At 44.2% G+C, this 144,179-nt stretch overlaps 1 long non-coding RNA gene across 2 annotated transcripts; it reads left to right on the top strand.

Moving 5' to 3' along the window:
* The first annotated feature begins 4,519 nt into the window (after positions 1 to 4,519).
* Positions 4,520 to 83,468, top strand: LOC141094930 (uncharacterized). Of its 2 annotated transcripts, none has more exons than XR_012233203.1 (4): positions 4,520 to 4,547; positions 76,145 to 76,224; positions 76,835 to 76,881; positions 81,606 to 83,468. It is a non-coding gene; the product is annotated as an uncharacterized lncRNA (long non-coding RNA). The 2 variants fall into 2 exon arrangements; XR_012233204.1 differs by lacking the exon at positions 4,520 to 4,547 and adding an exon at positions 19,587 to 19,721.
* The last annotated feature ends 60,711 nt before the right edge of the window (positions 83,469 to 144,179 follow it).

The following is a 144,179-nucleotide window of genomic DNA, read 5'->3' on the forward strand; positions in this document are numbered from 1 at the left end:
TATATGCATTTATTGTGGTCTGTACTTAGTATGATATTTTTGTGCAATTTTATCTATTCAGCGTCTGTTTTTTAAACATATGCGTTGCGGGTGACTCTCCCCTTCCCCTCCTTATATTTGTATTATTCATAAAACATCTTCTAATTTCATAATATTTGGACTTTTGATCGTTTTTTTCAGTTGTTAAGTGTATTGATTTTCGATTAGTCCCACAATAGTCCTCTTTCATCAGTATCACTGGTACAATTGAGTATTATCTTGTGGGTATTCTTTTGTGTATGTGATATATTTCACGAGATATTTACAATTATTATTATCAGCCTGCAGCTGTCTGCATAGCCTTTGCTGCTTATTAATTATAGGGGGACCCCACGTCATTTTTTGGGGATCCCCCATTTTAATAGCCAGTAAAGGCTAAGTATACAGTTGTGAGCTGATATTAATAGCCTGGGAAGCTCCATGTGTATTACCCTTGTCCCAGGCTATAAACATCTACCCTGCCGGTTACGAAATTTGCACGAGAGCCCACGCCATTTTTTTCCAAAAAATAATCTTTTATTAATTGAATACATGTACAGTAATTTGCACACACACTGTACTAATTGTATTTGTCACAGACATCTGTATATCTACCTATTCTATTTGTATTTACTGTATGTAATCCACCTCTTCTATCCTGTCGGCTCCTGCAGTGATTTTACAGAATCCGGCAGATGAATTACCATCTTTTCTTCTATCTATGCAATATAAATAAATATATGCATGTGTGTGTCACTGACATATATATATATATATATATATATATATAGTGAGGTAGCGCTGTCATGTAAGTAGGGGTTCTCGCTTGCAGCGATCAAAAACACATCCAGCACAGGATTTTCCAACAAATCATAGTCCATGAGGTTTATTCATCCTTCATAAACCTCCAGCAGTAATATGCAACAGTCTTATAGCAGACAGCAGGGCATCTTCACACTAGAGCTCTGCTCCCCTATAGCCCTCCTAGTCACACAGGCTGTGCTTCATCTAGCCAGCAGGCTATACAGTCTCTCAGTAGCAGTCCCGTCTCCGGGTTACCTTGCATGCTGCTTTACACTGCAAATGTTCCTTCCCTCTCCCTGGGAATGGTCAGGCACACATCGCCATTAGTCACAGCATCCACAGGTGCTGTTAGTGAGGAGATCCTTCTCCTCACAGGACCTTCCAAACTGGACCAATCAGGTCCCAACATTCACCCACTGTGACCAGACCTCAGGTACCTTATATGGTCCATAGCCACACCCACAGGTGATCACATGACTATGACCTCACACAAGGTCCTATTGCATACAGCCACACACAGGCTTCCTTGACACATTGTAACGGAACGTACTACTCAGCAGTACCTCTGCTGATCATTATGATCTTTCAGTATCCTATACCTATCAGGGTAATGGAAATGCTTATACTGCTGTCCTGGGACACCCACACAGCGCCCCCTAGCGGACACAGCGGTCACTGCACCACAATATATACACATACGGTGTGTATATATATATATACACACACACATCTATTCTATGTGTATATATCTATTCTATTCTAACCTGTCACTCTGATTATACTGTACTCGGCAAATGATTTGACGCCTTTTAATCTATCTATCTATGCAATATATACACATATATGTGTGTGTGTGTCACTGACATGTATATATCTATGTATTCTATATGCATATATATATTCTATCTATTCTAACCTGTCAGTGTGATTTTACTGTACACCGCACATGAATTGCCGGTTTTTCAAAGGACACCGGTGCGTAAACATCGGACAGCAATCGCATGTGGTGTCCGATTTTTTTTCTCGCACCCATAGGCTTGCATTGGCAAGACTCTGTCGATTTTAAACGCACAAAGAATATGCTCGAGAAAAAATACAGTGATGTGCACTGCTCCGTAGATTAACACTGGCACAAGTGCTATGCGATGTTTTCTCGCATAGCACTCATCCGTATTCTATGGTAGTGTGACTCCGGCAAAAGAGGCAAATGTTTTTTTTTTATTGAGGGGGGAGTTTTTCCTTTTAAGGTATACATTACGCATTAAAATGACCTGGCAGTGTGGTTCCTCAGGTCAGTACGAGACAGTAATACGCTTATGAGGGTTTTTTTTTTTTTTTTTAAATAAATATATATATTAGTGGTTAAAACATTTTTAAAACTTTCTAAGAAAAAAATTGGTTTGTGTCACCATTTTCTGAGATCTGCAACTTTTTATTTTTCCATCAATAGTGCTGTGTGGGGATGTGGTTTTTACATGCTAAGCTTACATTTTTATATTTACCATTTTGGCATTTATTTCATGTTTCGAATGCTTTTATATCGATTTTTTGTTAGGAGAGCAGCAACAAAAAAGAAAAGCCATGCTTACTTTTTGCCTATATTTTTCTTTCTAGCATTTAAAGTGAACCTGACAGTTGATACGATGCGCCCGATTTACGGGCAGCATGTATAGGGCACTCGCTGTATGATCTCAGCCAGGAATGTTTGATCCTGAAATGCTGTGGCATTTCAAAGAAAAACATACTTTAAAAGCCACTGGGGACTGAGCTGCTTTGCAGATTAGTCAGAAGGGACGGTCCCTGACAGCAACTCCTGCCCACTGCTCTCGATTGACATGTCTCTCCCTATATACACACTCAGGCAGAGACTTGTCATTACAGGGCAGTAGGCAATGGGGAGCAGCTGGGTATCCATCTAGTCTCCAGTGCAGCCAAAAAAAGGCCCCAAAGGCCTTTAAAGTATGTTTTTCTCCAAAACATCGCAGTGTATTCACGGCAAACAAACCTGATTGAGATCATACAGCCAGTGTCTGATACAAGTTGCTCCGTAAACTCACAGCGATCACAAGCCATAAATTTGTTATCTGGTCATTTTCAGGTTAACAAAAAAAAATACAGTAGAATGTTTATCACTTGTGATACAGGAGAGCAGTGCTCTCATCATCGTTCTCTCAGATAAAAATATTATAGTTGTATAATGAAAACTTCTCCAACTTTGTTATTAAGTCCTCACCATTTTTCACACAAAACTTGTAGGGAAGCATGGTCTACCTTCCTCTTCCCCCAAACCCAGTTAAAACATGTTTTTCATGCAATATGTCAGTCAAATAAGTCTCAGAAGCTGCCTGATATTATAATTTGCAATCCACTCTTTTTGAATGGGCAGTTCCTCTTTATTACTATTTTGCCAGCACTGTAGGTGTCGAAACTTCCTTTTCTTCATTTGCAAGCATTCATTGCTTCTGCTATTACTCAATGACTTACCTAGTTACCTGCCCTGAAGTGAACGCTCACCTGCCTGTTAAGTTTTTATGCAGTTTGACAGACAGGAGAGCAGGAGCAGAGGCAAAGTCCTAAAATTTGTCATCGTGTCTGTTGCTAAAAACCGATTATGCCTGATAGTAGGCAGTGGGCAGCAATTTAGAAGGGAGACACTAGTGGCCGTCACTCCTAAAACCCACCTCACAAAGAGCTCCAAAAGTGCCCCACAAAATGTCAAAATAGCATTGCTGTGCACATGTTCCATCTTATGTCGCCACTTCAGGGCAGGTAATGCTGGTTTCACATTAGCATTTTTTGCGCAGCGCATTGTGCGCGTCCATGCGCATGTGTCATGCGTACCTATGTTTAACATGGCGTGCGCATGGTCTTGCGTTTGCACGTGATCGTATGTGTTTTTGTGCGCATGCGTTTTTTCGTCGTGTGCGCCTAGGCGCGCAAGACGCAACTTGTTGCATTTTTGGGTCCGCTGAAAGGTGTAAAAAAAACGCATGCACATGCTTGCGCACGAAATGCGACAAAATAACGCATTACAGTCTATGGGAATGCAGGCGTGCGCATGGACATGTGTTCGTCTGCGTTTTCGTGCGCATGCGTTTTTGGCATAAATATGTGTAGACACTGGTTTTAACCCCTAGAGAACGAATGCGCATAAAAAATGCAAACGCATGCAAAAACGCATGATGCGTTTTTGCATGCATTTCTATTTTGCACGATGCGCTGCGCAAAAAAACGCTAATGTGAAATTAGCGTAACTATGACCAGTGCAGTAACTTTGGGAAATCATCCGCCAGAGTTGTCCAGAAGCAGCTTTGCCTGGGAAAACGGCAGATACCACGTGCACATAGCTTTACTAAAGTCTTAATCAAGGTTGTCCACTGTATAATAATGGTCCCAGAGTGCTGCATAAACTAGAAAATTGAAAAGTGCTGCCATAAATTAATACAAATCTTTCCTAACCTCCAAAACTGGCATCATACTCTTCTACCACTCCTGTTTTCCATGAAAGTCTCCCGACGTAAATAATGTCACAAGACCACTGCAGCCAATCAGTGGCTGCTGATTGTCTGCACCTTTCACAATTCCATCTCAGTAGCCGGCAATATGAAATCTGCAGCCAATCAACTGCTGCTGATTGTCTGCAGCGGTCACATGATCTTATTTATGTTTGGAGATCTTCTGGAGAAAATAGACTAAGAGCAAAGTAGAGATGCTGGTCCAAAATGGTAAGTTTAGATTTTTTTTCAATGTATGTACCATGGGGTCATTAATAGAGGGTTTCCCAGTAGTGGACAACCCCTTTCAGCGGAAGCCAGAATCACTACTGAAGAGGTGAATAGGAGAGGGTAAAACCTTCTTGTGGCATATTAATCACATGTACAGAAAAAATCTAGGAGAAGAAAAAAGAAGGGAAACCAGTTCATCCTCCCGTCAGTTCAATCAGTATGGAAGCCCACGATTGACACCAATGCATGTTGTACAGTGAATGAAGAAGAAAAAATTATCCAGCTTCTGGTCCAAGGCCATATTTACGATGTAAGTTCTTTATTTTGGAAAATAACTAAACTTACATTTTAAAAACGTCCTTGGACAGGGAACTGGATAATTTTTCCTTCTCCTACTAAAAAACCTGCATTTGGTGAAGTTATCGATCAGGAACACAGATTTAGATTATGGGGTCTGGTTATTTTGGGTTGATTGGGAGCAGTTCACATTCACCTGGAGAAAAGAATTTATTGGTTTCGACTCTGAATGGTAGAGAACAAGCAGTCAATGTTTTTTATAAGCGTTTCAGTGGATGCCAGTGACAGACCTATTAAATATAATCATCTGTGTTCCCTGCCTTGCAATTACCAGAAGTAAATGCGTGGGTTGATGGCTTCTGGTTGCTATAGAAAAGTAAACGCTGATTCTGGCTGCCTCCTCTGACATCTCCTACCTTCACTTGTTTTTATGTGAGCAGGGAAGCAGCAAAAATCTGATTTTGTTAGGTTTGGATACAGTGGTCATAACCACTAGATTAAACCCACTGTAAAATAAATCATGTACAGCTTTTACATGTCTCCTTGTAGCTAATAGGAGTATATGAAGTTCTCACTCTGTATCAGCCATTCACTATTGCTATATGAGGGTATGTAATATGCAGGTGCTGGGATGCAGTAACATAAATGCTGCAGAGCAGGGATTAACTATATTTAATTATCCAACAGCAATAAACTCCTCCCAGGGAGATAACAGGGAAAAGGAGTACAAAAATGAAACTGAATAACGGTTGTTAAGCTAGACAGTCTTGTGATAACAGTTCACTTATCATGGCTCCGCAGCCCATCACTCTCTTAAGGTCCCGTGGGTAGTAGAATATTGAAGGTGGTCGTGCAGCGTCTTCGGACGTCTCCGCCCAACACATGGTCCTGCTTCTGGCGGCAGCGGGCAGTCTCCAGTTTTGCCCGCTGAGCCCCTAGTTCATGTAACTGTGGAGCGATAGAATCAACCTTTCTGCAAGGTTCCACTCGGCGCGTGTCCCGAATGGCTGCTCTGCAATGTTCTGCCAGGTGTACTCCTCCCTGGATGTCAGCCGACACCCGGACGTCCGTACCGCGATGCTTTGTCCAACGCACGCTGCCCTGCTCACCTGCCGGTATGGGTGAGTCTTTCACGCTGTCGCCCTGTCTCTGCACGCTGCGGCCTATCACTCTCCTCACTGCAGCTGCGATCCGCACCTGCTCATCATTCTGGCGGGAATCTGCCCTCCGTTCCCGCACAGCCCCTTTTAGGTTACTGACTCTGGGCACGCATCCCTTCACCCAGGTTACCGGCTCGCTTCGGCTGCAAATGCATTTCCGCTAGCAACAGCAGTTGCGGCCCCAGCAGTTCCGGACCCGGCACTTCGCTTCCTTTTAACCGTTTCAGGATTTGTGTGCCCTGGAATGTTTAAAAGAAGCAACAAGTTAATTCTTGAGGCATCTTGACTTGGAAGTGGTCTGCTCTATTAATAAAGATATAAGAGAAAAGGTGCTGGAGGCAGAGCTGTTGCAAAAGCAACAGCAAAACTGGTGAAGGAGCTGCTTCAGGAAAACAGTCATCATTCCTTTCCCGAAGTCTGTGCCAATGTCTTGTGTGCAAAGATGATTCAGTGGAAACTCTCTAAATCCTGTTCCAAATTTCAAAGCATCTCAAAAATTTGAAGTTTCCACTTGGTTTCTGCTCTGAAAACTCAGTATAAAGACTCCCTGTGCACATAGCCTTATATTGTTTTCATAATAACATTAATCTTTATTTATATAGCGCCAACATATTCCGCAGCGCTTTACAGTTTAACAGTTTCAAAATACAAGTCATAAGGAAGAACGTGTTAGGTGTCGGATTCCTAGCACTGCACAGCGGGAATCCAGAGGCAGACATCCTGCGGTCTCCCATTCTCCTCCGACCGCTCAGACTCCTGCTCAGCATTCTCAGCGAACCAGGCATTTCCCTCAGACTTGTTCTGTGAACCTGGATGTTGCTGCCACCTCTGGTGCAGCAATGGTGGCGCAACCTGCTTTGCAGGGAACTGCTCCGGAGGCTAAGTCCTCGTGCCGTGCTACTGGGCATGCCCGCAACTTGTCTTCTCAGTGGAGAGCAGGGGTCACATGTGCAGGTCCTATGTCGGATCTGATTGGTCCTTCCTATAGTACTGGAAGGTCCCGGAAGCGCATGGCTATAAAAAGCCCGCATGGCGGCTCGGCCATGCGCTAGTGTAGCATATTATGCTGTGTGTGTATGGTGATGGATGCATGGACTGGTGGCTGACTTATTTGAAACCCCTTCCCTCGGTTATTACGAATGGTGACAGATTGTTGGGTAGTCAGCTCCAGATTGTGGCAAGCTACACGCCACTGTGCCTCCTGCACTGCACACTAGCGTCCGACGGTGCTCGGTCATTCCGGCGCCGTCGTTCAGCGGCCATAGTAATTGCCGCGCTGCAGTAGTAGCGTCCTTGGCGTCTGCGTTTGCAACGTCACTCGCTGGTTAGCCTGTGAAGTGAACAGGGCCAGCGTCCTCATAAGTCTTTTGTGTTGCGACTCTGTGTGTGAACAGAGCCGCTCTTAGCGTTCGGGTGACGTTAACCCGAGCGCAGTACTTCACCTTTTGGTGCATTCGCCATTACTCAGCAGCGGTCTTGTCTCCTACCGCACGGTGGACCCCGGGCGGCGAACGCACCCCCTATTATTTATATCTGGTGCGTTCCGCCGACCCTAACATTACACTAGCGACAGGGTCTGGCTAGTAATGGCGGATGAACAGCGACTGCTGCAGTACATCCGGCAGCTGCAGGGCAGGTTGGCGGCTCTCGAGCGTTCAGCCTCAGCTGCGGATGTTACTGCAGTCGCTGTTCAGGCAGCCACAGAGGCTGCCTCCCGTGTGACCACAGCCTTCCCTGTCCCGACTTTGTCCCACCTCCCGCTGCCCGAAAAGTTCTCGGGTGATAGTGCTGCTTGTAGGGGTTTCGTAAGCCAGTGCTCTATACAGTTGGAGCTGCTGGCCGCCCGATTCCCCTCTGAGCGGGCTAAAGTGGGATTTATCATTTCCCTTCTGTCGGGCAGGGCTTTGGAGTGGGCCACACCGCTGTGGGAGCGTGGTGATCATGTGGTGCAGTGTGTCTCGCGGTTCTTAGACACGCTGAAACAGGTCTTCCTGGGACCACGAGTCACCCATGACACCGCGCTCCGGCTGCTGGCATTATCACAGGGCTCGTCCATGGTCAGTCACTTCGCCATCCAGTTCCGGACGCTGGCCTCAGAATTAGAGTGGCCAGATAAGGTCCTCATTCCGGCATTCTGGAGAGGTTTGGCTGGCCATGTGAAGGACGCTCTGGCCACCAGGGAGATTCCCGCTACACTGGAGGAGCTTATCACTGTCTCCACCCGAATAGATCTTCGCTTTACCGAGCGAGGGTTGGAGCGGGACCAGTGTAGGCAGAGGTTTAGGTTGGCACCTTGTTTTTCTAAACCTCTGGAATCTTCCGATCGGGCGTCCGAACGTCAGGGGGCTTCCCGTGAGGGATCTAGGCTCCGGTCCGCTCGAGCTCCTGTGAGCAGTCATATTTGTCGGCAGTCCGGTCACCGTGCCAACCGGTGCCCACAGCAGCAGGGAGAACGCTCGCGCCTAGTGGCCGTAGGAGGCGGCGCACTAGAGTCAGCGACGTTTTCCTCCAAGCTGTCCTTTAAGGGGACTCTTGGGTTTGATTCTTCCACTCTGGCGGTGGAGGTTTGCGTGGATTCCGGGGCAGAGGGCAATTTTATGTCGTCAGCCTTCGCCCAACGGCACGCTATACCCCTGGTTATGATGTCTACACCAGTCACCGTCAGAGTGGTGAACGGCACTACCCTACCCTCACAGATAACTCACCAGACCGTTCCCTTAGTACTGTCAGTGGCCCCGTCTCATCAGGAGATGATATCCCTCCTCGTCATGCCCGAGGGTATTGACCAAGTACTTCTAGGGGTTCCCTGGCTGCGGTATCACTCCCCCCATATAGAGTGGTCCTCAGGGAGGATTATTGGGTGGAGTAAATCATGTGAGGGTAGATGTCTGAGGGAGTGCGTTCAGGTTGCCTCCACTGAGGTTCCCGCTGATCTCTCCTCGCTCCCCAAACACTATCGACAGTATGCAGACGTGTTCTCCTAAAAGGCGGCGGAGACCCTTCCACCGCATCGCCCCTATGACTGTCCTATTGACCTCTTGCCTGGTGCTGAGCCACCCCGGGGTCGAGTCTATCCCCTATCTCTCCCAGAGACTGAGGTCATGTCTCAATATATCAGGGAGAATCTGGCAAGAGGATTCATTAGGAAGTCAGTGTCACCAGCGGGGGCGGGATTCTTCTTCGTCCAGAAGAAGAGTGGGGAACTACGTCCTTGCATTGATTACAGGGGTCTTAACGCCATCACCGTTAAGAACAAGTATCCACTGCCCCTGATATCAGAACTGTTTGATAGGCTACGAGGAGCGAGGGTATTTACCAAACTTGATCTGCGGGGGGCTTACAACCTGATTCGCATCCGTGATGGGGATGAATGGAAGACGGCATTTAACACCAGAGACGGGCACTATGAATACCTGGTGATGCCCTTCGGCCTCTGCAATGCCCCGGCCGTCTTCCAAGACTTTGTAAACGATATCTTCCGGGATATGCTTACCACCTCGGTTGTAGTCTATCTGGATGATATTCTCATCTACTCTCCAGATATTGACTCCCACCGGAGAGAGGTTTGCAAAGTCTTCGATCGCCTGCGGGCGAACTTCCTCTATGCCAAGTTGGAGAAGTGTGTGTTTGAGCAGGAGTCCTTGCCTTTCCTGGGCTATTTCATCTCCGCCCAGGGATTGGCCATGGATCCTGCCAAGCTACAGGCGGTGATGGATTGGCAGGAACCTCATTCTCTCAAAGCGGTGCAGCGCTTTATGGGGTTCATAAACTATTATCGCCAATTCATTCCCCACTTCTCGACTTTGGTAGCACCCTTGGTAGCCCTCACCAAGAGGGGTGCAAATCCCAAGTTGTGGTCGGAACCGGTCTCCAAGGCCTTCTCCACCATTAAGTCCCATTTCGCTAGTGCTCCCATTCTACATCGCCCCGATGTAGACAAGCCCTTCATTCTGGAAGTGGATGCCTCTTCCGTCGGTGCTGGAGCAGTCCTGTTCCAGAAGGACACGCAAGGTCGGAAGCATCCATGCTTCTTTTTCTCCAAGACCTTCACACCGGCGGAGAGGAATTATGCCATCGGGGACAGGGAGTTGCTAGCGATGAAGTTGGCCTTCTCGGAGTGGAGACACCTCCTGGAGGGGGCTCGCCACCCTTTCCAGGTGTTCACCGACCACAAAAACTTGGTATATTTACAAACAGCCCAGCGGCTAAACTCTCGCCAGGCCAGATGGTCTTTGTTCTTTTCCCGGTTCCATTTCACCCTCCACTTTCTCTTCGGGGAGAAGAACGTCCGGGCCGATGCTCTCTCCCGCTCCGTGGTTTCGTCGGAGGAAGAGGAGGAGGAGCCTCGGCTGATCGTCCCATCTGAGAGCCTGAGGACTGTGGCTCCGGTTGCCCTTGAGTCAGTACCTCCGGGCAAGACATTTGTCCCTGCCCGTCTGCGACCGGAGGTCCTCTCTTGGGCCCATTCGTCCAGAGTGGGTGGACATTTTGGGACAAAACGGACCTCTGAGCTTTTGGCGAGGACGTACTGGTGGCCACATATGGCCCGTGACGTCAAGGACTATATTGAGGCGTGCGTCTCTTGCGCCCGGAATAGGTCCTCTCGGCAGCGGCCCGCTGGGCTTCTTTTTCCTCTGCCGATAGCAGACAGGCCCTGGGAGATGGTCGGTATGGACTTTGTGGTGGGGCTACCCAAGTCCAGCGGCAGCACGGTCATTTGGGTTGTCACCGACCATTTCTCTAAGATGGTGCACTTGGTACCTCTCTCCCGGTTACCTTCAGCGCGGGGCCTGGCAGTCTTGTTCATCAAGAATGTTTTCCGCCTGCATGGCATGCCGGACAAGATTGTCAGTGACCGTGGCCCTCAGTTTGCGTCCCGTTTTTGGAGAGAGCTCTGTTCTCTACTCAGCATTGAGCTGAATCTCTCCTCGGCCTATCATCCCGAGACGAATGGGTTGGTAGAGCCAATCAGACCCTGATAACATATCTTCGACATTTTGTCTCAGCCAGACAGGACGACTGGGCATCCTTGCTGCCGTGGGCAGAGTTCGCATTGAACAATGCTGTGGCCGACTCCACCGGTCAAACCCCATTCCTCCTAAATTACGGTCAGCATCCGCGCGTCCCTGTGCCCATGCCCGTGTCTTCCACCGACTCCAGGGTGGCAGACTGGGCGGTGGAGGCACGTGACATTTAGGATCGCACCCAGGATGCTATCCGAGCTTCCAAGGAGAGAATGAGGATCTCCGCTGACGCACACCGGCGTCCGGCTCCAAGCTTCTCCCCTGGCGACATGGTATGGCTCTCCACCCGAAACATTAAACTGCGGATTGAGTCGCCCAAGTTCGCGCCACGATACATTGGACCATTCAAGGTCCTTGAGCGACTTAGCTCGGTGGTCTACCGCCTGGCTCTTCCTCCACATTTGGCCATCTCGGACGTGTTCCATGTGTCCCTCCTCAAACCAGTTCACATGGCCCGGTTTTCCGAGCCATCTGCCGGATCATCAGACTTATCGTCTGACGAGTTTGAGGTTAACGCCATCGTGGGGCGCAGGTTTGTCCGTGGCAAAAAATTTTATTTGGTGGACTGGAAGGGTCATGGTCCCGAGGCTCGGACCTGGGAGCCGGTGGAAAACATTCATGCACCGCTCCTGATCGCGGTGGTGCTCAGAGGGGAGGGGGCCCTAGGAGGGGGGGTAATGTAAGGCGTCGGATTCCTAGCACTGCACAGCGGGAATCCAGAGCCAGACATCCTGCGGTCTCCCATTCTCCTCCGACCGCTCAGACTCCTGCTCAGCATTCTCGGCGAACCAGGCATTTCCCTCAGACTTGTTCTGTGAGCCTGGATGTTGCTGCCACCTCTGGTGCAGCAATGGTGGCGCAACCTGCTTTGCAGGGAACTGCTCCGGAGGCTAAGTCCTCGTGCCGTGCTACTGGGCATGCCCGCAACTTGTCTTCTCAGTGGAGAGCAGGGGTCACATGTGCAGGTCCTATGTCGGATCTGATTGGTCCTTCCTATAGTACTGGAAGGTCCCAGAAGCGCATGGCTATAAAAAGCCCGCATGGCGGCTCGGCCATGCGCTAGTGTAGCATATTATGCTGTGTGTGTATGGTGATGGATGCATGGACTGGTGGCTGACTTATTTGAAACCCCTTCCCTCGGTTATTACGAATGGTGACAGATTGTTGGGTAGTCAGCTCCAGATTGTGGCAAGCTACACGCCACTGTGCCTCCTGCACTGCACACTAGCGTCCGACGGTGCTCGGTCATTCCGGCGCCGTCGTTCAGCGGCCATAGTAATTGCCGCGCTGCAGTAGTAGCGTCCTTGGCGTCTGCATTTGCAACGTCACTCGCTGGTTAGCCTGTGAAGTGAACAGGGCCAGCGTCCTCATAAGTCTTTTGTGTTGCGACTCTGTGTGTGAACAGAGCCGCTCTTAGCGTTCGGGTGACGTTAACCCGAGCGCAGTACTTCACCTTTTGGTGCATTCGCCATTACTCAGCAGCGGTCTTGTCACCTACCGCACGGTGGACCCCGGGCGGCGAACGCACCCCCTATTATTTATATCTGGTGCGTTCCGCCGACCCTAACAGAACGTTAACCATACAATAATTAAAGCACAGTAAGACGACCCTGCTCGTGAGAGCTTACAATCTACACTGAGGTGGGGGAGATGCAGAGTACTGGTGTGTATTTACAATGGTGTATCTGCAATGATGGTTCAGCCATCTTGAGGGAGTGAGGGATATATGGAGCTGGTGAATGGGCTACACACGCACACTTACACATAAAATGACTAGTGATTAGTGAACGTGATAGGCCTCTCTGAACAAATGCGTTTTGAGGGAGCGCCTAAAACTATGCAAATTGTGAATAGTCCTAATTTCTTGTGGTAGAGCATTCCAGAGGATTGGCGCAGCGCGGGAGAGGTCTTGGAGTCGAGAGTGGGAGGTACGGATTAGTGCCGAGGTTAGTCAAAAGCCATTTGCAGAGCCGACAGACAGAAATAAGGGAGGAGATGTAGGGGGGTGCTGCACTGTGGAGAGCTTTGTGGGTGAGAACAAGTACTTTGAATTGGATCTTATAATGAATGGGCAGCCAGTGTAAGGACTGGCGAAGAGCGGATGCGTCCGAGTACCAATTAGCCAGATGGATGACCCTGGCTGCTGCATTAAGTATTGACTGGAGAGGGGAAAGTCGAGTAACATGGAGTCCAATTCATAAAGCGCTGCAGTATTCCAGGCGGAAGTGGATCAATGCGACAGTGAGGGTTTTTGTTGTTTCCATGGTGAGAAAAGGGCGGATTCAAGAGATGTTCTTTAGGTGTAAGCGGCAAGAGCGGGCAAGAGATTGTACTGTATATGGTATGTGAAGGAGAGATTGGTGTCAAACATAACACCAAGACAGCACACCTGGTGCTGGGGTGTTATTATGGTGCCACCCACGGAGAGGGAAATGTCAGATTTAGGGAGGTAGTAGATGACGGTAGAAGAAGTTCAGTTTTTGAAAAGTTGAGTTTCAGATAGAGAGCGGACATGATGTTGGAGACTGCGGACAGACACTGGCGTTCTGTAGTATGGGGGGGTAAGGTCAGGGGATTACATGTATAGTTTCTTGTCATCAGCATAAAGATGGTACTGAAAGCCAAATTTTCATGTTGATGTTTTCACTCCATTTAACCTCTTAGTGACAGAGCCAATTTTGTACTTAATGACCAAGCCAATTTATACAATTCTGACCACTGGCACTTCAATGGATCCCACTGATTCTGACACTGTTTTTTTGTGACATAGTGTACTCCATTTTAGTGGTAAAATTTCTTTGATATGACTTTCATTTATTTTTGAAAAAAATGGAAATTTTGCAAGAATTTGGAAAATTTGGCATTTTCCAAATTTTATTTTTTTGCCTTTAAATCAGAGAGTCATATCGCACAAAATGGTTAATAAATAACATTTCCCACATGTCTACTTTACATCAGCACAATTTTGGAAACATAATTTTTTTGTTACGATGTTGTAAGGGTTAAAAGTCTATCAGCGATTTCTCCAACAAAATTTACTAAACCATTTTTTTTAGGGACTACTTCACATTTGAAGTGAGTTTGGTGGGTCAATATGACAGAAGATACCCAAAAGTGACACAATTCTAAAAACTGCACCCCTCAAGGTGCTCAAAACCACATTCAAGAAGTTTATTAACCCTTCAGGTGCTTCACGAGAACTAAAGCAATGTGGAAGGAAAAAATGGATATTTTACTTTTTCACAAAAAATTTAGTTCAGACCCAAACTTTTTTGTTTTCACAAGAGTAGCAAGAGAAAATGGACAACAAAATTTGTTGCGCAATTTCTCCTGAGTACGCCGATACCTCATATGTGGGGGAAAGCCACTCTTTGAGCGCATGGCAGGGCTCAGAAGGGAGGGAGCACTTTTTCACTTTTTGAACCCAAAATTGGCTGGAATCAATGGTGGCACCTAAACAGTGTAAATCCCTCAATTCTAACACAGCCCTTTCCCTGAACCTAATCCCAACCCTAACCCTAATCCCAACCCTAGTCCCAACCCTAACCCTACCCACAACCCTTACCCCAACTCCAACACCACCCTAACCTCAACACCCCAACCGTATCCCCAATTCCCCCCTAACCCCAACACAACCCTAACCCCAACACAACCAAAACCCCAACACCACAATCGTAACCCCAACACAACCCTAACCCTAGCCCCAACCCTAGCTCTAACCGCAACCATAGCCCTAACCCTAGCTCTAACCCCAACACTAACCCTAGGTCTAACCCAAGCCTCAATCCTAAAACTACCTCTAAACCCAACCCTAGCCCCAAACTTAACCCTAATGGGAAAATGGAAATGAATACTACTCGGCGTGCACTATTGGACACATGCGCCAATACTTGGAGACATAATTTAGCTGTGATATAAAAGAGTGAGCAATGAGGATGAATGTGCGTTGAGAAACATGTGATGGTGTCTCCGCGGCTTGTGTTTTGCATGTTTTTGCATATTTGCCATAAGGGATGGGGGCAATGCTCTAGCATCACTGCGTTGAGAAACATGTGATGGTGTCTCCGCAGTGTTGGATGTTGATCTCCATGAGTTCATTCATCCTCATTTTTCACAGTCTTTTACTAGGCATTGCTCCTACTAGCCAGTTTCCTACTCCACACTGATGAGTGGCAATACCCCGAAACAGCTGTCTGTGGATGGATACCATGTTTTGGCATAGGTGGTTTCCTTCATTGGAGACTGCCCTTCCCGTGGTTGTTCCTTCCCGGTGAAAGACCTGGCTAGTCATGGCTTGCGCTGAGAAACATGTGATGGTGTCTCCACGGCTCTTGATTTACATGTTTTTGCATATTTCCCATAAGGGATGGGGGCAATGCTCTAGCATCACTGCGTTGAGAAACATGTGATGGTGTCTCCGCAGTGTTGGATGTTGATCTCCATGAGTTCATTCATCCTCATTTTTCACAGTCTTTTACTAGGCATTGCTCCTACTAGCCAGTTTCCTACTCCACACTGATGAGGGGCAATACCCCGAAACAGCTGTCTGTGGATGGATACCATGTTTTGGCATAGGTGGTTTCCTTCATTGGAGACTGCCCTTCCCGTGGTTGTTCCTTCCCGGTGAAAGACCTGGCTAGTCATGGCTTGCGCTGAGAAACATGTGATGGTGTCTCCACGGCTCTTGATTTACATGTTTTTGCATATTTCCCATAAGGGATGGGGGCAATGCTCTAGCATCACTGCGTTGAGAAACATGTGATGGTGTCTCCGCAGTGTTGGATGTTGATCTCCATGAGTTCATTCATCCTCATTTTTCACAGTCTTTTACTAGGCATTGCTCCTACTAGCCAGTTTCCTACTCCACACTGATGAGTGGCAATACCCCGAAACAGCTGTCTGTGGATGGATACCATGTTTTGGCATAGGTGGTTTCCTTCATTGGAGACTGCCCTTCCCGTGGTTGTTCCTTCCCGGTGAAAGACCTGGCTAGTCATGGCTTGCGCTGAGAAACATGTGATGGTGTCTCCACGGCTCTTGATTTACATGTTTTTGCATATTTCCCATAAGGGATGGGGGCAATGCTCTAGCATCACTGCGTTGAGAAACATGTGATGGTGTCTCCGCAGTGTTGGATGTTGATCTCCATGAGTTCATTCATCCTCATTTTTCACAGTCTTTTACTAGGCATTGCTCCTACTAGCCAGTTTCCTACTCCACACTGATGAGGGGCAATACCCCGAAACAGCTGTCTGTGGATGGATACCATGTTTTGGCATAGGTGGTTTCCTTCATTGGAGACTGCCCTTCCCGTGGTTGTTCCTTCCCGGTGAAAGACCTGGCTAGTCATGGCTTGCGCTGAGAAACATGTGATGGTGTCTCCACGGCTCTTGATTTACATGTTTTTGCATATTTCCCATAAGGGATGGGGGCAATGCTCTAGCATCACTGCGTTGAGAAACATGTGATGGTGTCTCCGCAGTGTTGGATGTTGATCTCCATGAGTTCATTCATCCTCATTTTTCACAGTCTTTTACTAGGCATTGCTCCTACTAGCCAGTTTCCTACTCCACACTGATGAGGGGCAATACCCCGAAACAGCTGTCTGTGGATGGATACCATGTTTTGGCATAGGTGGTTTCCTTCATTGGAGACTGCCCTTCCCGTGGTTGTTCCTTCCTGGTGAAAGACCTGGCTAGTCATTGCTTGCGTTGAGAAACATGTGATGGTATCTCCGCGGCTCTTGATTTACATAAAAGAGTGAGCCTCACACACAACAGAACACCGCACCCTGAAGAAGCGAACGTGAAACGCGCATTGGGGTAGTGAAGCGTGTGTCCTTTACAGCACAATATGGGTACGCACTATAAATAGGGGATTTACTGGACCAATATATATGTGTATTGACACTTCTTTACTTGCTACTTAGCAATATTATTTTTTTCTAGTCCAGGGTTTACCCCTTGATATTTTTCACCATGCACTTTATATAAAGATTGCTTGCCATAATGTGGACACAGCATTTAGTCTCTACCTGATCTCTTGTGTCTTTTTGTCTTTTGATCTTGTTGGTACTTGTAACTACAGTACTACTGTAACATTTGTATTTAATAAATATATACTTTTGATTACTCTTTTGGTCTGTTTTCTCCAAAAAATCTTTTTTCTGGTTTTGTATATATTGATATATTTTGGAGTGTCCTTATCTAATTGGGTTTGTGACCCACAGGGTATGGTTACCCTATTCCCCCTAGTGGTGTTGTTTTGTCACACCAGGAATCTGCCTGTTTGGACAAATTACCAGTCCAGACCTGTTCATAGCTGTTTTCATCTCCATGCTGTCATTGATCAAAACTGTTTTGATGCTATGAGTGGATCTATACGTTATTAGGTATGAGTATAGATGTACATATCAATATTCCTTGGATATATACTTATGAATGATCTTGCAGCCCTTGTGGACCTCAGTGGCCTCTTACTGGTAAACAAATGGGGCTATTCTCTATAAGAACTTCCGATTCTTCGGCTATTAAGAAATATTACATTTTCTCCATCCCTTTTGCCTGGATCTATCCTCTCGCCCACTCCTACACACCGACAAATGCAGAAATGTGTAATTACTGCTAGCAACAAACTGTGCTTGGACCTTCCCTACAAAGCTGTCAGGAATAGTAGTATAATAGATAATATGTTGACATTCTCACGTCATGTGGATCAGTCAGGATGACAAGATAAAAGCAGATCTAATTGCAGCCAGACATACGCCTCTGAACTATATGTATATCTCAGAACTAAAATTCTTTTTTCGCAGCATTAAATAAATTATAAATATTATAAATTATTATGGATTACCAGATATGTATTGGAAGTTAAAGCATTCTTACATATAGACATTAATGACATGAATCATAGACATTGATGTCTGATCAGAGAGGTATGATCAATGAACCTCCCTATTTAAAAAATGGGGTTGCTTAGTCTGCATGACCACCAGAGCGGTAGCCACAAATGTCATCCTACATTTTAGTAAAATGGAGATAAGGTACCAGCTTAGAAGCACTATCCATATTAGCATACACTATTCACAAAAAATTAGAGATATTTGGCTTTCGCGTAAAATTTCAAGAGGATCCTAGAATGCAGGGGTGTATCTAGGGGGGGGCAGCCGGGGCATTTTCCCCGGGCGCAGCCAGCAGGGGGCGCACTCGGGCCGCCTAATGCAGCGGTCCGCAGTGTCCTCCCTGGTGGCTGCTTTCTGCCGCCCCCCGGGCCTGAGAGTTGGCAGTTCTCTGTGTCAGCTGTCAAGCTGACAGCTGGCGCAGAGAAGGTGCGCATACTGGCTCCCAGGGAACAATTTACTGGCGTCTATACAGATGCCAGTACAATTGAAGCTCTGACCGCCGGGTCAGAGCGACGTCAGCAGCGTGACATATCATGTGATCATGCTGCTGACGTCACTCTCCGGCGCCCAGAGCGAACGCTCAGCGCTGGTGGTAAGTGCTCCACTGTGGAGCTGAAGACACCGAAGATGGGAGATAGGGGGGTGTTAATGTGAGGAAGGGGGTTAATGAGTGGGGGGTTAATGTGGGGAAGGGGGATAATGGGGATGGGGGTTAATGTGTGGGCGGTTAATGAGTGGGGATGGGGGTTAATGAATGGGGATGGGGGGTTAATGTGTGAGTGGTTAATGAGTGGGGATGGGGTTAATGAGTGGGGATGGGGTTAATGTGTGGGGGGGTTAATGATGGGGGTTAATGAGTGGGGATGGGGGTTAATGTGTGGGGGGTTAATGAGTGGGGATGGGGGTTAATGTGTGGGGGGTTAATGAATGGGGATGGGGGTTAATGTGTGGGGGGGTTAATGAGTGGGGATGGGGGTTAATGTGTGTGGGGAGGTTAATGAGTGGGGATGGGGGATACTTAATGTGTGAGGGATTTGGAGTAGGAATGGGGGTTATTTAATGTGGAGGGATTTGGAGTGGGGATGGGGTTATTTAATGTGTGTGAGGGATTTGGAGTGGGGATGGGGGTTATTTAATGTGGGGGGATTTGGAGTGGGGATGGGGGGTTATTTAATGTGTGTGAGGGATTGGGGATGGGGGATTTGGAGTGGGGATGGGGGATTTAATGTGGGGGGATTTGGAGTGGGGATGGGGGTTATTTAATGTGTGTGAGGGATTGGGGATGGGGGATTTGGAGTGGGGATGGGGGATTTAATGTGTGTGGGGAGATTTGAGGACACAAAATGAAGAGTATGTATGAGGAAACAGTATGGGGGATGGGTGCAGACAGTATGGGGAGCGAACGGGTTAATGTATGTGGACACAGTATGGGGAGTGAGGGTGATGGGATGTGTGCAGACACAGTATGGGGAGTTGGGTATGTGTAAGCAGACAGTATAGAGAGTGAGGGGGTAAATATATGAGGAGACAATATGGTGAACAGGAGGGATGTTAGAGGAGATAGTATGAGGAGGGAGGGGAATAGTGTGAGGCAACAGTATATTGCAGATATTTTTATTCAGGAGCATTTTAATGACACTTCTATCCTTAAGGGCATCGTGTGGAGATTTGCTGCAGAAGACCGGAGAAGATGGACGTCTGCAGAGACGAGATGTGGGTGAGAAAACTCATAATGGGGTCTGGACAAGAAGAAGAAAAGTAGACCGACTCCAGAGACGACATCATCTATAAGGTACCTAGATGTATATATTATTTGTGATACTGACTTATTCTCATGTTTTTATTTGTTAGGAACATTAAAGGGGTTGTGCAGGTATATGCTGATTCTGCAGTTATTCCTTGTGACTGCAGACTTCTAAATTCTCACAGTGCTCACTGAACATTGTCAGGATTCTCTCGTGCCGGTAATTTACATACATGCTGTCACATGCTGACTAGACATGTGTGGCCTTACTCAATGAAAATGAACAGAGCGAGGCCGGGCACGTCTAGTTGGAATGTGGCCAGAAGTATATAAATCACATATTTGTGCAGACATGACTGTATATCGACAAGGGAGAATCCTAAATGTGTGCAATGCATTAGTTGTGAGAATTCAGAAGCTGCGATGTCAGGATTCAGCTCTGCAGGTTCCAGTGTCATCACATGGACACTTCACTCATATTCGATATTCATAGGTATGGTCCTGTGAAAACGAGCTTCTCTTCCTGCTTTCAGTTTTTACTGAACATTGAGAGGATTAGGGAGAGCAGCTGTGGGTACAGGTACATGACTAATTGTGCAAGTCGCATATGTACTTGGGGGGGGCGCTGAACCAGATTCTTGCCTTGGGTGCCAGAAAGCCTAGATACGCCTCTGCTAAAATGCACTCTAACCTTTTCAGGTAAACTTAATGTGACCATTTCTAAACTTTTGAGTACACATACCCAACTGTTCATTGCGAAGCTTCCAGCAGGATGTTCTCAGAGGGAAGAGGCCACTGAGCTTAGTGTCACAGGCCGTCATCAGCAGGTTGCAACAGAGATTTATTTATTTATCTCACACAGCGCCATTAATTCCACAGCGCTTTACAGATATTATGGCATTGTCCCCATTGGGGCTCACAATCTAGATTCCCTATCAGTATGTCTTTGGAGTGTGGAATAGAAAAACCAGAGAACCCGAAGAAAACCCATGCAAACACAGGGAGAACATACAAACTTGCAGATGTTGTTCTTGGTGGGATTTGAATCCCGGACTCTGGTGCTGCAAGGCTGCAGTGCTAACCACTGAGCCACTGTGATACAGAGAGAATGGAGGAGTGACAGAAAGGCAGAAAAGTGAACAATGCCCTTCAGAATTGGATGATGAATGCCAAAACAACTCCAGGCACATTTAAGGAAGGTGAGAGGCACCCAAGTGTCGTGTCAGACTATTTGAAGCTGTTTACATCAGCATGCTCTGCATGCTAAATGACCTGCAAGGACTCGTGACCACACCGCCAGACACAGTGGTTATCATCTTGTATAGGCCAGGGAGTGTCTATGCTGGATGAGGGACCAGTGGGTCTCAGTGCTGTTGTTCACTGATGATAGTCGATTCACATTGTGCAGAAATGATGGCCATCAACGAAGCTGGAGACATCAAGGAGAGCGGTATTGCATCAGCTACTCTTGTCATCAGAAGAGTCTTTGGTGGTGGTGGTGTTACAGTGTGTGCAGGTGTGTCTAGTCAATACAGAACTGGCCTACATTTTGTGAATGGTACAGTGACAAGCCCCTACTACTTGCACAACATTATCCAGTCATTCTGCCTCTGCATGAAAAACACATGCCTAATTTCATCTTCATGGCCGACAATGCTCCAGCACATCAAGGTTGCATCATTAGGAAATGGCTGCTGCAGACTAGGGCACATCAAATTAAGTGGCCTGCACTTTCTTCAGACCTGAATCTCATAGAAAACTTATAGGATCAGCTGAGTTGCCATATAGACTCGGCTTGTGAACAGCATGAGATGTCGTTGTCAAGTTGTAACACAGGTCTGCGCCTAAAAAGCTGTTTAATTATTTTCATCTAATTTCCATGTATTTTGGTGTGCTGAAAACGAAAAAAATATTGAAAAAAATCCTGGACGTTAGAATTTGCCACAAAATGCAAAATTCTCTTCAAATTTAATAAATTTTTCTTTTTTTTTATCTTAGGGTTTTGAAAGTCAAAATTACTATTAATTAATTCACATCAATGCATTGAAGATATACAATGCCAAAGAAATATAACTTTCAAAGAAAAGAACTTGCAGAGTGAGCTAATGAAACCAGCATCAACCTGTTGCAAGCTGAACGAGCGGGCTCTGACATGCCCGGACTTGTTTCAATTGTTTTATCTTGGTTCTCGCCTGTTCACACTTTTTAATCTCAGTTCGTGTTAGCTCGTCATATTCAACCGTGTTTCCCAAAATTAGCATTATGGCTCAGCAGAAGTGTATTAATTTGCCTGACAGTTTCTGTTACATTTGTGGTGAATATACAGTGTTGAAGCAACAGCTGAATATTACAGACTTTGTGAAAAAATCATACTTCGCATATTTCGGACTAAAGCTTGGCGATCAAGATAAAACTTGGGCGCCTCATAAAGTGTGTAAACGGTGTGTTGAGGACCTCCGAAATTGGTTCAAGGGTAAGAAAAAAGCTTTCTGTTATGGGATTCCTATGGTATGGCGAGAGCAAAGGAACCATAGTGACGATTGTTACTTTTGTTCATGCGATGTGAAAGGGTATAATTCAAAATGGAAGCATTCCATTTCATACCCCAATATTCACTCAGCAATTCGTCCCATCCCCCATGGCACAGATATACCAGTACCCAAGGCCCCTGCTACCTTGGAAGAGATAACTAGCTCTGATGAAGGTGGAGTCATACCTGAACCAGATGATGAATCAAGTTCTGACTTTAATGATGATACAAGACCAAAATTGTATCTTTTTTATGGTTCAGACATCGTGAAGACGAGTTCGTTCCTTACTTTGCCCAGGAAGATAAGTTGGTTTATCGCATCGATGTCAAAGGTTTGATGGGTCAATTCAAAATCCAATATGATTCAGCGCAATGGCGTCTTTTTATAGATTCTTCAAAAAGAAGTTTCAAAGCAGTTTTACTCCACAATGGCGGTTTTTATGCTTCCATCCCTGTAGGTCATTCCGTACACCTCAAGGAAACCTACAAGAACTTGGAACTGGTTCTTTGTAAACTTAAATATGAAGACCATGGTTGGCAAGTGTGCGGGGATTTGAAAGTCTTGTGCAGGCTGCTCGGGCAACAAGCTGGGTATACCAAATACCCTTGTTTTCTCTGTCTATGGGACAGTCGAGACCGATAAAATCACTGGACCAAGAAGAATTGGCAGCCGAGGCTGCTCACAGTTGGTGAAAAAAATGTCCTCCGAGAAACTTTGGTTCCTCCCCATAAAGTTCTTCTACCACCTCTCCACATCAAATTGGGATTGATGAAGCAATTTGTAAAATCACTTCCAAAAGATGGAGAATGCTTCAAATACTTGGTCACCAAGTTTCCAGGCCTCTCGGAGGCAAAATTGAAGGAAGGTGTGTTCGTCGGACAAGACATTAGAAGGCTTATAGCTGATCAAGAGTTTATCAATACCATGACGCATCCTCAAAAGGAAGGGTGGATTGCATTTAAAGAGGTCGTAGAGAAATGTTTAGGCAATAACAAAGACCCTGACTACAAAAAAAACGTCAGACGAATGCTGTAAGTATTTTAAGCTTTAGGTTGCCTGATGAGTTTGAAAGTGCATTTCCCCCATTCCCACCTTGACAACTTTCCAGAAAATTTGGGAGCTGTGAGTGAAGAGCAAGGTGAACAATTCCACCAGGACATTAAAGAGATGGAAAGAAGATACCAGGGAAGATGGAGCATTACAATGATGGCAGACTACTGTTGGATGCTTCAGAGAGACATTACAGATGCTACTCACAAGCGTTAATGTACCAAGAGAAGCCTCACAGAGAAGAATCGATTTTAGTGTGTGTTAGTGAGTTCATTGCAGTTAAAAAAAAGATTTTCATGAAACATTTGTAATAAAAAATTAATTTTATGAGTCTATTTTCATTAATTTTGAGGCATTGTCTTATTTAACATAGTTACTTACAGTTGTGGCCAAAAGTATTGACACCCCTGCAATTTAATACTCAGTTTTTTTCTGAAAATTATTGCAAACACAAATTCTTTGTTATTATTATCTTCATTTAATTTGTCTTAAATGAAAAAAACACAAAAAGAATTGTCCTAAAGCCAAATTGGATATAATTCCACACCAAACATAAAAAAGAGGGTGGACAAAAGTATTGGCACTGTTCGAAAAGTCATGTGATGCTTCTCTAATTTGTGTAACTAACAGCACCTGTAACTTACCTGTGGCACCTAACAGGTGTTGGCAATAACTTAAATCACACTTGCAGCCAGTTGACATGGATTAAAGTTGACTCAACCTCTGTCCTGTGTCCTTGTGTGTACCACATTGAGCATGGAGAAAAGAAAGAAGACCAAAGAACTGTCTGAGGACTTGAGAAACCAAATTGTGAGGAATCATGGGCAATCTCAAGGCTACAAGTCCATCTCCAAAGACCTGAATGTTCCTGTGTCTACCGTGCGCAGTGTCATCAAAAAGTTTAAAGCCCATGGCACTGTGGCTAACCTCCCTAGATGTGGATGGAAAAGAAAAATTGACAAGAGATTTCAATGCAAGATGGTGCGGATGTTGGATAAAGAACCGCGACTAACATCCAAACAAGTTCAAGCTGCCCTACAGTCCGAGGGTACAGCAGTGTCAACCCGTACTATCCGTTGGCGTCTGAATGAAAAGGGACTGTATGGTAGGAGACCCAGGAAGACCCCACTTCTTACCCCGAGACATAAAAAAGCCAGGCTGGAGTTTGCCAAAACTTACCTGAAAAAGCCTAAAACGTTTTGGAAGAATGTTGTCTGGTCAGATGAGACAAAAGTAGAGCTTTTTGGGCAAAGGCATCAACATAGAGTTTACAGGAGAAAAAAAGAGGCATTCAAAGAAAAAAACACAGTCCCTACAGTCAAACTTGGCGGAGGTTCCCTGATGTTTTGTGGTTGCTTTGCTGCCTCTGGCACTGGACTGCTTGACCGTGTGCATGGCATTATGAAGTCTGAAGACTACCAACAAATTTTGCAGCATAATGTAGGGCCCAGTGTGAGAAAGCTGGGTCTCCCTCAGAGGTCATGGGTCTTCCAGCAGGACAATGACCCAAAACACACTTCAAAAAGCACTAGAAAATGGTTTGAGAGAAAGCACTGGAGACTTCTAAGGTGGACAGCAATGAGTCCAGACCTGAATCCCATAGAACACCTGTGGAGAGATCTAAAAATGGCAGTTTGGAGAAGGCACCCTTTTAATATCAGGGACCTGGAGCAGTTTGCCAAAGAAGAATGGTCTAAAATTCCAGCAGAGCATTGTAAGAAACTCATCGACGGTTACCGGAAGCGGTTGGTCACAGTTATTTTGGCGAAAGGTTGTGCAACCAAGTATTAGGCTGAGGGTGCCAATACTTTTGTCTGGCCCATTTTTGGAGTTTTGTGTGAAATGATCAATGTTTTGCTTTTTGCTTCATTCTCTTTTGTGTTTTTTCATTTAAGACAAACTAAATGAAGATAATAATACCAAAGAATTTGTGATTGCAATCATTTTCAGGAAGAAACTGAGTATTATCTGACAAAATTGCAGGGGTGTCAATACTTTTGGCCACAACTGTAAATTGTCAGAAAACGTGATGTCCTATGACAAAACGGAGGTCATTTTCGGATTCAGCACACTCAAAAACATAAAGATTATGTGGAATAGCCAAAACCGCTCTTGAAAAAATATTTTTTGCATACCTGTGTAATTGATGCTCAAGGGCACATAACAAGTTATTGAGACAATGACATTTTTTGAGGGATATACTGTACCTACCACTGTAGTTGGCTTTTGTTTAAATGAATTGTTTGAGGTGAGGAAATCACCATTACTTAAATGCCCCACTTTCATGATAAAATATCACTGTAGATTGAACTTTTTATGTTTTCCATAAAATTCACCTGAAAGCCAAATATCCCTAAATTTTTGTGAGTAGTGTATATTAATGAAGCCCATAGTTCAGCAGTGTGTATAAGAAAGTGAGAACCTCATATCAAAATTCAAAATTAAAACTGTTGGTGAGTAAGATCCATGTTCAAAACTGTGCTTTACCATGCAGAATTCCTGGCGCTTCATACATGCCATAATACAAAATTGTTGGTACCCCTCGTTTAATGACAGAAAAAAAACACAATAAAACTATTTCATGAGTTTTATTTTTTTTTTTAAATTCTGTGGAAGCATGGTGGAAAAGCAATGTCTGACTTTCATTTGTTAATTTTCATAGATTTTTGATTTATTATTACTTTTGTCAGATTCAAGTTATTTCTGTCACTATTGTGGGTTTTTCTGTCGTTAAACAACAATTTTGACCACGTGTGTATTTAGCAAACCTTAATATCTATCTATTTTGCAACATTTTCCTAGTTCATTTAACACAGCCTGCAGTGTAAGGGTATGCTCACTTTTTTTCAGTTAAGATAAACTCAAGGAAAAAGTGCAATAAAAAGATGTTATTATGGTAAAAGCTTAGCACACATGGAATAATAGAGGACACTCGGTAATTAAGATAAAAACAACGAAAAAACACCAAGAAAAAATGTCCAAATTTAATTTATTAGCAATTAACACATATATGAATTAATAAATTGTATATAAAATATATGTATGTATACATGTATAAAATAAAATATATATGGTAAAGAGGTAAGGGGGTCAATGCCAAAAGGCACAACCGGGGACCAAAATCAGCAATAATAAAATGACATATAAAAACAAAAAATTCATAAATAAATAGGTACACAACGTGAATATTAACAACTTATATATGTATAACAATATAAGTGACCGTGCTAAAGTGAATGTGCTGAGCAAATATAAAATGCAAACAACAAAAAAGAGAAAATATATATCTTTTTATATATTATTAGTAGAGTTGAGCGATACCAGCCGATACTTGAAAATATCGGATCGGAATGGATCGGCCGATCTTAAAAAAAAGTATCGGTATCGCCGATTCCGATACCGGGAACCAATGCAAGTCAATGGGGCCAAAATATCGGAATTAAAAAAAACCCTTTCTTTCCTTGTAGGTTAATTCTACATGAAGAAAAACAACTAAGAATAATGTAGAATGTATTGTGGGAGGTGGAGGAGACATTAAAGCCATAGAGGTTTAGCCCAATCAAATGGAATAGCAGGAATTAAACTTTTTTTTTTAAAGATGTTAGGAGTTACAAAGATATTGACTATGTTAGCCTCATTTATATTTTGCCAGACATGTATGTCTTCTTCTTCTACTTCCTTTTTTTACATTCTTCTTCTTCTTCTTCTACTTCCTTTTTTTACATTCTTCTTCTTCTTCTACTACTTCCTTTTTTTACATTCTTCTTCTTATTCCTTTTTTTACATTCTTCTTCTTCTTCTTCTACTTCCTTTTTTTACATTCTTCTTCTTCTTCTTCTTCTTCTTCTTCTTCTTCCTTTTCTTACATTCTTCATATTCTTCTTATTCAACAATTATTATTCTACATATTCAGCTTCTTCATCTTCTTCCTATTCTTCTTCATCATATTCTTGTTTGTGTCAGGCATTCCTGTAGTTGTTATCTAGAAAAGTTAGAAGTTTACACCTTCCGTTCTGCCTGTCACAAAAGATTTACAACAGGATTTGTCCGCGTTCAGTTTGGCCTGCAGAAGCAGGCCTTTTCCAGGGGCACCACGAGGAGGAACGGACTCACCCCCATACACTGCTTAGTCTTCTTCTGCTTATAAATAAGATAATATCATTTGCTCAGAGTATTAGTCTTATGCTTAATGTTCTTCTGCTTTGTTTTTTTTATGCTTCTTTGTCTTCTCTCTCTTGTTGTTCTGCATCTTGGTGGTTGTCTTCCTGTTCTTTGTCCTCTTGAACCAGCTGACGGTACTGGCACCCGGAGGGGCAGCAGAAGGAACAAGAGCCAATGGCACTACCGAGGACCAGCTGACGGTGCTGGAACCCGGTTACTAAGCAGGAGGTACCTGTGCTACAAAGCACTACCAAGGACCAGCAGACGTTGCCGGAACTCGGATACCGAGATGGAGGCACCTAGGCCAAAGGCTCTGACGAGAACCAGCTGACGGTGCTGGAACCCGGAGGGGTAGCATAAGCTGCAAGAGCAAATGGAAATAGCGAGGACCAGCTGACAGTGCTGGCACCCGGAGGGGCAGCAGAAGGAATAAGAGCCAATGGCACAACCGAGGACCAGCTGACGGTGCTGGAACCCGGTTACTAAGCAGGAGGTACCTGTGCTACAAAGCACTACCAAGGACCAGCAGACGTTGCCGGAACTCGGATACCGAGATGGAGGCACCTAGGCCAAAGGCTCTGACGAGAACCAGCTGACGGTGCTGGAACCCGGAGGGGTAGCATAAGCTGCAAGAGCAAATGGAAATAGCGAGGACCAGCTGACAGTGCTGGCACCCGGAGGGGCAGCAGAAGGAATAAGAGCCAATGGCACAACCGAGGACCAGCTGACGGTGCTGGAACCCGGTTACTAAGCAGGAGGTACCTGTGCTACAAAGCACTACCAAGGACCAGCAGACGTTGCTGGAACTCGGATACCGAGATGGAGGCACCTAGGCCAAAGGCTCTGATGAGAACCAGCTGACGGTGCTGGAACCCGGAGGGGTATCAGAAGTTACCCCTGAAAAGCAAAGTTGGCATGCCGCAAGCTGGCCGCAGTTACCGAATCACACAGTCCTACAGGGGGTGCTTGTCCTACTGGCACTATGGAACAAACCTTTCTTACCAGAACCCGCAGTCCACATAGGAAGCACCTAAACTGCTGGCACCCTAGCCTCGGCTAACCCAACCGCAACACGACATGGCAACTTGGGGTGGCAAACTGACATTGACACTTCCCGGAAACAGCAGGCAGGGCTGGAACCAAGCTGGGCAGGAGGGAGTACCCGTGCCAAAGTCAGTTATGAGCAGCAACTGGCGATGTTGGAGCCCAGGACAAGCACTTAGCAGGCTGAGGCCTGATGTGCTGTCAATTGGGAGGCAGCAGGACAGATTGCCATCAAAACAGCAGGGGAACAGCTGACGTTACTGAACCCCACAAACACAGGAGCTAGTGTTTTACTCTGTGAAGACGGCACTTCCGAGCAACAACTGGCTGTGTTGAAGCCCAGGGACAAGCACGGAGCAGGCTTAGGCTGCATTGAAGAAATTTTAAGATCGGTTGTAGACTACTAATTTGAACCAAGCTCCACTTAGGCCTGTGGATTCACTGATTTTCGTATTTCCCCTGTCCTCCAACCCCGCCAGTTACAGCTCCGAAGTGGCGTCTGCACAATCCACACTTGTTCCTGTGTTACAGGTGTTCAGTCCGGTCAGTTAATCCCCTGATGTGTGTCCGGCAATGTCGCCTGCTCTGTCCACATTCCGATAATGGGAATGTGGACAGAGCAGGCGACATTGCCGGACACACATCAGGGGATTAACTGATCGGACTGAACACCTGTAACACAGGAACAAGTGTGGATTGTGCAGACGCCACTTCGGAGCTGTAACTGGCAGGGTTGGAGGACAGGGGAAATACGAGAGACAGTGGAGCCACAGGCCTAATTGGAGCACGGTTAAAAATCAGTAGTGGTACGACTGTGTAGGCAGCAGGAGACTTTGCCATCCACACAGCAGGGGATCAGCTGACATTACTGAACCCCACTGAGACACGGGAGCAAGTATCTCTTTCCGTGTGGACGGCACTTCCGAACTACAACTGGCTGTGTTGAAGCCCAGGAAATAGGAGGGTGTAGGCAGAGGCCTACTGTATTTTGAATGAGTTTACAGCAGGAGAGACTGCCATCCACACAGCAGGGGATCAGCTGACGTTACTGAACCCCACTGAGACACGGGAGCAAGTGTCTCTTTCCGTGTGGACGGCACTTCCGAACTACAACTGGCTGTGTTGAAGCCCAGGAAATAGGAGGGTGTAGGCAGAGGCCTACTGTATTTTGAATGAGTTTACAGCAGGAGAGACTGCCATCCACACAGCAGGGGATCAGCTGACGTTACTGAACCCCACTGAGACACGGGAGCAAGTATCTCTTTCCGTGTGGACAGCACTTCCGAACTACAACTGGCTGTGTTGAAGCCCAGGAAATAGGAGGGTGTAGGCAGAGGCCTACTGAATTTTGAATGAGGTGACAGCAGGAGAGACTGCCATCCACACAGCAGGGGATCAGCTGACGTTACTGAACCCCACTGAGACACGGGAGCAAGTATCTCTTTCCGTGTGGACGGCACTTCCGAACTACAACTGGCTGTGTTGAAGCCCAGGAAATAGGAGGGTGTAGGCAGAGGCCTACTGTATTTTGAATGAGTTTACAGCAGGAGAGACTGCCATCCACACAGCAGGGGATCAGCTGACGTTACTGAACCCCACTGAGACACGGGAGCAAGTGTCTCTTTCCGTGTGGACGGCACTTCCGAACTACAACTGGCTGTGTTGAAGCCCAGGAAATAGGAGGGTGTAGGCAGAGGCCTACTGTATTTTGAATGAGTTTACAGCAGGAGAGACTGCCATCCACACAGCAGGGGATCAGCTGACGTTACTGAACCCCACTGAGACACGGGAGCAAGTATCTCTTTCCGTGTGGACGGCACTTCCGAACTACAACTGGCTGTGTTGAAGCCCAGGAAATAGGAGGGTGTAGGCAGAGGCCTACTGTATTTTGAATGAGTTTACAGCAGGAGAGACTGCCATCCACACAGCAGGGGATCAGCTGACGTTACTGAACCCCACTGAGACACGGGAGCAAGTATCTCTTTCCGTGTGGACGGCACTTCCGAACTACAACTGGCTGTGTTGAAGCCCAGGAAATAGGAGGGTGTAGGCAGAGGCCTACTGTCTTTGTAATGCGGAGACAGCAGGAGAGACTGCCATCTCCACAGCAGGGGAACAGCTGGCAGTGCTGAACCCCACTAACACTTGAACGAATGTGTTTGGCTCTGTGGAGACGACACTTCTGAACACCAACTGACGCTGTTGGAGCCCAGGATTAGGCGAGGAGCAGGCTGGGGCCTACTGGATTTTGGCAGGTGAATGCAGCAGGAGACTTGCCATCTCCACAGCAGGGGAACAGCTGGCAGTGCTGAACCCCACTAACACTTGAACGAATGTGTTTGGTTCTGTGGAGACGACACTTCTGAACACCAACTGACGCTGTTGGAGCCCAGGATTAGGCGAGGAGCAGGCTGGGGCCTACTGGATTTTGGCAGGTGAATGCAGCAGGAGACTTGCCATCTCCACAGCAGGGGAACAGCTGGCAGTGCTGAACCCCACTAACACTTGAACGAATGTGTTTGGCTCTGTGGAGACGACACTTCTGAACACCAACTGACGCTGTTGGAGCCCAGGATTAGGCGAGGAGCAGGCTGGGGCCTACTGGATTTTGGCAGGTGAAGGCAGCAGGAGACTTGCCATCTCCACAGCAGGGGAACAGCTGGCAGTGCTGAACCCCACTAACACTTGAACGAATGTGTTTGGCTCTGTGGAGACGACACTTCTGAACACCAACTGACGCTGTTGGAGCCCAGGATTAGGCGAGGAGCAGGCTGGGGCCTACTGGATTTTGGCAGGTGAATGCAGCAGGAGACTTGCCATCTCCACAGCAGGGGAACAGCTGGCAGTGCTGAACCCCACTAACACTTGAACGAATGTGTTTGGTTCTGTGGAGACGACACTTCTGAACACCAACTGACGCTGTTGGAGCCCAGGATTAGGCGAGGAGCAGGCTGGGGCCTACTGGATTTTGGCAGGTGAATGCAGCAGGAGACTTGCCATCTCCACAGCAGGGGAACAGCTGGCAGTGCTGAACCCCACTAACACTTGAACGAATGTGTTTGGCTCTGTGGAGACGACACTTCTGAACACCAACTGACGCTGTTGGAGCCCAGGATTAGGCGAGGAGCAGGCTGGGGCCTACTGGATTTTGGCAGGTGAATGCAGCAGGAGACTTGCCATCTCCACAGCAGGGGAACAGCTGGCAGTGCTGAACCCCACTAACACTTGAACGAATGTGTTTGGCTCTGTGGAGACGACACTTCTGAACACCAACTGACGCTGTTGGAGCCCAGGATTAGGCGAGGAGCAGGCTGGGGCCTACTGGATTTTGGCAGGTGAAGGCAGCAGGAGACTTGCCATCTCCACAGCAGGGGAACAGCTGGCAGTGCTGAACCCCACTAACACTTGAACGAATGTGTTTGGCTCTGTGGAGACGACACTTCTGAACACCAACTGACGCTGTTGGTGCCCAGGATTACGCATGCCGCATGCAGAGGCCAATGGGCAGCGGTTTTTATGGAGGTTGTGGACTACTACTGATTCTAACCATGCTCCACTTAGGCCTCTGGCTCCACTGTCTCTACTATTTACCCTGGCCTCCAACCCCGCCAGCTACATCTCTGAAGTGGCGTCAGCACAATCTACACTTGTTCCTGTGTTACTGGTGCTCAGTCCCATCAGTTGATCCCCTGATGTTTGTCCGGCAAGTTCGCCAGCTCTGTCCTCATTCCCACTACTGGTTATGGGAATGTGGACAGAGCAGGAGACCTTGCCGGACACACATCAGGGGATAAACTGATGGGACTGAGCCACAGGAACACAGGAACAAGTGTAGATTGTGCTGACGCCACTTCAGAGATGTAGATGGCGGGGTTGGAGGTCAGGGGAAATAGTAGAGACAGTGGAGCCAGAGACCTAAGTTGGGCACGGTTAAAAATCAGTAGTGGTTTGAATGTTGATGGAGCTGGTGACTCTGCCGTCCACACAGCAGGGGATCAGCTGGCATTACTGAACCCCAGTAACACAGGAGCTAGTGTGTTTCTCTGTGCAGACGACACATCTGAGCGACAACTGGCTGTGTTGAAGCACAGGGATTATAGTTCAGGTGGTAGAAAAATGAACACACCAGCAGACCTGGATACAGTTGCCAACCACTAATTTAGTCTGTAAGAGGAATGGCAAAGTCTTTGGAGATCCAGGCCTTGTTCATTTTCAGAAAAGTCAGCCGGTCAACATTATCGGAAGATAGTCGCGTGCGACGGTCTGTTAGTACACCACCTGCGGCACTAAAGACACGTTCCGATAATACACTGGCAGCAGGGCAAGCCAGCACCTCCAATGCATACTGGCTAAGCTCTGGCCATGTATCCAGCTTAGAGACCCAAAACTTGAAGGGGGAAGAGCCATCTGGGAGTACAGCGACAGGGCAAGACATGTAGTCTGACACCATCTGACGGAAGCGTTGCCTCCTGCTGACTCGAGGCGTCGCTGATGGTGTAGACAATTGTGGTGGACACACAAAACTTTGCCACATTTGGGCCTTAGTGGTCTTGCCTTGTGCTGCGGCACTGCCTCTGCTCCCTCTTTGTGCAGAGTTTCCTCCACTGCCTCGACGCACAGAGCTGCTTTGTAAAGCACTTGCAACAATGCTGTCGGGTGGAATGGAAAACATTATGGACTGCACCAGTGACTCTTCGTACTCCCGCATTTTACGCTCCCGGTTCAACGTTGGTATGAGCCTTTGTACGCTGTCCCGGTAGCGAGGATCTAGGAGGGTGTACACCCAATAATCAGCCGAGACGAGAATGTGGGCGATGCGGCGGTCGTTTCTCAGGCACTGCAGCATGAAATCAACCATGTGCTGCAGACTCCCAACTGCCAAAGAACCGCTGTCCCCTGTTTGAGGCGTGACCTCGACCTGCTCTGCATCACCCCACCCTCGCTGTACATACTGAGTAGAGGTTTGTGTACCTCCCTCCTCTGGAGAGATGTCTTCCTCCTCCATCGACTCCTCCTCATCCTCCTCACAAAGTGTCCCCTGCCTAGGCCTTTGTGAGGAAACACATAGCGCAGACTGTCCAGAAGCAGATGGCATTTGGGACTCCTCATCCTCCACCTCTTCTGAAACCTCATCCCTTAGTGCTTGCAGTGTTTGTTGAAGCAGGCAGATAAGGGGGACAGTCATGCTGACTAGTGCATCATCTGCACTCGCCATCCGCGTGGATTCATCGAAGGCACGCAAAACGAGGCAGATGTCCTTCATAGAGGCCCACTCAATGGTGCTGAAGTGTGAACGGCGCACAGTGCGACTTGTTTGCGCCTGATGCAGCTGGTACTCCATGACTGCTGCCTGCTGCTCACACAACCGCTCCAACATATGTAACGTTGAATTCCACCGGGTGGGTAGGTCACATATGATGCGATGTTCTGGAAGGCCAAATCGTCGCTGCAGAGCAGCGAGGCGCGATCTTGCCGTGCTGGAACGTCGCAAGTGAGCGCACTCTATGCGGACCTTGTGCAACAGTGCATCAAGATCCGGATAGTCCCTCAGAAAGCTCTGCACGACCAAGTTAAGAACATGTGCCAGACATGGGATGTGTGTGAGGTTGCCTAGGCCAAGAGCTGCCACCAGATTTCGGCCATTGTCACACACTACCAAGCCCGGCTGGAGATTCGCTGGCCCAAACCACACATCGCTCTCCAGCTTGATAGCATTCCAGAGCTCCTGCGCTGTGTGGCTTCGATTCCCCAAAGAAATTAATTTGAGTACAGCCTGTTGACGTTTGGCCACGGCTGTGCTCATATCGGTCGTAACAGGCTCCTGCTCTGCTGTTTCTGAGGAACTTGAGTAGGAGGAGGAGTCTATGTGTACAGACTGGAGTCCTGCAATCCGTGGCGTTGGAAGAACACGTACAGCGCCACTCTCCAGATCCGTACCCGGCTCCACAACATTGACCCAGTGGGCAGTGAGGGAAAGGTATCGTCCCTGTCCATGGTTACTGGTCCACGCATCGGTGGTCAGGTGGACCTTGCTACTAACGGCGTTTAGTAGCGCATGTTTTATTTTGCCCTCAACATGTTTCTGCAGGGCAGGGACGGCTCGCCTGCTGAAATAAAAGCGGCTGGGCACGTTGTATTGGGGGACTGCCAATGCCATTAAGTCCCGGAAGGTGTCAGTGTCCACCAGCCTGAATGACAGCATTTCAACTGCCAGAAGTTTGGCAATGCCAGCATTCAGAGACTGTGCTCGGGGATGGTTTGCCGAGTAAGGGCGCCTTTTATCCCATGCCTGTGCTACCGATGGCTGTGATGGATGGGAACGTGCTGTTATGGGTGGAATCTGACAGGGTCTCCGGACAACAGTGGCAGAGGTTCTTCCTTGGCGATCCTGTGAGGAAGCCGAACCAGCAGTGTGTGAGCTGGAGGAAGAGGGCCCAACACGAACTGAAGAGGTGGTAGGTGGTGCTGTACGTTGGCCTACGTCTTGAGGGTGTCTCTGCAACTCCAACTCGTGCTTGGTGCGCACATGTTTCCACATATTTGTGGTATTGAGGTTGCTGACATTTCTCCCTCTTTTGACTCTCTGATGACACAGCTTGCATTTGACAAAGCAAATGTCATCTGCAACTGTGTCAAAAAAGGACCACGCACTGCAACTCTTGTGAGCGCCCGGTTTGCCTTTGGAAGGAGGAATGCTCCTAACGGGTGCCGAAGTGGAGGGTACAGGCAACCAAGTCTTCCCCCTCCCTCTGCCTCCTGTTTTGGCCGGTAGGGGAATCTCTTCCTCCGAGCTGCTCCCACCACCTTCCTGTTGCTCACGCCATGATGGGTCAAGGACCTCATCATCTTCCCTCCCCTCTTCAAACAGCTGCTTCTCCGGGGTTGTCTCGCCAGCACCGTACGCACCAGAAAGTGGCAACTGAGTCTCGTCATCATCTGATGCGTACTGAGGTGTGCTGACCATAGGCACTGGCCCACTCGCCTCTTCAGATTCAGAGGGACAAAGAAGTTGCGCATCACTGCATACTCCCTCTTCTTCACATTCAGGAATGCTGCTTGGCTGGCCCCCTCTTTCCAAGCCAACAGATTCCGAGAACAGAAGTAGAGATTGTGATGGCTCCTGTCCATGTCTCTCTGACTGCCTGGGCACTTTGGCAGGTGGTGAAGAGACAGATGGTTGCTCTTCGGTGCTCTGACCCTGAGAGGATGCGGAAGTAATTGAAGTCGATGCGTTAGCTGCCATCCATCCGACAACGGCTTCAATTTGTTCCTCCCGCAGCAGTGGGGTACGTTGAGGTCCTACAAAGCTGCGCATAAAGGACTGTTGCCTGCTAAAACTGGGGGATGCTGATCCACTGGTGCCCGCAGCAGGCCCAGAATCCCCACGTCCTCTACCTGTAGAATCCCCACGTCCTCTCCCTGCAGAATCCCCACGTCCTCTCCCTGCTGAAACTCCACGCCCACGCCCACGCCCCCGCGCCTTACTCCCTGCCTTCTTCATCTTGCAAGACTGCTTAAGATAGGCAAAAAAGGACAAAGGGGGGCCTTAGTGTGCTTATTCCTGAACAGCTGGTTACAGGTACAAGAAACACTAATTTTATGAAGTGTGTGTGTGTGGACTAGACTTTAATAGGAGCTGATGTGGCCTACACAAGTTCAAAATGTAGTGTTTGGTGAACTTTTTATGTGGTTTCTTTGTTTGAAACAAACTCAAAGTATGAGAACAAAGAATTGAAACTGATAGTATCACCAACTTTTTGGAGCTATTACAATGCAGGCAGGTAACCTACAATGCAAAAGATGAGGCTCCAAAAAAATTGGGTAATACTAATCTGGCTGCGCCGGCAGGGCACAAGCCAGAAAAAAAGGCTCCTCTATCTACTCCTATATAGTGTTTGCAACCAACCAATGTTGATGGATACGGATGGATGCACACTAATAGGAGAAGAAAAAATGAGCTGCACTCAGAGACAAATATGTGTGAGGCAGTGACGCACGTTGAGCGTCCTACAACCAGACGTAGCTGCAGGACACTCTACTCAGCGTGAGCTGCACTCACACACAGTCAGAGACCTCTCAGACAGCCGTCAACAGTGCAGCTAAGTGGGCACTGGCACTGACAGGCTGCAGAAAGGCTCCGCTGTGTACTCCTATATAGTGTTTGCAACCACCGTAGATGGAGATGGATGGATGCACACTAATAGAAGAAAAAATGAGCTGCACTCAAATAAAAATATGTGTGAGGCAGTGACGCACGCTGAGCGTCCTACAGCCAGACGTAGCTGCAGGACACACTACTCAGCGTGAGCTGCACTCACACACAGTCAGAGACCTCTCAGACAGCCGTGAACAGTGCAGCAAAGTGGACACTAGCACTGAAAGGCTGCAGAAAGGCTCCGCTGTCTACTACTAGTGTTTGCAACCAACGTATATGGATACGGATGGAAGCACACTAGATTGAAATTATTTAAAAAATGCAGCTCAAAAAATAAAAGATGTATGAGGCAGCAGTGATCACACTGGGTGGCCTACAGCCTGACGTGGCTGCAGGACCCACTCCACAGCGTGAGCTGCACTCACACAGCCCTTGCAGACAGCTGTGAAAACAGCGCTGCTAGGGAAAAGCAAGCTACAGTGGTGGTTTATGTAGCCTGGATAAAGCACAATATTGTTTTTAGAATCGCTATTTCTAACTGTCCCTCACAGTCTTCTACAGCAGCCTGTCCCTAACTGAATTCACAGCAGAGTGACCAGAAATGGCGGCTGCGGTGGCTTTTATAGTGCATCATGACATCATTTCGGCAGCCAATCACAGCCATGCCAATAGTTAACATGCCTACATGCCTAACAGGATGTGCCCACACTTCGGAGGATTCCCATTGGCTTAATCAAAGCAAGCAGGCTCATAGGATGATGGGAACTTCCTATTCCGATTCCGATCCCGGAATCCGATATGAAAAAAGTATCGGAATTAAGTATCGGAATTCCGATACCGCTAATATCGGCCGATACCCGATACTTGCGGTATCGGAATGCTCAACACTAATTATTAGTGCAACAGAACAATATATTAGAGTATTGAAATTAATATGTATATATATATATATAAAAAAAAATATATATATATATATATCTAAAAAATATATATATAATAATAAAATAAATAGTGACTCAAATATAAAGCAAACTCTATAATATTGTGCTCACGATTAACAAGGTGACACGCAAAATTGCCCAAAAATAAACGGTGAAAAGAGGACAAATAATAGACACTATGTGCAATACCTTTATGCTGCAAGGGTCCCCGGGATGTGCCAGCCCCGACGCGCGTTTCGGCGTACCTTCGAAGGTACGCCGAAACGCGCGTCGGGGCTGGCACATCCCGGGGACCCTTGCAGCATAAAGGTATTGCACATAGTGTCTATTATTTGTCCTCTTTTCACCGTTTATTTTTGGGCAATTTTGCGTGTCACCTTGTTAATCGTGAGCACAATATTATAGCGTTTGCTTTATATTTGAGTCACTATTTATTTTATTATTATATATATATTTTTTATATATATATATTTTTATATATATATACATATTAATTTCAATACTCTAATATATTGTTCTGTTGCACTAATAATATATAAAAAGATATATATTTTCTCTTTTTTGTTGTTTGCATTTTATATTTGCTCAGCACATTCACTTTAGGACGGTCACTTATATTGTTATACATATATAAGTTGTTAATATTCACGTTGTGTACCTATTTATTTATGAATTTTTTGTTTTTATATGTCATTTTATTATTGCTGATTTTGGTCCCCGGTTGTGCCTTTTGGCATTGACCCCCTTACCTCTTTACCATATATATTTTATTTTATACATGTATACATACATATATTTTATATACAATTTATTAATTCATATATGTGTTAATTGCTAATAAATTAAATTTGGACATTTTTTCTTGGTGTTTTTTCGTTTTTTTCACTTTTTTCAGGAATTTTTTCAGTAATCCTGACACTCTTTTTTTATCTTATTTTGGCTATTTCCTGGGCTCTATCTTCGTTGTTTTTATCTGTTCATATTTTTTTGCGTCTTTTTTCATGCATGTTTTTGCAGACGTCTGTAAGCTTTTTGAAATCCTTTAAACAATGAAGAAAAAGCTATCATTTTTAGTGTCGGAAACAGTGTGCATCTGGATCAGTAAATGTTTATTGGTATAAATGACTTTATAATAATCAGATGCTGCCTACTGATATGGTGGAAGAGACCATACAATGTCCTAAGTGTTGAGTAGTGAAAGACGTTGTCTGTGTCCGACTCATAATATGCAGACATTTAGGCAGAGACATCTTCATTATGTGGGCTGTTTGTATAATTAAGAGATTAATTAATTGGAATCTGTAAACACTGGCTTCTTAATCCAGGCAGCCGAGCAGAAGAGGATGAGTAGAGGAAGCAGAGCCAGTTTTCACCAGAAAGCTGACAGTTCCCCCATGACTACTTCTTGCTACCTAAGTGATATCATCGATGGCTAATGAAATTATGCTGATATTAATAACATAAATGAGATGAGAGGATTCTTGTGATGTCACTATGCAGTTTGGCGCAAACTACTGTATACTGTATTAAAAATTAACACACATGTGGCACATAAAGGGTGTAATTTATGACTGGTACATGAATAAAGAGACGCTATTTAGCTTTCAAATAGACAATGGGTCTCGTTTATCAAAACTGTCTTAAGGTAGGTGCACGTGATGTCTTTTTCAAGCAGGTCAGCTCCGAATCCCAATAGATAAAGCGCTAAATAAATGCTTAAAATAAATAACATATGCATTTTTATGCAAAATATACTTGTTTATTAGTTCAGCCTTGTTGGTGTCTTTAAAGTTACATTCCCACAATGAACTTTTAATTAGTTTATTATGTGGCATATTTTCTAGGCCTATTAAGTAAATTAGTTTACTTGCATTTTTTCATTGAGTTTTCATTGTATTTTTAGTGCTGTTTTTTACATGCATTTTTATCCTACTTTTTGTCTCTTTTTGCCTGTTTCATATTTTAAATAAAGCTGGTTTGTTTTTATATTACCTGGTATTTGGCTTTGACAAAAATTTATTGATATAGTCATGTGTGGATTACAGGCATTTTTTATATATTTCCGCACTGGAAACACACTAAAAATATATGTGCATTTTTTACCTGTGAAGTTGTAAGGAGATGGACCGGGTCGGAGCAGCTTCTTGTGTGTCTGGGCTGGAACTATCGGGGCTGTCACCATTGTTGTGTTATGGGGGGGAGTACGTGAAAGGGATACTTCTGCCGGGAAGACAGAGAGCACCCAAGGAGAAGGTTGACTCCGTCTCCCCTTTTCCACGCCAATCAGCAGGCCGACGCCGCAGCTTATCCGCTTCTACAAACACAGCCTGAGTCCAGAGAGAGCCGAGCTCCCAACAGACTTCCACACCTGAGAGCTCTGATTGGACAGCACCCTTTGCAGTACCTGACATTCGTTATCAAACAGACAACGCGCGACACACTGACTACGAGGTCTCTTCTTCTGCCTCGTCTCCGGAACTTTGTGGCCCACATGTTTTTCCATCTTCTACACCCCTTGCAATCCCATGTACCTGGACCAGAACCCCACATCAGGAAAAGCCAGGAATAGCCGTTTCATTCAACAGACATTGCTTTCACGTCATCTGGGATCACTTCCGAGACTTCTCCTATCACATGTGTCAACACCGTGGAATAGTGTAACCCTGACCGGCCGGGAGCTACAGACTGATAAGTGTTGATTCATTCCTTTACCGATCGTTGTTAACATTAGATCTACACTGTTTATCTTTCCTGTATTTGTATTGTGCTTTTGCATTCTCCCTGCATGGAGTACTGACTGTTGATTAATCTCTGCATAAAATACCCATTAACTCTTGTTCTGCCTCCTGCTCATCACTGCATCCTGCAATCCTGATTTTACCTTACATTTGGCGTAGTCGACAGGATGCAGTCTAACAGCACGGAGGCGGCAGATCAAGCAGTTGGGGGTGACCAGAAGTCCAGTATCTCGCTGGGGGTAATGTTGAATAATTTGGCAAAATTTACAGGTAATAATACCATGTTATGGAGCTGGACTCATGCAAATACAGGGCATGATGAGGATGCACCCCATGACTCCTGCCTTGGTGACCAAGGTGGCAACTATGACCCTAGACGGAGAAGCTAGAGACTCAGTGATGTTACGGGCCCCCAGACACATTTAATACAGATTTTGGAGGAGACTCATGGAGACCCCAATGACGTAGGGAAACTGAGGACACGTATTTTTAGCCGCATGCAGAGAGAAGGGGAGACTGTGATGCAGTATAAGAACGTAATACAGAAGTTACAAACTGCGATTGTCAGGAAAGACGGTAACCTACGGACCAACGCTGAACTTCACTGGGTGGAGGAATTACGGAAAGAACTTCTGAATTTGAAAGGAGAGTTGGCTGAGGTAAAGAAAAAGACCAAGACTGTTGTAGATGCTTCAGGGGCCAGTGGAGGCCTGGAGTCTCGGTGGGACCATAGAGGGTTCCGCCAAACAAAAGCCTCTCATGTGATTCAACTGTGGAGGACACGGACATATGGCTCTGGAGTACACACACAAGGGAAGAGTTCAGCCCCGACATCTGTTAAACTAGAAGGCTCAGAGTCAGGGGGACGCCGGTCAGAGCCAGATCAGATGGGGAGGAGTAGTGGAAGCCCCACAAATTTAGTGTCTACGAGCCCTCTGGTCGGGACTGAGTTTGACGGTCATGCAGTACGCTGCCTAGTGGATACAGGCTCCCAAGTGACAACAATGCCAGAGGCCTATTTCCAGCAACATTTTTCTGAAATCGGCCGGCCTGAGTGGGGCCCGGTGATAAAGTTGATGGCTGCCATTCAATTGCCCATTCCGGTCACAGGGGTGGCGTGGATGCAGATCTCCATGTGTGGCAAAGACCTGAGACATAGGGGTGTGGTGCTGACCCGCGGAGATCTGAACAATGGACACACCGTTACTCTGGGTATGAAAGTCTTAAAAGAATTTGGAAATCTTCTAATGAATGAACCCTCCAATGAGACCCTGAAGCAGTGGAGTTCCTACACACCTCAGAGAATAATATTCCAACAGTTGATCCGTGTAGCTCAAGTGCAGGAGTCATACCAGGAGGGAGAGGCTTTAGGAAAAGTGATTGTGCCCTCTGCTGACAAACTCGTGTTGCCCCCAGGACAAACGGTGGTATCTCTGCCTGTTCAAGCTCGTATTCCGCTGGAGGTAGTAGAGAATCAGATTGAGCCTTCCTGGTTGGAGAAACTGCCTTCGGGATTTTTGGTAGCCTGTACGTTGGCCACTGTGCAGGATGGAGCAGTGCCCATACAATGTGTTAATTTAGTGGACCAGGACATCACAGTATGTCCCAGAAGTGAAGAGGCCCAAGTTGTGGGCATGCCTGAAGAAATAATACCACCTCAACCCGTGCAGTTGAAAGTACATCATGAAGACCCCTGGACCGTAACAGTAAATGCTTCGGTGTCATCGGAGCCTCAGCATATTCAAGAGGGGCAAATTATCCTCGACCAAATGTGAGTAGAATTGGTTGAAGTCACCCAGAAATAGATGCAGCAGATGGAAGGCCTATTAGGAATATATGGGGATGTGTTTGCTCGTCATGAAGATGACTTTGGCTGTACCACGGCCATCACTCACGAGATCCCCACGGAAAATACCGCACCTATAAGAGAACGATATCGGCAAATTCCACCGCAATTATATCAAGAGGTGAAAGGTACGCTGGGACAGATGTTGCAAAAAAGGAGTCATCAGAGAGAGCCAGAGCCCCTGGGCTGCCCCAATAGTTTTGGTACGAAAGAAAGATGGGACTCTACGTTTTTGTGTGGATTATCGGAAACTCAATGCCTGTACTGTGAAGGGTTCCCATCCACTACTCAGGATTGAAGAGTCCCTGTCCACGCTCGGGAAAGCCCGATTCTTTTCAACATTAGACCTTGCCAGCGGTTATTGGCAAGTACTGATGTCCGAATAAGATCGAGCGAAGACTGCCTTCATTCTGCCCATGGGCTTATTTAAATTCATCCGAATGCCTTTCGGGCTGGCTAATGCCCCTGGAACTTTTCAATGTCTCATAGAAAGACATCTGGGTGATCTGAAATTTGAAGCTACACGAATGTATTTAGACAATTTCACAGTTTACGCTGCTTCATTTGAGGAACACTTACAACGTCTAGAACAAGTGTTGAGTCGCTTGCAGAAATACGGGCTGAAGGTGATACCCTAAAAATGTCATCTGTTCCGCGATTAGATTGAGTACCTGGGTCATGTTGTGTCCGTAGAAGGAGTAAAACCCTCTGGGGAAAAGATTGAGGCGATACAAGATTGGTCCACTACAGAGACAGTAAAGGATGTTCAAGCATTCTTAGGACTGGCTGGATTCTATCACCGCTTTGTGAAAAATTTTGCTCCCTGAGCCAGACCGCTACTAGAACTGTTGAAAGGAGTGCCCTCTGGCACAAATAACTGGAAGATTTGTTGGAAAGGACAACAAGAGGAAGCTTTCCAAGACTTTAAGAAAGCCTTGACTGAAGCTCCTGTGCTGGCTCATGCAGACTTTTCTCAACCGTTTATTCTCCACACTGGCGAGAGTTTGCATGGATTTGGCGCTGTGTTGTCGCAGATACAGGGTGGAAGAGAGATGGTGATCGCTTATGCAAAGCGTCTGTCTACAGCCAGAACTCACTCGTAGTACCCTGAAGGAAGGCGCTAGTGAAATTCCTGGAAGAGATCTATGGCGAGGCTGCTAGCGCTGGACACCTCTGCACCATATTTTCCTCTAGACTGCAGCAGGAAGAGGAAGGGATCTCTCAGTGTGCGGCAGCACTGCAAGAAGTGTTGGCAGAAGTGCAAAGGAAAGAGACGGATGGGCTTGGTGGCATGGGCTCCACAGACCGGACACTGGGAAAAATTCATTCTGGGACTGCATAGCACATCCTTGAGGAGAGCGCTATCAGAACGGGTCCGTGTAGATCCGACTTTCATTCCATCAAATCCTGGCAGAAGCAGTGGCCCGAAGCAAGGAAGACAGTTACGCGTCTGGTGTGATGCGTGTCAAGGGTGCAAATACCAGAGGAGACCCAAATCATCAGGAGGCGCTGGTCCAGGTAGTGCATGACTTGCAGCGGTCTCTTGTCAGCATGCAAGATAAATTAACCCGGATGGAGCAAAGAATGGGAGAACAACAGTCTGACTCAATGCACTCATATAACCATCCTTCAGCCCGCCCACTGTGCGAGAGTCATATCCGTTACCCCGTATCGAGGAATCCTTGACAGCGTTAGGGAAAGTCAAGTACTTTTCCACCTTGGACCTAGTGAGCGGATACTGGCAAGTGGCCGTAGCCGAGAAAGACAAGGAAAAAACTGCCTTCATCTTCCCTATGGGATTGTTTGAGTTTAGCCGGATGCCCTTTGGCCTCTCCAATGCTCCAGGCACGTTTCAAAGGCTGATGGAAAAGTGTTTGAAAAAACTTTGAGGCTACCCTGATCTACCTGGATGACATCATTGTGTTCTCTGCCTCGTTCGAAGACCATCATGCCCAGCTTGGACAGGTACTCGGAAGATTGCGGGCTCATAACCTGAAGGTGAAGCCAAAGAAGTGCCACCTCTTCAAGGGAGAGATCAAGTATCTTGGCCAAATAGTGTCACAAGACAGAGTTCTGCCTTCACCAGAAAAAGTGGCTGCTATCCAAAAGTGGCCAGTCCCTCGCACTGTGCGGGAACTCCAGGCCTTCCTTTGACTCGCCGGTTACTACCGACGGTTTGTCAAAGATTTCGCAAAGGTGGTGGGTCCTCTGAATGAACTGCTGAGGGGGACCGCCGGAGTGCCGAAGACCAACTGCATCCCCTGGGACCAGAGGTGAGATGAGGCCTTCCAGGCTATAAAGAATGTTCTTACTTCAGCCCCGATTTTGGCCTAAGCAGATTTCGATCAGCCGTTCCTGTTGTACACAGATGGTAGACTTCATGGACTCGGTGCAGTACTTTCCCAAATACAGGATGGACATGAGAGAGTCATCGGGTATGCCAGTATGTCCCTGCAAGACAGTGAAAGAAACCCCCATAATTACAGCTCTTTCCGGTTAGAGCTCCTGGCCCTCGTGTGGGCCATGACAGACAAGTTTGCGGGCTTCCTGGCAGGGACCAAGATTCAAGTTCAAACGGACAATAATCCTTTGGCCCACCTTGAGAATGCTAAATTGGGGGCCTTAGAACAACAGTGGGTGGCTCGCCTGGCCAAGTTTGACTTTACCATCCATTATCGCTCTGCTACTGAAAATGCAAATGCCGATGGCCTGTCACGAGTGACGGTGGAAACTCCAGTGGGGGATCTCAATGAACAACTTGAAGAGGAAGAAACCCCAGACTTCCGTAAGTCCAAGACCCCAGTGGTTGCAGTCCAGTCGAGTAGGGGGGCCTTCGCACTACCCCGATCTCTGGGGAGAACCAATGAAGAGTGGGGAAATGTTCAAGATGAAGACGGAGGGCTGAGACAGATGAAATGCTGGGTAGCGCAGAAGCGGAAGCCAGGCAAACAAGAAAGAGATGGTCTGGATGCTGAGATGAAGAGTGTCTTACACCAGTGGGAAAGGCTGGAGGTGTGAGAATCGGTGCTATATCGCAAGAGGCAACAGCCGAAAGATACTGAAGTAAGGTGGCAGGTTGTCATCTCAAGAGGAATGGCCCAAGAAGTGGCTAAAGATGCCCACGAATTCGGAGCCCACTTCGGGTACACAAAGACCTACCAGTGGTTACAGCGGCACGTGTACTGCCCCCGATTGGAGTCCGTGGTAGAAGAGGTTTTCCGGCAATGTCGGGTATGTGACCTCATTGAGTACTGAACAAAGGGCACCCATCCAGACCATACATACTAAGGAACCGCTAGAAGTCTTGATGATCGACTATCTCCTTGTGGGACACTCAGCCCGGGGGCCACAGTACTGTTTGGTGATGACCGACCATTTCTCCAAGTTCGCGGTAGTCACCCCGACTAGAGATCAGACTGCCGAGTCGGCAGCATGGGCCATCTGTCAAGACTTCAGGAAATTTCTGCAGGAAGCAGACGGGCCTGCCTGAGCTGTGAGGAAAAAGAACGTTTAGCCTGAGACTGTGACTTTGTAAACTATTCTGGGGATTAAAAGGTGGCTTTCCTGCCTTGCTGCCAGAAGCCACGAAGAAAGGACAAGAAAGGAACAGACTTGGAATCTTCACACAAGGACAAGACCACGTTGCACCGAGCTTCCAGGGAGGACGTTGCATCATCTTGCAGAGAACGGCAGGGGGCCCCCAGGAAGGAACTGAGACATCAACTTTACCCTGAGTGTTTACCCCGTGTGCGCACGGCTAGAGTTAGAGTAGCTGCATATTGTGCTTTATTGTATTGTTTTGCCTTTTGCAAAATACACTGATCTGTAATAGTTGGTGCTCTGTGCCATTTGTACGGCCCAGCTTTTGTAAATTGTTTTATGTCATTGCATACCCCTGTTTACACTTTACTAACACTGCATTCCTTGCCTGTAAGTAAATTAACCCTTTGTTACTTGCACCTCATCTTGTGTACCGTAGTCTCCCTGCATTGTGGTAGCCCCGGCCATCGCTTCACTTGCGTTGGTGTGGGCTATGATGGAGAGGTTCGCAGAATTTCTGTCTGGGTCTGAAGTTCTAGTGCACACCGATAATAACCCTCTGGCTAATTTGGAGAACGTGAAGCTAGGAGCCCTTGAACAACGGTGGGTGGCCAGAATGGCGAAGTTCTGGTATAGAATCACGTACAAGAGAGAGGCAGAGAACATCCATGCTGACGCTCTAACCAGGATAAAACATCAGGAACCTGGAAGAAATAGAGATGAGGAACTGGAAAGTGAAGAGATTCCCAGGTTTCTAGAGCCCGCCAGGATGGTGGTGGCAACATAGGAACAGATACAAGCACAGTTCCCGGGAGGAGTCCTAGGGTGATCCCAGGATGAATGGGTCTGCTTGCAACAAGAAGATGGAGATCTTGCTCTTTTGAGGCGGTGTGTGACTTCCAAGACTCCCAGTTCGGCAGAAAGGAACACTCTGTATCCAGAAACTCTGTGGATCCTTCGCCAGTGGGAACGCCTCCAGATGAAAAATGGGTTACTATATCATTTTTGAAGCAGCAAAAATACACAGCATCAAAAATCCACTGAAAGCTCATGGTGGGAACGTAGCATTATAGTCTATGGGGCTGTTCACATGTTTGTTTTCTAGCAACACAGATGTAAAGTGCCAATACAAATCTGAGTCCATGAAAAACACATAAATCACACGGATGACAAATGCGTGCTGTCAGTGTTTAATATTGCAAAGGATAGGAGAAGCTTTGTCATGTAGTTATTCATGTGTAAAAAATACTGATGATACACGTATCCAAAACACCGATGACACTGAAACAATTTTTGTTTGTATACTGTGTGTGAAAAATACATGGGTGTATTGAATTATTACATTCAATTGGCACAAATTGTGTACTTATATGAGGTCCAAAGTATATGATGGAGGTGTTGTAGTATCCCCTATTGTACCTCTCTATGATCACTCTGTGTCCGTAATAGAGAACCCGCAATGTCCCATTATAAGTTCTAAAACTGTTTTGTGCAATATACCTTCCTCCTTGTATGTATCTCCTCCATATACCATATCAGCGCTCCTCGGTATTGTCATTAATCCATCCTTCCTTGCCATCATAGGATAATTACTAATTCAATGACATTTACTTAGCGCCAATACCGAAGCTCCCAATGTGAGCTTCAGATTCTGGCTCCTCTGACATCTCAGTAATTATAGAAGTGAGGGGAAGGACAGGTCTCTGTCCTTGTTATCAGCCTCCTGGTCTAATCTGCATTCACCGAGATAATTAGTAATGTCATTATTAGTGTCTCATTGTACAAATAGCGCAATAATTAGTAATCCTATTAATAGAAACTGATGGTATTCAGAGACCGAAGGTTCTGTTGTGAATGGATGAAAGACTTGCAAATTACAGCAGATAGTATGTGTCTGTTGTAGTAATGGCGTCCTGTCAGGTCCGGGCGTGGAGACAGGGAACATACGTTTTCTTGTTTTTTTTTATAATTAGACAAAAGTAGAAGTGATCGCTGTTCTGAGAGGAGATGAAGGGAATGGCTGAGCTTATTAGGCTACATTTACATTCACACTTCCAATCTAATTTTTACATCCATGCAAAATGGACCATTTTTCTCTCATGTGTAATTCATTTTGCCTCTGCTTTTTTCTCATCTGTTTTCAAAAACTGAAGTATGTAAAGGGGTTGTCTGGTCCAAAATAATAAGTCTGCAGTCACTCTGTGTGACTGCAGACTTATGAATCCCCCCCAGTGCTTGAGCTGCGGGAATTCGCTGGTTTCTGAACCGGGACCGGTCGGCACCTATGTATTAAACAAACTCCCGCCAAGAACCCGACTAGTGGGCATAGCCTCGCTGCATGCACTTGTATAGAGTTACCTTGTCTGGTTTGTGGTCATTGTCAACACATGTCCTAGAAATGACTTGATTTAGCCGAAACTCTAGACTGAGCCCTGTTTAGAGTGGCATTACTGAAGCCTCGTGACCTTAATCGGTTTTTGATAACAGTACATTCCTTGCTGTAGGATGAGTCATTAGGGCACATTGCGTCTTGACAAAGTCCCCAATGGAATAGGAAGATTTTTTGTGACATTATGAGGGTCACTGCTAGAGGCATGTAGCAAACTATTGCCACTAGCTGTTTTAAGATAAAGTATACTGATGATCTTATTGTTAATGCCAATTAAAGAAAAATCACACATAAAACACATTCTTCTGATTACATTCAGTATATTATTAAATTCTTCATTTCCATTGAATCAATGCATAAATCATATAAAGAGCATTAGCAATATATTCACAGTTCTGTAAACAACATGACTCCTTCACCAGGTTTGAGTACCTATTATTTTAAATCAGAGAGGACTTGTTGAGACCCTTGAAATGGAAGGAAAGGCGAGTGTGCAGCACACCTGTGTGATAATCCCGGGCATTCCCCCTTTCTAAAGCATGCACTGCATACTGTGGTACCAGTGTGAGACATGTAATGACTGACAGTCTGCTCTCCTGATCTACATATCTCACAATGGTAACATCTCCTTTCATTTATAATAAACACCAGAGGCAAATTCTTGGGGAGATCTGAGATCGACCATAGATCTTAATAGCTCATTTGCATATTAAGAAAAATATGGATTTCTATGGAATAAGACATCCTATCACAGATGTCAAGGTATCAATTTATTCAACTTTCTATGACCTACATTTCCATATAGATGGCTTAGGAGGATTGATCCTACTGACAGATTCTTTTTAAGAGTCCTGCATGGACGCGAAACACATACTCGGTATCTCCTATATTATAAATGGTTTCTACAGTGACATGTAAAAGTTTGGGCACCCCTGGTCAATATTATTGTTATTGTGAACAGTTAAGCAAGTTGAAGATGAAATGATTTCTAAAAGGCCTAAAGTTAAAGATGACACATTTCCTTTGTATTTTAGGCAATATATATATATATATATATATATATTCTCATTTTTAAAATTTTAAAAGTACAAAAGAAAAATGGGCAGATACAAAAAGTTTGGTCACCCTTGGAGATTTGCGTGTTCAGTCAACTTTGACCAAGGTTTCAGACCTTAATTAGCCTGTTAGGGTAATGGCTAGAGTTGAGCGATACCGTCCGATACTTCAAAGTATCGTATCGGATGGTATCGGCCGATCTTTAAAAAAAGTATCGGTATCGCCGATTCCGATACCGGAAGTCCCATTCAAGTCTATGGGACTTCCGGTATCGGAATAAGAAAAACCCTTTCCTGCCCTTGTACAGCCTCTCTGGGGTCTGTACGGGCTTTTCGGGGGGCTGTGCCGGCCTGCCAGGGGGTCTGTGCAGGCTCCGGTGGTCTGTGCCGGCCTGCCGGGGGGCTGTGCCGGCCTGCCGGTGGTCTGTGCAGGCTCCGGTGGGCTGTGCCGGCCTGCCGGGGGGCTGTGCAGGCTCCGGGGGGCTGTGCCGGCCTGCCGGGGGGCTGTGCCGGCCTGCCGGGGGGCTGTGCAGGCTTCGGGGGTCTGTGCAGGCATCGTCCGATGGGACTACAAGTCCCATCGGGCGATGCCTGCTACCATGACAGTGATTGACACATTAGCCAATGATGGGACAGTAGTAGTCCCATCATCCGGCTAATGTGTTAAATGTTAAAAAAAAAAAAAATACTACATACATACTACATGCATGCTACATACATACTACATGCTACATACATACTACATATATACTACATACATACTACATACATGCTACATACATACTACATGCATGCTACATGCATGCTACATACATACCACATACATACTACATACATGCTACATACTACATACATACTACATACATACTACATGCATGCTACATACATACTACATACATACTACATGCATGCTACATACATACTACATGCATGCTACATACATACTACATGCTACATACATACCACATACATACTACATACATGCTACATACATACTACATGCATGCTACATGCATGCTACATGCATGCTACATACATACCACATACATACTACATACATGCTACATACTACATACATACTACATACATACTACATACATACTACATGCATGCTACATACATACTACATACATACTACATGCATGCTACATACATACTACATGCATGCTACATACATACTACATGCTACATACATACTACATATATACTACATGCATGCTACATACATACTACATGCTACATACATACCACATACATACTACATACATGCTACATACTACATACATACTACATACATACTACATGCATGCTACATACATACTACATGCATGCTACATACATACTACATACATACTACATACATACTACATGCTACATACATACTACATATATACTACATGCATGCTACATACATACTACATACCACATACATACTACATACATGCTACATACATACTACATATATACTACATGCATGCTACATACATACTACATATATACTACATGCATGCTACATACATACTACATACATACTACATGCTACATACATACCACATATATACTACATACATACAATACATTCATACAATACATACATAGACATACAGTACATATAACATAGAGTAACATACTTACCAATACTTGTCACATTGTTCCCCGAAGCCATTGTCTTTTCCGGAATAAATATTAACATAACAAACCACAAAAATACTCACCCACGATCCGAAGCAGTCCACGAGTGTGTCCCACGACGATCTTGGGTAGAGAACTGCAGCATCAGATGATGCTGCCGTTCTCTACGGGCTGCAGGAATCCAATGACGGAAGGTAGGTATCCTTCCGCACTGTATTCCTCCGCCACTTAAAAAAAAAAAAAGTCCCTAGTCTCACTTTATGCCATTGCTGTGTGGGAATTTCCCACGCAGCAATGGCATAAAGTGAGACTAGGGACTTTTTTTTTTTTAAGTGGCGGAGGAATACAGTGCGGAAGGATACCTACCTTCCGTCATTGGATTCCTGCAGCCCGTAGAGAACGGCAGCATCATCTGATGCTGCAGTTCTCTACCCAAGATCGTCGTGGGACACACTCGTGGACTGCTTCGGATCGTGGGTGAGTATTTTTGTGGTTTGTTATGTTAATATTTATTCCGGAAAAGACAATGGCTTCGGGGAACAATGTGACAAGTATTGGTAAGTATGTTACTCTATGTTATATGTACTGTATGTCTATGTATGTATTGTATGAATGTATTGTATGTATGTAGTATATATGTGGTATGTATGTAGCATGTAGTATGTATGTAGTATGTATGTAGCATGCATGTAGCATGCAGTATGTATGTAGCATGCATGTAGTATATATGTAGTATGTATGTAGCATGCATGTAGTATATATGTAGTATGTATGTAGCATGTATGTAGTATGTATGTGGTATGTATGTAGCATGTAGTATGTATGTAGCATGCATGTAGTATATATGTAGTATGTATGTAGCATGTAGTATGTATGTAGTATGTATGTGGTATGTATGTAGCATGCATGTAGTATGTATGTAGTATGTATGTAGTATGTATGTAGCATGCATGTAGTATGTATGTAGTATGTATGTAGTATGTAGTATGTATGTAGCATGCATGTAGTATATATGTAGTATGTATGTAGCATGTAGTATGTATGTAGTATGTATGTAGTATGTATGTAGTATGTATGTAGCATGTATGTAGTATGTATGTATGTAGTATGTAGTATGTATGTAGTATGTATGTAGCATGCATGTAGCATGCATGTAGCATGCATGTAGCATGCATGTAGTATGTATGTAGTATGTATGTAGTATGTATGTAGTATGTATGTGGTATGTATGTAGCATGTAGTATGTATGTAGCATGCATGTAGTATGTATGTAGTATGTATGTAGTATGTATGTAGCATGCATGTAGCATGCATGTAGTATGTATGTAGTATGTATGTAGTATGTATGTAGTATGTAGCATGTATGTAGTATGTATGTGGTATGTATGTAGCATGTAGTATGTATGTAGCATGCATGTAGTATATATGTAGTATGTATGTAGCATGTATGTAGTATGTATGTAGTATATATGTAGTATGTATGTAGTATGTATGTAGCATGCATGTAGTATGTATGTAGTATTTTTTTTTTTTTTTATTTTTTTTTAACATTTAACACATTAGCCGGATGATGGGACTACTACTGTCCCATCATTGGCTAATGTGTCAATCACTGTCATGGTAGCAGGCATCGCCCGATGGGACTTGTAGTCCCATCGGACGATGCTTGCACAGACCCCCGGACATCAGCACAGCCCCCCGGCAGGCCGGCACAGCCCCCCGGCAGGCCGGTACAGACCCCCACAGGGTGCACAGCCCCCCGGCAGGCCGGCACAGCCCCCCGGCAGGCCGGTACAGACCCCCACAGGGTGCACAGACCACCGGCAGGCCGGCACAGCCCCCCGGCAGGCCGGTACAGACCCCCACAGGGTGCACAGACCACCGGCAGGCCGGCACAGCCCCCCGGCAGGCCGGTACATACCCCGGGCAGTCCACACAGCCCCCCGGCAGGCCGGCACAGCCCCCCGGCAGGCCGGCAGAGACCCCCGGAAGGCCCGAAATGACGGCGCATCATGATGCGCGCACACACCGCGCATCATGATGACGTCAGTCTGTCAATCAACTTTGAACTTCCGATTCCGATGCCGAATTCCGATATTGAAAAAATATCGGAAGTCGGTATCGGAATTCCGATACAGCAAGTATCGGCCGATACCCGATACTTGCGGTATCGGAATGCTCAACACTAGTAATGGCTTCTTCACTATCATTGTTAGGAAAGTCCAGGTGATGCAAATTTCACAGCTTAATAAAAATCCAGCCTCCTCTAAACCTTGTGCAAAAAAACAGCAGCCATTGGTTATTCTAAGCAGCTGCCTAGCATTCTGAAAATGAAAATGGTGGAGGCCCACAAAACAGGAGAAGGCTATAAGAAGATAGCAAAGTGTTTTCAAGTTGTCCTCTCCTCAGTACCATGAAATTAAGAAATGTCAGTTAATAGGAACAGTGGAGGTCAAAATAAGGTTTGGAAGACCAAGCAAATTTCAGTGAGAGCTACTCATAGGATTGCTAGAGAGGCAAATCAAAGCCCATGCTTGAATGCCAAAGACCTTCAGAAAGGTTTAGCAGACTCTGGAGTTGTGGTACATTGTTCTACTTTTCAGAGATACCTTCACAAATATTTCCTTCATGGAAGAGTCATCAGAAGAAAACCTCTCCTGCATCCTCACTATAAAATTCGGCGTCTGAAGTATGCAAAAGAACATCTAAACAAGCCTCATGCATTTTGGAAACAAGTCCTGTGGATCGATGAGTTTAAAATAGATCTCTTTGGCCACAATGATCAAATGTACAGTATGGTTGGAGAAAAAAGAGCACATGATTTCAGGAAAAGAACTTCTCACCAGCTATTAAGCATGGGGATAGATCAATCATGCTTCGGAGTTGTATTACAGCCAATGGCACAGGGAACATTTCACAGGAAGAGGGAATTATGGATTCAATGGAATTTCAACAAATTTGTGATGCAAACATAACAGCATCTATAAAAAAAAAGCTGAAGTTGAAAAGAGGATTGCTTCTTCCAATGGATAATGATCCTAAACACACATCAAAATCCACAGTAGACTGCCTCAAAAGATATAGCCTGAAGGTTTTACAATGGCCCTCACAGTCCCCTGATGTGAACATCATTGGAAGTCTGTGGTTAGACCACAAAATAGTAGTGCATGCAAGACAACCCAAGAATCTCACAGAACTAGAAGAATTTTCCAAGGAAGAATGGACGAAAATCCCTCAAACAAGAATTGTAAGACGTTTGGCTAAAAAAAAGCATCTACAAGCTGCGATACTTTCAAAAGGGGTCCTACTAGGTACTAACCATGCAGGGTGCCCAAACTTTTTCATTGGTCCATTTTCATTCTTGTTACTTTTAAAATGTAGAAGATAAAAATATATATATATATATATATATACAGTGTATATATATATATATATATATATATATATATATATATATAGCTACAGCAGATCCCAGGAGCAACATCTGAAGTCTGTCCAGAAAAGTGCAATGCTGGGAACAACTAAAATCCTGCTCAGAACCCTCAAACTCCCAGACCTCTGATAGAGGACCCAAGAATGAGGAAGGACAAAAAAGACCACCCCCTTTGGGGGGGTGAGTAGGAAGTTTTTATATATATATACAGTATTTTTTTGTGCTGAAAATACAAGGAAATGTATCATCTTTAACTTTAGGCCTTTAAGAGATCATTTCATCTTCAACTTGCTTATCTGTTCACAATAACAGTAATTTTGCCTAGGGGGACCCAAACTTTTGCATGCCACTGTATAGTTATCTCCCTTTTTAATTTATATATAACTTAACATTTATAGAAGAACTTTCTACTTGTGGATGCTGGATCACCTCCTTCTCTTTTTCTCATTCATTACTACTTAGATGCAATACCAGAACCAAACTTACTGAATAGGTGCAGTAACAGAAACAAACATATTACACAGATATGGTACCAGAACCAAGATTGCTACAAAGATACAGAAACAGAACCAAGCTTATTACATAAATACGGCTACTGAATCAAACTTACTACAGATATGAGAAGTGAACCAAGGTTACTACATAGATATGGGAATGGAACCAAGCTTTGTACATAAAACAGAGAAAAAAATATTTATGCAAAAATGTTTACCCATTCTAAAAGTTGACACACAACGTAACTCAGACTGACCCCATAATAATCATTGGGGCCCCCCTGCTTTTGCATATGTGGTGCCCCTGAGGCTCAGTCACCACAGAGGTACTGCACCTTCTCCTAAGGTGTAGTGCCCCACCACCTAGGTAAGTTGGGAGCTCCTTTCCACACTCCAACACTCGCATCCCACACAACAGGGTAGTTCTACACAACCACATTGCGGCTCAGTGCTTAGAGAGTAGCAGAGCACCTCTGGTGGTTCCCTGCATGGAACACTGGATGTGCTGGGAGGTGGGTGGATTTGAGATCCATATAAAAGGTTGGGAAGGTTTAGAATTACAGATCAGTCTGAGGTCAGTTTGAGGGGAGTCTGGACAGTCAGTCAGGAGAGTCTGAGGACGGGTCTGAGAGGAAGGAGATCCCTAGAAGAGGGAGAGAAGGAGTGCTGCAGCTGCCTCAGTGATCTGAGCCAGCTGGCACGGGAAAGGAACAAGAGAGAGAAGGACGTAGAACTGCAACCTAAGCTTCCATAGGAGAGAGAGACAAGTATGGAACGAAGGAGTAGAGAGAATAGAGAGGAGTTGTGGGTTGGAAGAGGAACCCTGCCTATAGGTTCTCAGTGCAAGGTCGGGGCCCAGTCCCCGAGGTTGTATGGACGCTTATGGTTCTGCAGCAGACACTGGTGGGGTAGTTGGCTGTAAATGCACTACTCCCAACTTAGACTTGGGGTACAACAGCAACTGAATAGAGAGCCAGGACTCCGGAGAAAGGGGTCCCTGACAGAGTCTACAGCTATCTGCCATACGAGTAGAATTGCTAGGAACATCTGACAGGAGGAACTCCAGAGTACCACTGTACTGGAGAGCTTCACACTAAAAGGTGCATTGGCGAAGTCGTTCAGGAAAGGTACATGTTGGCGGAGTGTTGGAGAGGAGAGCCCTGACTTGCCTGGGAGGTTGGCTGAGTCTCTGCCCCGGAGGACACGGCATGGAAGCGGGCACCAGTGTGTACCACAAACTGTGAGTAAAGCGTTGAAACTGCAAGCCCTAGTGTCCTCCATTCATTTGCGTACTAACATCTTCAGCACCGCTACACCTGGGTACCAATACCCTCACCGCTTGTGCCTCTCCTCTAATCTTACATTCAGACTGCCCTGGGACTACAGCTCCGCCTGTGGAGAGCTACACTATCTTTGCTGCACCATCTCATCAGTCCCAGTGGATCTGCATGCAGTGTTGGCTTAACATCTTACTTGCCAAACACCACAGGTGGCGTCACGAACTATTCACATAAACTATATCACAAACCACCATTGATTTGGGCGCCCAGGGCCACGGACCAGGTCACCGCTGCTGTGACACCTTTCCCCCTGACACCGGCCTGGTACCGAGTACCCCTGGGAGGGCGACCCACATGCATCAGTTATACAAAGTATCCATTAAGCTCATTAATTATTACACTTGACAGTTCGTGAAACAGAAAATACAAATGGAATTCCTTAGCGTAAATATTCGAATACCTACATGCATATACACACCACAATATATGAATATGCACAAAGAGACATACATCCTACAAAGTCATGCACATACTTTTCCACTTACACAGAATGGGGGGCTTTATATACAGACACAAGAACTAACATGTTAGCACTATCATCTATCAGGCACAAATCTGATTCAATCTTCTCTCTTATTCCGGCCCACAAACATGAAGCTCCTCTCTAGGAAGCAGAGCTGCACCAGACAGGGGGCTTGTCTGCCATACTGTGATGCAGTCAGTCAGACCAACACATACTTACAGTGAAGGAAATAATTATTTGATCCCTTGCTGATTTTGTAAGTTTGCCCACTGACAAAGACATGAACAGTCTCTATTTTTAAGGGTAGGTTAATTTTAACATTGAGAGATAGAATATCAAAAATAAAATCCAGAAAATCTCATTGTATAAATTATATACATTTATTTGCATTTTGCAGTGAGAAATAAGTATTTGATCCCCTACCAACCATTAAGAGTTCTGGCTCCTACAGACCAGTTAGACGCTCCTAATCAACTTGTTACCTGCATTATAGACAGCTGTCTTACATAGTCACCTTTATAAAAGACTCCAGAAACCACTGGAGCCATAGGCGGAGGAGGACATGACTTGGGGATGGGTGGACCTTTACTCCTGCAGCTTTTTTGGTATAGTGGTGTAGATTTTAAGCAAGAGTGATGTTGCTTTCAGAGTAAGAAGCCCAGTATGTCTGTGCCTGGTGAGTTACTGTGAGGAGGGTGGGGCTTATATAGAACAGGAAATCTGTCTCTCCCTCTTTCTTACACAGGATGAACAGGAGGAAGCATGTCTCCTGCTTCAGGGAGTATAATACTGGGGTTATCACCTCACATGACAGATGATAGGAGCACATTCACCTCAGACATCATGTACTAGCGTACTATCAGCTCCTACATTATGTATGGGATCAATATTACCTCAGCAATTCATGTAGCTGCCATGTCCCTCATGTGCATGCTACATTTTCCTCACAGACTGTGAGACAACTTCTGTGTGACCTCCCTGCAGACATGTTTGATATACTACTCTGCATTCACCTCAGACATGGTGTAGTGTGTACTAGGGTAGTATCAGCTCCTACATCATATCTGGGATCAAGATTACCTCAGAAATTCATGTAGCTGCCATGTTCCCTCACTTATTGCAGAGGCAGCTTTTGTGTGTCCTCCCTGCAGACATTTCTGATATACCACATTACTGCTGTATTATACAGAGTCTTCATGAGTTCTAGGTTTATGCATGATAGATAGGACAGAGCAGGGACACATACAGTGTCTGCCATTACTATGGTGGAGCTGGGCAGTCACATGTATTAGAGACACTGGTGAGAGGAGCAGTCGGGGGATGGTATATGTATGATGATGAGAGGCTGCACTTCATGTCAGTGCACTGTATACTGACCCTGCTGTGTGCTGATTATACCCCCTTCCCAGTTATGGAGTCTGATAATCTGTATGTGACCTCATCTCTGTTATATACTGTGAGGCTGGGTGTGCAGATCCAGTGTATATGTGTAAAGGCTCCATTCCTGTGCTGTATACTTAACCTGTACCGCAGGACTGTATACATGATATCACTCCTCACTCTGCTATATGTGGATCATGCAGGGTATAGACATCCTGTGTCTCCAGGTCATTTTCCTGGCTGTACATATAATCTGGACATGACTTCCAGGTTAGTGCTTGATTTCTGTAGCTATTGTTGCCTTTAGTCCTCCCCCTCATATGTTGCATGATCAGAGTATACCCACCAAGAGCTTATTTTATATTACCTAAGATGGTGGATAGCACAGGCCTGAATGGATTATGTTTTATCATGTGTAAAATAAATAATCGTGGAGTAACTCGGCACATTTGAGTGGGCACTAATAACTCAGCACATGGCAGGCAGTGAGTGGGCACTAATAATTCAGCACATGGCGGGCAGTGAGTGGGCACTCCTAGTGTGAGGCTGCACATTGCTCTGGAAAACACCTCATGGGCCCAGTTTTCAGCCCTGTCTCTCGTCTATTGTAATTGTATGTAGTAGAGTGACTGACTGGGATACAGAACTTGCAGCTTTCTGCTCACACACCTATGGCTGCAGGCAGCTTATATTAGACCTACATATTTCTTACCATTTGGTGATTAGAGTCTGTAACTGCTGTAGAGGAGCAGGCGGCTTCTCATTTATGGTTACAGCATATAGCACAGCATTGCCTATCTCTGTCTATTTCCGGACCATACGATGGGGTATTTTCCATTATTAACCTGTTGTATACCTTGGTTGTAAACCTGCATGGTTTTCACCCTCACTTATCCCACATCTTGTGCGGTTGGAGGGGTCCTTGAAGTTGGTTAAATATGGTCTGGGGGATCCAATGGGATATGGTTTTCCTTCTATTGGAATTTTAATATGGTTCTGGATCTGGTGAAAGGTGGAGGGGAGTTTTGGCAAGGGTTTGTCGGATCCCCAGGAAATTCAAGTGAACACTGGAACCCTTGTGGTTATGGTGCTCCCGAGCTAGTGGGGTAACGGCTGGGAGTAATTGTTGATACATTTTATGTTCAATTTATGTTTGGTAATCACCGGATTTTGGGAGCTTCAAGGACTCCTACCAGCGTGTTAATATTATTTATGCTTTGATGTTTTATTGTAGGTTTGTTTTAATAAAGGCGTGAATAATAATTTTAAAAAAAGGGATCGGTGTATACCCACCAAGTGCTTATTTTATATTACTTAAGATGGCGGATAGCACAGGCCTGAGTGGATTACCTGGAGCCTGGTGGTTGGGAGGTCCTTGAAGTTGGTTAGAAATTGGTCTGGGGGATCTATTGGGATATGGATTCCTCCTTTTGGAAGTTAATATGGTTCTGGACCTGGTGAAAGGTGGAGGGGAGTTTCGGCAAGAGTTTGTCGGATCCCCAGGAAATTCAAGTGAACATTGGAACCCTTGTGGCTATGGTGCTCCCGAGCTAGTGGGGTAAAGGCTGGGAGTAATTGTTGGTACATTTTATGTTTGGTAATCACCAGATTTGGGAGCTTCAAGGACCCCCCCAGCATGTTAATGTTATTTATGCTTTGATGTTTATTTTATGTTTATTTTAATAAGAACATGAATTAAAAATTAAACAAAAAAAAAACTAGTTATTTGTTTTCCTTTTAGTGGGTCCTTGAAGTTATTTATAAATTGGTCAGTAGGGCTAACTATATTAAGTATGGACCTCTGGGGTGGGGTTCTTGGAGTTGACGTTGAATCAGCGAAAAGGAATTGGAAGTTAAAATTCCGGACAGTTAAAAATTGTTTTGGTGGATCTGGCTTTTGGTTACGGCTCTGGACGGGGTTTTGCCTGGGAGCTTTTGGTGGTTGGACTTCCCGGAATGGGATGTTTGGTGCCCTCGAGCTGGTGGTTTACGGCTGAGGGTAACGTGGAGTTTTAAGTTCTTGTGTTTTTGCCAAATATTTAGCCAGAATTTTTGGGGGCTCCAAGAACCCCCCCTCAGGTCGTATAAGATTGTGTATTTAATACTTATTGTAAATGTTTATGTTATTTGCTAATTAACTGGCCGCTGACCCCCCTGGGTTTGGAAGGGTAACTGTTATGATTCAGTCACCGAGGAGGAAAAAACAAAACACAAGCTCAGCCAAGAAAATCAGAGAGGTTGGAAACTAGCGGATTGCAGACCCCTGATCCTATCACACAACTAGCAGTAGCCGTGGAGTGTTCCTATGGTGATCCTAGACACCTCGTCACAGCCGGAGATCTACACAAGCCTAAAGAGAGAAAAGAGAAAAACTGACTGCCCCAGAGCAGACCCCAAAGCAAAAGGCAGCCCCCAGCATATAATGACGGTGAAGCAAGATGAAAACACTAACACAGATAGAAAGATAGGTTGAGCAAATGATGGGGCCCAAGCTAACTAAAAAGGACAGGACAGAAAAGCTGCTGTCTGCAATCCGAGAAAACCCTGCCAAAAAATACTACCAACACAACTGATAAGCAAATAGGACCCTGAAGTCACTAGACTTCAACCCTCTATCAGCACTCAGAATATTCTGGAAGCAGAGCAAAAGAGAACACTGATCAAGGAAAAAGAATCCAGCACACCCCCGGCCGGGGATGGCTGAACTCAAAAAACAAGGTAAACAAAACCAAAACTATTAAGTTCAATAGCAGAGCAAAAACGTATCTTTGGGAAGCAGGAATCACACTGGTCTCCAAGAATCCAGCAGAGAAATCACCAGCGACTCAGAAGGGCGTCGGCTGCCTTATATCCAGTCTGTAGTTCCCGTTACCCAGTCACGATTCACCTGATCAGGTGTTTGGTTTCTTTCATCCAAATCATCCTCACTACCTTCCTTCACCAGAAGAGGGAGATCCTCGGACACAAAAGATGAATGAACAGATGAGCTCACAACAGTACCTCCCCCTTGAGGAGGGGTCACTGAACCCTCATCCAAGCCCCCGGGCCGATCAGGATGAGCCTGATGAAAAGCACGCACCAATCTTTCGGCATGAATATCAGAGGCAGAGACCCAGGAATTATCCTCCTGACCATAACCCTTCCACTTAACCAAATACTGGAGTCTCCGTCTAGCCAGACGGGAATGCAGTATCTTCTCTACCTCATATTCCATGTTACCTTCAACCAACACAGGGTCAGGAGGTGCCGCCATAGGAACCACTGGTTCAACAAACCTCTTCAACAAGGACTTATGAAACACATTATGAATCTTAAATGTGACAGGAAGAGCCAACCGAAAAGAGACCGGATTAATAATCTCCAAAATCTTGTAAGGTGAAGAAGCCACTTTCATAGAGATATTCTTTGATGACAACCAGACCATATCACCCACCTTAAACCGGGGACCAGTGGTCCTATGCCGGTTAGAAAACCGCTGGGCCTTTTCCTGGGAAAGAGACAACTTATCCACAGCTTGGTCCCAAATCTGCTGCATTCTTTCCACCACAGTGTCAACCGCTGGACAGGCAGAAGACTCCACCTGCCCTGAAGAAAATCGAGGATGAAACCCAAAGTTACAGAAAAAGGTGACATCAAAGTGGCAGAACTAGCTCTATTATTTAAAGCAAATTCGGCCAAGGGTAAAAATGAGACCCAATCATCCTGATCAGCAGATATAAAACATCTCAAATAAGCCTCAAAAGTCTGGTTTGTTCTCTCCGTCTGCCCATTGGTCTGAGGGTGAAATGCAGAGGAAAAGGACAACTGAATTCCCAACTTGGAACAAAAGGTCCTCCAGAATCTAGAGACAAACTGAACTCCGCTGTCCGACACAATGTTCTCAGGAATCCCGTGCAAGCGAACCACCTGTTGCAAAAACAAGGGCACCCACTCTGAGGAAGATGGCAACTTAGGGAGTGGTACAAGATGGACCATCTTAGAGAATCTATCACAAATCACCCAGATAACAGTCCTCCTCTGACAGACAGGCAGATCAGAAATAAAATCCATTGAAATATGGGTCCATGGCCTGGGCACCGGCAAAGGCATCAACAACCCACTAGAACGAGAACAAGGCTTAGATCAGGACTGCACAAAATTTCTGACATCACGAGACAAGGCAGGCCACCAAAAAGACTGACTCACCAAATCTCTAGTACCAAAAATACCTGGATGACCAGCCAACGCGGAGTAATGAACCTCAGACATCACTTTCCTCCTCCACTGGTAAGGAACATATAACCTACCACTGGGACAACGCTCAGGCTTATCCTCCTGAAACTTCTCCAGAGCACGTCTCAAATCAGGCGAGATGGCAGAAAGAACCACCCCCTCACCTAAGATGGTAGCAGGCTTGGTCACAATAGGAGAATCGGCCAAAAAGCTCCTAGAGAGGGCATCAGCCTTAACGTTCTTAGTGCCCGGAAGAAAGGAGACCACAAAATCAAAACGTGTGAAAAACAAGGCCCACCTGGCCTGTCTCGGATTCAAGCATTTAGCCGACTCAAGGTAGATCAAATTCTTGTTGTCAGTGAGGACCACAACTTGATGTCTAGCTCCCTCCAACCAATGTCTCCACTCCTCAAATGTCCACTTCATGGCCAACAGTTCTCGATTCCCCACATCATCGTTGTGTTCCGAAGGAGAGAACTTTCAGGAAAAGAAGGCACAGGGGTTCATTTTAGATGTTACAGGATCTTTTTGGGACAAAACAGCTCCTGCACCAGTCTCTGAAGCATCCACCTCGACCTGAAATGGAAGTGAGACATCGGGTTGTCCTAAAACCGGAGAAGAAGTGAACCTCCGCTTCAGCTCCTGAAAAGAAGAAACAGCCTCTGGAGACCAATTCAGCAAATCAGCGCCCTTCTTAATTAAATCAGTCAATGGTTTGGCAATAACAGAAAAATTGGCTATAAACTTACGTTAAAAATTAGCAAAACCCAAAAAGTTCTGGAGAGCCTTCAAAGAAGTGGGCTGCACCCAATCATAAATGGCCTGTACCTTGGCCGGGTCCATTTCAATAGTTGACGGAGACAAAATAAATCCCAAAAATGAAATCCTCTGTACACCGAAAAGACATTTCGATCCCTTAACATACAGGGAGTTTTCCCTCAAAATCCGGAACACAGTCCGAACATGTTCCACATGAGAGTCCCAATCCCTGGAAAAGATCAAAATATCATCCAAATAGATGATCAGAAACTTATCCACAAAGTCCCGGAAAATATCATTCATGAAGCACTGGAAGACAGAAGGGGCGTTAGTGAGCCCAAAAGGCATCACCAGGTACTCAAAATGTCACTCCGGAGTATTAAACGCTGTCTTCCATTCATCCCCATGCTTAATTCGAATAAGATTATACGCCCCCTGAGGTCAAGCTTGGTAAACCAGCAAGCACCTTCAACTCTAGAAAATAAGTCAGAAATCCGGGGTAACGGATACTGATATTTAACAGTAATTTTGTTAAGGGAGCGATAGTCAATACAGGGCCTTAATGAACCATCCTTCTTGGCCACAAAAAAAACCCCAGCACCCAAGGGTGAAAAGGATGGTCTAATATGACCCTTCTCCAACGACTCCTTAATATAAGAACGCATAGCCTCATGTTCGGGTACAGATAAATTAAAAAGTCGACCCTTGGAAAATTTACACCCCGGACTCAGCTCAATTGCACAGTCATAACTCCTATGAGGAGGCAAAGACGCAGACTTACTCTCACTAAACACATCATAAAAATCAGCCAAATAGTCAGGAACCTCATGCGACTGGGGAGAGGTGGAGAAAACAGGAGTGTCACTAAGAGCACACCAACAACCCCAACTCACCACAGACACAGATTTCCAATCCAAAACTGGGTTATGGATTTGCAACCAGGGAAACCCCAGCACGATGGTATCATGCAAATAATGCAACACCAAAAATCTGCAATTTTCTTGATGGTCTGGGGCGACCCGCATTACCACCTGGGTCCAAAACTAAGGTTTATTCTTCGCCAAAGGAGTAGCATCAATACCCCTCAAAGGAATAGGCGTCCGCAGGGGTGTCATAGGGAAACCACAACGTTTAGCAAAATCTAAATCCATTAGGTTCAAGGCCGCTCCTGAATCCACAAGGGCTTTAGCAGAAAATGTGGACAGGGAGCAGATCAGAGTAATTGTCAGAAGAAACTTAGGTTGTACACCACCTACAGCAAATGTGTGTGTGCAAAACGTTTCTCTCGTTTAGGGCAGACAGAAATAATGTGAGAGGCATCTCCACAGAAAAAATATAGCTTATTACGTCTTCAAAACTCCTGATGTTGCGCCCTAGACAAAACTCTATCACATTGCATAGGTTCAGACATTTGTTCAACAGGTGGCAGCATTTCCAGTATAATTTTACGTTCATGTCAATGCCGATCAACCTGAATGGCTAATGACATAGAATCGTCAAGACCAGAGGGAACAGGAAATCCCACCATAGTATCTTTTACAGTTTCCGACAAACCCTTCCGAAAGAGAGCTGCCAAGGCACCATCATTCCAAGTGGTGAGGACTGCCCACTTTCGGAATTTTTGACAGTACAGTTCTGCAGAATCTTGACCCTGGCTCAATGCCAACAGGGTCTTTTCAGCTTGATCAATAGCATTAGGTTCATCATACAACAACCCCAAGGCCTGAAAAAATGCATCCACATTAGCTAGAATCGGATTATCTGGTACTAAAGAAAACGCCCAATCCTGGGGATCGCCGCGCAGCAAGGAGATGACAATTTTAACCTGCTGCGCAGAGCTCCCCGATGAGTTAGGCTTCAAGGCAAAAAATAATTTACAATTATTCTTAAAATTCAAAAATTTAGACCGATCCCCGAAAAACACATCAGGAGTGGGGATTTTTGGTTCAGCAACGTGTGAATGAGCAAGATAGGCGGAAATTCCTCGCACTTCAGCAGCAAGCTGCTCCACACGATCAGACAATTGCTTAAACTCCATCAGAAAAAAAAAATATTCCTCCTGCAGCCTCAGAGAAAAAGAGGAAAAAATATACACAAAAAAAAATTCTGACACTTTTTTTTTTTTTTTTAAAGAATTCCTTCCTGCTTTTGAGTACCCTAGAATCTGTGGTATGGCTGGTGAATCTGTTATGATTTAGAAAATCAGAGAGGTTGGAAACTAGTGGATTGCAGACCCCTGATCCTATCACACAACTAGCAGTAGCCGTGGAGTGTTCCTACGGTGATCCTAGACACCTCGTCACAGCCGGAGATCTACACAAGCCTAAAGAGAGAAAAGAGAAAAACTGATTGCCCCAGAGCAGACCCCAAAGCAAAAGGCAGCCACCAGCATATAATGATGGTGAAGCAAGATGAAAACACTAACACAGATAGAAAGATAGGTTGAGGAAACGATGGGGCCCAAGCTAACTAAAAAGGACAGGACAGAAAAGCTGCTGTCTGCAATCCGAGAAAACCCTGCCAAAAAATACTATCAACACAACTGATAAGCAAAAAGGATCCTGAAGTCACTAGACTTCAACCCTATATCAGCCCTCAGAATATTCTGGAAGCAGAGCAAAAGAGAATACTGATCAAGGAAAAAGAATCCAGCACACCCCCGGCCGGGGATGGCTGAACTCAAAAAGCAAGGTAAACAAAACCAAAACTAATAAGTTCAATAGCAGAGCAAAAACGTATCTTTGGGAAGCAGGAATCAGACTGGTCTCCAAGAATCCAGCAGAGAAATCACCAGTGACTCAGAAGGGCATTTTCTGCCTTGTATCCAGTCTGTAGTTCCCGTTACCCAGTCACGATCCACCTGATCAGGTGTTTGGTTTCTTTCATCCAAATCATCCTCACTACCTTCCTTCACCAGAAGAGGGAGATCCTCGGACACAAAAGATGAATGAACAGATGAGCTCATAACAGGTAACCATTTCTGGTATGGCACCCTGGTTTTTGAGGGGTATTCATCTCAGGTTTGGCCCCCTGGTGTGGAGGGTAACAATCTCGTGTATGGCCCCCTGGTATGGAGGGGGTAACCATCTCGGGTATGGCCCCCTGGTATGGAGGGGGTAACCATCTCGGGTATGGCCCCCTGGTATGGAGGGGTGACCATCACGGTATGGTCCCCTGGTCTCCAGAAGTATTTATATTTTATAAGACCCTGATGGTGTAAAGTGCCTGGGGTCATGGCAATCATATTTTGCATGCCTACGAATAAATTGGCTCCTATTAGTCAGGAACAGGGGCTGGAGGGGAGAAGAGAACAAGGTAGGCATGCTTTTCAATACAATCCATAGCTTCAAGGACCCTCTCTCTTTTTTCATGTGACTTGAGAATGCCGAGGCACGGTTTTGACTGCTTATATTGACCAAACCATGTTTCTTTCCATGTTTCTTTAAAGATTGTCATCTGGACAATGCAGTTATCTATTGCATGAGACTGAAGAGCAATGTACCTAATCTGTGTGCCCTTGAGTCAGTGGGAGTGACTAAGGGTAAAGTAATCAAGTGCATTAACATGAAGTGCAATATGCCTATTCCTGATGCCCTTGAGCTGGTGGGAGCGGCTAAGGGTATAATCAAGTGCATTAACACAAAGGGCAGTCATGCCTACTCCCGGTGCCCTTGAGCCAGTGGGAGTGGCTAAGGGTAAAGTAATCAAGGGCATTAGCACGAAGGGCAATATGCCTATTCCCAATGCCTTTGACCCAGTTGGAGAGGTCAACAGTAAATGTTATCAAGTGCATGAAAAACAATTAACAATGGCATGGCAGTGTTATTAATAATGCCTTTGTAGACTTTTTCTGCTTTAGGTTTATTTAAATTACTACTTATAATGTTGATGTTATATTGTGTATAGTTTTTAATTACTCCCTATTTATAATTTCTTTATATTGATATGTTCATCACTTTTCGGGTAGTGATAGTACGTAAGTGGGTTTAAGAAATTTTACTGCACAGCTACTGTAAATAATGGTGGTTTCTAGAACTAAAATCTGTGAATTATTAGAGCTGGCTACAATGCATGAGGTATAATAGTTTTTTGAGGCATGATAGATGTCATTATACAGGTATTCAGATTGTAGCTACGACCTTAATTATGGTTTACTTTCCACATTCCCCATTATGGGATCCTCATTGCAGGATGTTTAGCAACTGTTATTTTGCTGTAGTTACCGTATTATCGATCATAACTTGGTAGCATGGCATTGATAAAATTCCAGAGCTCCGACAGATTCATTTTATTTTTTTTATTACATGTGTGCACAGTCTTTCATAGCATGTAGAAATGGTTGATGACTTTATTAGGCACGGTTGGTGGTGGTCGAGTCCATTTAAGGTGTCAAATGGCCTCTCTGGTGGCGGTTTAGGAGTCAGGTGGAAGTTGCAGACAAGTTAAGGTGGACTCATTTTAACTAATAGAGGATGTAAAACCTCATGGTGGTGAACAGGCTCGGCTTTGGTGGCCAGCCTCAAGGACGTTGTAATGGTAACGTCAATCAGGGGTGGGCATAGGGGTTAAGCACAGGAGTGAGGATAATAGGGTCATTGGTGCCCTGAAAGTTTACTGGCTCTGCTTGAATGGCAAGCAAGTGTGTGCCACCCCTTTATGGCTGTCTGGCCTGGTTCTGTATGTCAGACAGCTGGGATATCACAGTACTTGTGAATCCCAATGTAGTAGCACTTCACCTGACTCCTACTGTGATTGTTTTAATCCTGTGATTTAAATAAAGCTGTGGCCATTTTGACAACCAAAATAATGTGTTGTGTATTTATTCTAGTGCCTTGGTTTACTGTAGTTATGGTGGTTTTAAGATGGAGTGGGGGTCCGTCCCATATCCATAAGTCAAGAAACCACTGGAGCCATAGGCGGAGGAGGACATGACTTAGGGATGTGTGGACCTTTACTCCTGCAGCTTTTTTGGTATAGTGGTATATATTTTAAGCAAGAGTGATGTTGCTTTCAGAGGAAGAAGCACAGTATGTATGTGCCTGGTGGGTTACTGTGAGGAGGGTGGGGCTTATATAGAACAGGAAATCTGTCTCTCTCCCTCTTTCATGCACAGGATGAACAGGAGGAAGCATTTCCCGCCCTCCCGCCCCTGTTTATAATCATTGTCCTGAAACGTTTTAATTATTGCTTGTATGATGAATGCTTTATTGTATTTTCAAATTACCATTGTATATTTTGTTCCAGGTTCAATTTTATCATGTCTATAAAGAGTTAACAGCATTAACCTTCTAAGCCCAAGGGAAGGGCCATCCTTCAGCCATGGTTCCCTAGAGGTTTCCTCCACAGGGGGTTTTTCCTCTCCTGAGCGCTGTAGTATGACTCTTTGTGAGTCAGAGGTTTGCCAAGTTCGTCCCCTTAATGCTTTTGCAGGGACTTCTAGTTTATAAGTTTACTAAAGTGATTTATTAAAAAAAAAAAGGTGTCAAATGTGAATTTATAACCCATCACAGCTTTGCGGTTTAGGAGTTAGGTGGAAGTTGCAGACAAGTTAAGGTGGACTCATTTTAACTAGTAGAGGATGTAAAACCTCATGGTGGTTTGGTGGCCAGCCTCAAGGACGTTGTAATGGTAACGTCAATCAGGGGCGGGCACAGTGGTTAAGCACAGGAGTGAGGATAATAGGGTCATTGGTGCCCTGAAAGTTTACTGGCTCTGCTTGAATGGCAAGCCAGTGCGTGCCACCCCTTTATGGCTGTCTGGCCTGGTTCTGTATGTCAGGCAGCTGGGATATCACAGTACTTGTGAATCCCAATGTAGTAGCACTTCACCTGACTCCTACTGTGATTGTTTTAATCTTGTGATTTAAATAAAGCTGTGGCCATTTTGACAACCAAAATAATGTGTTGTGTATTTATTCTAGTGCCTTGGTTTACTGTAGTTATGGTGGTCTTAAGATGGAGTGGGGGTCTGTCCCATATCCATAAGTCATGTCCACAGACTCAATTAGTCAGACTCTAACCTCTACAACATGAGCAAGAACAAAAAGCTTTCTAACAATGTCAGGGACAAGATCATAGACCTGCACATAGCTGGAATGGGCTACAAAACCATATGGAAGGCACTGAGTGAGAAGGAGACAATTGTTAGTGCAATAGTAAGAAAATGGAAGGAATACAAAATGACAGTCGATCGACATCGATCTGGGGCACCATACAAAATCTCACTTCATGGGATAACCTTGATCATGAGGAAGGTGAGAGATCAGCCTAAAACTACACGGGGAGAGCTTGTTAATGATCTCAAGGCAGCTGGGACCACAGTCACCAAGAAAACCATTGGTAACACATTACGCCGTAAAGGTTTAAAATACTGCAGTGCCCGCAAGGTCCCCCTGCTCAAGAAGGCACATGTGCAGGCCCATCTGAAGTTTGCCAATGAACACCTCGATGATTCTGTGAGTGATCGGGAGAAGGTGCTATAGTCAGATGAGACGAAAATTTGAGCTCTTTGGCATTAACTCAACTCGCCGAGTTTGGAGGAAGAGAAATGCTACCTATGACCCAAAGAACACTGTCCCCACTGTCAAGCATGGAGGTGGAAATCTTATGTATTGGGGATATTTCTCTGCTAAGAGCACAGGCCTGCTTCACCGCATCAAAGGGGGAATGGATGGAGCCATGTACCGTAAAATCCTGAGTGACAACCTCCTTCCCTGTGCCAGGACATGAAAAATGGGTCATACAGCCAAGACAACAAAGGAATGGCTCAAAAAGAAGCACATTAAGGTAATGGAGTGGACTAGCCAGTCTCCTGACCTTGATCCCTTGGAAAGCTTATGGAGGGAGTTGAAGCACCAACTTGCCAAGCGACTGCCTCAAAATCTTAATGATTTAGAGATGATCTGGAAAGAGAAGTGGACCAAAATTCCTTCTGCGCAAGCCTCATCAACTAAAAAAAACCCAAAAGAATATGAATTTATAAAGATAATAAGACTAAAATATGAATATAAGAATATTTAGATCCAATAAAACAAGGGGATAAATGTGAATAATATAAATTTTATTGCAAAAAATTCCTAAAGGACAAAAATCAGGTAATAAGGTGAGGTAGAAAATGACCAGTGCTAGCAAAGCATGTGGATAAGAATAATAAAGCACCGGAAAGAAAACACAGATGTTTCATTACAAATGCCTGCACAGGGTCACATGAAAGAGTAGATGTCCACAAGGGATATATAAACCAGGTAACAAATAACACCAGCTACCAGTGGTTAACTCTAACATGCCCGAGTTCAGTGAAAGTGAGTCATGTAATATCATAAGAATAGAATATTCCTCGTCAATGGCCATATCTTAATATAGAAAACATGATAATCCTAAACATGAAGTGCTTAACCCTTTTCTGACATCAGACATACTATCCCGTCCATGGGACCTGGGCCCCTATGCCCATGGATGGGATAGTACGTCATAGAGATCAGCGGCGCTCACGGGGTGAGCGCCGCTGATCACGGCCGGGTGTCAGCTGATTATCACAGCTGACACCCGACACTTTGTGTCAGGGGCGGTCACGTTTATGGAAGCATCTGCAGGGAGGGGGCGTCCTCCGTGCTTCCCTGAGCCCCCCGGAGCAGCGCGATGTGCTGCGTTGCTCCGGGGTCCTCCTTCCCTGCATGTCCCCGGATCCAATATGGCGGCGGGGACCTTCGGGGGCCTGTAGGGAGTCAGCTTTCTCAGTGCCTGCAAAGCGCAGGCATGAGGAAGCCTTCTGCAGTGCCTGTGATGTGTCAGATCAGCGATCTCACACATGACAGTGATATCCCCCCTGGGACAGTATAATAAAGTTGAAAAAAAGTGTAAAAATAATTTTAAAAAAATCGCTAAATAAATAAAAAAAAAAATATTCCCTAATAAATTCATTTTTTTGGAAATAAAAAAAAAACATTAAAAGTACACATATTTAGTATCGCCGCATCCTATAAAACTGTCCCATTAGTTAACCCCTTTAGCGAACCTCTTAAAAAATAAAAATAAAAACAAAGCAAAAATAATGCTTTATTATCATACCGCCGAACAAAAAGTGCAAAAAGTGCAATAACACACGATGAAAAAGACGGATATAAATAACCATGGTACCGCTGAAAACGTCATCTTGTCTCGCTGAAAATGAACCACCACACAGCATCATCAGCGAAAAAATAAAAAGGTTATAGCTTGCAGAATAAAGCGATGCAAAAATAATTATTTTTTATATAAAATTGTTTTCATTGCATAAAAGCAACAAAACGTAAAAAAAACTGCATAAATGAGGTATCTCTGTAATCGTATTGACCCAAAGAATAAAACCGCCTTATCAATTTTACTGCATGCGGAACGTGTAAACGCACCCCCCAAAAGAAATTCTTGAAATGCTGGTTTTTGTTCATTCTGCGTCCCAAAAATCAGAATAAAAAGCGATCAAAAAATGTCACATGCCCGAAAATGGTACCAATAAAAACGACAACTCGTCCTGCAAAAAATAAGACCTCACATGACTCGGTGGGTCAAAATATGGAAAAATTATAGCTCTCAAAATGTGATGATGAAAAAACTATTTTTACAATAAAAAGTGTCTTTTAGCGTGCTGTCAAACATAAAAACCCACCATAAATAGTAAATCAAACCCCCCTTTATCACCCCCTTAGTTAGGGAAAAATAATAAACTTAAAAAAATGTATTTATTTCCATTTTCCCATTAGGGTTAGGGCTAGGGCTAGGGTTAGGGTTAGGGCTGAGATTAGGGTTAGGGGGTGTGTTGGGGTTAGGGTTGGAGTTCGAATTGGGGGGTTTCCACTGTTTGGGCACATCAGGTGCTCTCAAAACGCAACATGGCGTCTGATCTCAATTCCAACCAATTCGGGGTTGAAAAAGTCAAATGGTGCTCTTTCCCTTCCAAGCTCTGCCATGAGCCCAAACAGTGTTTTACCCCCACATATGGGGTATCAGCCTACTCAGGACAAATTGCAAAACAACTTTAGGGATCCAGTTTCTCATGTTACCCTTAGGAAAATAAAAAATTGGGGGCAGAAATATCATTTTTTTGGGAAAAAAATATGATTATTTTATTTTCACGCCCGGGCATTATAAACTTCTTTGAAGCACTTGAAGGTTCAAAGTGCTCACCACACATTTAGATAAGTTCCGTGGGGGGTCTAGTTTCCAAAATATGGTCACTTGTGGGTCACTTGTGGGGGTTTCCACTGTTTAGGTACAGCAGGGGCTCTCCAAAGGCAACATGACACCCGCTGACCATTCCATCAAAGTCTGCATTCCAAAACGTCACTACTTCCCTTCCGAACCCCGACGTGTGCCCATACAGTAGTTTTCTCCCACATATGGGGTATCAGCGTACTCAGGACAAATTGGACAACAACTTTCTCCTGTTACCCTTGGGAAAATAAAAAATGGGGAGTAAAAGATCATGTTTGTGGAAAAAATGTGATTTTTTAATTTTACGACTGTACATTATAAACTTCTGTGAACCCTGAGAGGTTCAAAGTTCTCACCACACATCTAGATAAGTTCCTTAGGGGGTCTAGTTTCCAAATTGGTGTCATTTGTGGGGGGTTTCCACTGTTTTGGCACATCAGGGGCTTTCCAAATGCGACATGGCGTTCGATCTCAATTCCAGCCATAAAAGTCAAACAGCGCTGCTTCCCTTCCGAGCTCTGCCATGCGACAATGTAGTGGTTTAACCCCACATATGGAGTATCAGCATATTCAGGACAAATTGCTCAATAACTTTTGCGGTCCTGTTACCCTTGGAGAAATAAAAATTGAGGGTGAAAAGATCATTTTTGTGGAAAAAATATGATTTTTTAATTGTACGGCTGTACGTTATAAACTTCTGTGAAGCCCTTGGGGGTTCAAAGTTCTCACCACACATCTAGATAAGTTCCTTGGGGGATCTAGTTTCCAAAATGGAGTCATTTGTGGGGGGTCTCCACTGTTTTGGCATATCAGCGGCTTTCGAAACACGACATGGTGTCCGATCTCAATTCCAGCCAAAAAAGTCAAATGGCGCTGCTTCCCTTCTGAGCTCTGCCATACGCCCAAATAGTCATTTACACCCACATATGGGGTATCAGCGTACTCAGGACAAATTGCACGATAACTTTTAGGGTCCTGTTACCCTTGGAAAAATAAAAATTGGGGGTTAAAAGATAATTTTTGTGGAAAAAATATGATTTTTTAACTGTACGGCTGTACGTTTTAAACTTCTGTGAAGCCCTTGTGGGTTCAAAGTTCTCACCACATATCTAGATAAGTTCCTTGGGGGGTCTAGTTTCCAAAATGGGGTCACTTGTGGGGGTTTCCACTGTTTAGGCACATCAGGAGCTCTCCAAATGTGACATGGCGTCCAATCTGAATTCCAGCCAATTTTGCATTAAAAAAGTCAAACGGCGCTCCTTCCCTTCTGAGCTCTGCCATGCACCGAAACAGTAGTTCCCCCCCACATATCAGATATCAGCGTACTCAGGACAAATTGCACAGTATGTTTTGCAGTCCAATTTCTCCTGTTACCCTTGGTAAAATAAAAAAAATTGGACCTTAAGTAATTTTTTTTCGTGAAAAAAAGTTAAATGTTCATTTTTTTAAACATTCAAAAAATTCCTGTGAAGCACCTGAAGGGTTAATAAACTTCTTGAATGTGGTTTAGAGCACCTTGAGGTGTGCAGTTTTTAGAATAGTGTCACTTTTGGGTATTTTCTATCATATAGACCCCTCAAAGTGACTTCAAATGTGATGTAGTCCGTAAATATAAAATGGAGCTGCAAAAATGAGAAATCGCTGGTCAACTTTTAACCCTTATAACTTCCTAAAAAAAAAAATTTTGGTTGCAAAATTGTGCTGATGTGAAGTAAACATATGTGAAATGTTACTTATTAAGTTTTTTATGCGCCATATCTCTGTGATTTAAGGGCATAAAAGTTCAAAGTTGTAAAATTGCAAAATTTTCATAATTTTTGCCAAATTTCTGTTTTTTTCACAAATAAACGCAAGTTATTTGAATGAAATTTTACCACTAATATGAAGGACGATATGTCACGAGTTAACAATGTCAGAATCAGTGGGATCCATTAAAGCGTTTCAGAGTTATTCCCTCATAAAGGGACAGTGGTCAGAATTGTAAAAATTGGCCCAGTCATGAACGTGCAAACCACCCTTGGGGGTAAAGGGGTTAAACAAGGAAAAAATGGAGGACAGCTTTACCTTGGGACATAATGTGAACCACATGTGGGAGGGGAGAGTGAGATACGCTGGAGCCTCAACACGCGATTCACCGCCCACGGCTTTGTCAGGAGGCGTAGTTTAGTTAATATGGCAGGGAATATTTATGTAAAGGAATGTAAGCCCCTTGATGATTTGGGGCGCAAACCAGCATGATACCCCTCCCCGTGTCTGTATGCTACATGATGTATACAGCAGGGGGTCTCTATCCTATATGATGTATACAGCAGAGTACTTATATCCTGTGTATACAGCAGAGGGTCTGTATCCTACATGACACATACAGCAGAGGGTCTGTATCCTATATGATGTATACAGTAGAGTATTTTTATCCTGTGTATACAGCAGAGGGTCTGTATCCTATGTGATGTATACAGCAGAATGTCTGTATCCTATGTGATGTATACATGTGAGGAGTCTGGGTGCTGCCAGGAAGGATTTGATAAGTGACGATGCCATTCTGTAGTTCTCGGGAAGTCAGAGACTGACTTTCAGTACTTTAGTGGTTATATTGGACAGGATGCCAGATTGGAGGTCAAAGGAATTAACTTTCTGTAAATGTATAGATGTAACTTAGGGGATGGAATAAATCAAAGAACAATGACAAATTTGATAATATTGATGTTGAGTAAGCATTATATATATACAAAGAAAATTGCAGTAGTACTTTGTTAAAGGGTAACTTCAAAATAGACTAGCTAAGGCTGGTTTCACATTAGCGTTCGGGGGCATTGTGGAGGGCTGCGTACTTCCTTCGTTAAGCTCTGCCTACTTCCCCATACTTCTGCATGCGTCCTGCGCACCTATTTTTAACATTGGGTACACAGGACATGCGGATGTATGTGGATGCGTTGTTTTGACGTGCCTGCCGTCAAAACGAAACTTGCTATGTTCCCGTGCGGTCGGAGCGTGCGTCAAAACGACGCATCCGCATACATCCGCATGTCCTGCGTACCCAATGTTAAAGATAGGTACGCAGGATGCATGCAGAAGTATGCGGAAGTAGGTGGAGCTTAACGGAGGAAGTATGCAGCCCTCCGCAAAGCCCCCAAACGGTAATGTGAACTTAGCCTTAGAGAACGTATATGGCATTCCTGGTTATGAGATGAGGTTTCCAAGTAGGGTTTCAACCAGTAGATAATAGAAAAGAAAAACTTGGCACTCAGGAAGTTGAAGTAAATGAAAACAAGTTTAATTGGCAATCCTTATAGTTGTTAACATTTTGGTGCATTCATCAGAAATGATTGCCTATTGAGTATTAGTCAGCAAGTGGCAGCACATAGTGTTGGCGCCATTCACCTAGCGAAGTGGATTGCAATACTATGGGCTGTCACTTGCAGATTAACATTCAATAGGCAATCATTTCTGATGAATGTCCATGTGTAGGACCAAAACATTAACAGCTACAAACAGGACAGAAGACCTTGGTTCCGTGTTAACAGGTCCGACTTTACTGTGCAATTCATTTACACTTTACTGCAGCATACAGATTAAGACAAAGTCTCTTTTTAGTGATGTTCCCTTGGTTTTATGCTCCATCAGTCTTTGTCCCAGTCCTGTCCTGAGACTCACCATTGTCACCCCATTCCGCGACCCGGCTGACATCTTCTTCATGAGGGAGACGAAGGGAGGCATGAGTCGCTATACCCCTTCTGGACCTTAGGTCTCAGACTGTCCCAATGTCCAGACATGTTTCCCTAGGGGGCACACCTCCCGCATTCCCAGGGACAGCCTTAGGGAACCGAACACACAACACCGGCCATAGGGATAAAATGTAACATTACTTTTAGCACACCAATAACATTAATATATGAAACTTCACACAACATCCTAACAAACCCTTTGTTGCCACGACACCTTCATTGTCAAAGCTTCCCCCCTACATGACGAATAACCCTATATCTGGCCATTATATGACTTTTATCCTGCATGATCAGTCTCTAATCTGCAATTCACTATTAGCTGGGGTAAGGAGACTACCTGCTATAGACAACACAGCACACATTGATGGATTCCTCCTTTTCATTCCTTTTTTTAGCATACAGAGAGAAGCAACAGCAACATGGAGGATATTATACAGCAATGTTGAGATGTCTGGATCTGAGTCAGCTCTGTAAGGTAAAACATTTGACCGAAATAGGCAGACACAAAAAGGTCATGTTGAACTGCTTGTTTCCTCTCCCTGCTACTCATTCTACTCCTTCCTCCCCTCTTCATAGTGTATAATGGGCTGTCAAAGGCTAGCTGCTGCCTGCAGTCCATGTTTGAGCAAGAGGAGTTGGAGCTCGTTTTTTTCTGAGTATATGACAAGTTTAAGAGGCAGACGGAAGGAAAAAAAGAGTCTGATCAGTGGCAAAAGAAGCTGATTTCTCTGATAAAATATACTACAAAGTTTCTCATATTCGCCTGATCTATTGATTTATGCACAGTGAGCCAAACGTACACTTACTTTTTAACTGTGAATTATCTAAGACACTGGCATAAATTTACAGCACATTTGATGAATGTGGAAGAAAGTGTATAAGTTGCCGAAGTTTAACACAATCCTTGTACATTGCTATTTAGCCATTTACCTGTGATCCTCCGGCAGGATACATTAACGACGTACTTTAATTAGCAGGTTGGCAGATTTACTTTAATTGAACTCCTCAGATTGTGGAGTTCAAAAGCAGCAACTAATTACCAGCAACTTATGAGTTAACATTGGATACATTTATTTCGTCCTCAGGGATTGTAGCTGGGCTGAAGATGACTTTGTGAAGATGAAATGTCAAGGTAGGATCTTATGTACTAATGAGCAGGTATTTTTAGATATATTATTATTTGTGGTCAATAATCTCAGCTGAGCTGTGAGGAAAAATCCGGCTACTAAAAACATAGCTTCAGGGACAAGAGACCCCCATATAAGGATTATGTTTAATATAGGATTGCACTGGGTTGCAGAGAAGGGAGATGGTACCCTAGAGAGCAACTAAAAAAAGGTCCGTCATTTGTTTCATGCTGTTACCTTAATATAAAAACATACATCCCAACTTTTGAAGAAGGGAAAGAAGGACAAGGGCACAGCACGCAGCAGCAAATTTTAGGCCACGCCCCCAACCGCACCCATTTCACAACTAGTCACACCCATGTCCATGCCCAACCGCGCCCATTTAACATTGCTGATCACACTAACTGGTACTGAAGGCACAGTGGCTTGTACTGTGGGCACACTGACTTGCACTGAGGAAAGGAAAGAAAAAAAAACAGAGAAAAAAGAAAACAGAAAGAAAGAAGAGAGATAGAGAAAGAACAGAGAGAGAAAGAAGAAAAAACAGAGAGAAAGAAAGGGAAAAGAAAGAACAGAGAGCGAAAGAACAGAGAGAGAAAGAGGGGAAAGAAAGAAAGGACAGAGAGTGAAAGAAAGAACAGAGAGAGAGAAAGAAAGGGGAAAGAAAGAAAGAAAGAAAGAAAGAACAGAGAAAAATAAAGAGGGAAAAGAAAGAACAGAGAAAAAGAAAGAAAGAACACAGAGAGAAAGAAAGAGGGGACAGAAAAAAAGAACAAAGAGAAAGAAAGAGGGGAAAGAAAGAAAAATAAATAAAGAGGGAAAAGAAAGAACAGAAAGAAAAAGGAAGAATCGAGAGAGAAAGAAAGAAAGAAAGAAAGAGGGGAAAGAAAGAACAGAGAGCGAAAGAACAGAAAGAGAAAGGAAGAACAGAGAGAGAAAGAAAGAGGAAAGAAAGAACAAAGAGCGAAAGAAAGAGCAAAGAGAAAAAATGGGAAAGAAAGAACAGAGAGAAAGAAAGAAAGAGGGGAGAGAAAAAGAAAGAAAGAACACAGAGAGAAAGAAAGAGGGGACAGAAAAAAAGAGCAGAGAGAGAAAGAACAGAGAGAGAATGAAAGAGGGGAAAGAAAGAAAAAGAAATAAAGAGGGAAAAGAAAGAACAGAGAGAGAACAGACAGAAAGAAAGAACAGAGAGCGAAAGAACAGAAAGAGAAAGGAAGAACAGAGAGAAAGAAAGAGGGGAAAGAAAGAACAGAGCGAAAGAAAGAACAAAGAGAGAAAAAATGGGAAAGAAAGAACAAAGAGAAAGAAAGAGGGGAAAGAAAAAAAGAAGCAACAGAGAGAGAGAAAGTAGGAACAGAGAGAGAAAGTAAAAGGGGAAAGGAAGAACAGAGAGAGAAAGAAAGAGGGGACAGAAAAAAACAGAGGGATAGTGAAAGAAATAGGGGAAAGAAAGAACAGAGAGAGAAAGAAAGGGGAAAGAAAGAACGAACAGAGAGAAAGAAAAAAGTAAAGAAAGAAAGAGAAAGAACAGAGAGAAAGAAAGAGGGAAAAGAAAGAACAGAGAGAAAGAAAAAAGAAAGATTAGAGAAAGAAAGAACAGAGAGAGAAAGAAAGAGAGGGAAAGAAAGAACAGAGAGAGAGAAAGAAAGGGGAAAGAAAGTACAGAGAAAAAGAAAGAGAGAGAAAGAAAGAGGCGACAGAAAAAAAGAACAGAGAGAGAAAGAAAGAGGGTAAAGAAAGAACAGAGAGAACAGATAAAAAAGGAACAGAGAGAGAAAGAGAAAGGAAGAACAGAGAGAGAAAAAAAGAGGGGAAAGAAAGAACAGAGAGAAAGAAAGAACAGAGAGAGAGAAAGAAAGAACAGAGAGAGAGAAAGAGGGGAAAGAACAGCGAGAAAGAAAGAGGAGACAGAAAAAAAGAACAGAGGGAGAGCGAAAGAAAGAAAGAGGGGAAAGAAAGAACAGAGAGAGAACAGATAGAAAGAAGGAACAGAAAGAGAAAGAGAAAGGAAGAACAGAGAGAGAAAAAAGAGGGGAAAGAAAGAACAGAGAGAGAGAAAGAAAGGGGAAAGAAAGAACAGCGAGAAAGAAAGAAAGAAAAGAAAAAAGAAAGAACAGAGAGAGAGAACAGAGAGAGAAAGAGGGGAAAGAAAGAACAGAGAGAGAAAGAAAGAGAGGACAGAAAAAAAGAACAGATGGAGAGCGAAAGAAAGAGGGGAAAGAAAGAACAGAGCGATAGAGAGAAAGAAAGAGGGGAAAGAAAGAACAGAGAGAGAGAGAGAAAGAAAGAAAGAGAAAAAAGAAAGCAAGAACAGAGAGATAAAGAAAGAAATAAAGAAAGAGGGGAAAGAACAGAGTGATAGAGAGAAAGAAAGAGATAAAGAAAGAAAGAACAGAGACAGAAAAAGAACAGAGAGAGAAAAAAGAAGTAAAGAAAGAAAGAGAAAGAAAGAACAGAGAGAAAGAAAGAACAGAGAGAAAGAGAGGAAAGAAAAAGAAAGAGGGGAAAGAAAGAACAGAGAGAGAAAGAAAGAACAGAGAGAGAGAAAGAAAAAAAGAAAGATTAGAGAGAAAGAAAAAACAGAGAGAGAGAGAAAGAAAAAGAGAGGGAAGGACAGAACAGAGAATGTGAAAGAAGCAGAAAGAAAGAACAGAGAAAGAAACAGAGAGAGAAAAAAATAAAGAAAGATTCTATAAAGATACTATAGCAGCCCGGCTCCAATTGTAATGCCCACCTGAGCCTCCCAGTGCAGGACATATCATGATCCGCTCACATGGCCGGCATCCCTGATTCCAAGGCGATCCTGCTGTCCACGCTGTCGGAGGAGGACATGGTGAAGGATCTGAAGCATTCCCTGAAATGCCTCCATGGTTCTGTCACAATCTCCTCCCGAAATTACCTCATTTCCAGTCAGCTTCCAGCACATCACTTCTGGTGGACCGTTATGTGCTAGTTTTAAAGTGCTTCTCAGGGCTCTGCCGTGTACTCCTGTGCCCGTGGGAAAAACCCGCTTTGTATGCCTCGAACACACTTGGCTCCGCTCCTTACATCCCATACACACATGCCTCCATTCCGTACACACACGGCTCCACTCCGCAAACCCCATACACATGCGGCTCCACTCCGTACACCTCATACACACGCGGCTCCGCTCCGTATACCTCGTACACGCGCGGTTCCTCTTCATACACACGCGGCTCCACTCCGTACACAAGCAACTCCGCTCGATACACACGCGGCTCCGCTCCGTACGTCCCGTACACACGCGGCTTCGCTCTGTACGCCCCATACACATGCGGCTCCACACTGTACACCTCATAAACATGTGGCTCCATACACCTTGTACACACGCGGCTCTGCTCCGTACACCTCGTACATGCGGCTCCGCTCAGTACACCTCGTACACACACGACTCCGCTCAGTACACCTCGTACGCACACGACTCCACTCAGTACACCTCGTACGCACACAGCTCCGCTCTGTACACCTCATACGCACATGGCTCCACTCAGTACACCTCGCACGCACACGTCTCTGCTCAGTACACCTCGCATGCACACGGCTCCGCTCTGTACACCTCGTACGCATACGGCTTTGCTGTGTACACCTCGTACGCACACGGGTTCTCTCCGTACACCACGTAGGCACACGGCTCTGCTCCGTACACCTCGTGCGCACGTGGCTCCATACACCTCGTACACCTCATACACATGCGGCTCCACTCCGTACACCTTGTACACACGTGGCTCCGCACGTCCCGAACACACGCGGCTCTGCTCCGTACACCTCGTACACATGCGGCTCTGCTCCGTACACCTCGTACACACACCGATCCGCTCCGTACACCTCGTACACACATGGCTCCGCTCCGTACACCTCGTACACACGCGGCTCCGCTCTGTACACCTCGTACACACGCTGATCCGCTCCGTAAACCTTGTACACATGCGGCTCCACTCCGTACACCTTGTACACACGCGGCTCCACTCCATACACCTCGTACACACACAGCTCTGCACACCTCATACACACGTGGCTCCGTACACCTCGTACACACACGGCTCCACTCCGTACACACACGGCTCCGCTCCGTACACCTCATACACACGTGGCTCCGTACACCTCGTACATGCGCGGCTCCGCTCCGTATACCTCGTACACACACACGGCTCCACTCCGTACATCTCGAACACACACGGCTCTGCTCCGTACACCTTGCACACACACAGCTCTGCTACATCCACACTGTAAGCCCCTCCTGACCCCCCACAGAAACATCACCTCATCCAGCACCATGACAACCAGCACAGCAGAATCCTGCAGATACGGAGGTCCCTGATCATGTGACTCCTGACTCCTCCCCTCCTGTGACCTCATCACAGGTCCTGTGCGCGCAGCCACAGAACAGCTCAGCCACATAATTGCAGGCTGCAGTGGCTCTCTCTGGGACGGCGAGGATGGGGTCGGTGCATGGGGGGCATGGCGGCTCAGTGTAATGCAGGAAAAATAGCGTCCCTGGTGGGACGCGGGTGGGGGGGTCAAAAACGGGACAGTCCCGTGAGAATCGGGACAGTTGGGAGCTATGTTAAAACGACACAGGTCTTATTGACCCTCCTCAGTAATACTGGGTTTATTTGATTTTCATAGCTACCTCAGCCTTTTTTTTTTTTTTTCAGAAACAATCCCTTAAGCAGGATCGTAAGTGATTCATTTTATTTTACAATTCTAGGGCAACAGGATGCTACAGGACATGCATTCTTCTAAACCAACTTGATTTTTTTTTTCAATTTAAATGGACAGCTTTAAAGATGGAACTTGAATTATTATATCATGCGCCTGGGAAGTTTGGCTTAGTTTGAAATCCGCTGTCCACAAGGTCAATGTTACATGCAGCATGATGTGGAAGGGGGGACGTAAAAGGGGACATTGAGTCATTCCAGGCAGTGGCAGGTGATGAGCCTAAATTCAGAGTCAAATTGATGAAAATGACAATGCTGGCCAAGGAGACCAACTGCCACAGCAGGGTAAAGAAAATGAACCAAGGGACCCTGGGTCGTGCTGTCGAACATGGCTGACTTTATGCTCGATTGATTTTTAGATGACAGGCTATCATTAGCATCAACTGACTATTGGATCGCCATGCTTTTACACATTTACTATAAAAGTAAAATAGGAGAATGTTTTTTAGATTCAAAAAGGGAGTCAAAATTGGTGCACTACCAGAATAAGCTGAGTTCCTTGCTCAGAAAAGCTTCCACTGAGCAGATGCCTGATGACCACCCATCTGACCAGAAGATTGTCCCCCCCTCTAGAGTCAACATTTCCATGTCTGAGCCAGCACCAGGGCTGGTACATCTAGAGGAGTCTGCAGCAGCAACGATTTCCAAACCAGTGAGGCTTCTACTCCCTGTCCATTATATCATCTATATAGTGATACTGCTGCCGAAATGCCAGTGCTGGCCACACACAGCTGAACATCTCCTTGCCTGTCCCATCCTATTCTATACTGCGTGGCTTCTGTTGATGGCACTGCCACTAAAAGCCATGCCAGTCACACATTTCATATCTGCCCACCTTGTTCAAGATGTATACTTTACTGCTACTGCCATGACTGCGAGTGCTGACCCTACACTGCCAGATATCTCCTTGCCTGCCCCATCATATTCTCTTCTGTGTGGTTGTTGCCACTTCCTCTGCCCCTGCCTCCAGCATCCCCTGCATGTTCATTGTGTTGTGTAGCTCCAGCATACTTTACTGCTGCTACCCTGATGAAGTTAATCTGCTGCCACGAAAGAAATACATTTTGCATGACTTATTGAAAAGCCATTGTGTTTTCCCTTTCGAAACAGCAAATTCATTCCTGATCCCTAAATTAAAGGTTTAATTTTTGATCAGCTTGATAAAAAGCCATTGTTTTATCATTTTACAACCACTAAACTGTTGCTGATTCCAAAATATGGATTTTTTTACAGGGTGTAAAAATGCTATAGCTTTTTCATTTTACCAACAACAATCCTCTTGCTACTCCACAAACAGGGATAATATTTGCACCACCCCTTATGAAAATCCACAGCTTTTTCTATTTCCATGACCCCTGTATGAATAGCACCAAATGAAGGCATCTGACCTGAAAAAGGAATAGATTATGGAGCATTTTTCCTATTTAAATTGCCTATAAACACCAAGCAGGAATACCTCAGTCATGTATATCTTAATAAAAAGCAACCATGGTGACAGTCCCGATAGTTCCGGATCCAAAGTGTACAGGGAACCGCTGACTCTGTCCTGGCTCATCTTCTTACACTTAGGCTTCCTCTATAGACTGAGCAGTTATCCTGATGGTTTTTGTATATATATCTATTTTTGCTGTACTATTTGTATATTAATATTTGTACTTGCACTTTGTGTAATTATACTGTGTACTCCTTTATATACATTATATGCCTCTCCACTTTAAGCCATGCCCACCCTTTCTTTTCCTGTACTTGTCCCTCCCCATAATTATTTTTTGATTGTTCAAGTTTTTATAAACCCTTGTGGTGTTTTACATCTACTATAATAAAAATTTGCCTTTTAATTTATTCTGTAAAAAGTGTTGTGCCTTTGGTGTTTTTAATTTAAATAACCTCTAAAGCCTGATACTGCATTGTTTTGCTAAATGGGTTCTACGTTACCACCAATTACCAGCTGTTTACCCATGGCCAAATAGTTGAGGTTAGGACAATTCTAAATCTGTGTTTGCGTTAATGAACTACAAATGAGTTCAATAAAGTTCTAAGAAACCTCAGACTGTTACACATTTTTTTCAGGTCAGTTAAAAGCTTAGTAGTATTTGTGATTTGAGTTAAATCAATTTGCTGAGAATTGATTTTTTGGGAGAAATTTCTTAAAGCTTGCAAATTCGAATTTCTAAAGATGTGATCATCTCTACTTAGCACTTTTGGGTAATTTAATGCAAATAATCTAATAGTTCTACAGGGAGAGGGTAAAGCCAAACAAACAGGCCGTGGAGGGAAAAGACATATCCACTGCAGCTTTCCAATTATTGGCTAAAAATGACAGAAATGGGCCATGAACTCCTGCACTGCTTAGAAGTGCAGTTGAAGCTCTTGGATTTTCTCAGCTGTTCAGTGTTGGCCACTCCCCTCTGTTGTATATGCTCCCTCACTTAGGGATTGCCAGTGTTAGTTCTTACTGCCTGGTTCTGGAGCTGGAGGTGTAGTTTGTGTTTGAAGCTAGTGTTTGGAGATTGTCCAGGAGATTGTTGCGTGAAGTTTTCTCTATGTGCACTCTCCTATTTGGTTTTTCCTTCCTTTAACTCTACCGTGTTCCACTATGTTGTTTGGTGTGTATTTTGTATGGTTTGTATTTTCATTTATCCCTATCTGTCTTCCCTTGTTTGTCTTGTTAGTGTATTCCTACACACTTCAGCTTCCCACTACCCTGGGTGTGGGAGGGGGTAGTGTGTCAAGAGTGGGAGAAGAGGGTTGCATTGACAATCAAACACAATGGGCAGCACTTTTAACACATTTTATAAGTGGTCATAAACTTGTAAATAACTCACGAAAGAATAAAGCTACCTTAAAATCAAGCACACCATTGTTTTTCTTGTGAAATTCTCAATAAGTTTAATGTGTCACATGACCCTCTTCCCATTGAAAAAACTAAAGTTGGATCCAAAATGGCTGACTTCAAAATTGCCGCCATGGTCACCAACCATCTTGAAAAGTTTCCCTCCTCCCATAAACTAATGTGCCACAAACAGTAAGTTGATATCACCAACCATTCCCATTTTATTTAGGTGTATCCTTAAAAATGGCTCACCCTATATATTTTCTAGAACACCATGTAATCGCACAATGTAATTAATGAATAATTTACTTAGGGTTTCAGAGTTATGTAACCCACACAGAGAAACAAAATGACACTTTACTGAACCTGTCAACCCCCACCCAGATAACAGTCTTCCCTTTAGAGTGGGAGGTCAGTAATGAAGACCACGGAAAGATGGGTTCAAGGACTCCCAGGGGTGGATATGGAATGGAGAAAACCAGCAGGACAGATTTAGGGCATCTTGGATCTGCACAAGTTTCACAAATGAGCACATATTTCCTACAGTCTTTAACTATGAAACCTACAAAAGAAAAAAACCCTGCTATAATTAAATATTTAAAAAGCAAAAGTGCATTTAAATCATACAGAGTTCTTAGTAATACTGTATTTGATTAAACATAGCATAAAAGCCGTCCCACCATCGACAAGGTGACTCTGTGGTCGGGGCGATCCTACACTGTCTAGTATTAATAACCTTATCATGTGTCAAAGTTGACGTCTGTGTGAATAAGGGCAGATAAGGACCGGGTCCCAACCAGTGGACACCAGTCAGGGGAAGCTTTTAAATACATTTTCCAGCTCAGGAGAGGGTCTTTTGTAGGTTTTGTATGCTTTATGGCCATGTGAACATGCATTTATATGCTGCATGTATACCAACTCAAACCAAGCTCTATTTTTGTGTTTAGTCTTTAACTATGGTTGGCCACTGAAAATTCCTGTCGGGGTGATCTGCAAGCACAGAATCATGAGACTCATGAAGAATGCGTAGGTGAAATTGTGGATGAACAAAAAGTTTTTGGTTTTGAGTTGTGTCATGAGCTTGTTCTTTGGATCTATGGATCTCTTCAACAAGATCTAAAGAAGCAGACGACCTAACTATACCCCCAGCTAGAATTGGAATAGGAACTGGTTCAGAGTCCTCAGACTGAGAAGGACAGAAACTCCAGGAAAGTGCATCAGCCATTAAGTTCTTAGTACCAGGTCTGAACGTCACCACAAAATCAAATATAGAAAAGAATAAAGCCAATCTAGCTTACCTATGGTTGAGTCTCTTAGCTGATTCCAAATAAGTCAGATTTTTGTGGTCTATGATAACCATGGCTTTATGTTTCACACCTTCGAGGAAGTGGTGCCATTCCACAAAGGCACACTTAATTGGCAAAAATTCATGATAGCAGATGTCATAATTCCTCTCCGCAGATTAATTTTTTTGTGAAAAGAAGGCGCATGGATGAAGTTGAGTGAAAGATGGGCTGAACCAATATAGGGTCAGACAAAAAACATTTCTTTAACTCAGAGGAGGCACGGATTGCCTCAGAATTCCAATGAACTACGTCTCCCCCCTTCTTAGGCAAGTCAGTGAGTGGTTCAGCAATCTTGGAAAAAATTTTAATAAATTTGCGATAATAGTTTGCAAACCCAAGAAAACGATTTCAGAGACTTGGGTTTCTCCCACTCCTTAATGGGTTGGACCTTAGAGCCGTCCATGCGAAAGCCTTTAAAAGACAAAATATACCCTAGGAAATTTACTTCTTTAACAAAAAAACATGTTTCAAGTTTAGCAAATAAAAAATTGTCAGATCCAAGATGTGAGGAGTCTCCAGACTGGTGAGACACAATTCATCACATCCAGCCAAAACCGGGCCCCTCACATCCGTATCATCGCTCCATTCACCCCCTGTATGACCCCCATCCCTGCAGGCCGTTTAGGACCCAAAATTTTGGCCGACCTGCGATGCATTGAGGTTGAGAGCACGAGGTCCTCCTGCCTTGGGCCTAACAGATGTACAGGCTGACGAGGGTGCACACCAGAGCAGAGCCCCCCGACCGCACTTGATCCCCCCCGGAACGCTACCGGCAATGGGCGGGCGAACCCCTTGAGTGAACGCAAGTACCTGAGGACCGGAAGGAGAGGATTCAGCGATGGTGCAGCGAGGTGCCGAGCTACGGCGCCATATTGCCAGTCGGTCCTTCTGGCAGAGGCTTCAGTGGCGCGCTCCCCCCTTCTGCTGAGGCGAAGCAGGAGAACACGGGAGAGATTACCGGAGGCCCCCAGAGCAGACAGCTGGCATGTGTGCCGAGACAGCAGCAGGTCCCCAAGTGGAGGGGACAGCCACCTGGAATAACTCACACCAGGATAAAGTGAACAGTTTGATACAACCTCAATATCTGCAGCTGATCATTGAGGGAAAGTGAGGGGCATAATTGAGACCAGAATCTTTACTTTGCAACAGAAAACCAGGGTGCACACCAGCGCAGAGCCCCCTGACCGCAGGGTAATTTAACCCCCCCAGGTACTGCTTTCAAAGTGATAATCTGGGATTAGCCAGCTGTGTGGTCTCTAAATATTAATTTACATTGTTGCTCTATGCTGAACTGCGGTACATCTATTTAATGACCCTGCCCTTAAAGGATTAATAAAAACCCAACTCACCACAGCTGGACACACTGAACTTTGCTGTCAAATTTATCTCTAACTAGTTATAAGAGATGCATGCTATTACCAAAATTATGTAACTTTCGCGTTGGGTGCTGACCTTGTGAACTTCTATGATATTTGTCCTCTGCCCTCCGCCATATTCATATAACTTTCTCTAGACAGAACCTGATACAGCCGACCAACGACCTGGTGCGTCACAATTGATAAAGGTCGGGCACGATCTTGCTCTCACAGTATATTTATTTATGGACCGATACCTGTTTCCCAGTGGCCAGAGGCAACACCAACCATCCGGGGAGCCCGCCATTACAATGTCTACTACGATGTCTTCTCCTTTTGGACCTGCTGAGTCAGCTCAATCCGCACCACCGTCATCCAATAACCAAGAACTTCAAGTAAAGATCTCCTCTATGGTTTCTAGCATTGTGGCTAAAATCTAAAATTATGCAGGAAATTAAATCCACTATTGAGGACTCTCTATATACAGCCCTAAAGGGGTTACAGAATCGACAAGACGAACAGGCTGAAAGTATTTCTGAGCTAGAAAAAAGAATGTCAAACCTTGAGGATGACTTATATTGACCTTAACAAGATCCTTGCACTCACAAAAGAGAACGCCTTATTATGGGATAGAGTTGACAATTTGGAAAACCGATCACGACGCAACAATTTACGTCTGGTAGGTGTCATGATCCCAGTGCAGGTTTTGACCTGCACGTCAGGGGTTAATGTCTTGAGCCCAGTGCAGGCTTTGACCTGCATGCCTGGGGTTAATTATTGTGGCCTCTGGGAGAGCTTCTTATAGCCCTGAGGAACTCCAATCCCTGTCAGTTATACTTTTGCCTTTGGCTGAGTGTGTTGACCCCTGTGTGCCTGTGCCTGTTCGTTGTCTCCTAGCTTGCTTATATGGTTCTGACCTGGTTCTGTCCCCGTTGTGAGGTTGCCTGTTGATTCTGTACTGCGCTAACCTCTCTGTGTATGACTCCTTGTCTGTGACCTGACTATTCTATGCTCGCCTCTCTTGTATTTTGCAGCTATCTCCGTGTATGACTCATTGGCTACGTCCTGACTCCCCGTTCTGGCTATCCTCTGGTTTTGTCATGCTATCTCGTTCTTTGATCCCAGCCTGTCTATGTCCCTTGGTAACTTTGTCCCATAGTTACCCTGCTAGGAGTTTTCCTGCAGCTCCTAGCTCTCTGAGGTTTAGGCCTCACCCCCAGCAGTCACATGCTTTAGGTCCTGCTGGTCTGAAGCACGCACCTTTTCTGCTGCTGCCCGCTTCACAGGTATCGCTGAGCACAGTTTGTCTTACTCAGGACACGCGCACTGGTTCAGTGAGCAAGTGCAGTGCGGTGTTCCTGACATTATAACTGACCATGACCTTTTTTTTCTCTCCTCACTTCTGCAGCATGGACCCAATGCATGCTTTATTTGAGCAGGTGAAATGCCTGACTCAGTCGCTGCGGAAGCTAAGTTTGGAACACCAAGCACTGGCCCAGTCCCAACGGCAGGTTGCGGACTCGGTTCAGGAGGTGCTTTCCGCAGGCTTTCATTTCAGCAGGTGGGAAATAGAGATGTCATTTTAGTCACACCCGAATCTCCAGTTAAGTTGCCAGATACGTTTGCTGGTAACAAAAATGAATTTATGGCGTTTAAGGAGGGCTGTAAGCTCTTTTTCTCCTTGAGACCCCGCTCCTCTAAGGATGAGAAACAGAGGGTGGGGGTGGTTATGTCCCTGCTTAGGGTGGCCCCACAAGCCTGGGCATTTTCTCTTTCCTCTTCTGCCCCGGAGAGAATGACTGTGGATGCATTTTTGAGGCCTTAGGGCTTATTTACGATGAGCCTGATAGAGTGCGTTTGGCTGAGGACAAGGTGATGAGTGTCTGTCAGGGGAAGCACTCGGCCGAGTGGTTCTGTTCTGAATTTAGACGTTGGGCAGCTGAGATTTCTTGGAGTGATGCCGCCCTTCGGGTACTGTTCCGTAGAGGCCTGTGTGAACGTCTGAAGGATGCCCTGGCACTCCATCCTCCACCTGACTCCCTGGAGGATGCCATGACCCAAGCGGTTCGCATGGATCGCAGACTGCGGGCAAGAGGTGTTATGCAACTTGAAACACCATTATTCTCCAGTGGAGGTAAGACCTGGACTCTTCCTGTGGCTATGGAGGTGAGCGCTGTCACCTGTGAGGAGAAGGAAAGAAGACGCCACCGGGAGAAGCAGTTGTGCTTCTTTTGTGGGGAATCTGGACACTGGAAGGACTGCCCCTCCTGTCCATCATCCTACAAGATGGCGGGAAAAAACTAGGTCTGGGTAGTAGACGAGGAGGCTACCCAGACCTTCAGGTACAATTTTCCTCACGTGCAAAAATGGTGCTTCAGGTGGAACTGAAACTTGGTAATGGTCCGGTTCAGACTACTGCTTTTGTTGACTGTGGTTCTGCTGTGAACCTGATTGATACCCGAATTATGACTCTAAAAAAGATAGGGACAGTCAGGCTTCAGGATTCTGTTAAACTTGTGGCAATTGACTCGTCCCCTCTTACCATGGACGTTATCTGTTTCATGTCTGAAATTTTTTCTCTAAAAGTGGGTCCCACTCATGTGGAAAAATTAAGCTGTCTTGTGTTAGATAACTTGCCTGCAGAACTGGTACTGGGGATGCCTTGGCTCCAATGCCATAATCCCACCATTGATTGGGTGACAGGGGAAATCACTCAATGGGGATGCAAGGATAAATGTTGTAACCTAGGACCTCTTGTTAACTCTGTTAAATCCGTATCTGTGTCGTCTGTCGGTCTGGAAGTTATTCCGGAGTACCTGAAGGATTTCGAAGACATCTTTTCCGAAAGTGAGGCTGAGGCGCTGCCACCACATAGACCCTACAATTGTGTCATTGAGTTAGTGCCCAGAGCCAAGTTACCTAAAGCTCAATTGTTCAATTTGTCCGGGCCTGAGCGCCAAGCCATGAAGGAGTACATAGCTGAGAGTCTCTGCAAAGGGCATATCAGGCCTTCTGTGTTACCCGTGGCAGCAGGATTCTTCTTTGTGAAGAAGAAAGATGGTGGTTTGCGGCCATGCCTCGACTTTCGGGAACTTATCAAGATAACGGTTAGGAACACTTACCCGCTGCCCCTCATCCCAGACTTATGTAACCAGCTAGCTGGGGCCCAATGGTTCTCCAAGTTATATCTCCGGGGGGCCTACAATCTGATAAGGGTTCGGGAAGGGGATGAGTGGAAAACCGCGTTCCTCACATCTGAAGGACTCTTTGAAAACCTGGTAATGCCATTTGGGTTGACTAATGCACCCGCTATCTTCCAGAACGTCATCAATGTTGTGTTTTGTGACCTGATAGGCCATTTTGTTATCATTTATTTGGATGACATTTTGGTGTATTCCCCGGACAGTCAGTCTCACTTGCAACACCTACGGACAGTTCTCCAGAGACTCAGGGAGAGCCAATTGTTTGTTACATTGGAAAAGTGTTCGTTTTTCATACAGGAACTGTCTTTTTGGGGGCTGATTGTGTCTTGTGAAGGGTTTTGTATGGATCCTAAGAAGGTGCTGGCGATCGCTGACTGGGTTCATCCTCGAGATCTCAAGGGGCTCCAGTGCTTCTTAGGATTTGCGAACTATTACCGGAGATTCATTAAAGGTTTATCACAAGTGGTTAAACCACTCACGGATCTTACCCAGAAGGGGGCTGATGTAAAAAATTGGTCTGTACTAGCTAAGGAGTCCTTCTCAGCTCTTAAGAGATGTTTCATGTCCGCTCCGGTGTTGGTCCAACCAGACCCGTCCAAACCATTCTTTGTGGAGGTGGATGCTTCTGAGGTCCCAGGGTCCGGCCACCCTTACTAATCTCAAACCCTGTGCCTTCTTCTCCAAGAAGTTCTCTTCAGCTGAGAAAAACTATGATGTAGGCAATAGAGAACTTCTTGCGGTCAAGCTGGCATTCGAAGAATGGAGGCACTTTTTGGAAGGGGCGGCTCACCCTATCACTGTTATCACGGATCACAAAAAATTGGCATACCTTGGATCTGCTAAGAGGCTTACTACTATACAAGCCCGTTGGTCACTTTTTTTTTCACGATTTCAATTCTCCATTACTTTTTGACCGGTGTCCAAAAATGTTAAAGCGGATGCCCTGTCCAGAAGTTTTGACCCGAAGTCTCCCCCTCGAGCCGCCATCCTCCATTCTTCCCCCAGGGGTGGTAGTGGCGGGGGTCTCATTGGAATTGGAACAAGAAATTTTAAGGCTCAGTTTCTAGCTCCAGCAACCAGGCCAGGGGATAAATTGTTTGTTCCAGAGTTATTGCGGCCTAGACTTCTGCAGGAGTTTCATGAGTCTAGGCTGAGTGCTCATCCCGGTATCACAGCAACTAGAGAGGCAGTAGCCAGGGTTTTTTGGTGGCCTTCACTGAGGTCCGATGTCGAGAAATTCATTTCTGCTTGTGGTGTGTGTGCCCGTTCCAAAAGCTCGCATAACCGGCCGGCTGGGGAACTCATACCTTTACCAGTTCCTGATAGGCCATGGACTCATCTCTCCGTGGACTTCATTACCGGCCTTCCACCTTCCAGGAGCAACACCGTGATCTGGGTGGTGGTGGATAGATTTTCAAAACAGGCCTATTTCATTCCCTTGGCAGCATTACCCTCAGCAGAAACATTGTCAAGGTTGTTTGTGCAGCATGTGGTCTGATTGCATAGGGTACCCCTGAATGTGGTGTCTGACAGAGGTGTGCAGTTTGTGACCAAATTTTGGAGGGCATTCTGTATGAAATTGGGCATCTCACTCTCCTTCTCGTCGGCATATCACCCTGAGAGTAATGGTCAGACGGAACGCACCAATCAATCCCTGGAACAAGTTCTCAGGTGTCTAACCTCCGCTAGAGAGGATGATTGGTGTGATGCGTTACCATTGGCAGAATTTGCTTTTAACAACCGGGTGAGTCAGTCCACCAACATGTCCCCATTCCTGATTAATTATGGATTTAATCCTCATTTTGGGGAGTTTTCACGGATGGATTCCGGTTGTCCAGGGGCAGAGGGGCCCGTTCAACGGTTAAAAGACCTCTGGGTGGAAGTCCAGCGTAATATCTCTCGGGCCCAGGAAAAGTACAAATATTTTGCTGACAAAAAGAGAGCCACGGGACACATGTTTCAGGTGGGGGAGAAGGTTTGGCTTTCCACACGTAACATCAACTTGAAGGTACCATCAGCTAAATTGGGACCAAAGTTCATTGGTCTGTACGAGATTATGGAGATAGTCAACCCAGTGGCATATAGGTTGTGTCTCCCCACCTCCTTAAAAATATCCAATGTGTTCCATAAATCCCTGTTGAAACCCATAGGGTCTGTCAAGGAGGATTCCGAGTCTGTTGTCCCTCCAGTGTTGGTGGAGGGTCACTTAGAGTATGAGGTCGGACATATTGTGGACTCTTGGCGGGTGCTCCGCTCTTTGCAGTACCTGGTCCACTGGAAGGGATATGGACCAGAGTATCGCTCATGGGTCCCTGCTCACTCTGTACATGCAGATCGCCTGGTTCGGGCTTTCCATACCAAATACCCGGGGAAGCCTGGGGGTCCAGAGGCCCCCCGTTGAGAGGGGGTACTGTCATAATCCCAGTGCAGGTTTTGACCTGCACATCAGGGGTTAATGTCTTGAGCCCAGTGCAGGCTTTGACCTGCACACCTGGGGTTAATTATTGTGGCTTTCTTTGGTTCAGGGAGAGCTTCTTATAGCCCTGAGAAACTCCAATCCCTGTCAGTTATACTTTTGCCTTTGGTCGAGTGTGTTGACCCCTGTGTGCCTGTGCCTGTTCATTGTCTCCTAGCTTGCTTATATGGTTCTGACCTGGTTCTGTCCCCCGTTGTGAGGTTGCCTGTTGATTCTGTACTGTGCTACCCTCTCTGTGTATGACTCCTTGCCTGTGACCTGACTATTCTTTGCTCGCCTCTCTTGTACTTTGCAGCTATCTCCGTGTATGACTCATTGGCTACATCCTGACTCCCCGTTCTGTCTATCCTCTGGTTTTGTCATGCTATCTCGTGCATTGACCCCAGCCTGTCTATGTCCCTCGGTAACTTTGTCCTGTAGTTACCCTGTTAGGAGCTTTCCTGCAGCTCCTAGCTCTCTGAGGTTTAGGCCACGCACCCAGCAGTCATGTGCTTTAGGTCCTGCTGGTCTGAAGCACGCACCTTCTCTGCTGCTGCCCGCTCCACAGGTATCGCTGAGCACAGTTTGACTTACTCAGGATCCCATCCACGTCGGATCATTGGTGGGATCGCTGGGACATTGATGCATGTAATGGGGCCTTAATGTTCTCAAAGTTATCAAAGTTGTTATGGCTATGATATCTCTTTCTCTTTAAACAGGGAACAGGGTCAGAGAGACCCTTGTTCCAAGAGGTCAGATAAAAAAGAAGCCCATTTATTGTTTATTTTCCATTTCGTGTGGCGCTCTCTGGGTGAAATGGTCCTGGGAGGACTGCTAGCCAGTCTTCCAGGGCTATTCTTTAATTTAATGTTGATAATACCAAAGTTAATGTTGATTGAATATGTTTTCTTCCCCTACTGTCCTTTCCCTCTTCCCCCCCTCCCCCTCCACCTGCCTCACCCGCAGTTTGTAGAAAGAGAATTGGGATTCACTACTTTCGGAAATTCTGGTCTGCTTGCAACTCAACATTAAGACCTACAATACATAAACATATTTATGTGAATACTATATTGGAATGTTAAGAAACTGCGGTCCACTCAAAAACGAATGATTTTCATTAGACATCTAAAACCAGACATAGCTCTCCTCCAAGAAACTCACTTGCTGGGGGCTGACTTTGCTCGCATGCGGAAGCTTTGGGTGGGAAGTGTATACCGCTCCTCTTCAGTACATAGAAAGGCTGGGGTAATCACTTTAATTAGCAAACATTTTATACACAAATTGGTTGACCATCGACAGATGAAGAGGGTAGATTATCACATCTGATATTAACCATACAAGGGGGAGAGGTCTCGATTTTAATATCTATGGCCCAAATGACAATAATAAACCCTTTTTTAGATGCTTGGAGGATGAAATTAATTCAGACTACAATTCAAATAAAATAGTAGGCGGGTACTTTAACTTGGTTGTATCTGCATTGGAGGACAGAAGACAAGATCCCTCGCTTGTTCAGACTGTGTCACCAAGAGATAAGATTATGGCTCACTTACTAAAACATTGTTCGTTAAAAGACGCCTAGTGGTTTTTGTATCCGGACGGTAGGGAATTTACTCACTTTTCTCATGCAAGTAACTCCTGGTCCGACATTGACTATTGCCTAATATCGCACAGTCTACTTCCCAAACTGTTAACTGCTAACATCAAAGACTTAGTCATTTCAGACCACTCCCCTGTGTTACTGGACCTGAGGGAGACTTACCAGAAGGGCTCAGATTTTCTCTGGAGATTTCTCAATTAAATAAACATGACTCATTTGCCTTCTCCCTGAAGCTATGGTGGCAAGAATTCTTAACTGACAATGAGATACATCAGAATGACCCATCACTCTTGTGGGAGTCGGCAAAAGCGGTACTCAGGGAAGGATTATGGTATATGTATTCTCTTTTAAAAAAATGCTTTGAAACGATATGCGGAGCAGGCTGAGGAACTCAGACTGATGTACACAAACTTCCTCTCGGATCCATCACCGGCGAATAATAAACTCTGGCAGCAAATACAGACGGAGTTCAATATTCAAGTGGATAAGAGAGAAAAGCTATTCCTATCCCAAAGAGAAATTTATTTTTTTAGATTTGTCAACAAAGCTGGTAGAATGTTGGCCAACCTGGCCAAAGGGATTAGACTACAGCAGGGGATTTACCAGCTTAGAAATTTCTATGGGCAACTTCACTCTGATCCTCAGAAAATCAATAATATCTTAGGCTCCTATTATAAAGATTCATGTAGCGAACACAACATTTTATCATCACCCCCACACACCCTACTAGACAAAGTGACAATGCCAGTATACTAGGAAGAACAAAAAGCACTCCTACAGTGGGGAAAAAGTATTTAGTCAGTCACCAATTGTGGAAGTTCTCCCACTAAAAAGATGAGAGAGGCCTGTAATTGACATAATAGGTAGACCACAACTATGAGAATCAAAATGAGAAAACAAATCCAGAAAATCACCTTGTCGTTTTTGGCAAGATTTATTTTGCAAATTATGGTGAAAAGTAAGTATTTGGTCACCTAAAAACATACAAGATTTCAGGCTCTCACAGACCTGTAACTTCTTCTTTAAGAAGCTCCTCTGTCCTCCACTCATTAGCACTGTTAATATGAAAATCTTTAATAAAAATGTATATTTAAAATAAAATTGTCATAGAGTCTTTGGAGTACAGTACATACATTTCGGATATGTAAATTAATATCAGGCGAATAAACCAAGATGTCATACTAATAGACAACCACATATAGACCACTGATATCACTGAATATGTCATTAACAAAATTTTGAAAAACAGCTGGAGCATTACTTAGCCCAAAAGGCATCACAAGATACTCATAGTGACCCTCTGGTGTGCCATCTTCCACCCATCTCCTTCTCTGATACGGATCAGATTATACACATCCCTGAGATCAAGTTTGTTGAAACAATGGGCACCCAGCAGCTGGTCGTAGAGTTCAGGGATGATTGGCAGAGGATACTGATTGTTTACAGTAATTGAGTTAAGACAGTCAATACAAGGTCTGAGACCATCAACTTTTTTATCAACAAAAGAGAATTCGGCACCTACTGGTGATGTGGATGGTCTGATGAACCATTTTTCAGACTGTCTGCTATATAATCTTTCATGTCTTGATGTACTGGACCAGAAAGATTATATATTTTACTGGAACGACGTGAGCTAAGGGCCCTTTACACATAGCGATATCGCTAGCGAAATCGCTAAAGTGTCACCGATTTTGTGACGCAGCAGCGTTATCACTAGCTATATCGCTACATGTGATACTCACCTCCGACCGACATCCCGCTGGTTATCGCTGATCACGCGAGATCGGCCTGGTCCATTTCTTGTCGCCAGCTTCCTGCTGGCGCCGATGAGCGAGCCATGGACACAGGCGGAAGACGGTCACCCTCACCGTGTCTGACAAGTGAGTACGACCGCCGACCACTGTTGCATCGCTAGTGAGATCTGCCTGTTTGGCAGCTCACTAGCGACCATTTAGCGATGCACCAGCGATCCTGACCGGGTCATATCGTGGTTGGGATCGCTGGTGCATAGCTAAATGTAACGGGGCCTTTAGGCACCAGGTCTTTGGAACAATCATAATCTCTGTGTTTCTGAATACATGAGGTAAAACGTTGGGTAAAGCTCTAAATAGATTCACAGAAAAGGACATAAATTTCTACTGACCATTTCTGACCATTCAGCAAGATGTCCGCTTAACTTAACGCCAAGACCTTAGTGAAAAATTTATCAAAGAAATCATGAATTTACACGGGATTCCTACTGGTATTGTTTCTGACATGGGGGGTGCAATTTTTTTCCAAATTGTGGAAAGTATTTTGCACTCGTTTGGGGATCCATTGTTTATTTTGTTCAGTCAATCATCCACAGTCTAATGGTCAAACTGAACATGTGAACCAGAATCTTGAGACTTGTCTTAGGTGTTTTGTGTCTGAGAAACAGGAAGACTGGGTTATTTATTTACCTCTATCTGAATTCGCAGTGAATAACCATTGTCATGAGTCTACTGGCAAGTCAGCGTTCTTTGGGTCATACGAATTTCATCCTCAGTTCTGCTCTATCAATAGAAATCGTTCTTTAGGAGTACTTAAAGAAGAACGGTTTTCATCATATATTACATCAGTGTGGCAAAGGATACTTGATAATTTGAAGAAGATAGGGTCAAAATAAAAGATTGTGGCTGATTAGAGACATTTGGTGGGTCCGGACCTGTGTTGTCCTTGAGGAACATTAAGTTGAAGGTTCCTTCTTGGAAATTGGGTCCCAGGTTCATCGGTGGTCTCTATATGATTGTGGCCATCATCAATTTGAAATTTCAGATAGCTAAGATTATCGATTCTCGCTTGGTTCATTGATCTCTTCAGTATCTGATACACTGGAAGGGTTACGGTCCTGAAGAGAAAATGTGGGTACTAGCATCTGACATCTGTGAGGTCAGGTTGATCCATTTATTTCCAGTGGAACACCCTGACATACCCGGCCTTGAGGTTCCGGAGGTCCCTCTTAGAAGAGGGGGTATTGAAACGGGGATACTGCATCTGAGATTGGCCAGAAGACCGGGAAGTCTTGTTTCACGAACTCCTGCACTGGTTGGAAGTACTTCTCAATTGTAAATATTAAACAGTGCAGGTTTTTTCCTTGCTAGCAGTGCAAGGTTTACTCTGTTCAGTTAAAGCTCCTGGAGCTTTTCTACTTGGATTATCTCAGCTGTTCAGTGTTGGCCACTTCCCTTTGGTATATATGCTCACCTCTGACACTTAAGGTTTGCCAGTGTTAGTTCTTAGTGCCTGGTTCTGGAGTTGGATGTGTAGCTCGTGTAGTTAGTGTTTAGAGATTGTTAAGGAGATTGTTGCATGGAGTTTTACCTGTGTACATAGCATCATACTTCTCCTTCCTTTAACTCTCTTGTGTCCTACTCTGTTGTTTGATGTGTGTATGTTGTATGGTTGGTATTTGCATTTATCCCTATTCATCTTCCCTTGTTTGTCCGGTTGGTGTGTTCCTATACACTTCAGCTTCCCACTACCATGGGTGGGGAAGGGGACATCTCAGGGTAGATATAGGAGAATAGCAAGGCGCAAGAGCCCAGCCTCTCCACCTTCTGGAATAATTCGGGTGACAGGGGGTAGACTAGGATGCCCCTGGTTCTAGGGACCTGGTTAGCACCCAAAGTTCCAACACCATTGTAACCAGACTTTATTTCACTGGCAAAAATGAGCCATTAAAATAAGACACATGGTTTAAATAATGAAACAGCTGTTCCTAGGCAAAGCTGAGCGATTATTTAAAAAGCAATTTTAAAAACGCAATGCCGATTGGCACTATGACTGCAGCACAGTTGCTATATTTGGCCTTACCCTAATTGTCTACTACGCTTCTCAAACACAGAAGGTTGAGAACAGCATCTGTATATGGTAAATACTCCAAGAGGAACGTCATACACAAAACAGTGAATCTATTTTGGTACTGATAGATTCGGAGAGCTGCCAGATTATTAGATATTCTGTATTCGTAGACAGTCATATGAAATTGGCATGTATCAACAATGGGTACTTGCGGATGATAAAGTCTTGCGGTTGATAAAGGTTCTTTATAATCTTTCGTTAAACAATTTCTTTTATTGGCTGGTGCCTTTCTAGCACTGGAGAAAAATGATCGCTCATGACCTTGGCGGTTAGGTTACATATAAATACTAATTTCTCAATGGTCACTCCTGGAGCAGCAGCTATTCTGTGCCTGGAGTCTGTTGCAGTAAGAGAACTAATGTAAAACTTTCCAGATCTGAATATAATGAAAAGTTATTTCAGATCTTCAATTTGCATTCCAAAATATTAATTGCTGGAGGAAGGAAGATAACAGGTGTACAGAAAAATTGTCTGCAAGTAATGTGCGAAGTCTGAAAATGAGAATCTGCTGCCACAGAGGCAGCAAACGAATATTATATTGTGCATTGTTGCTTTGTATTTGTATTGTTACTTTGTACTTTGTATGGTACCGTAATTTGTCTGAAGGATAAATAAAAAATGATAAAGTGCATTCACACATAGCGGTTGTGCCACGATTTATGTTGACAAAAACCACATGACAAAACCTCATGCTGGTTTATTATGTATTGCTGCAGTGTCACAGTTTTAGTTAACATTTTCACAATGCATTTTGGTGAGTTTTTGAGTATTTTCACTGCACAAAAAACGCAGCATTTCACAGATCCAGCAAAGTTGATGTGATTAATAGAAATCTCACGCACGCTGTGGGGTTTTTTTGCGCGGCGTTAACTGACCTGCGGTGCGTGTTTGCAGGGTTGGACTGGCCCACCAGACAACCGGAGAATCCTCCGGTGGGCCCTGGCTTCTCCTTCCGGAGAGTTCATAGTGCAAACCTTGCAGTTGCTATGGGGCTCATCAGTGTGGGAGGAAGGTGGGCCCCCAGAATCAAATCCTCCAGTGGGCCCAATGTTCTTCAGTCTGACACTGCGTGTTTGAAATACGCAACATATGAATTTCTCTTGTGGGTCAACTGAGTATTATTTGCATATCTTTCTCATAAACTTGCAAGAGAAGCAGAAAATCTGCAAGTTAAAAAAAAATAGACATTTACAGTTTTAGTGTGCTTTATCCACTCGTGACTATATTATTAAAGTTTTGCCAAAGTCAAATGTCAAAAAGTATAAAAAAACAAAGTAGCTTTATTTAAAACATGACATGGCAAAAAGAAAAAAAAACAGTGTCAAAAAAGCAATAAAAATACAATGAAAAAACAGCACGTAACCTAATAGGTGTGAAAATGCTGCAGAAAATTTAAAATATCAAAAATTCACAAAAAACTCAATGTGGGAATGTAGGGTTGGCGAGCTAAACTATCAATTGGTGACAAAATAATGTGCGTCAGGAGATCCATGGCCGATCCATGCATCGTGATCCGTGCTCGGACCGATGTCACACATCTGTTCCAATTTTTACATTCTTGAAAAGCAGGCCATTTTTCTATCATGTGTTTTCTGTTTTGCCTGTATTTTACATCTGTTTTTGAACTCATTCTTTTTTTTAAAAAACTGAGGGATGAGAAGTGTTTTCACTTTTTTATTGATAGACTGTTAGCAATGGATCAGTTAAAACGCAGATAGAAAAACTGAAGTGAACAGGCTGTTTTCTGGATTTCATCTGTTTTTAACAGATCCCTATAAATTTTAATCACCAAGTCAAATTCCCAAACTCTTCAGAATGGGGCATTTTCTGAGTATCAGAGATTGGATCACTGAGCCATTTTTTAAACTGATGTATGAATCAATTAAATTCTAAGGCTGAGGTCACATAACCTCATAACCTGTATTGTTCAACATCTTTATCAACGATTTAGATGAAGGAATTGAGGCTAAACTGATTAAATTTGCTGATGACACAAAGCTAGGAGGGATAGCTAATACTAGAGAAGAGAGAGAGAGGATTCAAAAAGATTTAAATAAACTGGAGAAGTGGGCAGCAACTAACAGAATGGTTTTTAACAGGGAGAAATGCAAAGTACTACATCTGGGCAATAAAAATGAAAAAAGTATATATAGAATGGGAGGAATAGGGCTAAGTGACAGCACATGTGAAAAAGACTTGGGTATACTAATAGATCACAGACTGAATATGAGTCAACAGTGTGATGCAGCAGCAAAAAAGGCAAATGCAATTCTAGGATGTATTAACAGAAGCATACAGTCTAGATCACGTGAAGTAATTATTTCCCTCTACTCCTCTTTGGTCAGACCTCATCTGGAATATTGTGTCCAATTTTGGGCACCACATTTTAAAAAAGACATCAACAAACTGGAGCAAGTTCAGAAATGAGCGACCAGAATGGTGACCGGTCTGCAAACCCTGTCTTATGAGGAAAGGTTGCAGGATTTGGGAATGTTTAGTTTGCAAAAGAGAAGACTGAGAGGAGACTTAATAGCTGTCTACAAATATCTAAAGGGCTGTCACATTGTAGAAGGATCAACTTTATTCTCATTTGCACAAGGAAAGACTAGAAGCAATGGGATGAAGCTGAATGGGAGGAGACACAGATTAGATATTAGAAAAAACTTTTTGACAGTTAGAGTGATCAATGAGTGGAACAGGCTGCCACGAGAAGTGGTGAGTTCTCCTTCAATGGAAGTCTTCAAACAGAGGCTGGACAGACATCTAACTGGGATGATTTAGCGAATCCTGCTTTGAGCAGGGGGTTGGACCAGATGGCCCAGGAGGTCCCTTCCAACTCTACGATTCTATGATTCTATGATTCTATGATAACGTTTTAGCATTTATCCAATTCCTCCATCAAGATGTAAGGGTACCGTTACACCTAGCGATGCACCAGCGATCCCGACTAGCAATATGACGCGGTCAGGCAGGCAGATCTCACCAGTGACGTAGCAGGGGTCGGGGGTTGCTACTTACCTGTCAGACGCGGCGATCCTGACGTCCTCCCGCCCGCCTCCACGCGTCGCTCGTCGGCGCCACAGGAAGCGCCGCAGGAAGTGGCCGACGAGGAATGGTCCAGGAGCTTCTCGCGCGACCAGCGATAACCAGCGGTGGAGCTGGTCGGAGGTAAGTATCACATGCAGCGATATCGCTAGCAATATCGCTGCAACGTCACAAAATCGGTGACTTTACAGCGACATTGCTAGCGATATCGCAGTGTGTAACGGGGGCTTTAGTCTGAAGCTCGACAAAACAGGATAAGGAATTTTTTCATGTTAGACAGTTGCAAAACTGGACTAAACTTAAACAGGAGTCTGACAGTTCGGGTGCATCCTTGCTGTAGCTGAGCAGTTCAGTGCATCTTCCTACCTACTGGTCTAAACCTTAACCAGTTGCTGCCTCACTCCTGTTGCAGTGGGATTCCAGCCATATGTTATAATTAAGGATATGTTTTCCTCCCTGCTCAATGTCTGCTTCCAAAATGTTCCAGACGTCAATAGACTATTCTTTCATAATGTATAACCTTCTGTAATTGACCTCAGATCAATTCTGTGCTTCCTTCTAATATAACAACTTGTAATGTATTGCTGGTAGAGGTGAGTGAATGTGAATCCAATTTGTGTTGACATTTATAATCATTGCAGGTCTATTTGCAATTCAATTTGCATGAATTGCAGAAAAATTCCAATTCACACATGGCAGAAGTTTCCGTCAGCCACAGAAAGCCCACGTGACTTTGGATGTGACTGCGTGCGCTTCCCATTATGTCTTCCAGCTATTATATCACATGGTATAGTGTGGCCTATCATGAGAGACTATCATAGCATGTATAAAAGCTGAAACAGAGCATGCAGCAGCCATGTTTGGATGAGAGAATCCACATTTGTCTGCACCTAGCCTATGCATAGATCATCAATGTCAAAGTAATGGACTAACCCTTTAAGTTTTATAAGTGTAGAGGTAAATGGGCATTATTTTTTTGGCCTGTGTAGTATATTATTGAGAGCATAGGTCTGGAACAAAACTGCTACTTGTGGCATGTTAGTAGTTAGTTTTGCAACAGCTGGGAACTTTAGTTTCAGATTTCTTCATCAGTGCAGGTCTGCCTTTCTTTGAGCTTGACATTACATTTATATACAGTAGCTTCTCATTGCTGGGTATCCATATTTGGGACCCGGTCCTGCTTGGCCCTATTCACATTGATGTCACTTTGACACATGGTAAGGTTTTAATATGAAAGGTTAGGACACTGAACAAGCACTGATGAAAACCATTTTAATTTGTTACACATACAGTCATATGTTAACGTTTGGGCACCCCTATTAATGTTAACCTTTTTTCTTTATAACAATTTTGGTTTTTGCAACAGCTATTTCAGTTTCATATATCTAATAACTGATGGACTCAGTTATATTTCTGGATTCAAATGAGGATTATTGTACTAACAGAAAATGTTAAATCTGCATTTAAACAAAATTTGACTGGTGCAAAACTATGGGCACCTTTATCATTTTCTTGATTTGAACACTCCTAACTACTTTTTACTGACTTCCTGAAGCACTAAATTGGTTTTGTAACCTCATTGAGCTTTGAACTTCATAGCCAGGTGTATCAAATTATGAGAAAAGGTATTTAAGGTGGCCACTTGCAAGTAGTTCTCCTATTTGATTCTCCTATGAAGAGTGGCATCATGGGCTCCTCCAAACAACTCTCAAATGATCTGAAAACAAAGATTATTCAACATAGCTTTTCAGGGGAAGGATACAAAAAGTTGTCTCAGAGATTTAACCTGTCAGTTTCCACTGTGAGGAACATAGTAAGGAAATGGAAGAACACAGGTACAGTTCTTGTTAAGCCCAGAAGTGGCAGGCCAAGAAAAATATCAGAAAGGCAGAGAAGAATGGGGAGAACAGTCAAGGACAATCCACAGACCACCTCCAAAGACCTGCAGCATCATCTTGCTGCAGATGGTGTCACTGTGCATCGGTCAACAATACAGCGCACTTTGCACAAGGAGAAGCTGTATGGGAGAGCGATGCGAAAGAAGCCGATTCTGCAAGCACGCCACAAACAGAGTCGCCTGAGGTATGCAAAAGCACATTTGGACAAGCCAGTTACATTTTGGAAGAAGGTCCTGTGGACTGATGAAACAAAGATTGAGTTGTTTGGTCATACAAAAAGGCGTTATGCATGGAGGCTAAAAAACACAGCATTCCAAGAAAAACACTTGCTACCCACAGTAAAATTTGGTGGAGGTTCCATCATGCTTTGTGGCTGTGTGGCCAAAGCCGGCACCGGGAATCTTGTTAAAGTTGAGGGTCGCATGGATTCAACTCTGTATCAGCAGATTCTTGACAATAATGTGCAAGAATCAGTGACGAAGTTGAAGTTACGCAGGGGATGGATATTTCAGCAAGACAATGATCCAAAACACCACTCCAAATCTACTCAGGCATTCATGCAGAGGAACAATTACAATGTTCTGGAATGGCCATCCCAGTCCCCAGACCTGAATATCATTGAACATCTGTGGGATGATTTGAAGCGGGCTGTCCATGCTCGGCAACCATCAAACTTAACTGAACTGGAATTGTTTTGTAAACAGGTATGGTCACAAATACCTTCATCCAGGATCCAGGAACTCATTAATAGCTACAGGAAGCTACTAGAGGCTGTTATTTTTGCAGAAGGAGGATCTACGAAATATTAATGTCACTTTTATGTTGAGGTGCCCATACTTTTGCACCGGTCAAATTTTGTTTAAATGCAGATTGCACATTTTCTGTTAGTACAATAAACCTCATTTGAATCCAGAAATATAACTGAGTCCATCAGTTATTAGATATATGAAACCAAAATTGTTATAAAGAAAAAAGGTTAACATTAATAGGGGTGCCCAAACTTTAACATCTGACTGTATATGAAATAATTCGATATCTTAATGAACATACCTCCCAACTTTTACAGAAGAGAAAAAAGGATAAACTATGTAGCGTGCGTACTGCGCCACAGCATATTTTTTGTCACGCCCCTGCTCCACACACCCATAGTCACACCTATCTGCCATTTCTTTCTGCCTTTGAAGGAAGAGGTGTCAAAGGGGCATGGCTGCCAGAGAGGGACTGTCAGCAGACCGCCTAGGAAAGGAGGGCATAGACCCAAATCCGGGACTGTCCTGCTGTATCTGGGACGGTGGGGATCTACAAACTTGTCTTTTAGTCATTCATGCATAGTTGTAGCAACCATAACTTTCACTATATGAGGACTTGCTTTTTTTCCAAGTGGAGTTGTAGTTTTTTTTAAGTGCCATTTTGCCAAACATGTCTGTAAGGCTGTATTCGCATATAGCACAAATGCTTTATTTGTCTGCTGCTTTTTATATACATGTTTCCTGCAGGTATCCGCACCAAACTACCCAATAACAATGTTTTCTGCTTATTACATTTTTTTAATCATATTTAACCCTTTATTTGATACATTTTTGGTGCAGATTTGAAGCAGTATTTTTATTGTGCTATTTTTAAATACAGAAAAGCTATAATTTTGCACTTAAATAAGCAATTGCATTTTATTTTCCAGGTTTTTTTGTGTGCATTGATCTCAAATTTTACAAAAATTTGCATTCTCAAGAACACAGATTTTTTGTAATTCTCTCCTGTGAATTCAGCAAAAGTGGCTGCTCTCTTGCTGCACAATAGAGGGTTGGCAAAAGTTTTAAAAAAAACACACCTCATTGCACACCTATCCTGCTGCCTGCCCCGTGTCTGGTCCTCTGTGTCTATGTTATATCACATCTCCAGCCTGGTGTTCAGTCTTGGCCAGGGCTTACGGCTAAAAGCAGAACCTGGAGTTCACCGCACATACTCTGCGGCTTTCTTGTGGCTAGATATGCCGGCTTAGAATGAACATAGTGGTATGACTTCTGGCAACAGGCCCTGGAGGTCACTGTGCATATGTAATTAACTCCAGGGCCAGCTGGCAGCTGGGAGACCAGGCCTAGAGTGAACATCGGGTGAGAGAGTTGATGCGAAAGATGGGCAGACGAAGGGTCAGTGGACAAGGAACATCCAGAGAGGTGATGAAACGAGTGTAATTTTTTTTTTTTTTAGTTTTTTCATGTTATATTTATAAAGGACAATCAATTTGTGGAGAATAACTTCTCTGGCAATAGAATTTCCTGGTAAAATCTTCACAATCTCAAATTCAGATTTTGTCAGATCCGCTCATCTCTAATTGCTACATATAAATGCATGGGTATATAGAAAAGTAGCCCTGTGTGTAAGGGGGTGAAGAGGAAGAAGAGCCAGAAGGGGGTTACATCTCCTGCTCCGTGTCCAGAACCACATAGCCTGCCAGCAGGGTTGCCGGGGAGAAGACTTACTGACTTGGACCGACTGCACCATGTGAATGTAAGGGACAGTGGGGGAGGAAAAGGGGCGGTGGACCGGAAGCTGTGCAGGCTGAGGGAGTGAAAGCAGAGCGCGCCAGAGGCAGAGCAGCACGTGTCACATAAGAAGCAGGCTACAGAACCACACTCCAGGAGAGAGAGGACTCCCCGTCAGGACTGGGGCTGAAGGACGAGATATGGAAAGTGCTGTCTGTGAGTACGTGTACTCGGTAGTCCCTGTGACCAGAGGAGGCTTTCCCCCGATAGTGCAAAGACAGTGACCCGTGCACGCAGCCCCGGTGCCCGCAGTGACAGGCCAGAGCCCCTGAGTGTGGCAGAGAGAGACTTTTCAGTGTGCACAGCATCGTTCCTGTGGAGAGACTGTTAGCTTTACAGACAGAGACTTAGAGCAGGGGAGACTGTGGTTCACTGCGTCACCCTGCTTTCTGCTTTAACCCCGGAGTTCCTAGATTCTAAGAGAGGAGAGACTACAGAGACTACAAGTGCTACTGTTGACAGTGCCAATGATGGAGAAAAGGACCCTTCAATCAAGACTTCCCTGGACTGATAAGTTACAAGAATTCCCGTTAACCATTTGTGTTCTGCTTAACTGTTTTATAGCTTTACTTAGCCTTTCGTGTAAGGTTTTACCATTTATCTTATCACCTTTAACCCCCACTACTTCTCCCTGCTGGAGTGTTTATCCCCTGTAAATAAACATTTCAAGTCTTGAGGGGGCTTTACACATAGCGATATCGCTAGCAATATCGCTAAAGCGTCAGCTTCCTGCTGGCACCGACGAGCGACGCGTGGACGCGGATGGGAGAACATCAGGATCGCCACGTCTGAAAGGTAAGTAACGACCGCTGCTGCGTCGCTATGTCGCTGTGAGATCTGCCTGTGTGGCAGCTCACTAGCGACCATTTAGCGATGCACCAGCGATCCTGACCGGGTCGTATCGTGGTCGGGATCGCTGGTTCATTGCTAAATGTAAAGGGGCCTTTAGTCTGTCTCTGATCCGTGGTGACATCATCAGTACCTGCACATTATTACATGTGTACAAGTACAATATGCCTAAGAGTAGAAGAATACAAATCCAATTTAAGTACAGAAAATTCTCTTAAATTTGAGAGTGTAGCCTGTGGTTCATAGCTATTGCTGCTTACTCCAGTGCTACAGGTTGGGAGTTTGAATCCTGGGGAAGACTAGTCTTCAAGAAAAGAATTCTATAAATTAATGTATTGCACAATAAAGTCAGTAATAACTGATTGTGATTGAGGCCGTGTGCAGACGAGAGTATGAAAAATTGTTTGAGTTTCCATCTTTACAACTGTGTGAGATCCGTTTTCATACATCTTCATTACAAAATGCACATGATTAAATACAGTTTAGGTTTACAGTTTTACGTTTAAAATGCTAATGTATCCTTAACCCCTTAGTGACGGGGCCAATTTTTTAAATTCTGAGCAATGTCACTTTATGTGGTAATTACTCTGGAACGCTTCAACAAATCCAAGAGATTTTGAGAATGTTTTTTCGTGACACATTATAATTTATGATAATGGTAAATTTAGGTTGATATGTTTTTTGTTTATTTATAAAAAATATCACAAACTTGACAAAAATGTAAAAAAAAATGCAATTTTAAAACTTTGAATTATTATCCCTTTAATCCAGATAGTCATACCACACAAAAACAATAATAAATATCATTTCCCACATGTCTGCTTTACATCAGCACCATTTGTAAACCACTAATTTATTTTCTTAGCCTTTTAGGAGGTTTAAAAATGTAGCAGTAATTTTTCATATTTTCAAGTAAATTTACAAAAGTTATTTTTTGAGGAATATATCCAGGTTTGAAATGACTTTGGAGGTCCTATATATTGGAAAACCCCAAAAGTGATACCATTTTAAAAGCAGGACCCCCTGACATATTGAATACTTCTGTCAGGCATTTTATTAACCCTTCAGGTGATTTCCAGGAATTGATGTAAAGTGGTATAGCAGGAATGAAAAAGTGTTTGCTTACTACCTAAATGTCGGTAACTTCTGAAGTGACTGCTATAGCCGGGAGACTCTAATGCTGCTATTTGGCCATGAACTGCTATGGCAAACATCTGGACCACACAACCCTGATCTCGGTGTGTCAATTAGATTAAAGCAGAAGCCCCCACAATCTATTAACCATTTATTTGGTGTAGTCACTTTTGACATCAGCAGCTAAGGACACTGACAACACGTTTGTGATACAGCAAGTTGTCAGCTATAGTGTACAGCCGACAGCTGCTGGATTGTCACCTGTATAGGAAGACTATTCTCTTATATCTTAGGTCAGTTAAAAGATGTATTGGCTGTCATTAAGGGGTTAATGATCGGATCTCACGTGTGTGGGATCCAATTTTTATTTTTTTATTTAAGCAAAAGTGAATGAGTGAGTCTCATAGGACACTCGGAAGAAAGTAGTACACACTAAGAAAAAATTTTTGTGACGGACAGTCAGACCAAGAGAAGGATCGTTCCTGTGAACCCCACTATTGAATAACATGAGTCCGTGTGCTGTTGTGTACTCTCCGATCAAAAATCAGACAGCACACATCTGATTTATACACTCATCTGCCTGAGCCCATGAAAAAGGACTTAGGATCAATGGAATAATGCCTTTGGCCAATTTTCTAAAAAAAAAAAAAAAAAAAAAAAAAAGAACTTTGTTTATCAGTAATTTGGATGCAATTTTTGTCAGTATTTAAGTGTCAGTTTTTAACTAATTCATCAATGATTTTCATAAATGAGGAAATAAATTGCACAGCTTCTCCTATTTATCACAAACCCCAAACTATTCTTTAATTATATAAACAGTAAAATAATTAAAATTGATGGTGTTGGCCCTTTAAAGAACAACGAGGGTGAAATCATAGCGAGCGATGTGGGAAAAGCTAATGCTTTAAATACTTTTTTCTCAACAGTGCTCACATAGGAAAAGGATTTGCCAGGGGAAATGCAAAGCTCCCCATTAAGTATTACTTGCCTAACCCAGGAAGAAGTGCAGAACCGCCTTAGTAAGATTAAAATTGACAAATCACCAGGCCCTGATGGCATTCACCCTCAGGTATTATATATATCACCCTCGGGTATTAAGGGAGTTAAGTAATGTGATAGACAGGCCTCTATTCCTTATATTTAAAGACTCTATAGAAACAGGGTCTGTTCCTTTTGATTGGCGGCAAGCAAATGTGGTACCAATATTCAAAAAGGGGTGTAAAAGGGAACCTGGAAACTGTAGGCCGGTAAGCTTAACATCTGTTGTGGGTAAAATTTTTGAAGTGTTTCTAAGGGACACCATTATGGAATATCTCAATGTTAATAAATGTTTAACTCCATATCAACATGGATTTATGAAGAATCGCTCCTGTCAAACTAACCTGATCAGCTTCTATGAGGATGTAAGCTCTCAAATGGACCAAGGAGAATCATTGGATGTAATTTATCTCGACTTCTCTAAAGCATTTGACACTGTCCCACATAAAATATTGGTAAGTAAGATGAGAAAGCTTGGGCTACGGGAAAATGTGTGTAAATTGGTAGGCAGCTGGCTTAGTGATAGAAAACAAAGAGTGGTTATTAATGGTGCATACTCAGATTGGGCCAGGGTTACTAGTAGGATACCACAGGGTTCTGTATTGGGCCCCCTACTATTTAATATATTTATTAATGATCTAGTGGATGTCTTACAGAGTAAAATATCAGTATTTGCAGATGATACAAAACTATGTAAGGTAGTTAATGGGTCGCCCTCCCAGTGCCGTGGGGTACTCGGTACCGGGCCGGTGTCAGCGGGATGTGTCACAGCAGCGGTGACCCAGTCCGTGGCCCTGGCGCCCAATTAATAGGGGAAGTTTGAATGGTGGAATGTAGTTTATTAAAGGAATAGTTCATGACGCCACCTGTGGTGTTCGGCAAGTGAGATGTTAAGCCGACGCTGCGTGCAGATCCTCTGGGACTGGTGGTGTGGTGCAGCCAAGATGGTGTAGCTCCCCACAGGTGGAGCTGTAATCCCGGGGCAGTGTAGATGTAGGGTTAGAGGAGAGGCACAGGTGGTGTAGAAGCTGGTACCCCGATGGGTGTGTTAGCGCAGGAATAATTGGAGGACACCAGGGCATGTAGTTCCAAAGCTTTACTCACAGTCTGTAGTACACACAGGTGCCTGCCTCCGTGCTGTGTCCTCCGGGTCAGGGACTAAGTCAACCTCCATGTCAGATGGAATGTTCCCTTCCAACACTCCGCCACCATGTGCCTTTCTGAACGTCTCCTCTTATAGCGCCTTTGGTGTGAAGTACTCCTAGTACCTCCTGACAGATGTTCCCAAGAACCATACTTGTATGGCAGACAGCTGTAGCCTGCTTCGGGGACTCCTTACTCCTGAGTCCGGCTCACTATCCAAGTTGCTCTTGTGCCCCCAAGTCTTAGATGGGAGTAGTGCATTTACAGCTCTCTACTCCACTGGTGTCTGCTGTAGGACCATTAGTATCCATACAACCTCGGGGACCGGACCCCGGCCTTGTGCTTAGAACTTCTAGGCAGGGTTCTCTCCTAACCCACGTCCTCTGTTCCCTTTTACTCCTTCGTCTGCTGCAGCACCTCCTTCCTCCATCCCTCTACCAGGGGTCTTCTCTCCTCACTCTCTCCCACTGACTGACTGACTGACCTGAAATCCTAAACCTTCCCGCTCTTTGATGTATTCTAACTCCACCCGCCTCCCAGCACGTTTCGTGTTCCAAGCAGGGAGCCACCAAAGGTGCTCTGCTACACTCCAAGCAGGGAGCCGCAATGTGGCTTTGCTGAACTACTGTGTTGTGTGGGATGCAGGTGTTGGAGCGTGGTCAGGAGCCTCCAACCTACCTGGATGGTGGGGTACCACACCTCAGGAGGAGGTGCAGTACCTCTGTGGCAACTGAATCCTCAGGGGCGCCACATTAACACAAAGGAGGACAGTTTGCAACTACAGACAGATTTGAGTAAATTGGAGAATTGGGCTGAAAAATGGCAAATGAGGTTTAACACAGATAAGTGTAAGGTTGTGCACATGGGAAGGAGAAACAGGTGCTACAATTACTTACTAAATGGGAAACTGCTGGGGAAATCAGACATGGAAAAAGACTTAGGCATCTTCGTCAATAAGAAGCTAAATTGGAGTACCCAGTGTCAGGCAGCTGCCACCAAAGCAAATAGGGTCATGGGATGCATTAGAAAAGGTCTGGGGACACGAGATGAAAACATAATTCTCCCTCTGTACAAATCACTTGTCAGACCACACTTGGAGTATTGTGTGCAATTTTGGACGCCGGTGCTCAAGAAAGACATTACTGAACTTGAAAGGGTTCAAAAGCGGGCTACTAAAATGATAAATGGAGTTGGTTCACTACAATACCCAGAAAGGTTATCAAAATTAGGTCTATTTACTCTAGAAAAGAGAAGACTTAGGGGAGACCTAATATATATGTACAGGTATATCAGAGGGCAATACCGAGATCTCTCCTATGAACTGTTTGTACCAAGGACTGTGACAAGATCAAGGGGGCATTCTCTTCGTTTGGAGGAAAGACAATTTCTGCACCAGCATAGAAGAGGGTTCTTCACGGTAAGAACAGTGAGTCTCTGGAATTCTCTTCCTGAGGAAGTGGTGATGGCCAACTCACTGAATGAATTTAAGAAAGGAATGGATGCTTTTCTTGTGAGTAACAGTATAGAAGGTTACAAATAACATAATATTATAGGTAGATGGTTGACCCAGCTTAGGGGAAGGAATTTTTTCCCTATGGAAAAAATTGGCTTCTACTCTGTGGGTTTTTTGCCTTCCCCAGGATCAACAATGCAGAACAGCTGCACTAAAAATAGGCTGAACTAGAGGGACATAAGGTCTTCCTTCAGCCTTCAAAACTATGTTACTATGTTACATTATTAAACACGAACAGCCACATACTATTCACTGTTGACATTCGTGTCTGGTATTTTCATGGACCCATAAACTTGACTAGGTTGCATGGGATATCCTTGAAAAAATAGATATACTTGGAAAAATGAAATCTGAATGAGGACTAAGGGTATGTGCAGACATTTAGTAATTGCAGCTGAAATATTTTGCCTGCCAAAAGAAAATTGCTGGCAGGAGAAATACCAATTATAGACTGGTTCAATAATATTGAAGGAATTGATATGCTGCAGATTTGAAAAAACGCTTTGAATGTTTACATCTACAAGGAAAAAATAAGCAGCGTGTGCAAGAGATTTTAGAAATCTAATTAACTTTTTTGGTACAGTAAAAACACTTTATTTTTTCTGCAGCAAAAAAAGCAACATAAGAACAAGCCGTTAAAGGGAGTCTGTCAGCCCATATTTGCTCTTCAAACTAACTACTCATTTTAGTTCTCAAATCCTCAGTCACCCCAAAAAGAACTAATTGCAATATATAAATGAGCATGCTTATGGAGCGCCCCTAGGGCCGTGGGTTATTCTGTACTGGGCCGGTATCTTAAAGGGATGTGTCACAGTAGCAGTGACCCGGTCCGTGGCCCTGAGTGTCCATGAAAAATAGGGATTGATGAGGAATAAAGTCTATGTGTAGATAAGTTCGTGACGCCACCTGTGGTACTCGGCAATAAAGGTGTTAGCCGACGCTGCTTGTACAGACCGGTGGGGTTGGTGGTGATGCAGCAGAGTTGGTTCAGCTCTCCACAGGCAGAGCTTAACCCCAGGGCAGTGTAAGTGCAGGATGGTGGATAATTGTAGTGCAGGCCTGCGAGTGTGTTCAATAACTGCAGACACAAGTGTGGGAGAGAGGGTCTTCGTCGAAGTCCCTGTTGAGTGTCCGGGTCGGAACCAAGAGGACAGTCACCTGGGTTCCGGGGAAAGCTGTTTCCAGGGGACAGAGTTCAGGGATGGACCGTGGAGACTGACAGGTGGACTGGGGGAGAAGCCAATATAAAAGGGGCGGGGAACAAGAGTCATGGTGAGTCAGCAGAACGAGACAGAAGGAGGAGGAGATCGTGGGAGCGACAGAGGGCCAAAACGACTCACCAGACCCAGGAAGGAGGCCAGAGACAGGAGGGATACTTCCCCTGGACGTCAGTGGGACGGTGCTGAGATGACTGTCCGAAAGCCGCTGCCCCACGTCGACCAGCGCCGGATCCGGTTTTGTCCCATAAGCTTTCATGGTCGCCGCATCGTGCCGGATGATTATGCGTTGTGTCCGGTTGTTGCCTGACACGGCATAAATTAGCCGTCCGGCATCTGCAAAAAACGTTCTCTGCAACGTTTTTTGTCAGCGCCGGACCGGCTTTTTCCACAGCGCATGCCCGGACTCTGTGAATGTTAACCCCACAAGTGCCCGGCGAGAGAGAGAGCGATCTCTCTCTGTCACCCGGACACTTGTGAGAGGATCTCTCTCGCCGGGCACTTGTGGTGTTAACATTCACAGTGTCTGGGTGAGAGAGAGAGATCTCTCTGTGGGGTTAACCCCACAAGTGCCCGGCAAGAGAGAGAGATTCTCTCGCCTGGACACTGAGTGTTAACCCCACATGTCTCTCTCTCTCTCCACCCCCCTCTCCCCTCCCCTCCCTTTCAGCAGCTGTCTCTCTCAGCGGCTGCCTCTGTCCACCTCAAACTGCGGCTCCTTTAAATCATGTCCGAACCGTATCAGACGCCGCATACAAATCCGGTGTCACGGCTGCAGGCCGGAACCGGCGGCCCGGCTTTTCGCCGCACGCCGCTGGACCCCACACACCGGATGTGTCAAAGTAGCCTAATCATCAACATTAACAGAAATAAACATTTGAAATAGATCACACTGTTTGTAATGACTCTATATAACATGAGTTTCACTTTCTGTATTGAAGAACTGAAATAAATTAACTTTTTGATGATATTCTAAATTTGTGAGAAGCACCCTTATATAGAAGGGGGAAATGGAATGCTAAATAAGGGGTTGGAACGATGCACCGCTGTGAAAAACTAAAAGAAAGATTTTTATAGTTTCTTCATCCCTTAGAAAGCCACATGGTTAATTTGAAACGTAAATTTGGACTGTTATTCTGCCTTTAAGTGCTTTTGCATAGTAGTTTAGGAGAACTTACATTTTAGGCTACGTTCTCATGATGATCTTTTGATTAGTTTTTGATATTGCAGATTTTACTTGCATTCTTTCGGAAATACACAGCATAGGAAAATCACCAAAAACTCATCATAGGAATGTAACCTTAATCTTTGGAGTTTGGGCCAGCAAAGTAGTATACAGTGAGGGCTACATGCATAGGCTGCAGGTAACACACTCCCTTCTTCTGCCAGTTGACAGCTTTTTCCATCCCATCTCAGGTGCTCTGACAAAATTGGTTCTCTCCTGCTGCTCCTACTTTCTTAAGGTACTGTCACACTTAGCGATGTACCAGCGATCCCGACCAGCGATATGACGTGGTCAGGATCGCTGGTACATCGCTAAGTGGTCGCTAGTGAGCTGCCACACAGGCAGATCTCACTAGCGACATCGCTGGAGACGGGGATCGCTACTTACCTGTCACACTAGGCGATCCTGTGTCCTCCCGCCCGGCTCCACGCTCGTCGCTCGTCCTCACAGCAGGAAGCTCCGCAGGAAGCTGACGACGAGAAACAGTCCTGGACGTTCTCGCGCGATCAGCGATAACCAGCGGGGGAGCGGGTCGTAGGTAAGTATCAGACACAGCGATATCGCTAGCAATATCGCTATAATGTCACAAGTTATAGAGATATTGCTAGCGATATCGCTTAGTGTGACAGTACCTTTACAGTATATAGCCTAATGCTGGGATCCCACCAGCGTTAATTGTCATGTGGGAGAATTGGATCAATTATTTAAATGACACTCAGCTCAAACTCTATCCATATTTGAGCCGAGTGTCAGTGTACTGTCAACTAATTCTCTCATATGAGAGAATCCTATCACAGGTGCAGAGAAGATGGAGAACTTTATTTCTTCATCTTCTTCCTTATCTCTGTGTCCACGTACATAAATTGAACTGCACTTCGGTGACATCCGAGAGCAGTCTGATGTTTTACTTGCACCCATAGACTCGAATTGGTGCGCACGATCCTATTTTTAGAGACACTTGCAGCATGCTGCATTTTTTTGCTCTTGCTGAATTGGCATGAATAAAGAACGCAGACCTGCGTTGCCCCATAGTATTACATGGGGCTGAGTCCTATCCGATTACACATCAAACACCACTTGTCTGAGTTACATGCTCCTGTGAGGGAGCCCTTATACACAAGCAGAGGTAAGGAGGTGAGACTGCAGCTTCTTTGCCCTATCTTCTCCTTTGCTCTCTTCTCTCCACTTTTCTATGCCTTCAGTAACTGTATTACAATTCTGTACAAAGGGAAAAGGGAACAAAGGAAGGCTGGAAGGTGATGGGGATAAAAATTTTCCAATAATATTGAATTGCAAAGTTTTATGTGTATACAGTGATGACAATGTCTGCAAACCGCTATGGAATTAATGTTGCTAGATAAGTGAGTAAAATAAATAAATGCACTGTATATGTGTAAAAAATATTTTTTTTGTGGTGTTCGTTCCTACTGCAACATTAAAAATGGGATTCTGCATTTTTTACTATGAAACAATGCAGCATATCTGTGCAATGAAAGTATTTAATACTCTTCTCAACCGACAAGTAGTAAAAAAGGGTCTGCTGTAATTCTCAAAAATGTATTGGGGAAGAACTATACAAAGCAAATATTTCAGTACATACAATATGTTCTACTGCCCTCTAATGTCTGTACTACAAAAGTGCATCACATCTATCTGATAGCTGGTATAAGTTATACATCTTCTGTATATAGTGATATGGAGCATGCTGGTATAACCTGGGTATATCCTGTATATAATTATATATGTACAGCTGCTATAAGATATACATCTTCTGTATATAGTGATATGGAGCATGCTGGTATAACCTGGGTATCTCCTGTATATAATGATATATGTACAGCTGGTATAAGATATACATCTTATGTATATAGTGATATGGAGCATGCTGGTATAACCTGGGTATCTCCTGTATATAATGATATATGTACAGCTGGTATAAGTTATACATCTTATGTATATAGTGATATGGAGCATGCTGGTATAACCTGGGTATCTCCTGTATATAATGATATATGTACAGCTGGTATAAGTTATACATCTTCTGTATATAGTGATATGGAGCATGCTGGTATAACCTGGGTATCTCCTGTATATAATGATATATGTACAGCTGGTATTAGTTATACATCTTCTGTATACAGTGATATGGAGCATGTTGGTATAACCTGGGTATCTCCTGTATATAATTATATATGTACAGCTGGTATAAGTTATACATCTTCTGTATATAGTGATATGGAGCATGCTGGTATAACCTGGGTATCTCCTGTACATAATTATATATGTACAGCTGGTATAAGTTATACATCTTCTGTATATAGTGATATGGAGCATGCAGGTACAACCTGGGTATCTCCTGTATATAATGATATATGTACAGCTGGTATAAGTTATACATCTTCTGTATATAGTGATATGGAGCATGCTGGTATAACCTGGGTATCTCCTGTATATAATGATATATGTACAGCTGGTATTAGTTATACATCTTCTGTATACAGTGATATGGAGCATGTTGGTATAACCTGGGTATCTCCTGTATATAATTATATATGTACAGCTGGTATAAATTATACATCTTCTGCATATAGTGGTATGGAGCATGCTGGTATAACCTGGGTATATCCTGTATATAATTATAAATGTGCAGCTGGTATTAGTTATACATCTTCTGTATATAGTGATATGGAGGATGTTGGTATAACCTGGGTATATTCTGTATATAATTATATATGTACAGCTGGTATAAGTTATACATCTTCTGTATATAGTGATATGGAGCATGCTGGTATAACCTGGGTATCTCCTGTATATAATTATATATGTACAGCTAGTATAAGTTATACATCTTCTGTATATAGTGATATGGAGGATGTTGGTATAACCTGGGTATCACCTGTATATAATTATATATGTACATCTGGTATAAGTTGTACATCTTCTGTATAGAGTGATATGGAGCATGCTGGTATAACCTGGGTATATCCTGTATATAATTATATATGTACAGCTGGTTTAAATTTTACATCTTCTGTATATAGTGATATGAAGCATGCAGGTACAACCTGGGTATATCCTGTATATAATTATATATGTGCAGCTGGTATTAGTTTCTGTATATAGTGATATGGAGCATGCTGGTGTAACCTGGGTATATTCTGTATATAATTATATATGTACAGCTGGTATAAGTTATACATCTTCTGTATATAGTGATATGGAGCATGCAGGTACAACCTGGGTATATCCTGTATATAATTATATATGTACAGCTGGTATAAGTTATGCATCTTCTGTATATAGTGATATGGGGCATGCTGGTATATCTTGGGTATATCCTGTATATAAATATGTATGTATGTATATATATAAATATATATATATAACGGTCTAAGCGTCACTCTGTCTGAAGCCTTTATAGACTGCGCAAGCGCGACGTGCCTGCGCAGTCTGGGTCCAGACAGAGTGATGCACCACCCAGGAGTTCGCGGAAGACTTTTTTTTTTTAAATCAGTGTGAGTACTGGACTGTGCGGCCATGCTGGGGGGGCTGTATGCCATGCTAGCCTGTATTATACCATGCTGGGGGGGCTATATACCATGCTGGCCTGTATTATACCATGCTGGGGGGCTATATACCATGCTGGACTGTATTATACCATGCTCGGGGGGCTATATACTGTACCATGCTGGCCTGTATTATACCATGCTGGGGGGGCTATATACCATGCTGGCTTGTATTATACCATGCTGGGGGGGCTATATACCATGCTGGGCTGGGCTGTATACCATGCTGGGCTGTATTATACCATGCTGGGCTGTAATATACAGCCCACCATAGTATACAGCCTGTATACCATGGTGGGCTGTATTATACCATGATGGGCTATATACCATGCAGGGCTGTATACCATGGTGGGCTGGGCTGTATACCATGTGGTGCTGGGCTATATATCATGTGGTGCTGGGCTATATACTATGCGGCTGTGTTATATACCATGGGGGGTACATTTTATATTATATTCTATAAGGGGAGGCTGTGTTATATAATATGGGGGGGCTACATTATATTCTATGGGGAGGTGGGCTGTATTATATTCTATTTGGGACTACATTATATTCTATAGGGGGCTGTATTATATTTATTATATTCTATGAAGGCTGCACTATACTATATGAGGAGGGCTACATTGTATTCTATGGAGGGGCTACATTATACTATATAAGGGGCTGTATTATATCCTATGAGGGGGTTGCCATATATTCTATTGAGGGGCTGCATATTACTATATGGGGGGACTGCATTATATTCTATAGAGATATTATATCCAGCCCTGCATAGCCTCAATATTAGATAACAACAAATAGCAAATAACTTTGTTGCCCTATGAAGGGCGGGGGGGGGGGAAATTTCTTGCACAGGGGCTCACTACAGTCTGTGTCCGCCCCTGCCTGACAAAAGTCACCAATGACTTACCATTTGCCAAATCCAAGCAAAACTTCTCAGTCCTCCTCCTCCTGGACCTGTCCTCTGTTTTTTATACAGTGGACCATTACTACAGATTCTCTCATCTCTAGGCATCACAGAGTTGGCCCTATCTTGGATCTTTTCTTACCTAAGAGACCGGACATTCAACATCTCCCACTCACACACCACCTCCTCATCTCGCCCCGTATCTCTCAGTGTCCCCAAAGTTCAGTTCTAGGACTGCTCTTCTCCATTTACACCGTTGGTGTGGAACAGCTCATAGAGTCCCATGGCTTTCAATATCATCTCTACGCTGATGACACACAGATCCACTTCTCTGGATCTGATGTCACCTCCTTAGGCCTCTTTCACACTTCAGTTATTTGCATCAGTCAAAATCCACCAAAAAGGCGGAAAAGCGGATCCGTCTGTAACTGATGTGAACGGATGCAATAGGATCCGTTTAATGACGGATCCGCAGAATGAAGAATTTTAAAGGAGCCACTGGCTGGGAAGGAGAGGGGGAGAGAGAGAGAGAGAGAGAGAGAGAGAGAGAGAGAATTTTTTTTTGTCCAGCACCCAGACAGAATTTGGGGTTAAATCAGTGTGTAGAGGATCCGCTGGCCAAAAAAACGTTACAAGCTCCGTTTGGAAGTCTTTGAGGATGTTGACGGACAGCAACATTTTGGCGGATCCGCACGCACAAAAACGGATGCAACGGACGGCAATCCGTCAAGATCCGCCATTAATGAAAGTCAATGGGTAAAAAAACGGATCCGCAAAGAAAAATGGCGGATCTGTTTTTTTTCCAAATCGGCGGATCTTGACTGATTGTCAAAAACGGAAGTGTGAAAGAGGCCTAACTAACCAAAATCCCACAATAGTAATAAACAGCAAGGCACTCAAAATTTCAGAAAATCCTGAGAAGGTGCACAAGTAGGGTGTCCAACCCGAAACACTAGTAACAATGATGAACTTGGCACTCAAATGCGTGAAAAATTATTTTCATTTTATTGGCTTCCAAATCACATGAATTCTGAACGTTTTCGGTCCTTCATAGGACCTTCATCTGAGAATTTGTCAATATAATAATAATAATAATAAATTTTATTTTTATAGCGCCGACATATTCCGCAGCACTTTACATTTCAGAGGGGATTTGTACAGACAATAGACATTACAGCATAACAATAATCACATACAGTAGATTATAACAAATACCAAAAGGAAAGAGGGCCCTGCTCGCAAGCTTACAGTCTATGAGGAAAGAGGGAGACACGAAAGGTGGGTGGTAACAGTTACCCTGATTGTATGGACCAGTCATAATGTTAAGTGTGTAACAGTACAGACACAGAGGGCTAATGGAGGCATAAAGCATGTGGGAACATGATGCGGGGAACCTGGTTATGGTAAAACTTTTGGCTCTGCCACACAGGGATAGATTAGGTTAATGTGTTGGGGTGGTAGGCCAGTCTGAATAAATGCGTTTTCAGGACACGCTTAAAATTGTGGGGATTGGGGACTAATCGTATTGACCTGGGAAGTGCATTCCAAAGAATTGGCGCGGCACGTGTAAAGTCTTGGAGACGGGAGTGGGAGGTTCTGACTATTGAGGATGCTAATCTCAGGTCATCAGCAGAACGGAGGGCGCGGGTAGGGTGGTATACTGAAACAAGGGAGGAGATGTAGGGTGGTCCTGAGCCATGGAGGGCTTTGTGAGTGAGGGTAATAAGTTTATACTGAATTCTGGAGTGGATGGGTAGCCAGTGTAATGACTGGCACAAGGTAGAGGCATCGGTGTAACGATTGGTGAGGAATATGATCCTGGCTGCAGCATTCAAGACAGATTGGAGGGGAGAGAGTTTGATAAGAGGGAGACCGATTAGAAGAGAGTTACAATAGTTGAGACGAGAATGAATAAGAGAAACAGTAAGAGTTTTTGCAGAGTCAAAGGTAAGAAAAGGTCGAATTCTAGAAATGTTTTTGAGGTGCAGATGACAAGAGCGAGCCAGTGATCGAATGTGGGGGGCAAAGGAAAGCTCGGAATCAAGTATGACCCCAAGACAGCGGGCCTGTTGCTGGGGAGTAATAGTGGAACCACACACAGAAATGGCAATGTCGGGTATAGGTACATTAGTAGAGGGAGGAAACACCAGGAGTTCAGTCTTTGACAGGTTCAGTTTCAGATATAGTGAGGACATGATATTAGACACAGCGTTTAGACAATCGCCGGTGTTTTCTAGAAAGGCTGGCGTGATGTCAGGAGAAGAAGCGTATAATTGGGTGTCATCAGCATAGAGATGGTACTGGAAATCAAATCTACTGATTGTTTGACCAATAGGGGCAGTGTACAAGGAGAAGAGGAGGGGACCTAGAACCGATCCTTGGGGGACCCCAACAGTAAGGGGAAGATGAGAGGAGGAGGAACTGGCAAAAGATACAGTAAAGGAGCGGTCGGAGAGATAGGAGGAGAACCAGGAGAGAACGGTATCCTTGAGGCCAATGGAACGGAGCATAGTGAGGAGGAGCTGATGATCCACAGTGTCGAATGCTGCAGAGAGATCCAAGAGAATTAGCATGGAGTAGTGACCATTTGATTTAGCTGTTAGCAGATCATTAGAGACTTTAGTCAATATGATTTACTGGATGCTGCTTTGGAAGCTATGTATTAACAAAAGCGCTATATGTATTGCAACATAAGTCGCTATGGGAAGGCGCATCGTTGGTGGCCCCTTGTGGCTTGCGGTGTATACCGCTGTGAGATAAGGACCTCTAAAGGAACCTTAAGAACAAACCTCTCCCCACAAGCCTACAACCTGCAGTAACCCTCGTTCCACCATACCACTGCACAACCAGCTCTACCCTCACCTACTGTATCGTTGTACCATCCCTTGTAGACTGTGAGCCCTCGTGGGCAGGGTCCTCTTTCCTCCTGTACCAGTCACTGACTTGTGTTGCTTAAGCTAATTGTACTTGTTTTTATTAGGTATACCCAGTTCACATGTAAAGCGCCATGGAATAAATGGCGCTATAACAATAATGTACAGCTGGTATAAGTTATACAGTAGATTTGGGTTCCAGTACCATCTCTATACTGATGACACCCAATTATACATTTCTTCTCCTGATATCACGCCTGCCTTTTTGGAAAGCACCAGTGATTGTCTTACCGCTGTCTCTAACATCATGTCCTCCCTCTATCTGAAACTGAACCTGTCAAAAACTGTTCTCCTCATGTTTCCTCTCTCTACTAACGTACCTATGCCCAGCATTGCCATTTCTGTGTGTGGTTCCACCAGTACTCCCCAGCAACATGCCCGCTGTCTTGGGGTCATACTTGATTCTGAACTTTCATTCACCCCTCACATCTGATCAATGGCTCGCTCTTTTGATCTGCACCTCAAAAACATTTCTAGAATTTGACCCTTTCATACTTTCGACCCTGCAAAAATTCTTACTGTTTCTCTTATTCATTCTCATCTGGACTATTGTAACTCTCTACTAATCGGTCTCCCTCTTACCAAAGTCTCCCCTCTCCAATCTCTCCTGAATGCTGCAGCTAAGATCATATTCCTCACTAATCATTATACCAATGCCTCTACTTTGTGCCAGCCTTTATACTGGTTACCCATCCACTCCAGAATTCAGTATAAACTTATTACCCTAACCCACAAAGCACTCCATGGCTCAACACCACCCTACATCTCCTCCCTCGTCTCAGCCTACCACCCTACCCGTGCCCTCCGTTCTGCGAATGACCTGAGGTTAACATCCTCAATAATCAGAACCTCCCACTCCTGTCTCCAAGACTTTTCATGTGCTGCACCAATTCTTTGGAAGGCACTACCCAGGTTAATACAATTAATCCCCAATCCCCACAGTTTTAAGCATGCCCTAAAAACACATTTGTTCAGACTGGCCTATCGCCTTAATGCATTAACCTAAATATTCCTGTGTGGCTCATTCAAAAATTTTTACCATAACCAAGTTCCTCGCATCATGTTCTCACATGCTTTATGCATTTAATAGCCCTCTGTGTCTGTACTGTTACATATTTAGACTGTTAACTAGTTCATGCAGCAACAGGAACACCCGATTCTTACCCTATGGCTGGTCCGAACAATAAAAGCAATTGTTACTATCCACCTTTTGTGCCTCCCCTTTTGCCTTATATATTGTAAGCTTGCGGGCAGGGCCATAACTTCTCTTGGTATCTGTTTTGATTAGAGATGAGCGACTTTGCCTTCTTTCGGGTCGAGTCGGGTATCATGAAACTCGAATTTCGCAAAAGTCAGGTCGAACGCAATCGGCCGATTATCGTGAAAAGTCGAAGGCCGACTGAAACACGAAACTCAATGCAAGTCAATGGGGAAGAAAAGTCGGCAGTGAGTGGAGGACAGGAAACACACTTACAGTGCCCATTTTAATGCCCAAAACATCAATTCTTATTACTTGAGCTTGTCAACCTTAATTTACTTTATAATAATAGTTAGGCATTGAAAACTGGGGCTTATTTGGCTAAAATTGTGGGGGGGTAGGGCTGGCTCCAGATTTTCATGGGCCCAGAGCCAAAGAGTGTCACTGGGCTTCTTTAACACATTCCATAATTCATGATCCTCTGATGCGGCAGAGAAATAGCGGTATAGTACAATGAAAAATACTTCACTTCTTACATCACATGACTGATATCCATTTTGAACTTGAGTTTCATCAGGGTCAGTTTCTGGCTGTGTAGAGTGCGAGGGGAATGTAGTGGTCTGGGTCAATGTACCAGCAGAATCATCTAACAGTGGCTGGGCATCAGTGCACTTGTGGCGCCCCCAGGAGTACGGTCACCACAGTGGCATTACCTTCCTCCTAGGGAGTGTGATATCATGCTTGGGAGCAACGAAGGATCTCTCTAGCTAAACCAACACACAACACAGTTCCCACTCCAGGCCAGCAGGGAGAGCTCTGAACCTGACTGCTGAGGAGCTGCTCTCTGTGGTCGGGAGGAGGGAAGTTAGGGCAGTCTGTGAAGGGAAAAGGAAGTGTGTGGACGTGAGAAGGGGAGCTGGAGGATGAGCAGAGTTAAGGCTCACTCCTAGCTGGAGCGCATGGTCTGGATTCCAGTCACCATGTTTGTAGGGACACTGACGGTCCTGCAGCAGAAACCGGAGGAAGTAGCAGCTGTAAATGCTCTGTTCCCAACTAAGGCTCGGAGGCCCCAGCAGCGATGTGTGTGAGCCAGAAGGAAAAGGCTACGGCTGCCTGCCATATGAGAAAGTTCCTAAAGAGAGTCAACAGGGGGAATTTCAGTGAACTCAGTACTGTGAGTACCTCAAATAAGCGCTACAACGGAGGCCACACTACCTATCTGCAGAGAGAGAATTCCTAATTTGCTTCCAGGCTGACCAACTCCTTCTCCATCTGTACTCTGGGTCCTGGATGGCACTTACCAAGTACAGGTAAAGGAACTGCATGACTGTGTCTGTCATCTTTCTCCTGCACCTGGCGCACGGCTCTGCTACATCCTGCACTGCACACCATCTACCAACTCGTTCATCTGCCCTGCGACTACGGCCCTACCTGTGCAGGGCTTCTACATCTTAGCTGCACCACAACATCTGTCCCAGAGAAGCGACACTGCAGCGCTGGTCAATCTGATCAGAAACCACAGGGGCGTCACGTATCATTCACCTATAAACGTTATTCACCCCTTTGCATGGATGCCCAGGGCCACGGACCCGGTCACCACCACCGTGACACATCCCTCTGAGACACCGGCCCAGTACCGATTAACCCCACTGCCCTGTTTGGCGACCCACACTCCATGTCAGATTCATCTTGGACTGGGGAATTCACGATTTGACTTGAAAACCCAGGCATGGTATGTGAAAAGAGCTCCATGGAGTAATCTGTAGTGTGGTCTGCCGCATCCTTCACTTTTGGGAGGGGTGAAGAACACAAGGAAAGGTGTTGTTCCTGACCAGGAGTCTCTGCTGATGACTCAGAGCTTTTATTTTTTGAAACTTCAGAAGAGGAGGCGAAAGAGCTGGAGGCTGTGTCAGCAATGTAAGCCAAAACTTGTTACTGAAGCTCCGGCTTTAAAAGCGGTTTATCTACTCCCAGAAAAGGGAGCCTTCGAGGCCTTGTGGAGCCAGACGATGACGCAGGCTCAACACCTCCTGCCTTTGGTGCTATTGTGCTTTTGCCACTACCAGCAGATGCACCACCACCACCATCAGTACCAGCTGGCAACCTCCGCCCACTTCCACAGCCTCTTCCACCATACTTCCTCATTTTTGGGAAAATGTACCCAAAATACCACCAGCTATATGGTACTGTAAAACAAGGTACAAGGTGTATATAGTGTTGGGGAGAATTTGAATCTCCCTAGAGATTTTAGGAGGCTGAACAATTATCTCAAGCCCACTATAGATTACACCTCAATTTAACAGGCTGAAATTGGCTGGTGTATGAGAAGGTGCAAGGTGTATATAGTAGTGGGGAGAATTTGAATCTCTCTAGAGATTTTCGGAGGCTGAACTATTATCTCAGGCCCACTATAGATTACACCTCAATTTAACAGGCTGAAATAGGCAGGTGTATGGCCAGGTACAAGGTGTATATAGTATTGGGGAAAATTGGAAGCTCCCTTGAGATTTTAGGAGGCTGACAATGATGCTCTCAGTCCAAGTATGGCAGCAGGCAGCCTATTAAGCAGGACTAACAGCAATGCAGCTATCAGGGAGCCTTATAAGGCAGCCTAATAACCAACAGAGCTGATGCACAAAAATATATCCTCCCCTGTCACTGCACACAAACTGTTGTGTTGTACAGTGAAAATCGCTACCAGCAGAAGCAGTTTTTTGGTTCTTCTTCCCTGCCTAACGCTCTCCCTTATTCAGAATCAGCAGCTGCAACCTCTCCCTATGCTAAGATCGGCAGAAGTAAGATGGCGGTCGGCATGCACGCCCTTTTATAGCCCCTGTGACGCCACACAATGCAAGCCAATCACTTGCATGCCCTTCTCAAAGATGGTGGTGACCGATGCCTATGCCATCGCGTTGCCCACAGTGTGCGTCCTCCATCATTGGCTGAAAAAGGGCGCTGGAAGCATCATTTGAAACGCGACTTTGGCGCTCTGGTCGCCGACCTCATGGCCGACCTCACGCTATGGTCGGGTTTCGTTTCATGAAACCTGACTTTAGCGAAAGTCGGCGACTTATGAATTTGACCGGCCCGTTTCGCTCAACTCTAGTTTTAATCTATGTGTTTATTGGTATGCTGTAATGTCTATTGTCTGTAGAAGTCCCCTCTATAATGTAAAGTGCTGTGGAATATGTCGGCGCTATAGAAATAAAATTATTATTATTACATCTTCTGTGTATAGTGATATGGAGCATGCTGGTATAACCTGGGTATATTCTGTTATTTAGTTATTATTTTCTCTCATAAACTCCATTTTCTCACCAGGCAGTCTGCTAGTTCGCGATTCATTGTCCGTTCTGGCACATACTTCAGAAGTGTGGATACATAAAATATTCAGTGCGGATTCAGTGAAGGGAAGGTGATAAGAGAAAGGTGATAAGATTTGGGAGGGGTGGACATTTTTCCTTGTTTTAATATATAATTGCTTTTAGACACAGGCGTCTAACGACTTTATAATATAATGTAAGTGGGACATTAACACTAAACATCACGCACTAGGAAAGAACATTTATTTTATCTTTCGGTCTTGAAAACTGAGTTTGTTTTATGTTAGTGTTTCTCAGAAGCCTCATTCTCTTTATTGATAAGGTTCCCAGAGCTAGTACTTTAAATTATAGGGAAATTATGGGGCTTCATTTTATCATGTTATACCCACAAACGTAAATGTTTTTAGGTGTATTTTATGTGATATACCAACACAAAGTAGCAAGTATTTGTAAAGTGTAATGGAAATTACAAATGGTTTCTAAATATTTTAAATCTGAAAATTGTGACGTGCATTTGTATTCCGCCCTGTGAGTCAATACTTTGTAGGCCCAATTTTCACTGCAATTACTGCTGCAAGTCTTTTGGAGTATGTCTCCACCAGCTTTGCACACCTAAAGGCTGATGTTTATGCCCATTCTTCTTTGAGCTCTAGCACTAGCTCAGTGAGATTGGACTGAGGCATCTGTGATCAGCAATTTTCAAGTCTTGACACAGATTCTCAATGGGATTTCGGTCTGGACTGTGACTGGGCTTTTCAAACACATGCATATGCTTTGACCTAAACCATCCATGGTAGCTTTAGGGTCATTGTCCTGCTGAAATGTGAACTTAGCCACACACACACACACACACACACACACACACCCAGTTTAAAGTCTTTTGCAGCCGGTAGCATGTTTTCCATCAGGATTGTCCTGTATTTAGCTCCAGTCATCTTCCTATCAACTATTACCTGCTTTCCTGTCCCTGCTGAAGAAAAACATAACCACAGCATGATGCTGCCTCCACCATGTTTGACCTAGGGGATGGTGTTTCCAGGGTGATGTGCAGTGTTAGTTTTCTGCCACACATAGGGTTTTGCATGTAAACCAAAAAGTTCTACTTTGGTCTCATCTGAACAAAGCACCTTCTGTCATATGCCTGCTGGGTGCTATACATGGATTTTTGCAAATTGCAAATGGGATTTCTTATGGCTTGCTTTCAAAAATGGCTTTCTTCTTACCACTCTTCCATAAAAGCTAGACTTGTGGAGTAAAATAATAGTTGTCCTCAACAAATTCTCCCACCTGAGGTGTGGCTCTCTGCAGCTTCTCCAGAGTGACCTCTAATTGGAGACCTCCTTGCTTGGGATGTCAGTATAGGTGGACAGCTATGTCTTGGTAGGTTTGCAGTTGTCCTTCCATTTTTGGATGGTGGATTGAACAGTGCTTAATGAGATGTTCAGTAATGATGGGTGAACCCAAACAGTAAAGTTGGGACCTGTACTGGGTTACTGTTCGGGTTCGACAGCCTGAACATAGGGTGTTTCCTACGCTGTCAGCGCAAGAAACACCGGAAGCTCTGACCAGCAGTAAGTTCATGTGAGCCAGCAGCTCTGAATGGTGGTAAAAAGGTTAGTGCCGGTCACAGGCATCAGCTGATGAAAGTAGTACTCTAATCAACCTACACCTGCTGTCGCTGATAGCAGCGAGAGCAAGCGTATGATAATGAGAGTGTTCATCAGCTGGAGCCTGGGCAATAAATGCATAAATTTTAAAAAATTACTTGGGCCACCCTCTATTTTTGATAACCAGAGCAGGTAAAGTTGACAGCTGCGGGCTGCAACTCCCAGCTGTCAGCTTTATATTGGCTCATTATCAAAGATAGAGGGGTACCCACACCATATTTTTTAATTATTTGAATAAATAATTTAAAAAATAGAGTGGGGTCCCCCAATTTTTGACAATTAGCCAAGCTAAAGCAGACACCTAGGTGCTGGTATTCTCATACTGGGAAGAGGCCATGGATATTAACCCTCTCCAGCCTAAAAATAGCATCTCGTAACCACCTCAGCAAAAGTGCATCTATTAGACGCCATATTCCTCACCTGTCTGATTATAATGCATTAATGGGCTGTCCTTCAATGATCTGGAAGGTTTGGAGAGCAGTCACATCAGTAATGAGACTGCTCTGCACGCCATCCAGAACACACTGAGACAGGAGCATGATTACGCTCCTGCAGTGTGTAGCGCTGACGTGAGAAAGGTCACTGGAGTTCATAGATAATGAACCCCAGTCACCTAAACTTACGGCACTGCTCACATCATGGGAGCTTTTCCCGGCTCTTCCCACTTGCTCTGAGTTCATTGATCCCAGGACCTTTATGATGGCACCAAGAGCATCAGAATTTTCTCACTCTCGCGATGATGTCAGTGCAGTGAAAGGAGTTCACCACGAGACACTGAGCTTTGCAAACATGCACAGCTCAGTGTCTCTGCTGGATGGCAGGCTGTATAGTCGCATCATGCAATAGTGCAGCCTGCCATCTGGATGATTATATTAATTAAAGGACTTTATTCTGGATGTGTTTGTTTTTTATGCAATATCACTATGGAGGTCTTACTAACATCTGGGCCTTCCTAACATCTGGGCTTGATGTCACCTGACAATACAAAGGTGACATCAACGCCCCCAACTATCACTCCACTTACCACACCGCACCAGAGCAAGTGGAAAGAGGCGGGAAAAGCTCCAGAATTGGTGCATCTAATAAATGCGCCTTTCAGGGGCAGATACGGGCTTCTATTTTTAGGCTGTGGGGCCAATATACATGGCCCCTTAACAGCCCCCATATGTCTGCTTTAGATTGGCTGGTTGTCAAAATGGGGAATCCCCACACCATTTTTTTAAATTATTTATTTAAATAATTAAAAAATACGGCTTGGCGACCCCTCTATTCTTGATAGCCAACCAATAACCAACTTACTAAAGCTGACTGCTGAGGGTTGCAGCCCGTAGCTGTCAGTTTTGCCTGGCTGGTTCTCAAACATACAGTGGGGAAAAAAAGTATTTAGTCAGTCAGCAATAGTGCAAGTTCCACCACTTAAAAAGATGAGAGGCGTCTGTAATTTACATCATAGGTAGACCTCAACTATGGGAGACAAACTGAGAAAAAAAAATCCAGAAAATCACATTGTCTGTTTTTTTTTCATTTTATTTGCATATTATGGTGGAAAATAAGTATTTGGTCAGAATATTTCATCTCAATACTTTGTGATATATCCTTTGTTGGCAATGACAGAGGTCAAACGTTTTCTGTAAGTCTTCACAAGGTTGCCACACACTGTTGTTGGTATGTTGGCCCATTCCTCCATGCAGATCTCCTCTAGAGCAGTGATGTTTTTGGCTTTTCGCTTGGCAACACGGACTTTCAACTCCCTCCAAAGGTTTTCTATAGGGTTGAGATCTGGAGCCTGGCTAGGCCACTCCAGGACCTTGAAATGCTTCTTACGAAGCCACTCCTTCGTTGCCCTGGCGGTGTGCTTTGGATCATTGTCATGTTGAAAGACCCAGCCATGTTTCATCTTCAATGCCCTTGCTGATGGATGGAGGTTTGCACACAAAATCTCACAATACATGGCCCCATTCATTCTTTCATGTACCCGGATCAGTCGTCCTGGCCCCTTTGCAGAGAAACAGCCCCAAAGCATGATGTTTCCACCACCATGCTTTACAGTAGGTATGGTGTTTGATGGATGCAACTCAGTATTCTTTTTCCTCCAAACACGACAAGTTGTGTTTCTACCAAACAGTTCCAGTTTGGTTTCATCAGACCATAGGACATTCTCCCAAAACTCCTCTGGATCATCCAAATGCTCTCTAGCAAACTTCAGATGGGCCCGGACATGTACAGGCTTAAGCAGTGGGACACGTCTGGCACTGCAGGATCTGAGTCCATGGTGGCGTAGTGTGTTACTTATGGTAGGCCTTGTTACATTGGTCCCAGCTCTCTGCAGTTCATTCACTAGGTCCCCCCGCGTGGTTCTGGGATTTTTGCTCACCGTTCTTGTGATCATTCTGACCCCACGGGGTGGGATTTTGCGTGGAGCACCAGATCGAGGGAGATTATCAGTGGTCTTGTATGTCTTCAATTTTCTAATTATTGCTCCCACAGTTGATTTCTTCACTCCAAGCTGGTTGGCTATTGCAGATTCAGTCTTCCCAGCCTGGTGCAGGGCTACAATTTTGTTTCTGGTATCCTTTGACATCTCTTTGGTCTTCACCATAGTGGAGTTTGGAGTCAGACTGTTTGAGGGTGTGCACAGGTGTCTTTTTATACTGATAACAAGTTTAAACAGGTGCCATTACTACAGGTAATGAGTGGAGGAAAGAGGAGAGTCTTAAAGAAGAAGTTACAGGTCTGTGAGAGCCAGAAATCTTGATTGCTTGTTTCTGACCAAATACTTATTTTCCACCATAATATGCAAATAAAATGAAAAAAAACCAGACAATGTGATTTTCTGGATTTTTTTTTCTCAGTTTGTCTCCCATAGTTGAGGTCTACCTATGATGTAAATTACAGACGCCTCTCATCTTTTTAAGTGGTGGAACTTGCACTATTGCTGACTGACTAAATACTTTTTTTCCCCACTGTATAGGGTAATATCACGTCATTTTTTAAAATATATTTATTTATAGCTTTATAGCGCAGGCGGCAGCTGATGAATACTCCCACCAGCCGCTTGCTGTCGATGTTGAATGCAATTTTCAACATTGTCCCCTGCTAGTGCTGATCACGAACAATACCACTGATTCTCAGTCGCCAGTACATGTCACTCTGATGTCACATGGATGTTTAACATCCAGCGCTGCTACTGGAAACACTGATGTCTGAAAGATTCCCTTAGTGGAAAGTCGATGATTTACATAACTTTGGCAGAAGTTTGCAGATTTTTAGGAAAAATGCTCGGGAATCAACACGAATCCGAATGTGCAACGTTCATGCCGAATTTTAGATTGGTGAACATTTTCCGAACAAGTTCGCTCATCTCTACTGATGAATACTCTCATCATCGTGCGCCTGCTATCATCTATCAGGGAGAGCAGGTGAAGGATGATGAGTGGTGCAATCATCAGCCGAAACCTGTGATCAGCGGTAGCTCTCTTACCACAGATCTCATCTGCTGGCTTTCACACTCTGTCATCTGACAGCATGGGAACCGAAGCGCTATGACCGGCACTAAAGAACTTGCCTCTGATCAGAGCTGGTGTTTCTCGCGCAGATGACAGTGTGGAATGTTCAAGCACCCCATTCAAAAAAATTTTAAACGTTCGGTAGAACCCACTTGACCTGAACATTCACGGGTGCTGCCCATTTCTAATCTTCAGAGCTTGGAAAACCCTGCTTAAGTCTTCTCAATAACTGTATCCTTGACATTTCTGGTGTGTTTCTTGGCTTTTATGATGCTGTTTGGTCCTTACTGTTTGCAAACAAACTTCTGAGAGGTATTAACAGAACAGCTGTAGTTATACTGACAATGAGTGACATACAGGTGGACTCAATTTACTAATTATGTGACTTCTGGAGGCAATTGGTCACTGAGTGCATATTACAGTTTTCAGATTAATATTTTTAAAATATTTAGACAGCCATGTATCCTACAACTGGAGGGGCGCCACTTCAATATCCACTTCAAACATCAAAATAGCTGGAATTAGCCATAATTACAAACTTTGGCACTGTCTATCTATCTATCTCTCTTTAAAATGCAATTTATGGTATCACATATTTTAGAGGACTTGATGTTGCCACGTATTACATCATTTGCCATTTACTTGCTGTGTAATGGTACTGTGGCTGACAGGAGCTTTCATGGTGAAGTGGGAAGAGGGGTAAACCTTATTACCCCTTATGACTAGAGTTGAGCGAAACGGGTTGGTCAAATTCAAAAATCGCCGACTTTAGCTAAAGTCGGGTTTTGCCGATCGAAATCCGACCATAGCATGAGGTCGGCCATGAGGTCGCCGAGCCAAGCGCCAGTCGTGTTTCAAATAATGCTTCCAGCGCCTTTTCTCAGCCAATGAAGGTGGACGCACACTGTGGGCAACGAGATGACATGGGCAGCGGCCACCACCATCTTAGAGAAGGGCATTGAAGTGATTGGCTGGCTTTGTATGGCGTCACAGTGGGTATAAATGGCCTTGACCGCCGACCGCCATCTTACTTCTGCCGATCTTAGAATAGGGAGAGGTGCTGCTGCTGCTGATTCTGAATAGGGAGAGCGTTAGGCAGGGAAGAAGAAAAAAAATTGCTTCTGCTGATAGCGCTTTTCACTGTACAGTTAGTGTGCAGTAAAAGGGGAGGATTTTTGTTGTGTGCAGCAGCGCTGGTGGTGATTAGGCTGCCTTTTAAGGCTACCTGCTAGCTGCATTGCTGTGTGCACACTGCTGTTCAAATTGCTTTTTTCAAAGCAATTCAACTTTTATTATTTTGTTCCGGTGAGTTACCGAGCGTTCATTTTTTCACACACCGTATAGCGGTGTATGCTCCAAACACACACTACCGTGTACCGGCTGGTATTACGGACAAATAGAAGCTATCTGTGTGTGACTCTGGAAAAACAAGCCGAGATTTTCCATTTTTCCAGACCTACACCTTAGAGAGCTGTCCGCTTTTCAAACAGTTTCATATATCTGCTGTTTGATTACGGTCAAAACTAGACAGAGACAGCGTGTGTCACTCCATATACAAATAGACGGAGATTGACAATTTTCCATACAGACACCGTATAGAGCTGTCCGATTCTCAAACAGTATTGTATATCTGCCGTTCGCATTACAGTCACATCTATACAGAGTCAGCGTGTGTGTGACACTCCGTAAATGCATATACTGAGATTGTTAGTTACACAAAAAATGCATACAGCTGTACACTTCTGATACAGTTCCGTATATCTGCTTGTTGGATTACGGTCAAATACATACTGGGAGAGCATCTGTGACTAACAAAATATATACGTAGATTTAATTTTCTTAATACACCTTACGCAGCTGGACGCTCCTCATACAGTACCATCTCTCTGCTGGTATTTTTGGTACATTTTCCCAAACATGAGGAAGTATGGTGGAAGAGTCCACGGACGTGGGCAGGGGGGCGCAGCTGGTACTGATGGTGGTGGTGCATCAGCTGGTTCTGGCAAAACCACAAAAGCAGCTAAGGCAGGAGGTGTTGAGCCTGCATCATCATCTGGCCCAAGAAGGCCTGTAAGGTTCCCTTTTCTTGGAGTAGGAAAACCGCTTTTAAAGCCAGAGCATCAGCAACAGGTTTTGGCGTACATTGCCGAAACAGCCACCAGCTCTATTGCCTCCTCTTCTGAACGTTCGAAACCTGCAAGCACGGAGTCGTCAGTGCAGGGTTCTGGTCAGGAAAAACACCTTTCCTTGTGTCCTTCACCCCCACCAAAAGTTAAGGATGACTCTATGGAGCTCTTTTCACATATCATGCCTGGGTTATCCAGTCAAATCCTGAATTCCCCAGTCCAAGATGAATCTGACATGGAGTGCACTGATGCACAGCCACTGGTAGATGATTCTGCTGGTTCATTGACCCAGAGCACTACATTGCCCTCGCAGTCTACTGAGCCAGAATCTGACCCTGATGAAGCTCAGGTGCCCCTTCCCACATACTATACCACCTTACACGGTGACACAGATGAAGGTAAAGAGGAAGGTGCAGATGACTTTGAAGAGGAGGTGATGGATGACCCAGTTCTTGACCCGGATTGGCATCCATTGGGGGAGGAGGGTGGCGCTGGCAATAGTTCATATAAGGAGAAGGATCCACAGCAGTCATTGACATCGCAGCAGCGGTTATCTGCCAGACCCGTAGCTGTCCAAAAACGTGGACTAAAAACTAAAAGAGTTGCAGATGGTCAACTTAGCACAGCGTGCAAGGCCAGAAAATATATATCATAGTAGAAAGAGTGCAGTGTGGCACTTCTTTGTCCAAAATCCTACTGATGAGGCAAAGGTTACCTGTAAGAAGTGCGGAAGGACCTTTAGCCGAGGTAAACAACTCAGAAATTTGAATACCAGTTGCATGCTTAGACATTTAATCAACATGCAATTGCAAGCTTGGACGGACTACAAAACCTCAGGAACCACATGTGCACCTGCTGCGACTGAAGGTAGCCAGCAATGCTCCATCACTTCCCCCACTGTAAGACCACCGCCACCTTTAAGCACACCACCAGCACTAAATGTGGAGGTGTCGTCGCAAGGCCAAAGCACTCAGGGAATCACAATGTTTTTGCAACACAGCACTGAATCTAGGCCATCACCACCAACACTATCACCAACCCCCTCTCACTCCGTCCGGTCCACCGCTACTTCCCCCATATGCAGCTCTCCAGTCCAGCTCACCCTACCAGACACTCTGAGTAGGACAAGAAAGTACTCATCCTCTCATCCACGTGCACTGTGTTTGAACACCTACATTGCCAAAATAATCTCATTAGAGATGATGCCCTAGAGTTTGGTTGAAAGCGAAGCTTTCCGCGAGCTCATGGCCTACGCTGTCCCACGCTGTGACCTACCCAGTCGGCACTTCTTTTCTTGAAAAGCCATCCCACCACTCCACCGGCATGTGAAAGACCGCATTGTCCATGCACTCAAACAGTCAGTGAGTGGAAAGGTGCACCTCACAAGAGATGCATGGACTAGTAGGTATGGCCAGGGCCGTTACGTGTCCATCACTGTGCACTGGGTTAATGTGGTGGATGCAGTCTCCACAGGGGACAGCGGCGGTGGAACAGTGCTGCCTAGCCCATGGTATAGGAAACAGTTGGCTGTAGACTTTCGACCCTACTCCTCCTCCTCCTTAAGCGAAAGCTCGTCCACAGAGCTCAGTCGCACGAGCACTCCATTCGCAGCTGGCAGTGTTGCACACGAGGTGTCCCACTATCGAACAGCTAGTGGTAAGCGTCAGCAGGCTGTGTAAAGTAAAGATGATGTCTTTGGGCGACAACAGCTCCACACCGTGGAGGTACTGGCTGACTACTTGCAGCGACAAACTGAATCATGGCAGGGCAGTCTACATCTTGAGGCAGATCAAAACCACAGAAAAGAGAGTACAAAAAACTTGTATATAGTGTCAAAAATATACCAATTTTATTAATATTAGTTTATAAAAATGTTATTAGGACAATACATAGTTCAAAATAACACATCATTCAAGAATTAAAAATATGAAGGACATGAACAGTAACAATGTGGTAGACAATTTGATACATATAGGGACTAGGTATAGAAAAATCCAGATAAAATTATCTATAAATTCCACATAGATCTTATCTCATTTATTTATGGTCAGTTGGAAAAGGAGACTAGCCTAAATATATGTGCATTATTTGTAATTAAATTAGCTCCACATACGTATTCCAAGGTGCCATACAGCAATCATACAGGAAAGTTCTTACCAATTAAGTCCAAGTATACCACATGCAAAGCGCCCCCAACGCGCTTTTCGATGGGCTTCCTCAGGGGGCAATTGCGCCCCATTTGTAATGCTCCAGTGCACCATAGGGTGCATTATATTGTATGGAGGACCATGAAGGTGCATTATATATTAAATGGAGGACCATGCTGAGTGCATTATATTGTATGGAGGACCATGGCGAGTGCATTATTCTATATGGAGACGCATTATACTATGTGGAAGATTGTGTGGGGCAATTATAATTAGTGATGACCGAGTGTGCTTAAATAATGTGATACCAAAGAATGCTCGAGTGCTAATTGAGTATCTTTGGCGTGCTCGAAAAATAGGTTTGAGTCACCGCATCTGCATGTCTTGCAGCTGTAGGGATTACCTGTTTCTTAAGCAATACCTGCATGTGTTGTGGCTGTCAAACTCTCGCTCAACACTAATTATAGTATTTGGAGGGCTATGTGGGGGGCAATTTTACTGTATGCATGCAATTCTACAGTGTGAGGGTTTGTGTGTGGTCCATCCTATTATTTAGAGGGCTAGTGTGGGCCATTATACAGTGTTGATTCGTTTATTATTTATTTTTTATTTACCTGTGCCTGAGCCCATTTATGAATGTTTTCACATTGCACTTTATATATAGATTGGTTTTCATAATTTTACTTGAATTACTTTTTTACACGTTATGATCATGTATAATATCAGCACATGAATTGTTGTGGATCATGGATTTTTTTTTTGTGGCTCATTAATTTTTAATTTTTCTTCTTTTCTATGCAGTCATAATACATTGTAGTGCATAATATCTGTGCAATAGACCCCTTGTGTTGCCCCTTCTTTTGGTAATTTATTCCCACCCCTGCATTTATTGTTTTGTATTTTTCTTAATAAATATTTAATTCAATTGAATATTGGACGTTTTCTTCAGTTTTTTCGTTGTGATATGATTTGAGTTCTGATTTGTCCATATTTGTCTTATACTGTCCATTTGTGCTTTGATAGGGTTTATTATTCCAACACCTTTTTATTACCTTATTACCTTTAAACATGCACTTTTGACCTTGGTATTTTGTTGAAAGAATCGTTGAATGCAGAATCACTGGTAGCCAAGAAACAAAGTAGAAAACTTATCATTGGAGAAATTTTTGAAGACAATCTTCTTTGTTGCTGTCATGTCATTATTTATTCCACATTTATCAAAGAGCTACACGATGATGTTTGATAAATTTTATGTATCTTTTGATTTAAAACTTAAAACTTCTGTCTAGACCTGATTTTTTAGTCTTTACTCCACCCAACCCCTCCTATAATGAGTTTGCTACTTTTTTGCAACTTTTTAAAAAGTTGCAATTCATGAATCTGACAAACTTTATTTTCATCACTAGACACATACAGATTGCACCCACTTTTTAAAAGTGTGATGTTAACATGGAATACAACAAGATTTGCAATACTTTTTTAACTACATAAGACTAGGGCAGAAACTTTGATAAATTTCACCCATAATTTTGTAGTTTCCAACCATCAGGAGTCTGGCTTTTGACCCTTGTGGTGGAGCTGGGCATTGCATTGTGGTCTCCTGGAAACTCCTAAGACAGGGACATTTTGGAGGATGCTCTTTAGTTAGTACTTGAACATGGAGCCCCTCAATGGCTCAATTGCATGGTCTGTATCTCTTCTTTATCATAGAACCGACCAACCCTCTTAATATCAAAATTAGCAATTTTTATTTGAGTACTATTAAAAGCCTATCCATATCAAAGACCCCCAAAACAATTTGGATATTTCCCAAACAGTAGGTAAAACTAAAATATGATCATAGAAAGTTATTTAAATGTCATAGCTATAGATGTACGACCATAAATTATTAATTAGATACCATGACCACAGAAATTGGGTGAAGTGGTGGAGCAAAAATCTATGGTTATAAATACCATTTTAATTAATTTTCTATGGTCATATACAAGTGTTACTTTCTATTTGATAAATATACAAATTCAGTATTTGTTTTGGGTTTTGATTTTTTTTATACAGATACGCTTTTAATAGCAATCATAAAAATTGCTAATTTTAATGTTAAGTGGGTTGGTCGGTTCTATGATATAAATTCAATATATGCACCCTCTAAAAATCTATCCTATTACCTTTTCTGTTAGCCACTAATCTGTTTCTCTTCTCCAAGGCAGCCAACCTTAAAAATTGGTAAATAATGCCTAATACTAATGACTTGGTCTGGACCTGTAATTTCCACTGTTAACCTCGTGCTGATTTTGTGTTGCGCTGCAGAGGAATATACAAAAGTTTCAGGCAAGAGTGAAAATAATCACAACTGAAAAGCAAACGGAGTAGCAGCACGCCACAATATGGATAAAAAAAACAAATTTTATTACACAATTAGAGAAAAAGTAGATCATACGAAATCCATATAAACGTAATACATATACATGGAGGAAACATGAAGGTAGGTGGGGAGTGGGTGCAAGGTCAAAGCATATAAAGACCAGGGAAAACTGGGTGAAAAAGGTAACTCAAATGTGCCTGGGCAATATTAGATAGAAATGACTCCTATAATACAACTATTGTGCCCATATGAAAAGGTCTCAGCAAGAGTGTATCACCCATTAGAAAGCTTAAACATAATCGGTCCAGACCGTAGCAGACCCCCAGGCAGCCCCTGACGCGCGTTTCGCGTGTCCGGATTTCTCAAAGGGGAGTAGTTGTACGATCTACTTTTACTCTAATTGTGTAGCAAAATTTGTATTTTTTTATCCCTACTGTGGCTGTTTGCTTTTCAGTTGTGGTTAATATATTTGGAGAACTCCACTTTATCCATAAGTCTGTATTACAGTGGGGAGAGCTTGACATTAATATGCTCTTGACCCTGTTACTCAATTGGTGTTTTTTGATTATCTTTTCATTAAGAGTGAAGATACTGCAAAAAGTAAGAATGGTTTAAAAAACAGATGTGTTTATTTTTAGCAATTAACAAAATGCAAAGTGAAAAAACAAAGCCAAATCTATATCAAATCAATTATATTAATATTTGGTGTGACCACCTTCTTCCTTAAAACTATCATTAATTCTTCTAGGTACACTTGAACAAAGTCAGGGAATTTTTAGGAATGAAGTCAGGTGTATGAGGAACTAATTATACCAAACAGGTGATAATGATCATCATTTTCGTATGTAGGATGAAACACCGTCATTAACTGAAATAGAAATTGGAGGCTTAAAACTGAGTGAGAAACAGCTAAACTCTGCCATAAAGGTGAGGTTGTGGAAAATAGCTTTGTGTCACCGGTCATCATACACAAGCAAGTTGAGGACAGCAACAAGACACTAGGTAGCATTTTTCCACACCTGCCTAAAACTTTTGCACAGTATTGTACAATATGCATGTTGCATAGTTGTAGCCAGGGGAATTTGTAATCCATATAACGTAGTGGTATAACAAATCATCGTAACCTATGGAGGCCCAGAACATTTTCTCTACAAGTGACAGGTGCAATCCCACTATGAGCACGTTGGGGCAGGATGTGGTAGAAGGTAGCTCTCATACACCCATAGGGGCACAGAGGCTACCATTAAATGCTACATAGGCTACAATTAAGTGTTACAAATGCCTGAGGTTGAAATCCCTGACCCCAGGTTAAGGACTGCAGCATATGTGTGGTACTAGACTGCAGTGTTCCCCAACTCCGGGCCTCAAGAGCCACCCACAGGTCATGTTTGCAGGATTTCCTTAGTATTGCCAGGTGATAATTACATTCTGGACGGGCAAGAATTCCATCACCCGGGCAATACTAAGGAAGTCCTGAAAACATGACCCGTTGGTGGCTCCTGAGGACCAGAGTTAACTAGGGAATTGATCTTCTTAGCTTCCTCTCAAGGTTCTTGGATATCACTGCAGGTTAGAGCAGCAGGACCTAATGGCATCTACACTCTGTATTAGGGTTTTTTGATTGGACCTGTTAAAAAAAATAAAAAGATGCTGGAAAAATACATCACAACAAAGACCAGGAAAGCAACTCTCCCGATGAGGTGTCTGAGTCACAGGAAACAGTCTGGATCAACGTTGCAGGTCCGGCCCCGCAACAGGACACTGTGCAGCCAGAAGAAAAAGCAAGTGCATAAACATTAAAGCCCAGGGTCCCATCATCCATCTCTCGGCACAGCCCCCCCGACTGTCTGTGTGTGTACAGCGGCCTCTGTATTTCTCAGTTGACTCAGACTGTTTTTCTTTCCTTCTCTTGCTGGGATCTTCCCTGTGTGGTGTCCATTTCTTGTACTGAAGGCTGGTCCTCCGCCATCTCCCTGAGCTCATAACGTTGTAAGAACTTCATAGCAACCTAGGGAAAAGGTTTGACTTGGCAGAATTAAGATATAAGATTTCCTGTAGCTTATTACTGAAATGACATGACAAATAAGAGAGAATTCGTCTTTTCGCAATGAAACTTTAGGAGTACAGTCAAACCAATAATTAACATTTTCATTACCACACAGTGATTTCTGATTTATTAAGAGGGCTTTAGGTGAACAGCTGTATTTTTATCCTTTAGGTAAATGGTTCAAAAATATGCCGCCCTCTATAGCACTTTTTTTCTGAAGAAACCTCCCACCAGCACTGTGCCAATTCTATTTCTGTGAACCTTTTTTAGGTGATTTGTACAGAATGAAAAAAAACATACCTCCTTTTTATATTCCAAAAACAGCAACACACCTATTGGCATGGTTGAGTGGGAAATTGCAACTCATCCCCTATTGCTGCCATTAGAGATGAGCGATTTTGCCTTTTTTAGGGTCGAGTCGGGTTTCATGAAACCCGACTTTCTCAAAAGTCGAGTCGAATGAAATCGGCCGACTATAGGGAAAAGTTGGGAAAAGTCGTGAAACCCGAAACCCAATGCAAGTGAATAGGGAGAAAAGCCGGCAGTGAGTGGAGGACTGTAAACACACCTGGCATGAATTTTAACCCTAGAGGCGGCGAAATCTCTCTCTTCTCTCTCTCTCTCTTCTCTCTCTCCCTCTCCCTCTCTCTCTCCCACTCCAGCTACGCTCCCGTTACGCTACGCTCCACTTCTCTCATTGGCTGAAAAAAGTCACGTGCAAGCATTCGGCGAAACCCGACTTTGGCGCTTGGGTCGCCAACCGCATGGCCAACTTCACACTGTGGTCGGGTTTCGTTTCATGAAACCCGACTTTGGCAAAAGTCGGTGACTTTTGAATCTGACCGACCTGTTTCGCTCAACTCTAGCTGCCATTGATTGTTGACTAGTGTAAGGAAACCGACACAGGTTTCTAATCCTTTACGCAGGGCTTTTTATACTAAGTGAATTATTTCCCCCTTGATCAAGCATGGCGAAACCTATGTCAGGTGATTTACTGCCACAAGATCTCTATTGATCATACTAATACTACACATTTCTGATTGTTTTGCTATTATCACTCTGATCATCTTTTATGCGGGGTTGATTTTGTAGACTTCATTTTTCCCTACCCTAATGCTTATGCATGCACATATTATCTGATGGTCAGTAGTAGCTTCTAATATAATTGAATCTTCTATATTTGTACTACTTATCCTATGCAGCCCTTTGATGGTTTTCTTTGTATAATTCTCCAACTTTTATATTCTGTTCTCATTATTCAAAAATAAAGATGAGATCACTTTGTTTCTATGTTTGTTGTTTGTAGTGTTTTTTTTTTAAGGACCCTTTCCCTTCTGGCTGTAACTTTGTAGCTTGAGTATTCAGCTGCAGTATATTGTGACCACTTTCATCCACTATATAAACCCACTGCCCGCTTAGTTCTTTTCCGGTTATAGTTCTTCTACACTGACCTCAGACTCTGGATAAGTTGAGGTGTTGTTCTGTTGCAGCAGTGGTTTCCTTTTGGAGAAACTGAGGATTGTTATTTGTTGTGCCTTTTCCCACCTGTTTGTCTTATCTTCCTCATGTTGTCTTATTGTACTAGTGGGACTAGTGTCTGGCCCTGAATTTATCTTGTCTAATGCATAGGCCAGCAAGGGTTTAGGCACATGATCACACATGAGGAGAAGGACCAGTCTAGGGATGATAGGAAGTGCAGGAATCTGACTTAGGTTTATGTTAGCAAGTGTCCTTTCTCCTTTCTCCCTGCCACTAGGGCCTTTCTTGTACATCTTTCCTGGTGTTCCCCTCGTGTTCCTCTGCACACTGGGCTTCCTCTCGCCACCAGCGTGACAATTTACAGACAATTTTGACCATATACATCATTCATGTGTAGATTTTGTATATAATCTATACTAAATATACAATTTGCATTACATACACATGGATAGTATAGAACATTCGCCAAACTCTCTACTCCTCTGCTTTTCCTCCAGACATCTGCAGGGTAAAGAAACTTTGGCCATGTGACTATGTTGTTATCAAAGATCCTATACCCTTCTAACCTTGAAAACTGTACTCATAATGCAAGTGCAAGACTGTCATTATCAATACAATTTCTGCTTTTTGAGCAGAGTGACTTGAGACAAACCAACTCACAATCCTGCAGCAGCAGGTACAGACTCGGGTTGAAATGCAATCCTGACATTTGAAATCACGCAGGCCCATGCTGTCCCCGTCCCCATGAACCAAACAGGATAGATTACTAATATTACCCTGGATGGAGGAAAGGAAGATTCTCTACAAGACCAATATTTCTAATGATACCCGTGACCTGCTGGGGTAAGTGACGGAGTCAGCGACTTTGTGCTCCATCACAACTCTTAACAGTATGGGTGTCGTGAGAACACTGATTCTGTTAACAACGTAGCAGAGAAGGCAGCCCATGACCAGACAGGCCCTTCTGGCATTTGCCAGAATTGCCAGATGGCCAGTCCAGCCCTGTGCAGCAGTGTAGGGTCTCACAAGGGGACCCTTGTGGATGAAAACAGAACAATTGCCGAGGTCTCCATCACCTAACACCAGCCCTACCTGTATGATCCCTGAAGCTTTTCTCAGGAGGCAACTGTTTCAGTTGTTTCTATTCTATGGATTACCAGCAAAAGCTGCGGACATCTGAAGGGAAGCGTGCTGAACTCCGTTTATTTCAGCAACTACCGTATATGGGAACCACCATTAAGACTCATGTAAAGCATACATTTGACACATTCTGTCTTCCTAACATGAATTAAGGACATAACTATAGTTGGGTGGAGGGGTTGCAGACGGACCTGGACGCAGGAGCCTTGGGTTTTCTAATGTGTGTCTGTGGCACAGATGAAAAGACCAATACTAATAAAGACCAGTGATAGTTGGAGGCCCTGTTGAAAATTTTGAATTGGAGCACAAAAGCTTCAGGTTGTTCTACTGCCATTAACCATCAATGCTGGTAGAACAGTCCCGCCAACAGGGATCATAAAAGCTGCACCAATTATAAAGTTTTGGTACACAACATGCTATTTAGGGATAGATGACCCCTCTACCAGTCAAATATAGAAAAACATCTCATATAACAACAAGCTTTACCTTTCGTTACTGAGTAATTAATAATTTGATATACGCTACTGTCATGATCCCTTTTGGGGCAAGAGATTGTTCTAGAAGCCTCTGGCAAGGACAAAACTTCCTGTCTTTTGAGCTCTGAATTGCACATAGTTATTAGGTAAATGCTGGGTCCAGGTAAGGACTGGGGCTGAAAATCAGCCCTGGCATTTGAAATCACACAGGCCCCCAAGCACCAGATGGGATATATTACTAATATTACCCTGGATGGAGGAAAGCAAGATTTACTACAAGACCAATATTTCTCATGATACCCGTGGCCTGCTGGGGTAAGTGACGGAGTCAGCGACAATTCTTAACCATATGGGTGTCTTGAGAACACTGATTCTGTTAACAATGTAGCAGCCAAGCGGTCCACGACCAGACAGGCCCTTCTGGCATTTGCCAGAATTGCCAGATAGCCAGTCCAGCCCTGACTGGGTCTGTTGCAGTGAATGACAATTTATTTAACATCATATATGAAACCAATACATCAGAACCTCCCAATGTCATGGACTAAACCAGGTCTGAAGTTTATTGCATCCTGTAATGCTCAGGATGTGACTGGTTGCCGTCATTCACTATGATCCCAACTGCCAATGTAGAACAGTAATTCTTGAGCTCTCATTTCCCAGTGCTCCCTGTGTGAACCTGCGATCATAGTGGGAAACAAGTGTCTCCATGAATACATCTGGGCTGGATGCTGTGAGAGTTGTTATTTTCCTTCCCTGTAAGCTGGCGTTATAAGACTTGTAATGTAACATGTCTCCACACCCTGGCCCAGCACCGCAGGAGTCCACATGAATTTATATTGTTTGTTTTTTAACCCGTTTGTAGGATGACATACAGATCCATGACTCATATGAACCGCTGGCTGAGTCATTCTGCTATGAGAATCTATTCATCCTCAAGTATTTTGCTATATTTAACACTATCCATCTATCCGCTTCACCAGGAAACCCAAGGAACGAGTCCATAGAAAATCTGAAAATCCAATTTCTAAATATTTACTGTGTAACCGATAATGCTTTGATGAAAACATAGAAACAAGTAATGGGATATTATACATTTCATGGAGACATAGTAATGAGTAACAAGACAATATAGTCATATAATTGACACGACCTAAATAGCAGGTTAATTCAACTCCAGACTGACCTGCTCCATAGTCTAACCTCACTGCCCTCACTCTGTAATATCACTGTCAATTCACAGACTGACCGGTTACATGGGGTACTCATACATGATAGACTTGAGTTGAAAAAAATTGCAGATTTAAAGGGAACCTGTCATGTCAGATGATGCTATTTGCCTGCTAATTAAAAGTTAGTCCTCAGGTTAATAACATTAGGAAGATTCTCGGCCACAGTACTGAAAGTATGG

This window comes from Dendrobates tinctorius, unplaced genomic scaffold (assembly GCF_039654945.1).
Source record: "Dendrobates tinctorius isolate UK_male_01 unplaced genomic scaffold, ASM3965494v1 ptg000065l, whole genome shotgun sequence".
Classification (NCBI taxonomy): domain Eukaryota; kingdom Metazoa; phylum Chordata; class Amphibia; order Anura; family Dendrobatidae; genus Dendrobates; species Dendrobates tinctorius.